Below are 144,179 nucleotides of genomic sequence, written 5' to 3'. Positions count from 1 at the left end.
AACTTTAGGATTCGAGATGCAAGTGTTGTTAAAAGGGCAGATAAAGATCTGTAGATGTATCAAGGTGTTAATTTATTTAAATCTCCTCCCCTCCCTGAGTGTAAATAATTGATTCTAGCAGGTTCAATAGATGTTTGCTAAAGTAACCCTAACTGCATCATTCCCTCTTAGCTACTTCTACAACCTATCGTTATCATAGTGGGGGATTGTAAGCTCATTGATTGATTGACAGTTGAATTCAGCCCCTTAGTTTATTAAGAGAAGCAGTCTATCATGTGAGGTTATGAATACATATGTTTGTCTTATAATAGGTTACATATGGAGGGAATTGAACTGTATTGAATGACCGTTCGTGAGTGAGATTTTTAATCTAGTGAACCCTGTTGTAGAATCTCAGAACTTTATTTCATCTCCTCATGGTTCCTGAGGTCTGCCTATGGTGGATATTGGGGGGATTTGCATGGAAGGTAGAAAGGCAAAGGATGTTGTGTGGGCTTGCAGTGGTTGACATTGGACAAGGGATCTTGCAGATGAATGAGGGCTCATGAGTTCACACTAAATTGCTATAGGGGCTATGGGATTGATGAAGTTTATGGATTGGGCTGGCATTGAGGGATCATTGAGAGTGCACAGAGGGTCATGACTCAGCATGATTTAGGAAAGGTTGTGAAGGGAGGGGGTAAAAGGCCAACCTGGAACCCCAGCTCTCTTTGCTTTTGCACCTTCTTCAACAGTGTCCCCAGAGAGCATCTTTGACTGGAAGCCAAGCAGCACAGTATCTCCAGCTCCTTGCACCTTGTGATGTGCATCATCAGACTGACCAGACCTAAAAGACTACCCTGGTGAGAAGACCAGAACCAGCCCCAAAGGAGAGGGAAGGACCAAATCTATAACTGCAGACCCTGAAACAGTAGCCAACTCTCAAAGGCTGAGGAACAGCCTGTCCCATCCTTATTGAATGGTATTATCAGTGAAGTAGTTCAAATATAGTGATAGAGACTTGTAGATAGGGTGTAGCAAATCCTCAGAAGTGTGTGTCACAAGTATATAGCTGGTAGAGATTTGAGACTGTTTACTTAGAAATTTAAGACTGTTTACTGAAGAGTCCTGTGAAAAGATTGATAAAATTTGATTAAGTTTAATTAAAGTACAAAAGGAGAATCTGATAAAAGTTGTTTTTCCTTGAGAAACTGTTCAATAAAGTTGTGTTGGACCTTCACCTGACTCATGTCCCGTGTCTATCTCACTGAGTAACACACCTGAGTTAAAGAGAGTTACTGAAAGCCAGTTAAGGTTAGTCAGCGTACATTTACCCACCTTTCACTTTACAACAATGTCTAGAGGGAATAAACATTTAACAAAACAGTCTCACAGAGCTGGAGCAGGCCTTTTAACCAGGCCCGTCTCAGCAACTCTCATGGTTACCTTCAACTTGCGATTGGAGGATATTTGGACTTGACTCTGTCTGCACCAAATATCCTCTGATATGAAAGCTACCCCATTATGGACACTTTCTCTTACTCTCCCCACCTCCACCCCTACCCTGCGCCCCCCCCCCCCCCCCCCCCCCCAACCACCACCACCACCCGGTCCAAGGTAGGTACACCAAGCCAGGGAATTTTCCAACTCCAGGGGAGAGTGTCGAATTCCCATCCCATATTTCTGAAGTTTGATAGATGCCAAAAAACAATAGTTTCCCTTTCTAAGGAAGAATGGAGCTACGTATTTCAGTCATTCTGCTTCAAAAACCTTATTCGGAGCAAATTAAAGCTTATATTGCCTGGAAAACCTTCAACATCCATAATTAGGATGAAAAAGACCATGATTTTAAATATGTAGAGGGATCAGTAGTATTGCGGAAGCAGGGGGACTGCAGAAGGATTTGGACAGATTAGGAGTGTGGACAAGAAGTGGCAGATGGAATAAAATGTAAAAAAGTGTGAGGTTATGCACTTTGGAAGGAGGAATGGAGGCATAGGCTGTTTTCTAAATGGGAAAATGCTTCAGAAATCAAAAACACAAAGGGACTTGGGAGTCATTGTTTAAGATTCTCTTAAGGTTAATGTGCAGGTTCAGTCGGCAGTTAGGAAGGCAAATGCAGTGTTAACATTCATGTCAAGAGGGCTAGAATGCTACAGCAGGGATGGACTTCTGAAGCTGTATAAGGCTCTGGTCTGATCCTGTTTGGAGTATTGTGAGCAGTTTTGCGCCCCATATCTAAGGAAGGATGTGCTGGCCTCAGAAGGGCTCCAGAGGAGGTTCACAAGAATGATCCCCGGAATGAGGGGCTTGTTGTATGAAGAAAGGTTGAGGACTCAGGGTCTGTACTCATTGGAGTTTAGAAGGATGAGGGGGGAATCTTATTGAAACTTATAGGATACTGCGAGGCCTGGATAGAGTGGATGTGGAGAGGATGTTTCCACTAGTGGGAAAAACTAGAACCAGAGGGCACAACCTCAGGCTGAAGGTGCAATCCTTTAAAACAAAGATGAGGAGGAATTTCTTCAGCCAGAGAATGGTGAATCTGCAAAACTCCTTGCCGCAGAAGGCTGTGGAGACCAGGTCATTGAGCGTCTTTAATACAGAGATAGATAAATTCTTGATTAATAAGAGGATCAGGGGTTATGGGGAAAAGGCAGAAGAATGGGGATGAGAAAAATATCAGCCATAATTGTACGGTGGAGCAGGCTTGATGGGCCGAGTGGCCTAATTCTGCTCCTCCATCTTATGGAACCAATGATATGTCAACCATGTCAAAATGTTCCAGTGAAGTAAACTTCAGCATAAGGCACATTGGCTCTTAATTCTGAAGATCTTTTGTTTATTTTCAACTGAGAATTATAAATGTCCCTAATTAATGGCATCATAACTTCATTTTAGTTGCATAAAGTTGTTTATTTCTAAACTAGTATTAGGGAGGTTGGTATTTTAATTAAACTGTAACTATTAGAATATTCTTTGGTGTTGTTAGTTAATGGGCATGGGAACAGTGGAAGCTACAGGGCAATAAGATTTTATCGCCTGAACTGGCCTGGTTTGAACTTGTATGACCCTAACTGATTGATGTTTCTCTAATTTTTTCTGAGAAGTAAGTTCCATGTGGTTTGGCATTGTTCCAGTGAGCTCGTTTCTTTTTCCCTTCCAAGCCAGCTTTGTTCAGTTTGTCTTTTGCATAGTTAAATGTGATAGGAATTTCTTTCAACTGTCGCATGGGTGGAAATATGTAAATTAGAAGAGATAGAAACTTTCCATCCGCCGCAGGAAATCCTAATAATTCAAATACTACCAGGTTTTTCTTTCTTTGCTTGTGGACTCGAAACATGGCTGGGAAGGCCAACATATATTGGCCATCACTAATTGTCCTTGAAGAGGCGGTGTTAGTCGTTCTCTTGAATCACTGCAGTCTGTGTGGTATATATACAATCACAGTCTTGCAAAGAACATAATTCCAGAATTTTGATCTAGAAGAACAAAAAATGAAAGATGGCCAAGTCATACTTGCAGGGGAGCTTATAACTGGTGGGTTCCATTGCATCTACTGTTCTTGAAAAACAGAGGGTGGTGGTTAGAATCTCAATTGTTGGAGATTGTTATTGCGTGGCACTTGTGCAGAGTGAATGTTACTTGTCAGATATCAGCCAAAGGCTGAATGTTGTCCAGGTCTTGCTGAATGTGGGCAAATGAGTTGTGAATGGAACAGATTACTGTGCAAACATCAGTGAACATCCCACGTTTGACTTCAATGTGGAGGAAAGGTCATTGATGAAACAGCTGAAGATATTTGGGTCTATAATAGTGCCGTCATGGACTTTCTCAATGATATCCTGGGGATGAAGTGATTGGCCTGCAAGCAGCCATTGCCATCTTTCTTTGTGCTGGGTATGACTCCAATCAGTGAAGAGTTGTCCCCTTCTTCCTGTTGACTTCAACTCTGGGGCACCCTGCAAGTGATTTTTGGCTTTGGTTCAGGAACCAATTCCCCCTATATATCATTGTTCCTATGGGAAAATCAATTCCAATTTGTGACATTTTAACTTATGATACAGTTGGTTCCTGAAGCCTTTTTGCAAGTCTGAGGGCAGCTCCTACATATGGAGGAGCAGAGAACTTTCACAGCCAGGGGTGCAGGCATCACATCAAACAGCCAGGATCTTACCATGGAGTTAGAAACATAGGCAGACCCTTTCCAAACCATACCCATCAGCATCGGAAAGATAAACAGGGCTGTCTGGATCAGAAAAGTGCCCCCCCTCCACCCAGAAAAGAAAATGAGGGTGAGAGAAGCCCCCCCCCCCCCCCCACCCCCCACCCCCACCCCCCACCCCCCCGCACCCCCCGCACCCCAGAGCAGTCCAAAAAGAGAGCTCCCAGAGACTGGTGCAACAAAATAGAAATTGCATGGCAACCCATTTGGCCTAGTAATGCTTCACATGCTTAGTCCCCCAAAGGACGTCCCAGTGCATAGTGTGGCAGAGCAGGCAGAGGCTCTCACTGTCAGGACAAGCTGTCCTGAGGGCACAGACCAATGTCTAGACAAAATGGACAAAATTCCTGAGAGTTATCGGAGTTTTGACCTGAACAGTATCGCTGAACCCATTCCAAAATGAGAACACAGAACAGAACAGCACAGAAACAGGCCCTTCAGCCCACCAACCCTGTGCCAGTACACAGGTGCCACTCCTTCCCTTTTGAAATATTCCAAATCATCATAGCTCAATTCAATTTAATGATGTTGCGGTAAGAATTCTTGGAAGTGGTTAACATCATTGACTGGAGGCCATGTGTTTCTCCAAGGACAAGAAGTAACATTGGCTTTACAATCATCAGGTTGTTCTTGTGCAGATAATAACTGGATTTCAGAGTCATGAATGGATTTGAGGACATAAAATTCATCAGGTGGTCTTCTAATGACAAGACAGAGTACAGGAATGAGGTAGAGAATCTGGTGAACTGGTGCGGCAACAATAATCTCTACCTTAATGTCAACAAAATGAAGGAGCTTGTCATTGACTTCAGGAAGCGTAGTGGAGGACATGCCCCTGTCTACATCAACGGGGACGAAATAGAAAGAGTCAAGAGCTTCAAGGTTTTAGGTGTCCAGATCACCAATAACCTGTCTTGGTCATCCCATGCCAACATTACAGTTCAGAAAGTCTAACAATGCCTTTACTTTTTCAGAAGACTAAGGAAATTTGGCATATCAGCTACGGCTCTCATCAACTTTTACAGATGCACCATAGAAAGCATTCTTTCTGGTTGTATCACTGCTTGGTATGGTTCCTGCTCTACCCAAGACTGCAAGGAACTATGAAAGGATGTGAATGAAGCCCAATCCATCACGCAAACTAGTCTCCCATCCATTGATTCCGTCTACACTTCCCACTGCCTTGGCAAAGTAGCCAGCAAATTAAGGAGCCCACGCACCCTGGACATTCTCTCCTCCACCTCCTTCCGTAGGGAAAAAGATACAAAGTCTGAGGTCAGATGCCAACGACTCAAGAACAGCTTCTTCCCTGCTGCTGTCAGACTTTTGAATGGACTTACCTTGCATCAATTTGATCTTTCTCTGCACCCTAGCTATGACTGTAACACTACATTTTCCACTCTCTCATTGCCTTTTCTATAAACGGTATGCTTTGTCTTTATAGCGCGCAAGAAACAGTACTTTTCACTGCATGCTAATACATGTGACAATAACAAATCAAATCAAATCCTGCACCCTTGACCTGTCTAAAATTTTTCAAGAGGGTGAAGGAGGCATCAGGTGGCTTGCTCACCCTTGTCCTACTTAGGCTTAGTGGGCTAATATTGAGCAAGGGGGAGGACATTATTTGCATTACTATGGGCTCATTGAAGGCACCCCTAATCCCCGAGATCATCCCCCTCATTAACCCTCCCTACTGGCCTCTTGAGCCTGAACCCTCATCTCCCATGCTGAAGCTCTTGATCCTGGAATTTTCAGCATGGTGGCATGCCTATATCCCAGTGGTTGGCATCAATCCCACTGTTGCTGGTGGGGCTATGGAGCTGGCGGCCATACAACTGCCAGCATCCATCCAACGCTAGACTTCCTCCTGTAATGGGGATGGGAGTCTTGCCTTAAGCTATGCATGAACTCTGCTCCAAATGTTAGATTGCTGCAGAACAGCTATCAAAATCTTCTCCCTACCCCTTCCCCAACCCCCTAATCTTTTTGTGGGGATGGGGTGGGAATCAAAGCGCCCCTTTAAAATCAAATCCAGCATTTTAAGATCAACATTAACAGTACAGTGAGTGAGCAAACACTTAGCTTAGTTTGTTTATTAGTGTCACAAGTAGGCTTACATTAACACTGCAATTAAGTTACTGTGAAAGTCTCCTAACTGCCACACTTCAGCATCTGTTCAGGTACATTGAGGGAGATTTTAGCACGGCCATTAAACTTAACCAGCACAACTTTCAGACTGTGAGAGGAAACTAAAGCACCTGGAGGAAACCCATGCAGGCACGGGGATAACATGCAGACTCCGCACTGACAGTGACCCAAGCCGAGAATCAAACCCAGAACCTGAGTGCTGTGAAGCAGCAGTGCTAACCACTGTGCTGCCGTGCGCTTGCTTTCCTAAATGCATTTTGGTTGCAATCTTATGTTGCGATTTAGTAATAAAAATGAAAGTGATGGAGAAACAGGTTGGATTCTTGGGTATGAATAGCTTTGAAGTGAAAAAGCTTTTCTTTGACCCTGCAATCTGCAGGAGGTGATTCAGCATACCAGAATAGTACACTTACACAAAAGTTATGTTTGGTCAGGGTTGGTTATCTGAAACATCAGTTCCTTGGAAAAGTGCCCACCTTGTTAGTGGAACATTATTTGAATTGGCATGCTCATTCCAACAGGACAAACATGTTTCAACAGAGATGTCCTCTCACAAGAATAAGCTTCAAGATCTAGCCAAGATTACACAGTTAACGTTAGATTTTAACAATGGCATTCAAATATACTTCTAATATTTTAACCAACTTTCAATGGAAGATATTGAAATATTACACATACAGCTGAAAATCCTGCCAATGTAAATCATCTCAGCTACTGAGAAATTACTTTTGAGCACAGTTAAGTAACAGCTGTATGCTAAACCAAATTATAGTTGGCCAAACATCCATCTTTTATTTGTGGAGATCAGAGACAGATAATTTCAACATTTACATGTGGGACAAGCACAAATTTACAACTGCTGAAATCCATGGGCTGAGACAAATCGATATGTAAATATTCAGTTTACTGCCACAAAAGCAGGGTATTCAAAGCTAAAAATAAATCAGGTGGTACACTAATCTGCAAGTAAAACTTGTAAAAAGTGATTTTGAAAGGCAGTGTCTATCTTGAATGGCATAATGAATATGAAAATGAAGTTCACCACAAGGCTGACTGGGAGGTCATATCCAGGACAGGGAAATTTCAGCTGCCCATTCCAATGGGGAATTGGCCTTGGTGAGCCAGCAATTTAATTTGCAATTTTGTGCAGAGGAAATGGCGATCCATAGGCACCCATTTGTACAGAAGAAAAGCATGTAGAAGCGGAAAAGTCAAGTACAAAAGCACAGTAATGCTAAATCTATGCAAATCATCGTTAGGCCATTCATTTTTGGCCATTCTGATTTAAAAGTAAGTAAGGATTACATTAACACTGCAATGAAGTTACTGTGAAATTCTCCTGGTCACCACACTCTAGCTCCTGTTCAGCTCAATGCATCTAACTAGCAATCGTTCAGACTGTGGGAGGAAACCGGAGCACTAGGAGGAAACCCATGCAGACATGGAGAGAATGTGCAAACTCCGCACAAACAGTGGCCCAAGCTGAGAATTGAACCCAGGTCCCTGGTGCAGCAGTGCTAACCACTGTGTGACCGTGCTGCCCAATTTCAGAAGGAAGTCAAGATCTCAGAGTGCAATAGAAAGCGCCGGAAAAACTCAGTTGGCAGGTTTCTCCAATCTCGTCCATGCACATCCCACTGCAAGTGAGAATGCAGGATTTGTCCTTCCAGCCTAAATTCCAATCACTTTCATTGGAGAATCCAAGCCGTGAGCAAGGACTGAGGTTTTTGGCCAGCTGATCGGGAGTGCGAAACCGAGTCAACATCTCGTGTCCTTATGGGGGCAGCACGGTGGCACTGCTGCCTCGTAGAGTCAGGGACTCTAGTTTGATTCCCAGCTTAGGGCACTGTCTGTGCGAAGTCTACACATTCTCCCTGTGTCTGTGTGAGTTTCCTCCGGGTGCTCTGCTTTTCTCCCACTGTCCGAAAGACATACCAGTTAGGTGCATTGGCCATTCTAAATTCTCCCTCAGAGTAGCCAAGCAGGTGCCGGAGTGTGGCAACTAGGGGATATTCATAGTGACTTCGTTGCAGTGTTAATGTAAGTCTACCTATGACACTAGTAAATAAACTAAAAAAAAACTTTTCTTCAGGACTATTCCAAAGAAACCATTGTAGCCTCGAAATGGATTGTTTCTCTGCTGAGATTTTCCAGCACTTGCTATTTTTATTTCAGATCTCCAGCAGTAGTTTGTCTGTTTTACTATAGAAAATGTATGAGGCTCATAGATGACAAATTATGAATCAGAAATTTTAGAGAAACTTGGATAGAGTGAAGCATGCTGCTGATAGAAGTGTTAAAAATAAAGATGGATTCTGATGAGGAATATTAAATTGACTGGTGCATTAAATTTTTATCAGTATTTCGTATCCGATTGAACAGGTTGTGTTTAACATTTCAGCAAGTTATATTAATGGTTATTAACTATCTAGGCTTTCAGCTCTGGCATTCCTTCCATTAGCTTCCCTTTCTCTCTTTAAGATACTGCTAAGAACATTTGATCAAGTATTTGGTCACCTGTCCTAAAGTCTGCTTCTATAATTGAATATCAATGGTTTGGCTAATATACTCCTGGAAAGTGCCTTGAGCTTCTTTGCTATATTAAGAAGAAGTAGACGTTCTTGTTGTTGAGGGGATGATAAGCAACTTAAGACTGAAATTCATCATGTTTCAAGTGCTGAACCACTGCAATCTCTCTTGTAATCCCCTGAAGAGTATTTCTCTCCAACAAAACATTCTTCATTCCAATTCAGTGCACGGCGTTCATTCAGAATAAATCGCCACCCAGTATTTTTGTTACTCAATCTGACAAAACAAAGCCTCACAAAATTTCTGGAATTAACAGCAGATAACGTCTGCTCCACAAGTTCCAGGTCGCACTGAATATAAGTCTTCTGTACATAAAGACCCTGATGCATCGCATGTTACAACCAAATCTGGGAGTTGCAAAATAATCAATTCTACTGTAGAAATGGTTGACGCAGAGAGTTCTCATTCTACATTTCCTTTTCATTCTTTAGGGGGACATGAGCATAATTGGCAAGGCCAGCATTACAGGAGATGGGCTTGTAGCTGCAATGAATAAATGTATTCAGCCTCCACTGATAAGAGGGCAGAAAACAGACAAGAGAGGTGACTCCCAGGACTATGACCTGAAGCGACCCTTGAACTTACTGGATTTGCATAGGCAAGGATACTAGGCGGGGTGGGGGGGGTGCGGGGCGGGGTGGGGGGGAGAGAACCTCTGGGTTTGTTTGACCAATGAATTCCTAATTCTGCTAGAAGATAGGATGCTATTGGCCAAAGTAAATAAAGTGTGTTAATGTAATTGGACTGCCCAGCTTGGATGACAAGTTGGGCAAGAGGATTGAATCTTCTGAATATGTATCAGTTGTGCTCGTGTGATGTAACGTCAGGGAGAAGTTAGAATCCGCTGATCATGTCTCTCCCAATATGTGTTGGTCAAATAAGAATGTCTGTAACAGAGTAGTGTCTTTTGCAAGTCTTTGTGTTAGTTAGCTGAATACAAGATTCCGCACCCCCCGCCCTCTCCCACCGAGGAATGCTCCAAGAAAATCCCCTTACCTCCCTGAAGGGCAGTTGAGAGTCAATCCCATTGCCTGGCTCTGGCATCATATGTAGGTTAGACTAGGTAAGGAAGGCAGATTTTCTTCCCTAAAGAACATCAGTGAACCAGATGGGTTTCTCCGACAATCAACAATTGTTTCAGGGTCATCAGTAAATTCTTAACTCCAATTTTCTTAAAAACACTGATCCCCAGAAAATTAGCTGAGCTTTTGGGCTACTACTCTAGTGATAATAGGCCATCACCTCCCCAACAGTTAAACACATTGTGGTCAGTCTGGAGTCACGTGTAGACCAGACAAGGTGAAGATCACAGACTGCCTTCCCTAAAGAAGATTACAACAATTGATAATAGTTTCATGGTCACCATTACTGAGACAAACTTTATATTTTAGACTTAATTAAATTCAGACCTTTCCAGCTGCCCTTGTAGGATTTGAACCCATGTCCCAGAACATAAGACTGCTAGTACAGCTATAACACCACTATGCCACCATCTCTCCTCATGTGACTCACTTGTTGACGTGCAACAATGATCCTGCAGGCTTTGATCTGAATCGACCTTTCTTGGCAGATGAGGGTGACACAAATTGGAAACCAGTAGAGTCCTTTCTTACAAAATGTACAATGGGCTCCGATTAATTCATCTGTTATTTAATTCAGATTAAGTGGTTGCGTCTTTATTGCTAGATCCATCCAACAGGAGGTGGTATTAAAGCTGTGACCCAAACAGAAAAGTCTCTGTAAACATTTTTACTTTCCATTTGGGGCCTAGAGGAGCAGGAATGTCTCTCTAGACCCCACAAGGAAAGTAGAGGCCTACCTAGCTCTTGACAAGCCTCCCAGTGTGCCGAGGACAGTTTATTTGATCCTAGGCAGCAGTGCGCCTGCCCACCAGTTAGCTGCTATTTCCTGCTGATTTCAGGCAGGAAATAGCTTGTGTCGTGCAGTTATTAAAACATTTGACAGCTTTTAAACAACACACTGATCAAAGGACTAGCACTGTGAATTTGACAGCAAACAGTAGCGGAGAAATCCTGCAGTGATGTTTCAGCATTGTGGCGAGGCAAGTGCATATTTTATTGCCCTAAGGGTTGTGGGAATCTGGAATGCATTGCCCGGGAAGGTAGTCAAGGCTGGAAACCTTACAACCTTTAAAAAAAATTTGAACGAGCATCAAGTAGCATAATATTCAGGGATTTGGGACAAGTGCAGGAAAATGGAATTAGTGCATCTTTAGTGGCAGATATTGTTGGTGCAGACTCAATGGGTTGAAGGGCCTTTTCTGCACTGTGTGATCATGACTCTAAGACAGAAGTTCAGAATAGGTCAAAAACAGGATCGGATTTTTTCAAATTGCAGCAACATGTGATTCCAACAATGCCACTCCATCCTTCTCAGATAGATTGCTGCGTATCTTGCAAATTTCAGCTCCATTTTAGGTCTGGTTCTATTGAGGAGCATCTGTGAGGATTCTGAAAATGCCCCAAGTTGTCAGTTGCTTGTGATTTAGATACCATATGGATGGAATGCTTGTGATATGCAGCAATACGGTCAATGATTTGAAGGAAACAATTGAAGCTGCCAGGTTTAACTGCTCTGAAAACCTTTACCATCCTAGGGGCTGGTGGCATTAATTCACACTGGAGGAGAATCTGTATTTGTTGTGTAAGCTTTTGCTTTTTATTACCTATAGGTATTAAAAGAATTGCCACTCTCCAGTGAATGGGTATTTATGATATTATGACCTTCATAAACTTTGCAAAGCACTTGCAAGATATGCCAAGAAAGCATTGCACGCATTTTTCACGTGTTTAGAAATTAGTGTACAGGGGTGTTCTTCAATGTACTGAAAGGGTAGAGGAGGCCAATTCAACATAAATTCCAAAAGGGAATTTGGAAAATAGGAGCCAAGAAATCATTCAGCTCCTCGATCTGTCTTTGCCATTCAATTAGATCATAATTGCAAATTGAAAATCTTGAACTTATTTCCCTGATGGGGAGCTGCCAATTACAGCTATACATGATATACAATGTCATGGTAGTGTCTTTTTTAGTATGGCACAGTGGCCAGCACTGCTACCTCTCAACTCCAGGGACCTTGGTTCGATTCCTGGCTTGGGTGACTGTCTGTGTGGAATTTGCACGTTCTCCATGTGTCTGCATGGGTTTCCTCCAGGTGCTCCGGTTTCCTCCCACACTTCAAAGATGTGTGGATTAGGTGGATTCGCTAAATTGCCCCTTAGTGTCAGGGAGACTGGCAAGGGTAAATGCATGGGGTTATGGGGATAGGGCCTGGGTGAGATTGTGGTTGGTGCAGACTCAGTGGGCCGAATGGCCTCCTTCTGCACTGTATGATTCTATGATTATATTCTTGAAACTGAAAAATTTGCAATCATGGGGAAAAAGCGAGCTCTCACATAGAGTCAACAGTCACAATGGATCAAATTGGCCATCCTTTGTAATAACCTCCCTCTGTGCTGTAAATTTCTATGATTCTATGATAAGTGATGGGTTGCAAACTTGAATCCGGGGTTTTCCGTTTCGTAAGCTCACAATGTTGTTAAGATTTTCCACTGGAAACATTGCACAAAAAGAAAAACTTGGATCAACTACCCTTGTAGGTCTTGTGTTTTTCCCAGCAGTTTCATTAAGACTAGCCTTAATACTGAAGTCCCAGAGTGGACACAATCTCAGCTGACGAAAGTGTGGCACATGAAAACATACAGGAGATGAAGACAATGAACACTTGTTACAATCTCAGATCAGACTTCCAAATTTGGTGACAATGTGGTTTGGGATCAATAACTTCTTGTCCAAAGAGAATGAAGCCACAAAGATTATATGGTTTAAGACAAGAGAAATATATTTATATATAGTCAACAAAGCAATATGAACAATATCCATCTCACAACACAAGGTAAACTTCAATCAACATGTAACCTGTGGTGCATATTACAGTCTCAGAGATATTAAATGACAGACACAATCAAGACAGATCCCACAAAATGTCTCACAACCCACCCAGATGTCACTGACCCAAATATTTTTAAAAACTTTATTGCCGTCCAAAAGGAGTTTCAGTTCTTCTCTTCTGAGATCTTGGCACACTGGTTAGCACTGCTGCCTCACAGCACCAGGAACCCAGAATCTTCCGGGTGCTCTGGTTTCCTCCCACAATCCGAAGGGTGCATTAGCCATGCTAAGTTCTTCCTCAATGTCCCTGAACAGGCTCCAGAGTGTGGCAACTCGGGGATTTTCACAGTAACTTCATTGCAGAGTTAATGTAAGCCTACTTGTGATACTAATCATTAAACTTTAAAACTTAACCTCTGATTTTCCTCAAAGTACTTCAAATCAAGACTGTCTCAACGACTGTTCACCTCCCAGTTGCTGGATTCCTTCTTCTGGGACAGAGTCTCACTTGATTTACAAGCTGAACTCCACTATTTACTCAGCAGCACACTTCCAGCTCCCCAGCTGCTCTGAGCAGAGACCCACTGTGCACATGCAGCACTTTTACCCCAGTGGCCAAGTTCACTAACAGACCACAGCTGCTTCCAAGCTTTTATTTGGCCAACTCTGAGCTCTCTGGCAGATAGCTTCCTTCCAACTCCAGAGCTGCTGTACCCCAGGACTCCTCCAAGCCCAAACTATCCAACAGCATGGGTCAGTCTCACCTGACGAGCTTCCCTGACCCCCAACTGCATGGAGCCAGTGACAGCCTGCAAAAATATGCCAACTGGATCTCTCCCTTGCTCCTGAGCCGAATTGAATATAGGAAACATTGGAATGCAGCAATCTACAATTAACCAATTGCCACTCTTTATAGGTGCTTTTTACAAGAATACAAAGAAAAAAATAGATTTCATACATTGAAGGTAAATGGAAGACGGCACTAAATTGAGTGCATGCCCCCACCAAACTGTGCTAAATCAACATTATAACCTTGCCTGGCTCTTTCTGGAGGCATTTAACTGTCTGATTGATGCTTCACAACTCTTCCCTCTTTCTAAGGTTCCATTCCCTAAGAGGACTTTGGCAATCAAGGGCATCATTGGATTGATCCACAATTATGCTTGGCAAAGTACTGCAGTAGTTTTCTGTTGCCTTTCTCAGTATGATTGACCAGGAAATTCTCCTGCTCTTACCACTTGTATGTATTGCAAGCATATTGGGAGATTTACACATTGATAGCAGAGAAAGTAGAAGCAAGGAGAGTAGACAATTCAACACTTTGAACTACTCTACCATTCATTATGATCATGGCTGATCATCCATAACTTAATACCGATTACCCCCCATACCTTTTGATCCCTTTAGCCCAAAGAGTTATATCTAATTCCTCCTTGAAAACATACAATGTTTTGGCCTCAACTGTTTTTTTGTGGCAGTGATTTCCACAGGCTCACTGGCTAAAGAAATTCCTCCCCATTTGGGTCATAAATGGTTTACTCCACATCATCAGACAGTGACCCCTGGATCTGGATGCCCTGCCATCGGGAACATCCTTCCTTCATCAAGAATCTAGCGCTGATAGAATTTTATAGATTGCTATGAGATTCCCATCCCCGCACTCCCATCCTTTTAAACTCCAGCGAATATAGAACAAAGAACAACACAGCACGGGAAACAGGCCCTTCGGCCCAACGAGCCCACACCGCCATTTTAACATTATGAATGCCCTCCTCTACCTATGACCTTTGTCTACACCTATTGGGGAAGATTGAGGGAAGACTAATTTAGGGATAATTTGTTATACCAATCAGCCTAAGAGCACGTTTTTGGGGTGTGGGAGGAAACCGGAGCACCCGGAGAAAACCCATGCAACCATGGGGAGAATGTGCAAACTCCCGCAGACACTGGCCCAAATCCATGTATCTGCACAGCAAACAGTGATAGTCACTGAGCTGTCATGTTGCCCGTCAGATGGTCCAGTTTAAGCGTAGACTAATGACGTGAAGCATTGGCAACTCTCGAAGCAACATCCAAGAGCAGCCCTCCCACGAACCACTGCATGTATGCCCCTTGTTGGACAACAAGGCAGACCGAATCACCTGTGAAGTAAAAGTAATCCGAACCAACTCAAAATCTGCTCATATGTCAGTCCTGCCATCCCAGAGATCAGTCTGGTAAATGATCTCTGTAATCCCTCTATAGCAAGAACAATCTTCCTTAGATAAAGAGACCTAGTTGATATGGTTTATTTAGACTTTCAGAATGGTTTCGATAAGGTCTCACATAGCAGATTACTTTGTAAAGTTAAAGTGCATGGGATTGCAGGTCTTGAGAGGGATAGAAAACTGGTTAGCAGAGATGAAGTAAAACGATGATAAATGGGTCTTTTTCGATTGGCAGACAGTAACTAGTGGGTGCCACATGTTGATGACTTAGAAGAGAGGGCTAAATATATTATCTCCAAATTTGTAGATAATACAAAGTTGAGTGGGAGGGGAGCTGTGAGGATGCTACAGAGATGCTTCAGTGTGATTTGGACAGGCAGCACAAATGGACATATGCATAGCAGATGCAGTATAATGTGGATACATGTGAGGTAATGCACTTCAGCAGCAAAAATAGGAAGTCAGATTATTATCTGAAGGGTGTAAATTGAGAGAGGCGGATGCTCAGCAAGACCATGGTGCCCTTGTGTATCAGTCACTGAAAATAAGCATGCAGGTATAGCAGGCAGTAAAGAAGGCAAACGTTATATTGGCCTTCATAGCAAGAGGATTTGAGTATAGGAATAGGGATGTTTTAATGCAATTGTATAGGGCATTGGTGCGGTCACACCTGGAGTATTGTGTGCAGTTTTAATATCCTTATCTGAGGAAGGATGTCTTTGTTATAGAGGGAATGCAACAAAGGTTTACCAGGGTCATTCCTGGGATGGCAGGTCTGTCATATGAGGAAAGACTAAGTCAGTTAATATTGTATCCATTGGAGTTTAGATGAGTAAGGGGGATCTCATAAAATGAACGGTGGAGCAGGCTCAAAAGGCTGAATGGCCTTTTCCTGATTCTATTTCCCATGTCACCATGCTTAAAACTGCACACAATATTCCAGGTGTGGCTTCATCAAGGCACTGTCTCACTGCAGCAAGAAGTCCAACAGGTTTATTTGGAAGCACAAGCTTTGTTTACCCCAGTGCAATATCAGCATTGCCACATCATAATTGCAGCAAGACATCCCTACTCCTGTATTCTAATCCTCTTTCTATGAAGGCCAACATGCCATTTCCCTCTTTACTGCCTGCTGCATCTGCATGCTTACTTTCAGCAAGTGGTGGACATGGACATCTAGGTCTCATTCATATTCCCCTCACTCAATCTATAGCCATTTAGGTAATAATCTGCCTTTCAATTTTTGTTTCTAAAGTGGATAACCTCACATTTATCCACATTATACTGCTTCTGCCATTTGCCCACTCACTCAGCTCGTCCAAATCATACAGAAGCATCTCTGCATCCTCCTCACAGCTCACCCTCCCACCCAGCTTTGTTCATCTGCAAATTTGGAGAATAGATCAGTTCTTCCTTGGCCCATACCCTACTTGTGCAAGATGTTTTGTTGAAATCTGCCCATTAGTTTTTCAGATATAGGGTGGAATTTTCCGACTACTATTCCCGTGGTGGGCAGGACATGAACCATGCAAAAGTCCGTTGACCTCGGGTGGGATTTTCCAACCTTGGGGTGAGCGCAGCCAGAAAATTCCACCCTTATTGTTTCCAAACAGACTAATGGCTTTGGCATAATCTCCACCCACCTTCAGTAGCGGAAGCAACTGGGGACAAAATGTAAACATTGGCATGGGTTGGATTCTCAAGATGTTGCAATGTGAAGCAGTAAGCTTCAGATTCGAGCTTACAATAATCAGGGCTTATTTCTCAAACTCAGCCGTGTTCCTAAGAAGAAGGTGCCATCACAAGCCTGCACCCTGTACGTTCGTTCTGGAAGAGTGGAAGACAATACTTCAGGGGAAATTTATAATTTATTTAATCGACAGGAATTAAAATCTCACTTCACTGCACATTCTCAGGTCGCAAGTAGAAGCTGTGATCTCCCTTATTCGAAGGTACCAATTCAACATAACGTAGAAAGATTGAGCAGAGAAAGTGAAACCGAAAGGAAATTAATAACAAGTGTGAAAAGAACACAAATCTGTTTAAATCGTACAATTCGAACGGTTTCTTCGCTATCTTAACATTTTTAAAGCTACTCCTATTGTTCCTGATCTGATACCCGCACTAATTAATTCCTTTTTTACGCTATAGCTACATTGCTAATCACTCATCAGCAACGTAGACATCTTGTAAATTCAGGCGAATCAGTAACGAATCCTGAGCTATCGAAAGCAAACATTTTTCTTTATGCCCTCGACAGATCAAACATCTTTCGTTACTGTCCGAACCGACACACGAAACACTCAACCCCAGGTTCAAAACTTAGAAACACACCAACGTGAGCTGGAAATCCCATCACATTGCTTTCACTGAGCACAATACTGGGGAAAGCAGATCGATTAACCTTCTGCAAAAACGGAGGAGCTCAAATCTCACCTCGCCGAGCCAAGTATCCCTTCTGTCCACCTCAAAACGCACATCTTTTATCAATCCAAATGACCCGTTTCATTAAATCCCAAAGCTTTTTTTTTCCACGGATTCAGTGTCAAAATTGCAACGTCCACAACAGGGAAGCAGCCTTACATTTAGCAACAGCCCTAATGTGTAAATTCTACTTTCACTTCCACTCTTCAGCTTGTCACAACTTTCACTTTAGCCCTAACAGTAAAAGATACACTCTCGGGATCATCCCTCATTATGCACAGCCGTGCTTGGTTGAGTTTTGCATTTATAAATATTACTTAATTTATGGATCAATTAAAATCTTGTTAAAAAGATTTAAATGTGACATGGGCGACAGGAGGTCGAAACTGAGTAGCCCACCCCACCCAAAAGATAACAGGGGGGAATCACACTGGCATGAGCAACACACCTCCTATGATTACTTGCTTGTGACATGACATCTTTTCTTTTATTCTTTCACTGGACAAAGGCATTCTTGGTTGGACCAGCATTTATCGCCTGTCCCTAAATCCCCAAATCTCTGTGCTGTCTGCTCATTTCTAATGATTTCTGTGGGAAGTCGGCACTAAATGTGCTGTTGTGCAGCTGCAAGCATCACCAGAGAACTAAAAAATAATAACTTAGAATACCTACAGTGTAGAAAGAGGCCATTCAGCCCATTAAATCTGCACCAACTCTTAGGTAGGCTTACCCTGTAACCCCACACATTTACCCTGCTAATCCTCATAACCTAGATATCTTGGGACTCTAAAGAACAATTTATCATGGCCAATCCGCCTAACCTGCAGATCTTCAGACTGTGGGAAGGAACTGGAGCACCTGGAGGGACTGCACGCAGACACAGGGAGAACATGCAAACTCTGCACAGATACCCAAAGCTGGAATTGAACCTGGATTCCTGGCACTGTGAGGCAGCTAACCACTGTGTCACCATGTCACCGTGCCACCCAACTTGCTGTGACCATTTAAATCTAGCCTGCTTCTTTTAAACAGAGATGAACTGCGGCTGTTGTATGAATTGACAGTCTTGCAGGAAGTAAATCTGACTGGGAAATAGTGCAAGTTTGTACAGCATTGGTAAGAGTGGGCTCCAAGGTTTTCATACATGGCACTGCAAGCCTCAGTGGAGGAGGTGAACAGGAGGAAAGATGTCCTGTGTTCACAAGGGGTCAGGGAGTCCTTCAGACACAACATGTAGCCATGGCTGGTCTCGGGCTTCAACTCCACTTTCTCGTCTAATTTCCATTTCTGTTGATTCCCAGAGGGATCAAAAATCTGTCTACCTCAAGCTGAAACATATTCAATGATTGAGCACCCACAACCCTCTGAGTGAAGAAATTTCTCATAAACTCAGTCTTAAATTATTTGTCCCTTGTCTTGAAACTGTACCCTCTTAATACCCCAGCCAGTGCAAGCAACTGATCTGTACTGATGCTGTAGCCCCTCCATAATCCTAAATGTTTCAGTGAGGTCACCTCTCATTCTTCTAAATTCATGACAACATAAACCAAATTTACTCAGCTTTTCACCATAGCCCTCCCATCCAGGGACCAATCTACCAAACTTTAGCTGTGCCACTTCCAATGCCAGCTTTTCATTTCTTAAATATGGAGAATACTTGAGTTGTGATCTCACAAAGCCCCACACAAAAATAGCAAGACCACTTCAGTCTTGCATTCTGATCCCACTGCAATAAAGCTCAACATGCCATTTGCTTTCCTCATTGCATGCTAACTTTTTGTATCACTTGTACAAGTACACTCATGTATCTCCGAACATCAACATTTACAAGTTTCACCCCTTTGAAAAAATGTTTTGCTATCTTACACATGGTGCCTATATCCCAGTAAGTATCAGGTTAAGTGATGCTGCATCTTTATCAGCTGCGTACCCTTGCCCACACCTCTCACTGTTAGGTTGCTGTGGCTGGTCAGGCAGGTTCTTTTGGGTATCTGAAAGTTTAAATGCAGAAGAGGAGCGTAGAGTGATGGAAGGAAGTGGGATACAAAGCATAATGTCCAAAGATGTGCGAGTTAGGTGGATTGGCCATGCTAAATTGTCCCTTAATGTTAGGGGGAATACCTAGGGTAAAGGCATTAGGTTATGGGGATAGGGCCTGGGTAGGATTGTGGCCAGTGCAGACTTGATGGGCTGAATGGCCTCCTTCTGCACTGTAGGATTCTATGATTCTACGGTTATTCCGTCGACAGTTTGCTGGATAACAAAATGAGGGAGAAGGGGGATGTTAGAAGATGTGAAGGCAGGAACATTCTGATTTTCTTAGTGATGCTGGCTGCAATGCCCCCTATCTGTGGTGGTCTGAAATTTTGCCACACTGACTGCTCCAAAGTGCTGAGGAAATGAGATGTGTCTGCTCCTGCCCATTTCTCTGCTGCTATCTCTTTTATGTGTGGCATTCTTTAGTGAGAGAGTGGGAAGAGCTCTCCAGCAACATGTTGCAATGCGTTTGTGTGATGTACCTGTCAGAGCTAAATGGCTGGAAGAATGTGGAAACAGCAGGCTGTGGGTTTAAGGTTTGCAAAACATTGGTGTATGTCTGAGAAGGAGGTGGAAAATCTGAATGTTTGGCACGGGTCCCGATTGTGAAAGATTGTTGATGAGTATATGTAGTGCACTGAGTAGTGTGGAAAGTTGGTGGTGCAGTGGGTAGGAAAAAGCATTTGAAGATTCTCACTGAGCTCAGCCACACTCTGAATCTGTTTTGGAGTTGAGTTGGGATCTAAAGATGTCAGCAAGTTCAGCTCCCTGGAGATCAGAGCACCCTTTAAAGAGGAGGCACTGACCTCCAGACAACCCTACACAGTGTTCCCTCCACTTGCCTGTTAAGACCACCCCACTCACTATAGTACCAGCATCCCTCCCTCAAGTGAGTGATAACCTACTATTGGGTGGGAAAAGCCCCCTCCCTTCAGACCCCCTCCCCGTCAGGGGACTCCCTTGCCTTCCCCTTCAGGCTCCCCCAGGTCTCCCCTCTTCAGGAGCTCCCCCATGCTCCACTCCTTTCAGAAACAACCCTGCTCCCTGATGCCCTCCTTCAGGACACTAGCCAGCCATTTCCCTGACCACCCGAGGGCTTCAATGGCCTCTGAGCCTCCTGGTATGGCCATCATGACTGGTCTTCATTCGTGAAGTGCAGTAGTGATTCGTGCCAGGCTCCTGCTGTGCTTGAGGGAGATTTGCAGGAATGGTGAAAATCCGGCTCCAAGCTGATCCTGCATAAATTAATGTTTAAATGTGTTTTAAGAATCACAAATTCTTCCAGAAGGTTCTTAGTTCTTGAAGAGAAACCATTTTCTGTGATTAGAAGTCCATGAAATGGAAGGGAGAACATGTTGACACAATGATCTAGAATGGTCTAGAATTCACTGCCCACAAAGACAGTGGAAGCGGAAATGATCAATGATTTAAAAAAAAACTTAGATGGTAATTGTAAAGATTTACTTTCAGAGACTTGTTAATGAACTCAAAAAGCATTTATTAATAAGAATTGTTCAGCAGTTTCATGGCTGCAGCTTGCTCCTTACATATCACCCACCTTAGAGGTCTCCATCCCTGAGGCGATTCCCTACTCTGAGTCCCCATGGTCCTCCAGACCAGATGACCCTCAATCTAATGTATTGCCCTTAAAGTGACAGTCAGTGCAGAAATTGAAAGAAGTAAACTTGCAGGGCTAGAGAGTTAGAGTAGGGGATTGGGACTGACTACTCTGCCCTTTGGAGGATGAACACTGAATCCATGAGCTAAGCGTCTTCTCTATTGTGTAAATGATTGTATGGCACTGTAATGACTTCAACCAGGCCATTGAGGTTGACCTGTTGGAATATGAACTCCCTGATTAAGGAGTCAATTGAAGGGCCAACCAGGGAGTCTTTTGCTTGTATTTAACTGAGTGTCAGTTTCTCTGACACTCCTGAAGGTAGACTGCTGACTGATAGCGCTCTGTGAACTGCTGTTGGATTGTAAATAAAGGGATTTTGGTGAAGGGACTTCAGTGTCCGAAGACTTATTACAGGCACCATATATTGCTATGTTGGCAGTGTACAAATGGAATAGTAAAGTCACTCCTAATCCATAATTAGAAAAACAAGACGTAGTTACATTACACAAATTTAATTATCAGTTAGAGCAGTCAGATTTCCAAAACCCTTACCCGCAAGATTCTATGAAGATTACATGGATAGTGCCCTGACAGCAATCAAGTCTGGCAAAATGAGCAGGAATGGATGGGATTTACCCAGAATTCTGAAAGTATATTGGACCACAGGAAAAGGAGTAGTCAGCAAAGATGTTTTCCAATATCCACAGCGCAGGCACCATTCCAAACATCTGATGCTGATCTAAGATAGTAGCCATGGCCAGCTAAGGGAAGCCACTGGAAGACCCACACAGTTACCGTACCATTGCCCTGTTCTCAGTAATATATAAGGTCTTGGAACAAATCTTGCAAAATAGCCTCAGACCCACCCTGGAAGCAGTAATGACACGTGCCACACCCACTCAACAAGCAGTCTTTACACAGGCTGCAATTAGACTGAGCAGATCATGACATTGAATTCACTTATTGAGGTTGGTATCAAGAATGGCCAGAAGACAAGAACCTCCTTTGGTAGTTTATCCTGTTCCCACAGGTATGCTGCTGAAACTCTCTAAAACTGCTTGCACTGCAAAAAGCCTATAACCCCATAATGAGCTCCAGCAACTGACAGTTTCATGTACAACTCTGTGATCAAATCAGCAGCCCATGTGCAACCAACAATGGGTTCCCACTGGCAATATTTGCAGAGTTGTCCCATCTTTTGGAATCAGCCTCAGAATAAAGCAAAGATGTCACTACCGCTGACTGTCAAGGAGATTTTTAGGCCTGATCTTTTTAGCAGGAAAAGGTGTCGCTTAGATAGAACATAGAACATAGAACATTACAGCGCAGTACAGCCCTTCGGCCCTTGATGTTGCGCTGACCAGTGGAACGAACCTATTGCAATTTGCTATCCATCTCTACTTCGAGGGAACAGACTGACACGCATTATGTCTGGAGAAGGGAATTCATCAGCTTCGCTGTAAAAAGCACAAAGTACAAGGATTGGGTTGTAATATCCTAACCATGTTAGAGGTTGTGGATTTTACACAGAAAGATAAGCTTTGGTTTGCACACGTGGATTCAAAGTAACCAACAGTAGGTTTTATTGAAGACCTGCTCTCTACATACTAGAGTACAAAATTGAAAGTTAAACAGCAGTCTGAGCACACATCCTAATGATATCATCATCAAACAATGTGATCATATCTTAAAGTAATCTGTACTTTTTTTTAAATGTATAACATCCCTCTCCCTTCAGAAGTGCATCTATTCCTCTTTGTGTACAATATTCTGGAATGTGGCTGTCCATCATCCTAGAAGTATGATCTGGAATTTGAGTAGATACTTCTTCTCTTGGCACTAATTCAGTATCATTCTCACTCAGTATAGCATCAAAGCCACAATCATCAGGCAACTCAGATTCGACTTCTGTTACAATATTCACAATCTCTAGGGAGTAAAGAATTTGGTACTTTTGGAAATAATTTCGAGATAACAAAGATTTTTTAGCATAGTGTCGCCAAACCAGTTCATTTCAGTTTGAGACATGTAAAAAATTGGATCTTGCTAAAACGATGGCTGGTACCCATTTTTCATTCATGGCATAATTAGGTACTACCACATGATCTCCTTGTTGAAATGAGTTGTCCTCACTTCTGATCAAGCAACTTGAGATTGTTGTAGACACTCTACTATCTCTATAGAGGTAATAACGTATCAAATTTCTCTTTAAGTGCAGTAATGCAGGTAAACTTTGTGTATTCATATGAATAGTGCTTTTATAAAAGCCCAAACAGCTATTCACATGATATGATAATAAACCTTGCCCTTTTGAAGCTTTTAAAGCATCTTTCAAGGACTGTGCAAATCTTTCAGCTAATCCATTGGCTAGTGGATGATAAAGTACAGACTTCAAGTGCTGAATACTATTTACTTTGAGATAATCCTCAAACTCTTGTAAAGCATTATCGCTAACAATCTGTTCTGATTTACTAAATTTTACAAAAATCCCATCATGATTTTTAATGTGTTGTTCAGTTGTAGTAGATTTCATGAAAGCAACTTCTGACCACTTTGAGCCCTATTTTACCATTTTGATTCTAGATGCTGAATCCGGGCGTGATTATCACCCCTGATCTCAGGCGCCCCCATCTATACTCAGCCTGAAAAAATAGTCACGAGTCTGATTCGCACTGTGGGTGCGCAGTAGAAGAAAAAGTTTGCAGAAATGATACCGTGCCATATCGCTCCTGGGCCGCAGAAAGTGGATAAAACTGCCTGGGAGCGATTGCCACCACAGACATTGCCCCACCCCCACAACATAACTATTTCCTTTATCCATCCACCTCCCTGCTACCCAGACCAATCGCAACCCTTTGTCCACTTTCTCCTCCACTGATCGCCTGCAGAATGGCAGCAGACCCTTCCTGCTCCTGCCCTCCCCAAACCACCCCCCCTCATCAGTGACCCAGCTGGGCTCTCCTCCTCCCCCTCCACCAGGGATACATCTGACCCTCCCTCCTTCTCTCTCTCCCACCAGAGAACAATCTGGCTCTCCTCCTCCTTCTCGCCCCCCCACCAGAGAATGATCTGGCCCACTTTCGCCACCCCCCCTCCCCATCACCACGAGTCAGAGAACCGTCGGAAGCTCTGAACGTATCTCTTCAGAAGTTGGAGTGCCTGAAACAGACCTTTGCTGAATCTCCACGGGCGAACGTAATGGTAAATGCCGGTAAGTCTGGGTGTCCGTCTCATAAAGACAATTTAAGTGCATTTGCATGCATTTAAATTAATGCCATGCCCATTTTGGGCACGGCGCCGATCGTGGCCATTTTTGGGCCTTGGTAAAGCGGGAATCTGTGTGGAATTGGGCACGGATTGTGCTAATCACTTCACACCTGACTTTACCAAGTTTTCGCACCCGAAAATGGGCACAACACAATGGTAAAATCGGGCTCTTTGATTGTGCATCAATTATGACTAAGGATATATAACCCTCAAACGGACCAGCAAAATCTACATACAATCAGTGCCATGGCATTTTCGGTTTTTCCTAAGGGTATAATGGAGGTATGTGTCTTATTCCTGCACAGGATTGGCACTGTTCCGCTTTTATTTTCAATCTGAATATCCAGACCTGGCCACCAAATATAACTATTTGCTATTTCCTTCATCCAGAATATACTTATGTAGTTGTTCAAGAGCTCTTCCATGCAGACTAGGGGGAATAACCACTCAGATTCCCCACAATATACACCCACCTTGGATGGTCAACTCAAGATTTTGTGATACATACGGTTTCAAACCAGGATGCGAATAATCAGTTCCAGTTATCATTCCTTCCAATATCATGTCATTCACCTTCTCCATCATGGGATCATTTCTGGTATGTCTCTGAACTCAGGAAACTGTCACAGGCAAATAATCCACTAGCAAAAAATAGAGAATATGAGCAAAGCTAGTTGGTGGCACCTGCTCAATAGATAAAGGTAAGCATGATAATGATTCCGTATTAGCATGGCATTCTGACTGACAATAGTTTATTATCATGGGAGTGTGCAGATAAGATCTGTGACCAACTTTGCAATCGGCTGGCAGCTAATGATGATATGCCTTTATACAGCTTAGAAAATAGTAGCTAAAGATTGATGATCAGTCAATAATGCAAAATAATGACCAGCTAAATAATGATGAAACATTTGTTCACCAAAAATTACACTCAATGCTTCATTTTATAACTGAGCATATTTCTTTTCAGCCAGATTATGCAAAGCTAAAGTTATTGGCTATTTTTATCCTGAAGGCATAACATATGAAACAATTGCCCTGCTCCATAAGGTGAAGCTTTGCAAGCAAGCTGTAATGGTAGCTTTTAATTCAAGTGAACCGATACTTCAGACTTCTGCAAAGCATCTCTGGCATCTTTGGAGCATTTTTCACAATCTATAGTCCAGTCAAATAACTGTTTCACACATAGTAAACTATGCAATGTCTTCTATAATGTAGCTAGGTTAGACGCAAACTTGCCATAATAATTTACTAATCCTAGAAAGGACCTCAATTTCATCATCTGTAGTACTTCTGAATTAGCATCCATCTTTTTAGCTGTTTTATGTAGGCCTTTACTATCAACAACTTGATCCAAATACTGGAAAGATGTCTCAAAAAATTCACATTTTTTTCCTGATACACAGACCATGTGCTTGAAGACGTTCCAATGTTACTTCTAAATTATTCAAGTGCTCCTATTCACTGGACTCTGTAATTAGAATATCGTCCAGGTAACATTGTACATCAGAGAGACCACTTAAAATCTGATCCATCAATCTTTGGAATAGGGCTGATGCAGATGTTATTCAAAAAGGCAATCCTTTATAATGAAAATACTTTCATGAGTAACCAAGATATTCAATGGCTACATTCATCTGTAAATATGCCTATAAAAGATCAATCTTGCTGAGTTTATGTGGACTTAACCCAGCAAACAAATCTTCAACTAAAGGAAGTGATATTGATCAGCATGCAACTTTGGATTTCTGGTTGCTTTAAAATTACCATAAATATGAACTGAACCATCTGGCTTCATGACAGGTAGAGTGGGAATAGCCCAATCACTCAGTGTAACCTGTCTAACACAGCAGAGTTTACAAGTCATGCTAATTCTTCTTCAACCTTGGGATGAATTTCATATGGCACCACTCTTGCTTTGAGACATTTTAGTTGAGTATTAGGCTTTATCTTGAATTTCACTTGAACTTCCTTCATTGAGCTACTTTGAATATACTCTTGTATTTATCTCCAATTTGCAGATGATATAAAGTTGGTTGGGAGATGAGCTGTGAGGAGGATGCAGAATTGCTTCTGTGTGATTTGGACAGGATGAGTGTATGAGCATCTGCATGGCAGAATAATGTGGATAAATATGAGGTTATCACCTTTGGTAGCAATAATAGGAAGACAGATTATTACTCGAATAGGTGTAAATTTAGAGAGGTGGATACTCAGTGAGACCTTGGTGCATCAGTCACTGAGGGTAAGCGCGCAGGTACAGCAGACAGTAAAGAAGACATTGTATGCTGGCCTTCATAGCAAGAAGATTTGAGTATTGGGATAGGGATTTTGATACAATTATATAGGGCATTGGTGAGGCCACACCTGGAGTATTGTGTGCAGATTTGGTGTCCTCATTTGAGGAAGGATGTCCTTACTATAGAGGGAGTACAGCGAAGGTTTTCCAGGCTGATTCCTGGGATGGCAGGTCTGTCATATGAGGAGAGACTAAATCGGTTAAAATTATATTCACTGGAGATTAGAAGAGTGAGAGACGATCTCAAAGAAACTTATAAAATTCTAACAGGGTTAGACAGGGTAGATTCAGAAAGAATGTTCTCAATGGTGGGGGAGTCTAAAACTAGGAATTCACAGTTTGAGGATAAAGGTTAAACTTTTTAGAACTAGGTGAAGAGGGAGGAGTTGGCTAAAGTAGACTGGGAACGAAAACTTTATGGTGGAACAATTGAGGAAAAGTGGAGGACTTTTAACGTGCTCTTCCACAGTTCTCAGCAAAAGTATATACCAGTGAAAAGGAAGGACAGTAGGAAAAGGGATAATCAGCCATGGATATTGAAGCAAATAAAGAAAGGTATCGAATTGAAAGAAAATGCACACAAAGTGAAAAAGATTAGTGGGAAACTGGAGAATTGGGAAATCTTTAGAGGTCAACAGAAAACCACAAAAAAGCTATGAAGAAAAGTAAGATAGATTATGAGAGGAAACCAGCTCAGAATATAAAAACAGATAGCAAAAGTTTCTATAAATATATAAAATGAAAAAGAGTGGCTAATATAAACATTGGTTCTTTGGAGAATGAGAAGGTGGATTTAATAATGGGGAATGAGGAAATGACCGAGGCATTGAACAGGTATTTTGTGTCAGTCTTCACAGTGGATGACACAAATAACATGCCAAAAATTGATGACAAGAAGACTGTGCAGGTGAGGATCCAGAAACGATCACTATTGCTAAAGAAGCAACCTACTGGGGCTAAAGGTAAACAGTCTCCTGGCCCTGATGGAATGCATCCCAGGATATAAAAGAGATGGTGTCCTCACTATGAGAGGACACAAGTTTAAGGTGCTGGGGAGTAGGTACAGAGGAGATGTCAGGGGTAAGTTTTTCACTCAGAGGGTGGTGGATGAGGGAATCGGCTGCCGTCGGTGGTGGTGGAGGTCAACTTGTTGAGGCCTTTTAAGAGACTTCTGGATGAGTACATGGGATTTAATGGGATTGAGGGTTATAGATAGGCCTAGTAGGTAGGGATATGCTCAGCGCAACTTGTGGGCTGAAGGGCCTGTTTGTGCTGTAGTTTTCTATGTTCTATGTTCTAAATAGCAGATGCGCTCACGGTAATTTACCAAAATTCGCTAGTCTCTGGGGCAGTTCCGGTAGATTGGGAAATAGCAGATGTGACGCTGCTGTTTAAAAAAGGAGATAGACAAAAGGTCAGTAATTATAGGCCAGTTAGCTTAACTTCTGTTGTGGGGAAAATGCTTGAATCTATTTTCAAGGAAGAAATAGCAAGAATCTACGTAGAAATTGTCCCATTAGACAATTACAACATGGGTTCATGAAAGGCAGGTCATGTTTAACTAATTTACTGGAGTTCTTTGAAGACATTATGAGTGCGGTGGACAATAGGGAACTGGGGATGTGGTGTATCTGGATTTCCAGAAGGCATTTGGCAAGGTGCCACACAAAAGGCTTCTGCATAAGATAAAGGTGCACAGCATTACAGATAATATATTAGCATAGATAGAGGATCGGTTAATTAACAGAAAGCAAAAGGTCAGTGTTTCCCTGGTTGTCAATCAGTGACCAGTGGAATGCCTCAGGGACCAATTGGGACTGCAATTATTTACAATTTGCATAGATGATTTGGAGTTGGGGACCAAGTGTAGTGTGTCAAAGTTCACAGATGACACTAAGATGAATGTTAGAGAAAAGTGTGCAGAGGACACTGAAAGTGTGCAGAAGGATATAAATAGTTTAAGTGAGTGGGCAAAGGTCTGGCAGATGAAAATACAACGTTGATAAATGTGAGGTCCTCCATTTTGGCAGGAATAACAGCAAAATGGACTATTATTTAAACTGTAAAAATTTGCAGCATGCTGCTGTGTAGAGGGACCTAAGTGTCCTTGTGTATTAATGACAATAGGTTGGTTTGCAGGTGCAGCAGGTAATTAAGAAGGCAAACAGAATCTTGTCCTTCATTGTTAGAGGGATGGAGCTTAAAAACAAGGAGGTTATGTTGCAGTTGTATAAGGTGCTGATGAGGTCATACCTGGAGTACTGTGTACAGTTTTGGACTCCTTACTTGAGAAAGGATGTACAGGCACTGGAGGGGGTGCAGAAGAGATTCACTAGGTTGATTCCAGAATTACGAGGGTTGGCTTATGAGGAAAGACTAAGTAGACTGGGACTATATTCATTGGAATTTAAAAGAATGAGAGGGGGAGCTTACATATAAAGTTGTGAAGGGAATAGATAAGATAGAAACAGGGAAGTTGTTTCTGCTGGCGGGTGAAACTAGATCTTGGGGGCATAGCCTCAAAATAAGGGGGAGCAGATTTAGGACTGAGTTGAGAAAGAACTTCTTCACCCAAAGGATTGTGAATCTAAGGAGTTCTCTGCCTAGTGAAGAAGTCGAGGTTACCTCATTGAATGTTTTTAAGGCAAGGATAAATAAATGTTTGAACAGTAAAGGGATTAAAGGTTATGGCGAACAGGTGAGTATGTGGAGCTGAGTCCACGAAAAGATCAACCGTTATCATATTGAATGACGGAGCAAGCTCGAGGGGCCAGATGGCCTACTCCTGTTCTTAGTTCTTATGTTCTTATTAAGAAAAATTTCTTCACCCAGAGGATGGTGAATGTGTGGAACTCACTACCACAGAATATAGTTGAGGCTGAAACATTGATTTCAAGAAGAAATTAGATATAGCTCTTGGGGCTAAAGGGATCAAAGAATGTGGAGTGGGAGGAGGATCAAGATATTGGATTTGATTATCAGCCATGATCAAAATGAATGGCGGAGCAGGCTTAAAGGATCAAACGGCCGACTCCTGCTTCCAGTTTCTATGTTTCTTTGTAAAGTTCAGGTTTCAACCTTCAAAATTTGGACAAACTTCAACTCCTTGAAGTCAGGTCAGGGATGATTTGGCCACAAGTGGACTATATGGAATAACTCAAATAGTGTCCATTGCCCACATCTGCCCTGTGACACCCATTCCTGCTGACATCACAACCATACACATTTGACAACTCAAGCCACTAAATCAATTATTAACCTCAAATTCAAACTATATCTGCTTCCCCAGCTTAATAAATAACATTAGTTAGTAATTAGGTGAACAACCTAAAGATTAATATTAATATGGATTAAAATACCAAGATGGTAATCTTTTAATATTGCTTCCAGCCTGCTAGTGAGCTAAACCTCACCCTTTTAGCATCTGTTCTTCATAGCATCATGATATGGAGATGCTGGCGTTGGACCAGGTTGGGAAGAGTAAGAAGTCTCGCAACACCAAGTTAAAATTCAGCACCTGATGAAGGATTAGCGCACCGAAAGCTCATGATTCCAAATAAACCTTTTGGACTTTAATCTGGTATTGTGAGACTTCTTATTCATAGAATCATAACATCCCTACAGTGCAGAAGGAGGCCATTTGGCCCATCGAGTCTGCACCGACTCTTACCCAAGCTTACCCTGTACTCCTCATATTTACTCCACTAATCCCTCTAACCTATGTATCTTGGGACACTAAAGGGCAATTTAGCATGGCCAGTCATCCTAACCTGCACACCTTTGGACTGTGGGAGGAAACCAGAGCACCTGGAGGAACCCACGCAGGACTGGAATTGAACCTGGATCCCTGGCACCGAGAGGTAGCAGTGCTAACCACTGTGCAACCATGCTGCCCATTGTTGACTTCACAATGTTCCCAATATTATGGTGTTCACTCATTGAACGGTTCAAGATTTCAACTAAAAGCAAAGTCAACAACTTACAGTGGAACCAGTAACTATCCCTGCATTAAATCAGATCAGAAAATTCAATAAACCTTTCATGGTTACTTTGAGATAATAGGTTGGCTTCCAAATTAATGAACTACATCCCTGTCGGATTCTTTTAAAAATACTGGGTTGGTTTTCGCTGCTGTCACTGGACGTTGAACCTCACATTCCATGCATTCACCACCCTTTGGGTGAAGAAATTTCTCTTAACAAGAATACAATAACTAGGAACAGGAGTAGACCACCTGGCCCCTCGAACCTGCTCCCACATTCAATAAGACCATGGCTGACCTTTTTTTTGAATCAGCTCCACTTACCCACCCACTCACCATAACCCTTAATTCCTTTACTGTTCAAAAATTTATTAATCCTTGCTTTAAAAACATTCAGCCTTATTTTTGCTCCTGATCTATTTGTTGCCATTTCAAGTGTCTGCCTGTTTCAGGTATGTGAATTATGTAACTCAGAGTCCTATGATTATGGAGAAAGCTAAGAGAATTCCCAGGTACCAATGGATGTTGATTGTGCCTCGTATACACCATCCTCCCCACCTGCTGCGAACCCCACCAGCCCCGACCATTGGACCAAGGTATCATGAAGGCTATGCCTGCCATCTTTAAAGGGATTACTGTAGGATACTCAGAACAATGCCAAGATGAATATTTTAAAGATTTTACAGGGCCAGAAAGGGCCACTGGAACCTGTACCGATGTCCTGTTTCTCTGCTAGCTCTCTCAACTCCCTCCACTGCCACTGTGCCACCAGGCTGCTTGTCCACCGCTCAGTTGTGGGCAAGTCATAATTTACTCCAGTAAATAATAGAGAAACCAGTGTCAGGAGGCTATCATTTATAGCAAACAAATAGCACCTGCGGTTTGGTAGACTTGTCTGGTTAATTTCCAAGTGACTTTACACAGCAAGTTGCTGATAATCTATATCCCAAAGTACTTAAGGAAGTGGCCCTAGAAGTAGTGGATGCATTGGTGGTCATCTTCTAATAGACTCTGGGACATAAGAACATAAGAACATAAGAAATAGGAGCAGGAGTAGGCCATCTAGCCCTTCGAGCCTGCCCCGCCATTCAATAAGATCATGGCTGATCTGTTGTGGCTCAGTTCCACTTTCCTGCCCTCTCCCCATAACCCTTAATCCCCTCTCTTATCAAGAACCCATCAACCCGCTTCTTAAAAATATTTAGCGAGGCAGCCTCCACCACTTCAACGGGCAGAGAATTCCAGAGATTCACCACCCTTTGAGTGAAGAAGTTCCTCCTCAACTCCGTTCTAAACCGCCTCCCCTTTATCTTGAGGCTGTGCCCCCTAGTCCTACTGTCTTTTTTGAGCGGGAAGAGTCTCTCCACCTCTATCCTATCCATCCCATTCATCATCTTATACGTCTCAATGAGATCTCCCCTCATTCTTCTAAACTCTAACGAGTACAAGCCTAGTTTATTCAGCCTCTCCTCATAGCTCAATCCCCTCAACTCCGGTATCAGCCTAGTAAACCTCCTCTGCACTCCCTCCAGGGCCAAAATATCCTTGCGCAGGTGCGGCGCCCAAAACTGCACACAGTACTCCAGCTGCGGCCTCACCAATGCCCTATACAGCTGCAGCAAGACCTCCCTACTTTTATATTCAATCCCCCTCGCTATGAAGGCCAACATCCCATTCGCCTTCCTGACCACCTGCTGCACCTGCAAGCTGGGTTTTTGCGACTCATGCACAAGGACCCCGAGGTCCCTCTGCACCGTCGCCTGCTGCAGTTTTTTGCCACGTAAGTAATAGTCCTTCCTACCATTCTTCCTACCAAAGTGGACCACCTCACACTTGCCAACATTAAATTCCATTTGCCATTTCCTGGCCCATTCGCCCAGCCTATCTAGATCCTTCTGCAGACTCTCCACACCCTCCGCACAATTTGCCTTTCCCCCAATCTTGGTGTCATCAGCAAATTTCGACACCCTGCACTCGGTTCCCTCCTCCAGATCATCTATATAAATGGTAAATAGCTGAGGCCCCAGCACCGACCCCTGGGGCACCCCACTAGTCACCAACCGCCAATCCGATTGGTGACTAGTGGGGTGCCCCAGGGGTCGGTGCTGGGGCAATTCCCACAGACTGGGGGGTAGCTAACGTAAAATCGTGATTTAAAAAGGGAGGTAGAAAGAAAACAGGGAAATATAGACCAGTCAGCCTGAAGTTGGTCTTGGGGAAAATTCTACAACCTATTATTAAAGATTTTATAGCAAAAGACTTGGAAAACTGTGGCAGGATCGGATGGAGTCAGGTGAGTGTGGGTAGTGTCCCAGGCACAGATTTTTAAGAGGAGAGACATGGGCTCAGTTGCTGCAGGGTCAGCAGGGCAGTCAAGATGGCAACATCCACCAAAATAAGAAGCCTCACAAGATCAGGTTAAAGTCCAACAGGTTTATTTGGTAGTAGATGCCACTAGCTTTCGGGGTTTGCCCCTTCATCAGGTGAGTCCATGAGTCCACCTGATGAAGGGGCAAACCCCGAAAGCTAGTGGCGTTTACTACCAAATAAACCTGTTGGACTTTAACCTGGTGTTGTGAGACCTCTTGCTGTGTTTATCCCAGTCCAATGTTGGCATCTCCACATCATAACATCCACCTAAGACAGCAATACCCAGCAGCCAGAGTGCACAGGCAGCACTCCAACTATCTCCACATGTTCAAGATCCACTGCCATAGGAGGTTCTGTATCTTTAGGCAAACAGTGACAGCAATATGCCACATGGTTAGCACTGCTGCCTCATAGCTCCAGTGACTGGCCTCAAGTGATTGTCCATGTGGAGTTTGCACATATCCCCTTGTCTGCATGGGTTTCCTCCATTGTTCCAGTTTCCTCCTCTAGTCCAAAGATGTGCAGGTTAAGTTGATTGGCAACTCACCTGATGAAGCTCTGAAAGCTTGCACTACCAAATAAACCTTTGGACTTTAACCTGGTATTGTGAGTCTACTTACTGTGCTTATCCAGTCCAACGCTGGCATCTCCGCATCATGTCCAAAAGCTGTGTAGGATAGATTCAGCCATGGTAAATGTGCGGGGTTATGGAGATAGCGCAGAGGAGTGAGCCTGGGTCAAAATCTTGTACCTTCCTCCCTAACAGCACTGTACTTGCCCCATAAATGCATAAATGCATTTTAAAGATGCGTGCTAGGTGGGCTAAGGTAACAATGGAGACCTGCAGCACGGTGCCATATGCATTGGAGCTTCAATGGGCATTCTCGCTGTGACATCTCCATTTCAGATGAGAGGACCCCATGATGTTTCCAGTGCCCTCCACTTGAGAACCTGTGAAATGCACTCTTTGCTTCATTTAACAACCTCCCTGAACTCCCATCCCCCCACCTCACCATGACTGAGCCAGCTATGGCACTGCAGTTCTCATGTTTGCTGGGGTCTCAAAGATTGAGAACACCACCATCCATTCTTTGGCACTCAGCAGCATCATGGCTTCTCTTCTCCTGACTGGAAAAGTAGAATTCATCATTAGTGCTCCATCTCCCTGATGCCCCATTCTGACTTTCGATGCCACCCCAGCCCCAACCCCGGGCAGGTAGCTGGTTGGCGTACCTCGTCCTGCAGTGCACTGTGGCCAAGCACGCTGACATCCCGACCTTGGCAGAGCAGGCCTCATTGCCAGTTGACACACACACACACACTTGTACTCCCCTAAGCATCCCTAAGGGACGGGCACCCGACTACACTTCTCATGTCAGAGAACCATAGAATCCCTACAGTGCAGAATGAGACCAACTGGCCCACTGAGTCTGCATTGAGTTCGAAAGAGCATCACACCCAGACCCTCGCCTCCGACCTATCCTGGTATTCTCATGCATTTACCATATCTGATCGTCCTAACCTACAGAACTTTGGATACTAAGGGGCACTGTATCATAGGCAATCCACCTAATCTACATATCTTTGGAATGTGGGTGGAAACCGGAGCACCTGGAGGAAACCCACGCAGACACAGGGAGAATGTGCAAACTCCAAACAGACAGTGACCCAAGGCCAGAATCGAACATGGGTCCCTGGCACTGTGAAACAGCATTGCTAACTACAGTGCTATTGTGCCACTCATGTCAGCACTTATCCTTACTGACCAAAAAGAATAATTGAATCCTTTGCGACATTGCAGCCATGGCCAGTGCACCATGTCACGTCCACTGATTTGGCCAGTGACCTCTGCCCAGGCCTCTTTAGTTAGGTGGGATAATTTTCTCCTGTCGTCCCTGGATATGAGGATTTGCCGCCTGTTACTGACCTCCTCAACCAGGACTCCCAGGTACCCATTGGAGGGGGGCTTGTGGGGTGGGGGGACCGGTCAGAGTGACAATCTGACTTTCCCGCTTGCCTTCCATCAACACCAAATGCTGAGGCCATGATAAGACACCAGGGACAGTTACTGCAAAAATTTCCAAACACCTCCCTCAGATGCCCCATAACTCTGACAGCCTTCAGGGAAATGCATCTGCAGTTTTAAACTCCATTGAATCTGGCACCTGACACATTCCCAACCCTGCATGCACCGAATAACAGTAGTCACTTTTCACACTGGGCGGGCCAGTCAACGTAATATCACACAACCCGTTCTTGGATGGGAGTAGGTTTACATATCCGCTTCCGGCTACACTGACCTTGCTAGTACCCTGAAGTGAGTTACGTGTTGCACAGGAGTGCACATTCTGGCAGCAACACTGCTTCCTTGTGGTTACTGAGAAATAATTCACTGGCAAGCAATTGCTCACTGAAATGAAGTGCTGGAGAAAATCTAACATCAATATTTGCTGCTAAGGAAATTCTCCTTATCTTGATAAAGCAGATCAGGCCCTCGAGAATGAGAGCTTGCAAGCCGATTACTCACCCATTGAAAGAATGCTGCATTTCAACACATCGCGCAACGCTGTCAATCCAGATTGTTCTCACGTTTCAACACTTAAATGATGAACTGTGGCCAGCTTAGCAACTCTCATCCAATTTTTGAATCCAATCATAATGAATATTCCATCATTAAGGGGAAATCATAGAATCCCTACAGTGCAGGAGGCCATTCAGCCCATTGAGCCTGCACCAACAACAATCCCACCCAGGCCCTATCCCGTAACCACACACATTCACCCTCCTGATCCCCCTGACACTAAGGGGCAATTTAGCATGGCCAATCAACCAAACACGCATATCTTTGGAGTGTGGGAGGAAACCAGGCCTGGAATTGAACCTGGATCCCTGGCATTGTGGGGCAGCAGTGCTAACCATCATGCCACCCATGTTACTGGTTACATTTTATGTTAGAGTTACATGTGTTAATGATAATGTTAGGGTTACATTTTATTCTATTTGACACTTGTGTTTACCACCCTTTAAGAACCATCAGTGAAGCTGCACTCAAACCTGAATGCTGCTGGCTGCCTCAGGGCATACCAATCACATATCTATGCTGTCATTGAAGATAGTGGATGATTAAAAGTGGCAAAACTAACTCCAGTCCATTGACTTCTTCATTTAACTGGAGCCCATGAGACCTCGAGAAAGACAAGGTGCTGATTAGCATATGCTAATTGTTCACTTGGAGGGACAATTCAACAGACTACTATATTTAGCCGTACATTCACTGCTTTCACGGCCTTCCTGAATCTCATCAGCGAAAGCAAGATGGGAAGACAATGGTAATTTTTTAAAAATATTTTTACTCCATCCTTAAAGTTACAAAGCCAATGCACAAAGGACTGGGCAAGTCCAAATCCATTCCTTGCTTGCTCCAAAAACCAAATTCAAAATCCAATTGAATCCAATTCAAGGTCTCCACAAAGGGGTCAAACAAGATGTAAGCTAACAAGATGAGGCATTGCACCCCACCTTGGCTTGATCTGACACTTCACCTTTGCCAAAAGGCCGAGAAATGATCAAAGACAATGGCAATTAAAGACACTGAGTCAATCTCACACTGCAATATTCGATACTCAGAGCCGCTTTCTTAGTTATTAATGGGAAAAGATTTGTTTACAACCATTCTGCTAAGAGTTTACTTTCTACTCTTTGGGTGCTTTCTGAATCTCACGTGTATAGGAGACACCATGACTGCTTTAGATTGGACCTCAGGCAATGCTGAACAGCGCCAGCACCGGCTTGGTGTTCAGAGACTTGTATCTGAATAGAAGAGAGGGCAGCAGCAGAGATGGAACCAGCAGGGAGTAGAACAGCGCAGAAGGCAGCAGTAGAGAGAGGCAACAAAGTGGGCAGTTGCAGAGGCACATGGGGTACTACCTCCAGCTCCATCAGAACCTTCCTGCTCTTACGTTCTATGCCTTGTTTAATAAAGCCAAGTATTCCCTATGGCTTCTTAGCAATCTCATCTTACACATCAAGATCATTAATGTGTACCACAAACAGCAAAGGGCCCAACATTGATCTCTGTGATACACAATTGGACACAGGCTTCCAGTGACAAAAACAATCTTCAGCCATTACCCTCTACTTCCTGCCACTAAATCAACTTGGATCTAATTTGCCAAATTTCCCTGAATCCCATGGGCTCTTACCTTCTTGATCAGTCTTCCACATGGCACCTTGACAAAAGCCTTACTGAAGTCTATGTGGAATACATCATCAGTGCTGCCCTCATCTACACGTATAGCTCTTGGGGTCAAGGGGATCAAAGGATATGGGGGGCAAATAGGATCAAGCTATTGAATTGAATGATCAGCCATGGGCATAGTGAATGATGGAGCATCCTCGATGGGCCACATAGTTCCTGTTCTTTTCTACGGTTCTAGTCACCTATTTGAAAAATTCAATCAAATTTGTTAGGCATGTGCTCCCCTAACAAAACCATGCTGATGATCCTTGATTAATTCTTTCCTCCCCAAGTGGAGATTAATTCTGTCCCTCAGAATTTCCCTTCCACTGATGTTAGACTCACTGGCCTGTAATTACTTGGTTTTTCCCTACGTGCCTTCTTGAGTAATATTTCCACATTAGCTATCCTCCAGTCCTCAGGCACCTCTCCAGAGAGGATTTGAGAATTTATGTCAGAGCCCCTGCGACCTCCCCCCCACCGTGCCCCAACTTGCTTCTCACAGCAGCCTAGGATATATTTGGTCTAGGTGTAAAAATGTATCAACTTTTCCGCCCACTAAGATCGTTAATACCAAATTCCCTCCCAATGCTAATTTGTTCAATTATATCACAGTGCCCCTCCCTATTTCTATATCGACCACCTTTCTGCATGGTGAACACATGCAAAAGCCTATGTCTCCTGGTTCCACATACAGATCGCTACTCTTTCCTTGGTTAATTTCTTGCCCTTAATATTCTTATAAAACCCTTAGGAATTTCCTATGTTCTGCCCGCCAAGGTTTTTTCATGTTTCTTCCTTTTCCAAATTTCTTTTGCAATTACCTCCTTGTACTTTCTATACTCTCCTTGGGCTTCCACTGTTTTGAGCCCCTGTATCTGCCGTAAGCCTCCCTTTTTTCCCATATGCCCCTTGACATCCAGAGCTCTCTGGATTTGTTCGTTCCATCTCTTACCTTTACAGCAACATTTTGGACCTTACTCTCTCTATTTCCTTCCTGAATGCCTCCCGTTGTTCTGATTTGGATTTTACTGCAAGTAGCTGCTCCCAGGCTGCTTTGGCCAGATCATTTCTTATTCTAATGAAAGTGGCCTTCCCTGAGTTCAGAGCCTTTATTTCCGGTTCTTCATTATTCTTTTTCACAACTACCTTAAATTTTACTGAGTTGTGGTCACTATTGCGGCAATGCTCTCCATTGATATTCAATCATCTGCCTGACTCCATTCCCTGGTGCCCTTTCTTGTAGGACTTACTACATGCTGGCTCAAAAAAGCTCTCCTGGATGTACCTTAAGAATTCAAGCCCCTCTAAGCCTTTCACATTCTGTCTATCCTGATTAATATGGGGGAAGTTGAAATTCCCTATGATTACCACCCCATTATTTTTAGATTTATCTGAGTTTTTCCTATATATATTCCACCATATGGCCTGAATTGAGGAGCCTGTTAAAATATCACTCCTCCTCACTGCAGTAATTGACTCCTTGATCAATGTTGCAACACCACTTGGAATACTGTGTGCAATTCTGATCACCCTATTATAGATATTATTAAACTGGAGAGAGTTCAGAAAAGATTTACTAGGATGCTCCTGGGACTTGATGGATTGTGTTACAAGGAGAGGTTGGATAGATTTTTTTCTCTGGAGCGTATGAGGCTGAGGGTGATTTTATAGAGGTCTACAAAATAATGAGGGGCATAGATCAGCTAGATAGTCAATATCATTTTCCAAAGGTAGGGGAGTCTAAAACTAGAGCGCATAGGTTTAAGGTGAGAGGGGAGAGATAAAAAAGCGTCCGGAGGGGCAATTTTTTCACTCAGAGGGTGAGTGTCTGGAACAAGCTGCCAGAGTTAGTAGTAGAAGCAGGTACAATTTTGTCTTTTAAAAAGCATTTAGATAGTTTCATGGGTACGATGGGTATAGAGGGATATTTAGAGGGTATAGAGGGCAATTGGGATTAGCTTTGGGTTTCAAAAAAAAAGGGTGGCATGGACAAGTTGGGCCGAAGGGCCTGTTTCCATGCTGTAAACCTCTATGATTCTATGACTACCTCTTCTTTTATCCATCACCCCCCACACATCTAGCCTGAAGATTGTATACCTCAGAATATTGAGCTGCTAATCCTGCTCCTCCCTAACCATGTCTCTGTGATAGCAATAATATCATACTCCTATGCGTTAGCCAATGCCCTCAATTTATCTGCCTTACCTGTAAGACTCCTTGCATTAAATCTAAGGCTCTCCAGCCTTGCAAAATTCTCTTGTGCCATAACATGTCCCTCTTTGCTCTGCCTTCCAGACTGACTTGGTTTCTCTTCTATATTTGGCTGTGCATCACCCCCTACTGTAACTGTGTGTCCCAACCCCCTGGCAAATTAATTCAGGTACTGAATATTCCTCTCAACATGGCAATTTATGTCAGAAGCTAGGGGCAGGATACCCCCCTTTTCCCCTGCCATGGCATGTTTCCTGGCAGTGGGCGTGGATGGCACAGTGTCAGAGTGATTAGCACAACACCAGGGACCCAGGTTAGCTGGATGGCATGGTGTCACCGCGGTTAGCACTGCTGGCTCACAACACCAGGGAAACAGGTTCGCTGGATGGCATGGTGTCACAGTGGTTAGCACTGCTGCCTCACAACACCAGGGACACAGGTTAGCTGGATGGCGTTGTGTCACAGTGGGTAGTGCTGCTGCCTCATAACACCACGGATGTGGAATCAATTCTAGTCTTGGGTGACTGTATGGAGTTTGCACGTTCTCCCCGTGTTTGCATGGATTTTCTCAGGGTGCTATGTAATCCTCCCATAGTCCAAAGATATGTAGGTTAGGAGGATTGATAATACTAAATTCTTCCTAGTGTGTAGGTTAAGTGGATTAGTGATGATGGAATGTAGCGCTGGGCCTGAGTGGGATGCTCTTTGGCCATAACAAATTGCCCCTTAATGTACCAAGATATATATAAATTAGGGAGTGGATTAGTGGGGTTACAGGGTTAGCCTGGGTAAGAATTGGTGCAGACTCGATGGGTCGAATGGCCTCCTTCTGCACTGTAGCAATTCTATAACCACAGTTGGTCGGCGGAGGGGTGATTTCCCATTCTATTTCCCTTCCCTCCGCCACTGGGAAACCCGCAGCAGGATTCCGCTGGCGAGAATGAGCGAAAATGTTTGGTCAGGGTCTGTATGGCATTTTAAGAACATAAGAAATAGAAGCAGGAGTAGGCCATCTAGCCCCTTACGCCTGCCCCGCCATTCAATAAGATCATGGCTGATCTGAAGTGGCTCAGTTCCACTTTCCCGCTTTCTCCCCATAACCCTTAACCCCCTTGCCTACCAAAAACCTATCTACCCGTGTCTTAAATATATTCAGCGAGGTAGCCTCCACCACTTCAACGGGCAGAGAATTCCAGAGATTCACCACCTTTTGAGTGAAGAAGTTCCTCCTCAACTCCGTTCTAAACTGCCCCCCCCTCTTATCTTGAGTCTGTGCCCTCTAGTCCTGCTGTCCTTTCTGAGTGGGAAGAATCTCTCTACCTCTACCCTATCCAGCCCCTTCATCATCTTATACGTCTCTATAAGATCCCCCCTCATCCTTCTAAACTCCAACAAGTATCAGCCCAGTCTATTCAGCCTCTCTTCATAGTTCAACCCCCTCAACTCCGGTATCAGCCTAGTGAACCTCCTCTGCACTCCCTCCAAGGCCAAAATATCCTTGCGCAAGTGCGGCGACCAAAACTGCGCACAGTACTCCAGTTGCGGCCTCACCAGTGCCCTGTACAGTTGCAGCAAGACCTCCCTGCTTTTATATTCAATCCCCCTCGCTATGAAGGCCAGCATCCCATTCGCCTTCCTGATCACCTGCTGCACCTGCAGACTGGGTTTTTGCGACTCATGCACAAGGACATCCAGGTCCCTCTGCACCATAGCATGCTGCAGCTTTTCGCCCTTTAAATAGTAATCCCTCCTACTATTATTCCTGCCAAAGTGGATGACCTCACACTTGCTAACATTGTACTCCATCTGCCAGGTCCTCGCCCACTCGCTCAGCGAGTAAGGTAAATACATTTTACAACGAATGCCATTGCCCTTTGCAATTGGAAGTGTTCACAACAATGCCAGTTATCATTAATTGAAATACAAGTTATATGCTTGCTGAGGGCAAGGCAGCTTCTGCACCATTTGCTGTGCAAGGAGCTGTTTCATTGTAAAAGGTTTGACTTTTCCTGTAAATGGGCTGGTCCTATGACTCAGATTTCAGAAAGCTGGTCTCTGTTAGTGAGTTCCAATCAAAAGCAAGGCTGCCCCATTATTTGTTTTGCAGGGAGGGGCTACCTTGTCATTTTAATGTCATTTATTAATTTGTAGTCTTTTCCGGTAAATCAGGTGAATGTGGTTTCCAGCTGAATGAAAGCATGCTGGCAAACTGGTTCTGTTGTCCTGTTACACCCTTTAGGTCTTTTTACCCTGACAGTATTATCCCACTTTATAGATTAGCATTGACACATCTAATATGATAAGCCAGTCAGCAATATATCACTAAAAGTTTGGAGATAAACAAACACGCTCATCGCAGTTCAACAATCTTAACTACACACTGAGTGCATCATCCAAAGAAACAAACTATAGGTCGAAAAAGGAATAGTCAAGGAACTTTCAACACAAGGTGGATTGGCCATGCTAAATTTCCCGTTAGTGTCAGCGGGCTAGCTAAGGTAAATACATGGGGTTATGGGGATAGGTCCTGGGTGGGTTTGTGGTTGATGCAAACTTGATGGGCTGAATGGCCTCTTTCTGCAGTGTAGGATTCTATGATTCTATGAACACTTCACTATTGACATGCATTCATCAGTGATAGAATGAGTAATGTTTCAGAAAAATGAACTGTGAACAACTGAATGGTGCAAGAATCTCCTTCTCTCCCATTCCCCTCCCCTGCTTCCGAGGACAGTGTTTCCCTTAGAAGTCATTGACATGAGCTGCAGTGACTCAATGGTTAGCACTGCTGCCTCACAGGGCTATGAAACCATGTTCGATTCCCAGCGTGGGTCACTCGCTGTGCAAAGTCTGCATGTTCTCCCCATGTCTGTGTGGGTTTCCTTTGGGAGCTCCGGTTTCCTCCCACAGTCCGAATGATGTGTTGGTTAGCTGCATTGGCCATGCTAAATTCCCCCTCAGTGTATCCAAACAGATGCCAGAGCGTGGCGACGTGGGAATTTTCAAAGTAACTTCATTGTTGTGTTAATGTAAGTCTTCTTGTAATACTAATAAATAAACTTTAAACTAGTGACAACATTTTAGCCACATGCATTAATTTTTATAAAAACTACATTAGGCACAAGACAGGAAATTACACTTCCCATGTTTATTTGCTGAACAACATCTATTGTAATTCATTATAATCTTTCATTCTTAACAAAATTTACAATTCTGGAATTGCTTTATCAGGTACAGTGCAATTCAATTGTTGCAATTCAGTTTCTCTAGAGCATTTGTTCTTTGTAGAGTGAGTACATTGGCTCACATGAGTAGACATGCCAGAACTGCCATTGCTTTCCATCCAGAATTTGATTGGATGCTGCTTGCCATTTGCCATGATATGTGCTGACAGAGCTGCTCATTATTGGCCTGACCTGCATTGTGCTGCCTTATCTGGTTATTTAGCTTGGTTGAGTTGACCCTGACAACAGGTCCACTCTCCATTCAGTGCTCCTGATCCTGGTGCTGAAGTTCAGTGGATTCACTTATGTGAATCCATTTTAGCAAATAACTAAAAGCAGGAACTAAAAGATGAGCGCACATAATGATCATGAAACATGCGTGCACACTGAAATATGTGTTATCATTTCACTAACAAATGCACAACAAGATTAAGCTGCACATCATGCACCCTATGAATATGACTAACTACTGATATCAAATGTGCATTAATGGTTGTCTATGACTCAATTTTTTATATATAAATCAAAAATGTCGCTAACCACATTTAGGCTGACAACAGCCACAGTGGCTAATATATTAACAGCATCTAGGCATAGCAAGTTAAAAACAGTGAAGAAATGTCATACACTCAAAAATGTTAACTCTCTTTCTCTCTCACAGATGCTGCCAGACTTGTTGAGTTTTTCCAACATTTTCTGGGGGTTTTCCAATATCCACAGTTTTTAGCTTTTATTAGACTGAGCAAATGAAAGTTCCTAGGCTTGATTTCTTATGTCCACTGATTTAGCTACCCTCAGTTAGGGTATTAATAGTGATACTAGTTTGACACTGGATGCAGAAAAAGGAGAGGAATTCAGCAAAAGTTCCGTTCTTTTAGAGGGTAAGGAGGGGCTGACTGTTGCAAGTCGGTTTGCAATGGGAAATTCACAATGAATTTGGCAGAAGGCTTACCACTCATGTGGCATTTCACATAAGAAGCATTTCACCATTGTCAAATGGCAGCAAATCACATAACTCAGAGGAACAAACTGAATAAATCATGACAATATAACAAGTTCACTTATGTTCATCATTGAGATGTATAAGTGCTCTGTTCAGATGGAATGTCCATTTTAGTACGAGTCAGTAGTATGGCTAGGAGTCAAAAGATAAGAATTAATCCAATTTCCTGTCAAAGTTATGAGCCCAAATATTTACGAGGTGGGAGGAGGGGAGAGGTGAAGACCAAAAGCAGTCCAAGAAGTTCAGGAATGTGAAACTGATGCCAAATGTACTGCTATTTTTCACACTTTTTCTTCTTCTCCCTTTGATCTGCCCACGGGTTTCTCTGTATTTGATGGTGTTAATGTTATTGTGAGTGCTTCCTCACCAATACCTAAACGAAGTGGCTCCTTGTCGCAAGACCGTAAGACCATAAGGAGCAGAATTAAACCACTCAGCCCATCGAGTCTGCTCCGCCATTCAATCATGGCTGATATCTTTCTCATCCCCATAACCCTGATCCCCTTATTAATCAAGAACCTCTCTATCACTGGCCTCCGCAGCCTTCTGTGGCAAGGAGTTCCACTGATTCACTACTCTCTGGCTGAAGAAATTCCTCCTCATCTCTGTTTTAAAGGATTGTCGCTTTAGCCTGAGGTTGTGCCCACTGGTTCTAGATTTTCCTACTAGTGGAAACATCCTCTCCACATCCACTCTATCCAGACCTCGAAGTATCCTGTAAGTTTCAATAAGATCTCATCTTATCCTTCTAAACTCCAATGAATACAGACCCAGGGTCCTCAACCTTTCCTCATATGACAAGCTCTTCACTCCAGGGATCATTCTTGTGAACCTTCCCTGGGCTCTTTCCAAGGCCAGCACATCCTTCCTTAGATATAGGGCCCAAAACTGCTTACAATACTCCAAATGGAGCCTGACAAGAGTCTTATACAGCCTCAGGAGTATATCCCTGCTCTTGTAGTCTAGCCCTCTCAACATGAATGCTAACATTGCATTTGCCTTCCTAACTGCTAACTGAACTTGCACATTAACCTTAAGAGAATCTTGAATAATGACTCCCAAGTCCTTTTGTGTTTCTGATTTCTTAAGCATTTTCCCATTTAGAAAATAGGCTGTGCCTCCATTCCGCCTTCCAAAGTGCATGACCTCACACTTTTCCACATTGTATTCTATCTGCCACTCTCGTATTCCATTTGCCACTCTCCTAATCTGTCCAAGTCCTTCTGCAGCCCCTCCGCTTCCTCAATACTACCTGCCCTCTATATATCTTTGTATCATCTGCAAACGTAGCAACAGTGCCTTCAGTTAACATAGAACATAGAACAGAAAGAGGCCCTTCAGCCCATCGAGTCTGCACCGACCACAATCCCACCCAGGCCCTACCCCCATATCCCTACATATTATACCCACTAGTCCCTCTAACCTACACATCCCAAGACACTAAGAGGCAATTTCTTAGCATGGTCAATCAACCTAACCCACACATCTTTGGACTGTGGGAGGAAACTGAAGCACCCGGAGTTCCTTCTTCCAAAACATTAACGTATATTGTGAAAAGTTGTGGTGCCAGCACTAGCCCCTGAAGTACACCACTAGTCACCAGCTGCCATCCTGAACAAGACCCCTTTATCCCCACTGTCTGTCTTCTGCCACTCAGTCAATCCTCTATCCACGCCAGGATTTTACCCTGAACACCACGGATATTTAACACTCTCCTATGTGGCACCGTGCCAAAGGCCTTTTTGGAAATCTAAATAAATCACGTCCATTGGTTCTCCTTTATCTAACTTCATTGTTACCTCCTCAAAGAACTCTAAAAGATTTGTCAGACATGACCTGCCCTTGACAAAGCCCTGCTGACTCAGTCCTATTTTATCATGCACTTCCAAGTACTCCGCAATCTCATCTTTAATAATGGATTCTAAAATTTTGCCAATTACCAAATTCAGGCTAACCAGCCTATAATTTTCCATCTGCTGCCTCCCCCCCTTCATAAACAGTGGTGTTACATTAGCTACTTTCCCATCCTCTGGGACCCTCCCTGCTTCCAGTGATTCCTGAAAGATCACCACCAATACCTCCAAAATTTCCTCAACTATCTCTTTTAGAACCCATCGTGTGTGTTGATTGACCATAAATATTGAATTTTATGCAGACTATTGAACTGGAAGAGAGATTATAGCTGAGATCAGTCCTGCCTGTAACTGATTCCGCACTTCTGTTTTGATTGACTAGACAGGAATGTCCTAATGGAAAGGTATTGTTCTTACTCATTGTTGTCTTTGGCTGAGGTTAGTTAACTCAGCATTAACTGAGAATTAAACCAAGGATTTATCTGGTTGATTTAGCTTCTCACTGGATTAAGTTGCTCAGAATCTGGTGCCTTTTCAAGTAAAGAGTGTTAGAAAACAAAAACATAGAAAATTGGTGCAGGAACAGGCCATTCAGCTCTTTAAGCCTGCTCCACCATTCGATACGATCGTGGCAGATCCTTTATCTTAACACCATACTCTTGCATTCTTCCCATACCCCCAAATGCCTTTAGTGTCTAGAAGTCTATTTCCTTCTTAAGTATATGCAGTGAATTGATTTTCATCTGCAAACGTAGCAACAGTTCCGTCTTCCAAATTGTTAACGTATATTGTGAAAAGTTGTGGTGCCAGCACTGGCCCCTGAAGCACACCACTAGTCACCAGCTGCCATCCTGAACAAGACCCCTTTATCCCCACTCTTCGTCTTCTGCCACTCAGTCAATCCTCTATCCATGCCAGGATTTTACCCTGAACACTATGGATATTTAACTTCTTTAACACTCTCCTATGCGGCACCGTGCCAAAGGCCTTTTTGGAAATCTGAATAAATCACGTCCACTATGTCTGTGGTAAAGAATTTCATAGGTTTACAAGTCTCTGAGTGAAGAAGTTTCTCCTTGTCTAAGCCCTAAGTGACCTACCCTGTATACTGATAGCACGACCCCTTGTTCTTGATCTACCAGCCAGAGGAAACATCATCCCTACATATTGTCTGCCCAGCCCTGTCAGAATTTTATATGTTTCAATGAGGCTTCCTCTCATTCTTCTAAGTTCCAGTGAATGCAAGCCTAGTCAACCAAATCTCTACTCATATGACAATCCTGTCATTCCAGGAATCATGGAATTAAAAAATATACCTGCATGGATATTGTGTGAGAACAGATTGCTTTTGACTTGACTTGATTTATTATTTGATTTGATTTATTATTGTCACGTGTATTAGCATACAGTGAAAAGTATTGTTTCTTGCGCACTATACAGACAAAGCATACCGTTCATGGAGAAGAAATGAGAAATGCAGAATGTGGTGTTACAGTCATAGCTAGAGTATAGAGAAAGATCAACTTAATATGAGGTAGGTCCCTTCGAAAGTCTGATGGCAGCAGGGAAGGAGCTGTTCTTGAGTCAGTTGGTACATGACCTCAGACTTTTCTATCTTTTTCCTGATGGAAGAAGGTGGAAGAGAGAATGTTTGGGGTGCAGGGGGTCCTTCATTATGCTGGCTGCTTTGCATGGGAAAGGGAAGCGTAGACAGAGTCGATGGATGGGAGGCTGGATTGGGCTACATTCATGACCTTTTGTAGTTTCTTGCAGCCTTAGACAGAGCAGGAGCCATAGCAAGCTGTGATACACCCAAAAGAATGCTTTCAATGGCGCATCTGTAAGAGTTGGTGAGAGTCGTAGCTGGCTCCTGGCTCAGTATTTCTGATGATTAAATGGATAATGAGGGCAGGATCTTTACTGATTTGACCTGCATAATATGAGTTTGTCAGAAAATTACGGAGAACCTGCATTTCAGAACTTTCCCACATAATGTGGAGCTTTAATTCCACAGAGCGTTATTAATGTCATTGATTGGCTCCCTGGCTGGAGGTTAGCCTGAATTTACTCTCAGTTGAAGCCAGGGTGGCATGATGGCACAGTGGTTAGCATTGCTGCCTCACAGCGTCAGAGACCCGAGTTTGATTCCAGCCTTAGGTGACTCTCTGTGTGGAGTTTGCACGCTCTTCCCATGTCTGCGTGGGTTTCCTCAGGATGCTCCGGTTTCTTCCCACACTCCAAAGATGTGCAGGTTAAGTGGGTTGTCCATGATAATTGTACGGGGTTATAGGGCAAGGGGGTGGGCATGCTCTTTCGGAGGCTCGGTGCAGACTCGAGGGGCTGAATGGCTTCCTCCTGCACTGTAAGGATTCTATGAAGGTGTTCTATGAACTTTTGCATGGATTTCAAGACAAACACATACTCACACCAATGCTTAAGGTTAATTTAGTGCTGGGCATTAGTAACTACCAGCAGATAATAGAACTGAACATAGGGTGGCACGGTGACACAGCGGTTAGCACTGCTGCCTAACCGAGCCAGGGACCTGGGTTTGATTTACAGGTTGGGTCACTGTCTGTGGAGTCCACATGTTCTCTACACATCCATCCATTGATGCATGGATTTCCTCTGGGTGTTCCGTTTTCCTCCCACAATCCAAAGACACGCAGGTTAGGTGCATTGGCCATACTAAATTCTTCCTCAGTGTACCCCAACAGGCGCTGGAGTGTGGTGACTCGGGGATTTTCACATTAACTTCATTACATAACATAATGTAAGCCTACTTGTGTCTCATAAATAAACTTTACTTTTGAATATGGATGCTGTTGCATTGTGTGGTATGAGTGTGTCCATTATTCATGCTTGTGATCTTTTCTACACAAAGAAGCCTCAGTGACCTCCTTGGTCAATGGAGGAATGGGGAGTGGGGAGTGGTGACACTGTTCCATTTTTTGGTGGGGGGTGGGTGGGGGGGGGCTTTCTCTGTGCAAAGCCCATCCCATTAAACATGGTGGCCAGGTCTCGGAAAAGCGGGGCTGACTGATGGTCGCAATGACCTCGTTAGTATCTTTCAGATGGGTGAATCCTACCTGAAAGATGCTGCCAATGCCAGTGTGGGCACTTAGTTCCAATTCAGGAGAATCGGGGCTAACACCTCCGGCAGTACAACATGACTTCAGTACTGCACAACTGAACACAAACCTACAAAAAGCCGAACCCCAGGCCACAAAGTTTGGAGATATGTGTCACAGGAATAATGATGTTAAAGGCTGAGCTGTAGTCTATGAAAAGGAGGCTGACATTTGTCCTTTCCCACTGATAGGTTAGACACACCAGAGTTGACAGAAGAGTGACGGAAAGTTGGGAAGGAGTTTCCCCGGGAGATCTCAATATTGACTCTGGACCCCGTGACGTCTCATGGCATAAGATCAACCATGAGTAAAGAAACCTTCTGAAATCATCTATTGTCCTTCCTCAGTTGATGAATCAGTACTCCTCCATGTTGAACCCTAATTAGAAGAAATACTCAGGGTAGCAACGACACAGAATATACCCTGGGTGAGGGACTTCAGAGTCCACCATCAGCAGTGGCATTACTACAGACTGAGATAGCCAGATCCTGAAGGACTTCTGTCAGAGGGGGCTTGTGGCAGGTTGTAAGGGAACCAACAAAAGGGAAAAATCTACTTGACCTCCTCACTAACTTACCTATTGCAGATGCATTTAGAAGTTGCAGTATTGGTAGGAAAGACTCACTCAATCCTGGTGGAGATGAAGTCCTGCCTTCACACTGAGGATAACTTCTTTGTGTTGTGTGGCACTCCCACTATGCTAACCAAGATAGATTCAGAACAGATCTAGCAGCTCAAAACCAGACACCCAGGAAGCACTCTGGACCATCAGTCACAGAAGGATTGTATTCAACTGGAACCTGTAACCTCATGGCCTGACACATCCTTCAATCTACCATTAACATCAAGCCAGGGGATCACTTCTGATTCAGTGCCGGGTGCTGAAGTGCACACCAGAAACCCCACCAGGCATTCCTTAAATGAGGTGCCAACCTGGTATAGCTCCAATGTAAGACTAAATGCTTAATAAACAGTTGGATCGGCAGAGCAAAGCAATCCCCAAACCAACAAATCAGACCAAAGCTCTGCATCCGCATCCAGTCTTGAGAGGTGGTGGACAATGGTGGCACCACAAATATTCCCATCGTCAGCGGTGGGAAAGCCCAGTATGTCAGTGAAGAAGACAAGGCTGAAATAATCTTCAGCTACAAGGACTGCATGATAACTCATCTTGGCCTTCTCCTAAGTCTGTAGTATCATGGAAACCATGCTCCAGTCAATTTGATTCACTCCATGAGATGTAAAGATATAGTTGAAGGCACTGGACACATCAAAGACTATGGGCCTGACAACATCCTGGCCAGAATATTGAAGACTTGTGCTCCAAAACTAGCCACATCCCTAGCTGTATGGCTACAACAATGGCACCAATCTGAATGTGCAAAACTGTCCAGGTACATTTTGTCCATACAAAGCAGAAAAAATGCAATCTGGTCAAATACTGCCCTATGAGTCTACTCGCAAAAGTCTTTGATTTTGGTAACTTTAAAGACTTTTGGAGTATCCTTCTCAAATTTATCCGACTTTAGACATTTGTCACCAAATTCTGCCAAATCCATGATGACATGCAAGATATAGAACTCACCTCAGTGAAAACTGGGGCCAATGAAGGCTGTGTCATCACACCAAACCTCTTCTTTATTTTCTCCAATGGAAAAACTGCACCTTACCGCCACCATAATACCCATAGGTATGGGGATTATTTACAGAACATATCAGAAATTGTTTGACACATATTGCTTTCAATCTAACGTCAAAACAATTCCAACTTCAGTTATTGATCTTGAGGATGAGGATGACTGTTGTGTGTGAGCTCACTCACAAACTGAGCTCCAGGTCATTATCAAGTCTTTCTCAAAAGCTTGTAAGCAAATGGACCATCCATTAAATACTTAGAAAATTCAGATCTTCTTTCAATCAGCTCCCACATCACATCTCATCCATCAATGGTGAGATCCAGGAAAGAAAATCTTAGAGGGACAGGTAGTACTGAGGAAGCAGGGGAGCTGCAAAATGTCTTGGACAGGTTAGGAGAGTGGACAAAGACATGGCAGATGGAATACAATGTAGAAAAGTGTGAGGTTATGCACTTTGGAAGGAGGAATGGAGCATAGACTATTTTCTAGATGGGAAAATGTTTAGGAAATCAGAAATCAGAGCTTTTGTTCAAGATTCTCTTAAGGTTAAGGTGCAGGTTCAGTCGGCAGTTAGGAAGGCAAAGGCAATGTTAGCATTCATGTTGAGAAGGCTGGAATACAAGAGCAGGGATGTATTCCTGAGGCTGTATAAGGCTCTGATCAGACCACATTTGGATATTGTGAGCAGTTTTGGGCCTCATATCTAAGGATGGCTTTGGAAAGGGCCCAGAGGAGGTTTACAAGAATGATCCCTGGAATGAAGAGCTTGTCGTATGTGGGGAAAAGGTAGGAGAATGGGGATGAGAGAAATGTCAGCCATGATTGAATGGTGGAGCAGATTCGATGGGCCAAGTGGCCTAATTCTGCTTCTATGTCTTATGGTCTTACAGTATTATGGTCTTAGGAACCCCCTCTCGAGGAAGATTCATATAGATGAAATTCATCATCACCTCGGTGTGATAGCTTAGTCTTCAGCTGACTAAGGGAAAGAATATTTAAGGGCCAAGATGTGCCGGTTTGGTGGATTGGCCATGTTAAATTATCCCTTGGTGGCCAAAGTTGTGTAGGTTAGGTAGATTAGCCATGGTAAATGTATGAGGTTACAGGGATAGGATGGGGGAGAGGGCCTAGCTAAGATAAAATAAAGTATATTTATTAATCACAGATAAGGCTTACATTAACACTGCAATGAAGTTATTGTGAAATTTCCCTAGTCACCACAGTCCTGCACCTGTTTGGATCAGTGCACCTCTTCCAGATTGTGGGAGGAAACCGGAGCACCCAGAGGAAACCCACACAGACACAGGGAGAATGTGCAAACTCCACACAGACAGTGACCGAAGCTGGGGATTGAATCTGGGTCCCTGGCACTGTGAATTAGCAGTGCTAACCATTGCGCTACCGCGCTGCTCACCATATTCTGTCAAAGAGTTGGTGCAGACTCAATAGCAGAATGGCCTTTTTTGCACTGTCGGGATTCTGCTCTAGTCTATCTCAAAATATTGTGACCAAAGTCACGGTTTATGGATAGCAATGATCCTTGCTCCTATTTTCTTTAGACAATCTACAGCAGGCACCTCAAAGCATCAGCAGTGCATTTGCAAGATCCTCCAAGTCCAGTGGCAAGAGAGATGGACCATGAGTGCCATCCTCCCCCAGTGCAACATGCCCAGCCTTGAGACGTTGATCACTCACAACCAGCTTCACTGGTCTGGATATCTCATTCTTCTCACTGACACCAAATTCTCAAAACAACTGCTCTACTCAGAACTCAATTGCAGTAGAAAACTCTCAGGCAGACAGTAGAAATATTTTTGGGATGTCCTCAAATCACCTCTGAAGAGGTTGAACATCTCCACTAACTAATGGGAGTCCTGGCTTGTGAGCAACCAAAATGGGCTAGGTTCATTTGGGGAGACACCAAACAAAATTAGATGTTTTGGCAGGGGCATGCTGAGATGAGATACATCGGAGAATGTTCACAAAGTGCAAAACAGCTCATCGACCCAACGCTGCAAGGCCCACCTGCCTTGCATGACACAGAGGCTGCACATCATATTTTGGATTTAGCAACTATCTCAGAACCTATTGAACCACCGTGGAACCAAACCATTCTCGATCTTAAGAGACTGCCATAAAAAATGAGTTATTATTAATCACCAGCAAAATAATGTTTTTAAGTGGCATAATGATATGTTGACAAAATTTAATCTGGATTCCAACAGGGACTTTTTACATCCTTGGGGGAGGAAAGAGTTGAATTCCAGAGCAGAATGTCCTTGACGTCAAGGCAGTATTTGGCCAAGTGTGAAAGCCAGTCTTCGGAAAATTGAAGTCAATGTAAACCAGGAGGACCGATCTCCACTGGTTGCAGTCATGTCTAGCACAAAGAAGGATGCTTGTGATTGTTGGACACCAAACATCTCAACCTCAGGGCACTGTTCTCCAATGTTGTTTCCCATGCCAGACCATTTTCGGCTACTTTATGAATAACACTGCCTCATGTATTAAGTCAAAACTCTGTATGCTCACTGTTGTTTGATAGTGTTCAGTGCCATTCATGGCATTTTGGATATGAAGCTGTCCGTGCCCATTTGCAGCTAGACCTGGACAAAATTCAGGCATGGGCCGACAAAGAGAAAGTAATGTTTGTGCCGCAGAAGTATCAGGCATTCATCATCTCACGAGAAAATATCTAACCATCTCTCCTTGATGCTCAATGGCCTTATTATCACTGAATCTCTCACCATCAACATAGTGAGATTTTTAAAATCAGAAGCCACGTAAATACTGTGCGTACAGATCCAGGTCAGGGGCTAGAAAATCTCTTGTAGTTGACTCACAATTTGACTCCCCAAAGTTTGTCGACCTTCCACAAGTCAGGAATGTGATGCAATACTCTCCACTTGCAAGGATTAGCATAACTCCAACAACAGAAGCTTATCACCTTCCAGGACAAAGCTGTTGGCTTAACTGGCACCCCATCTGCTGCCTTAATCATTCAATCCATCCACCACCACCGATGCATAGTGGTCGCAATGTATATCAACAACACGATGCAATGATCAACTTGCCAAGTATCATTCAACAGCATTGTCCAAACCCACGATTGTTACCACTTAGATGAAGACATGGGTAGCAGACATATGGGAGCACCACCACATTCATTTTTGCCTTCAAACCATCTGACTTGCAACTATGACGCCATTCCTTCACCGTTGTTGGGTCAAAATCCCGGATCTCCATTCCTAACAGTACTGTGGGTGCACCTACACTAGATGGACCACTATAGTTCATGAAGCTACTACATTCTCAAGGGTAACCAGTGATGGGTAACAAAACTGTTTTTGGCAGAAATGCTCACATCCCATGAACAAAACAAGCACAATGTTGATTTATGTATCATGCAGATGGCGTGCATCCAGAGGCAATTTTAAATATTCAAGAACTTGAAAATGGCCCAAATGCCTGAAGTTCAGAGAGGAAGATTTGACTTTTTAATTTTTTTTAAAACACATCCAAGACTACATACCTTAAATGCAATTTACTGGTAGTAGCCTATTGTGTAGAAACCATGGCAACAAATGTGGACAGATAACACGCAATGCTATCATGTCATTAAAGAAAACACCTAACCGTAGATAAGTAGTGGAAGCTTCCCAGAAATTATAAATAGAACGGTATTTGCAATCCGATACTTGCTTTCGCGTTCAGTTAAACTATTGGTTTTGATTTGTAAAGAACTGGATTTTTGTTTGACATATATAACCAGTTGTTAACATTATTGGAATGCAAACACGTAAGCTGGACTCACAACATAAATACTGTGCCTACAAGAGCTGGTAAGAGGCTAGGAATTCTAGCACAACAAAAGAAGAAAATCGTTAGAAAATCTCAGCAGGTATGGGGCACAGTGGTTAGCACTGCTGCCTCACAGCGTCAAGCACCTGGGTTCGATTCCCAGCTTAGGTCACTGTCTGTGCAGAGACAGCATGTTTTCCCCATGTCTGCGTGGGTTTCCTCTGGGTGCTCCAGTTTCCTCCCACAGTCCGAAAGATGTGCTGGTTAGGTGCATTGGCCATGCTAAATTCTCCCTTGGTATACCCAAACAGGTGCTGGAGTGTGGTGAACAGGGGATTTTCACAGTAACTTCATTGCAATGTTAATGTAAGTCTACGTGTGACACTAATAAATAGAATTGAACCACTCCTGGTATGGGAGAGAGACTAGCTGGCCTGGGCCTGCTAATGACATTAAAATGCTCACTACCATAACTTATTCAGCTCTGTGCCTATTTCTGGAAATCCTGGCAGACAGAGATATGCGGAGGCCGTGGCTTCCGGCGAGAAGCCTGCTACACGGCCTCTGCTTGAGGCTCCCGGCCCGCTGCACTGCTTTGGGAGAACTGTCCCTGTGATTATGGTATACATCATCGATTATTGTCTTGTCTATCCTTCAAAGAGAAGATGACTCAGTTCATCGTCTGGGGTGTTTGTTGGGTTCCAGTGGGTATGAAAGTAACTGCTCAGGCCAATCTGTGCGTGGAAAATTTTGCTACAAGTGCAACAGGATGCTGCAAATGATTGGACTTTGGATGAGTTGCGGATTTTCTCCCTGTTTATGATAGCTGCTTGCTTTTACCATTTTTAATTTTGTTGCAGCGATCCTGTGTGAATTTATCCCAGAACTCAAATCAAAACTCCCATATGAAACCGTCAGGATGCCTTTATAGTGCTTCCTTTAGCACTATAAATTTGACGAATCTATTGGATTTCTATGAGGATGTGACTAGTGCGGTGGACAGAGGGGAACCGTGGATGTGGTGTTTTTAGATTTTCAAAAGGCATTTGATAAGGTGCCTCACAAAAGGTTGCTTCAGAAGGTTAGGGTGCATGGAGTTGGGGGTAAGGTGTTAGTGTGGATAGAGGATTGGTTGTCTAATAGGAGGCAGACAGTTGGTATCAATGGGTGCTATTCTGATTGGTGGTTGGTGACTAGTGGAGTGCCGCAGGGATCGGTGCTGGGCCCTCAGCTATTTACTACTTATATAGATGATCTGGAGGAGGGGGTTGAGTGTAGGGTGACGAAATTTGCTGATGACACGAAGATGAGTGGAAAAACAAATTGCGTGGAGGGTGTGGAAAGTCTGCAGAGGGATCTGGATAGGCTGAGCGAGTGGGTGAGGACCTGGCAGATGGAGTACAATGTTAGCAAGTGTGAGGTTATCCACTTTGGCAGAAATAATATTAGGAGGGGTTACTATTTAAAGGACGAAAAGCTGCAGCATGCTACGGTGCAGAGGGACCTCGGGGTCCTTGTGCATGAGTTGCAAAAACCCAGTCTGCAGGTGCAGCAGGTGATCAAGAAGGCAAATGGGATGCTGGCCTTTATAGCGAGGGAGATAGAATATAAAAGCAGGGAGGTCTTGCTGCAACTGTACAGGGCACTGGTGAGGCCGCAGCTGGAGTACTGTGTGTAGTTTTGGTCGCCGCACTTGCGCAAGGATATTTTGGCCTTGGAGGGAGTGCAGAGGAGGTTCACTAGGCTTTTACTGGATATGAGGGGGTTGGACTATGAAGAGAGACTAAATAGACTGGGTCTGTACTCGTTGAAGTTTAGAAGGATGAGGGGGGATCTTCTAGAAACGTATAAGATAATGAAAGGGATGGATAGGGTAGAGGTAGAGAGATTCTTCCCGCTTAGAAAGGATAGCAGGACTAGAGGGCACAGCCTCAAGATAAGGGGGGGGGCAGTTTAGATCGGAGTTGAGGAGGAACTTCTTCATTCAAAGGGTGGTGAATCTCTGGAATTCTCTGCCTGTTGAAGTGGTGGAGGCTACCTTGCTAATATATTTAAGTCACGGGTGGATAGGTTTTTTGACAGACAAGGGAATTCAGGGTTATGGGGAGAAAGTGGGAAAGTGATCTTATTGAATGGCAGGGCAGGCTCGAAGGGCTAGATGGCCTACTCCTGCTCCTATTTCTTATGTTCTTATGTTCTTTAAATGTCATGACAATGCCATCCCAACTTAGCCTCTCCATTGAGGATTAGCTTCACAAAGTAAGTGTCAGGGATTCTGGCAGCATGATCAGCCATCTTAGCTGCGATTGCCTCAATATCCTGTTGATGTTTGGCATGCACGCTCAGGTGAGCACCTCAGTGTTTGGCATTCTATCCTGCCATCTGATCTTCAGAAGCTTCCGACAGTGGGTAAAGTGAAAGCAGTTGAGCTTCTTGGCACGATGCCTCTCTCTGATGCCTCAACCTTTCCTCTGCATGTTCCCAACACAGTCTTAATGTGTGCCTTCGTGAATCAACCTCCCTCCTTTTGGTCAGGCAATGAATGCTGGCCTAGCCAGTGAAGCCTATATCACTTGAATGAATAAAAATAAAACTCAGCCATTGTAGGCTCTGGGAACATATTTGACATCCTTTGGTCGTCAGAGAGGAATTTCCCTGCTTTTTCAGCCTAAGATTTTACCTCTCCATTTTAGACTTTACAATGAAATTGCATGAACAGATCATGTACGGGTGGCACAGCGGCACAGTGGTTAGCACTGCTGCCTCACAGCGGCAGGGACCAGGGTTCAATTCCTGGATTAGGTGACGATCTGTGTGGAGTTTGCATACTCTCCCCCTGTCAGTGTGGGTTTTCTCCGGGTGCTCCAGTTTCCTCCCACAGTCTAAAGACATGCTGGTTTGGTGCATTGGCCATGCTAAATTCTCCCTCAGTGTACCTGAACAGATACTGGCGTGTGGTAACTAGGGGATTTTCACAGGGAATGCAAATCTACTTGTGACGAATAAATAAACTTTTTTTTAACTTTAGTTAAATTTGGGCAGATCCTATAAAGGGCATGAAGTCCTTTCTGTCGGATTAGCACTGAAGTGATGAAGATGAAAACCTATCTCCTGAAAGCTGTCCCATTGGCGCGGGACTCAAGAAAACCTCACACACTTACCTGAAACCCTGTCGTGTCCACATCCTCACACTCTGCAAACTGGTGACAGCCCCACCTGCTGGTGACACAGCTCCTGCTTGACTGCAAAGACATCACCAACCACAACCTGGCGACAGATCCAAATGGTGCAGCGCCAGGTTGTCACTGTGACCTTCAAAGTTGGACCAACCTCCCACATACTGAACACCTGCCCTTAGAGATCTATTCCTGCTGGCATCACACTCAGTCACTCTGCATGAGCTGGAGCCGTTGAATCGAGTGTTAAACTTGACCCCCAACCTTATAACTGGTTACCAGCTGCATGAAGATAAAGAAACGCCGGGGGCGATTCTCCCAAAAGTGCTGAATTGGCGGGAAAACTGTTCTAAATCCTGACTGTTTTGTCCGTTCAGCTTCTCACTTGAATCTCCGCACTCTGTGCACTGCAGAGGTCCCGGTCCTGAGTCTCATTAAAAACCCAGGTGGGCGGGAACCTATTCGGGCCGGAGTTTGACAGTTCTGGAACTCTGCACGTGTGCAGTGGTTCCGATCTGTCAGAGTCCCCGTTTGCTGGCCAGCCCGGGACCCCTGCACTGCTGCCTCTCCAGCAACCCCTCCCCTCCCCTCCACAGCCTGATGGTGGCCCCCGCAACAATTCCCGGGCCAGCCCTGACCTCCCCCTGTCCTGGAGAGCCCTGATGCACAGCCCATACCCCCAGAAGTGACGATTTCCACCCCCACCCCCCCCCACCCCCCTCACTCTGGCATGGCAGACCCCACTCCTACTAACTCCCACCCTGGGGTCAGACCAACCCTCCCCCACCGAGTCAGGCCCTCGCTGGCAGATCATTCCTCCTTCCCCCCCCCCACCAGCCTGCCCCAATTGCTGTCGTCCCTCCATCCCAGACCAATCCTGTCTGCAGAGTGCCAGCAGGACCCCACCACCCCCACCGATTGCCCCTAGGCCCTGCCATAATAGGCCCCTCCTTGGCACTGCCCAATGCCTGGCAGGCATCATGTGCACTTTGTCCATTGGGAAGTGCCAGGGGGCACAGGCTGGCACTGCCAGGACGCCCATACTCTCCGCTGCCTGACCCCCTGGGGGGAGGGGGGGGGTCCCCATTGCCGAGTGGGGTCTCCTGCTAGTTCCCTGAATGTGGGGAGCTAATCTGAACCCTGCCAGAATGAAGTACTCCTAGCGGGGTGGGAGACTCGACTGGGATCTGAAAGTTCCCGATTATGAGCTGCTAAAATACATTGAGAAAGGACTCATGTTACTTACCTGCCAAACCCGCCGGTTTCCAGCATGGTCTGACCGGTGAGCGTTCTCCGGCTCTGGGAGATACGCATGTGTTCCCAGCGCCAGTGACGTGTATCTCCCACCTCCAGCTGCCAGAAAGATTGAGGGTCGCGATGAGTGAATCGAGGCCTCCATTGCATTTGCATATCCACCCTGGCAGTCACCAATGTGGCACTGCAGACATGGTTATGTTGCGAATTGGGAGTAACCCTGGAACCTTTTGTTTATCATGATGACCAATGTGAAATAATAGGCATTAATTAAACACCCGGCTTAATTTTTACTGAGGTATTGAGTTGCTGGTTGAACGACTGAGCAGAGGAAAGCAGCGTCCTGGTAAAATATTGAGCATTTCAAATACCATAGGCCTCAACTTCAATTCCTAAACCAATGGTCAGGGAGCAGGAATTAACCAAAGCAATATTGCTAGCTAGAATTGATTCCAATGGTGATTAACAATGGCCCAAGGAAAACTAGCTGAGAAATTCTTACTGATCATTATCCAGTCCTAGCTGGAGCATGCATCCTCCTCAATCAGAAGGGGATAAACTTTGGCAGTGATGATTCCTACAGTTGAATAGCCTGTCCTCACATACTTTGAAATGAATTTTCCCATCCCACCCACCGCAGGAATCGTAGCAGGCGGGACAGGGGCATGCAGAGGTACGGTCGCCGCAGATGGGATTTTCCAGTCTTGGGGCGAGCCACAGCTGGAAACTCCCATCCTGTGCGCATGAAGGATGTATTAAGGAATGGTATCCTGGTGTGTGTCAGCATCTCCAGGACAAGGAGGGAAAAATGGGGAAGTTGTGGGTTTCCAGTCGTCACACAACATAAACGTGTTAACATTCCAGTTGTAACCTACATGCTCTGAGTCTTTGCTCACTTGCAAATCTTTGCAATAATGCTTTAGTGTAATTGATGGATTGGGAAATTCATCCCTGAAAACAAATATCAAACCAACAAACCATAATTTTAAAGGTTGCATCGAGCGTATAACTATCCAGAAATAACTTCCCATGCAGTTATGAGAGGAATGTTTTGTAATAAGAGGAAAGCCCCTAAAACTGTACAGGGCCCAGCCTATTCCTGTAAGTCACATGCCTTTCAGAAGGCTTGTTTTTTGGATACCAGCCCATTTTCTTTCTGCAGTAGCAGCCTTTATCCTATGTGCGGTGCTATCTCCAGGCATGACACCACTGCTGGCAATCATTTACTGAACATTTGCAGTGACTGTGTTACATTGGAGAGCTTTTACCCTGTTCAGCAGCCGACTGGCTGAGCATTTAGCCAAATGGATTAAATGCTGGAATTGGGTTTGGAATCTGAATTGGTTGAAGCTGTTTCAAAGCAGGCTGTTTTAACCAAGTCAAACTGCAGCAGAGTCTGGAAATTCTGCCATCCCATGGTTGCAACAGGGGTGTAATCTTGCTTCACGAGGTTACAATGTGGGGGCATAGCCCAGATCCAACTGATTCCTATCCCTCACAAATGTTCTTGCGAGTTCTGCTCAGACAGATGGGCAGGTGCTTTCCTGACCTACTCCAGTTACACTGAAAACCAACTCTTCTGGCATGCCTGACCAATATCCTGGACTACACGGATCATTATGTCCTGATGCCCTGACAGGCCCTGTGGGCTCAAACCTGAGCAGATCTGGCTGACTTAAAACCATAGGAAGAAAATAAAGAAGGTGTCCACTCCACCTGGGATGGGCTAACTTTCCATAGCTACATCTCTGGGAGGATTTTACACTCCCGTTTTAATTGGGTGGGATCAGGAGTGACAGGAGTGGAAAATCTGGCTGGAGACCCACATTGCATTTCAGGCTAATGTAAAGGTGTGACGTGATTGTTCCTCCCCCCCTCCCCACTAGTGACGTGATGGTGAAATAATGTAATCCGTCTGTGGAGGAGGGGTGTTGCATTGAGGGTGAGGGATTTGGCGGGGGGAGGATGAGCGTTGGGGGGAAGTTTGTGGGGGAGTTGTGGTACCGGGGGAAGGGTTCTAATCTTAATTTTTTGTATAGCGACATCCTTTAAAAAGGGTGTTCCAATCTTTTAAAAACAATGTTTCTGGCGAGGCAGGCTCTGTGGTGTGCGTTGGGACCCATCCCTTCAATGTTATTTTTTCAACCATTAGCTGAGTGATATGATGGAGGGACAGAGTGATATGATGGAGGCACAGGGACTGTCGTTGGATCGACAGTCCCTGTGCTGTTTTATCCCGCCGCTACACTGCCTCGCCAAAAATTGCAAATTTCTACCCCTGGAATTCGAAAGATACTTAAAAATATTGGACAGGATTTTTCCCAGCTGCATTTCACCCCAAGACTGGGAAATCCTGCCCAAGGTCAATGGACTTTTGCATGGGAAAATTCTAACCACAGTGAGCTATTTTCTGGATCTCCCTTTAAAACTCTGATGCCCCATTTCTGAATGGCCAGGTGTTAGTTACTCTGACCTCTTCATTGGATAAGCACATTTATTATGTTACAACTTCTGACCCAATAGTCTAATGGTCCCGAAATTAGGATTTTGGTTGGATTCAGAGCAGGGAAGATGGCAGATAAAGTTCATTCACATTCATCTGTCCTCCCAACTGTCTGTGGAATTTCAACTTGAAACCTCCCCTTTAATTCTTTCTACCCCTATCTTGAATATGTGTGTCTCATTCCTGTCATTGCTATCAATGAAAATATCTTGTCATTCTTTATCATGAGCATTCATAATCTTGACGATCTCTCTCTCATTTTAACATTCTCAATTTCAGTGATTAAACCCGAACATCTCAAATCATTTTATAGCTGCAATTCCTCATTCCTGGTTACATCTCAATTACAGTAAGAAGTCTCACAACACCAGGTTAAAGTCTAACAGGTTTATTTGATAGTAAACGCCACAAGCTTTCGGAACACGCTGTTCCTTCGTCAGGTGAGTGGAGAGTTCTGTCCAGAAACAGGGCAAACAAAGGCACACATATGAAGGTACTGTGTGTTCCAAAAGCTTGTGGCATTTACTATCAAATAAACCTGTTGGACTTTAACCTGGTGTTGTGAGACTTCTTGCTGTGTTTACCCCAATCCAATGCCAGCATCTCCACAACATGACTGTATCTCAGTTAACACACATCACAATTTTTCACTGATATGTTTCCTGAAATGAAGGTGCTCAAAAGCATGTTTCAGATTCAATGTAATGAAGGTCTTCTGTACAAATTGACCATTACCCCCTTGGCTTTGTATTTTAGGCCTCTGGACACAAAATTAATGTAATGAAGGTCTTCTGTACAAATTGACCATTACCTTCTTGGCTTTGTACTTTAGGCCTCTGGACACAAAATTAGTCAAGCGTTCAGTGTTCACATTCCTGCCTCATGCTGAAGGTTCTGAGTTCCACAGCAGATCACCCAGTCATGTGGAGATTAAAATGTGCTCTATAAATAGTGGGTTAATGTCTGGCTGGAGTTTCTAGCTGAGGGGTGGTGTTTGTGGTTCTGAAAAGGTGGGCTTTAGCACACTCCAGAAGCCACTGTTGAGCAGGCCGTCACAATCGCTCAATGCTGGATTGACACCCAAGAGGATTATTTGCCCTAGAAAGGTGCTGGTAGGTCCATAGCGGTACTGTGATTAGCACCGCTGCCTTTTAGCACCAGAGACTGAGGTTTGGTTCCGGCTTTGGGTGACTGTGTGAAGTTTGGACGTTTTCCTCATGTCTACATGGGTTTCCTCCGGGTGCTTTGGTTTCTTCCCACACTCCAAAGGTGTGCAGGTTAGGTGGATTGGCCATGCTAAATTGCCCCTTAGTGTTCAAAGATTTGTAGTTTTGGTGGATTGGACATGGTAAATGCATGGGTATAGGGTGCAGGGGAGGACCTAGGTGGGATTTTCTTTCAGACTGGATGGGCTGGATAGCCTCTTTCTGCACTGCAGGAATTTTATGATTTATGGGCCAGATTCCTCGGCCTCGCTCACGGTTGGATTCTCTGGTCCTGCTGCAGTGAACGGAGATTTGGCGAAGCGCCAAGTTCTCCATTCTTGGGGGCTGCGGCTGTTGGGTGTGAATGTCCGGAGAATTCCGGTCGATGATTCTAGCCTTGGTGGTAGATACACGAGCTTCTCTTCTAAGGAAGGAGCATTAAAGTTACACAAGGGATGGGAAAAGTATCATTATTTTTATACATTTAAACTGAGGAGTGGATTCAGAAATGACAAAACATTGTGTGAAGGGCTAACTTTAACATGAAATTTGGGTGGTTTTGGAAATTATTTCCTGATCACTTTGACAAAGCCAGCTGTGACCAAGGGTCATCCTGACTCGGAACGTTAACTCTATTCTCTCTCCACAGATGCTGTCAGATCTGCTGAGATTTTCCAGCATTTTCTGTTTTTGTTCCTGATCACTAGTTCTTCTGACGGAAGACTGAGCACTATCGCTGTGATATGGCACAGTGAATTGCAAAGGGAGATGAATAAAAACTTTTGAAAATATCTACGGAAAATGAACATCACAAATAATTCAGCTTAGAAATGGCGATCAAAATGTGAAGGTTGAGAGATAAGTTCCATGGACAAGTTATGGGCAATGTAATGACTTTACTCAGGCAATTGAAGTTGGCCTGCTTGAATATGTGCTCCCTGATTAAGAGTCAAATTGGTCAAGACTTAAACAGAAGTGTCAGTTCCTCCACATTCCTGATGTAGGCTACATACTGAGAGCACTCTGTATAGCGTTGTTGGATCTTGTAAATAAAGGAATTCTGGTGAAAGGACTTCCGCCTCCAAGCACTTATTACAGGTGGCATGGTGGCACAGTAGTAGCACTGCTGCTTCATAGCGTCAGAGACCTATGTACGATTCCTGGCTTGGGTCACTGCCTGTGCGGAGTCTGCACATTCTCCCTGTGTCTGTGTGGGGGTGCTCAGGTTTCCTCCTATAGTCTGAAAGACGTGCTGGTCTAGGTGCATTGGCCAAACTAAATTCTGCTTTGTTCTTTGTAGTGTACCCAAACAGGCATTAGGGGATTTTCACCAAAACTTCATTGCAGTGTTAATGTAAGTCTGCTTGTGACAATAGTAAATAAATCTTTCCTTTCAACATTAAATATGAAAGGTGAAAGCATATAGATTGAGTATTTCACCTTGGAGTTCTTGGGCAGGAAACATCCTTTGGGGCAACATGATGGCACAGTGGTTAGCACTGCTGCCTCACAGCGCCAGGGATTCAATCCTGGCCTTGGGTCACCGTCTGTGTGGAGTTTGCATGTTCTCCCCATGTCTGCATGAGTTTCCTCCAGGTGATCCAGTTTCCTCCCACAGTCCGAAGACGTGCAGGTTAGGCTGATTGGCCATTCTAAATTAACGCTAGTCTCAGGGGGATTAGTAGGGTAAATATGTGGGGTTACGACAACAGGACTGGGTAGGATTGTTGTTGATGGGCCAAATGGCCTCCTTCTATTCTATGATTCTGTTCTGGAGTATTTGATGCATTAACCATTCCCCAGGAGTGATTAGAAATTCCAGCTGACATTTTTGAAAGCTACTTTAAAATTGAATGTGGCACAGCACCCCCAGCAGGGAGCTAATTGAACTTCACAAATCAAAGGTTTCAACACACGTGCTGGAAATTGGAAGGAAAGAATAGAAACTGCTGGAAACACTCTGCTTGAAAGAATCGGCAAGTTAAAAGTTTTCTATCCGATGGAAGTTCTATATTTGAGATGTTAATTATCTGCTTCCAAGACCAGTGCTGACAGACCTGTGACTTGTAGCCAGAAAAAGCAGTATCTGCATCTACAAACCCCGTCAGATATAGAACGTGCTTGAGTTCTTTAAGAGGAATGAGGCTGAGGAGAGGTCAGGAAGTTGTGAGGGGTAAATTAAAGGCTACCTCTGCGACTGTATAAAGGGTTTACAGCTGGCAGGTTTCACGTGTGTCACCAAAATTGGAAGATTGATAAAGGTTGCCTAACGTTATTGAGGGTCTTTTGGTGAAGATCAAGTGTAGTTTCCGCTCCTACACTTGCTAGAAATCAGTGAGGTGACACTGAGACTTCACTTGAAGCAATTTTTGAAAACGGCATCGAGGCTTTTGGCTAAGATGCAAATGAGATCAAGCACGGAAGGGGGTGCAATGCCTGCTCCAATCAACTTGGATTCTATAGATCGAGCCCAAGACAGAAAGTGGGCAGCCCACCCTGTCAGCTTGGATCTGTAATGTCTCTCTGGTAGGGACTTTGATTGGATTTTAATTGGATATAACTAAAAAAAATTATTGAGATTAGAAAAACTTGCAGTTTTGTTAAAGCACATACAAATGTAGAGTTTAATGATTTTAAGTTTATATTACCCATTATGCTACCCACACCGGTGAGTAAAATATGTTAAACAAACTAAAAGCCTGTTAGAAATGAAAAGGCTAGGCTTAATCAGGTACCTGCAGAATTCATCTATATTTGTGGTGCAGTAGGTACTGATCAGGGAAAGTCAACATGGGCTTGTGAAGGGTGAATTAGATCTGATTAATTTTAGTTGAATCTATTGAAGGGATCATTAACAAAGGAGTGTCTGTGTACATTACCAACATAAACTTCCAGAAAGTATTTGATAAGGTTCAGGATAAATAATTATTAATGAAGTTAGAAGTGTGTGGAATTACAGGCAATGGAAAGTTGCTTGGCAGATAGGAGACAGCAAAGATAAAAGAGAACACGCCGATTGGCAGAATGCAAAACATCTGAGGAAGGCACGGATTCCTCAGCTTTTCACCATATTTATTAATGATTTGGATAAAGGGTTGTACATCCATGTTTGCTGGGTGTCTGTGGTGATTGTCCCTTTAAGGATCAATCTGCAGACCAAGGGTCACATGGCCTGGGAACCAACTGGGGAGCAGGGTGTGGAATGGTAACATGGGCTTCTATACTGAGGGTCATTTCAGGAGCGATTGCAGCCATAAGGTTGCAGGCCTCTGTATAGTTCTAACCTGTAAATAAATGTGGTTGTTGTTTTTCCCTACAGTCTCATGGTAATTTGAGCAGATGGGAGTAACAATGTTACAGAAGGACAAAAGCAGGCTAAATGAATGGGCAAAACTGCAGAATCATAGAATCCCCATAGAGTAGAAGGAGATTTTCCAAAGACCATCTCACCCAGGCTCACCCCTGCAATCCAGCATCACTAATCCACTTAGCCTGCACACTAGGGAGAATTTATCATTGTCAATCCACCTAACCTGCGCATCTTTGTGTTGTGAGAGGAAACTGAAGCACCCGGGGAAACCCACACAGATAGTGACTCATGGTCAGAATCAAACCTGGGTCCATGGCACTTGAGGCAGCAGTGCTAACCAGTGTACCACTCCCAGAAGAAGGACTACAATGTGAAGAAGTGTGTGGCCATCCACTTTAGGTTCAAGAAAGACAAATTGGAGCACAATAGACTCCTAATGTTTGTGAGCCCCCTCTATCATGAATTATGGTGTGGAGATGCTGGTGTTGGATTGGGGTGAGCACAATAAAAAGTCTTCACCTGATGAAGGGGCAGTGCTCCGAAAGCTCGTGATTCCAAATAAACCTGTTGGATTTTAACCTGGTGTTGTAGAATCATAGAAACCCTACAGTGCAGAAAGAGGCCCTTCGGCCCATCAAGTCTGCACCGATCACAATACCACCCAGGCCCTACCCCCATATCCCTACATATTATATCCACTAATCCTTCTAACCTATGCATCCCTGAACACTAAGGGGCAATTTAACATGGCCAATCAACCAAACCCACGCATCTTTGGACTGTGGGAGGAAACCAGAGCACCCGGAGGAAATCCACACAGACATGAGGAGAACGTGCAAACTCCACACAGACAGTGACCCGAGCTGGGAATCAAAGCCAGGATCCTGGAGCTATGAAGCAGCAGTGCTAACCGCTGTGCTACCGTGCTGCCCCTGAAGTGAAACTTCTTATCATCATGAATTAGTTTACCTGTGCGAAGCTAGTTGTAATTGTCATTCGCGGCCCCCAAACCTTATCAATCCGTGATTTAATTGCCTTTCCCATGTTGTTCTCATGGAGAAAGCGTTTTCTGCACATGCACATACTCTGCTCATGTGCAAGTTCACCATTTGCGATTACCCCCGCTCCCCACACCCCCACCCTCCCGTGAACGGCAGGAATTTGCTGTGTATTCTTATTGGTGTGAAACTAGGAAATCAGGAAGAGCCAACAAATGTGGGTGTCCAAGCACACAGATCAATAGAAGTTCATAGACATGTGCAGCATATTCAAAAAGGTGGATGAAATGTTGACTGTCATCTTGAGAGAACTGGAATCAAAAGGGGAGGAGGTTATGCTGTATTAGTACAGAACTTTGGTCACACTCCAACAACACAACTGTGTAAAGTCCTTGGGCACCACATCATAGGAAAATATGTTGACCATGAAGGAGATACAGTGCAGATTCATCAGGATGATATCGGAGCTTAAAGGATGATGGCAACACAGCAGAAGAGGGTCACCTGGCTTGGGGGACCAATTGGAGCCATCTCTTGGGCAGAAGACATCTGGAAGACATTTAGGGATTGGAGCAGCTGGTGAGCTGCTCTAGGGCAACTGGTTGGGAGGTGCTACCGCCCTCTGTAAAGTTTTTCCTGATTAATAAATACTCCTTGTGTTCCTAACGAAGTATGACTGCATGCATCATTATGGTTATATTCTGAAGACAGGTTGTATCAACTTGGCTCACATTCCCAGATTGAATGTTGAGGGGTGACCTCACCAAAATTCTTAGAACAGTGACATGATTTGATGGAGTCTGCCAGGCTGCCAAAGGGAGGCCACCTCCCGGAAGCTGGCTGCCTCAAGCTGTGATGAGAGACCAATGTGTTATTGGTGAAAAATCAATAGCTTCACTTGAGATCCCTCAGTGGGTGTCTAATCTGCCCGCATTCATAGAATCATAGAAACCCTACAGTGCAGAAGGAGGCCATTTGGCCCATCTAGTCTGCACCAACAACAATCCCACTCAGGCCCTACCCCCATAACCCCACATATTTACCCTGCTAATGCCTCTAACCTACGCATCTAAGGGGCAATTTAGCATTGCCAATTAACCTAACCCACACATCTTCTGACTGTGGGAGGAAATCGGAGCACCTCGAGGAAACCCACGCAGACATGGGGAGAAAGTGCAAACTCCACACAGACAGTGGCCCAAGCCGGGATTCAAACCCAGGTCCCTAGAGCTGTGGGATAGCAGTACTAATCACTGTGCCACTGTGCCATGGAGTGGGCTGTTGAACTGCACCCCAGTCCACCTCCTGCCCATCCCTAGGAAACTTTCTCAATGATGGGGCAACATCGGGCACCAACCTGATTTGGCTCCCTGCTGCTTTTCTGCCTAACTCCCCTTTCCCCACCACCTTTGCCCCTGTCACGCAGGCGCTGGTAAAGTTTCACCTAATATATCAGCCAACGTATGATTGTATATCCCCTGCTGATATATGCAGCCATGAAATGGCGTGGTTAGTGCTGGCCGCACACATTAATCCTTGAAATGAGTAGGCAACATAAACTTACTCCTCTGCCTACATTACATTGAATGGGCACAGGCTAATTGCCAGCTTTGCACCTATTTCAGGAACTATCCAACTTAGTTCCCAGAAGATCATTTTCCTGTGGTAATTGAGAAAGTGGCAACACCTGTAGAGTTGAAAGCCAAGCACGCCAACAAGAATGGAGAAACAGGTACATGACTAAACAAAGAGCAGACGACAACACTGCCACCAAGTGGATATATAACCACATTGTTACAGCTGGCGATTGAAAAAGGAACATGGGAAACGTAGGTCAGAATTTTTAAAATGGCAGGGGCTCCGCCCACACACTCTGAGGCGTCGGCAGGGTAGCAAGCATTGACTGACTTATGGAGGGGCTTCTCACTCGCGAGGAAGTCCCTCCTTGGAGAACTGCTGGCCAGTTTATTCACAATATAAATCAATGGAACCAAACGTAATACTTCAATGTTTGCAGACGACATGAAATCTGGTGGGAATATGAATGGCGAGGGCGATGTTAAGAAGCAGAAGGGATAGGAGGAGGTCATACATACCTAATGTATGTATACTTCTAAAGAATGTGCATGGCCAGGGGGGATATCATGGCTCATTTGAATAGACCATTAGGCTGGAGTTTTATGGCCCCCCCCCACTATTTCACCCCTCTCTCTTCACCACCTGCAGGATGTCAGACAGAGGACAGGGTCATAAAATTGGATGCTGTGCTAGTAGCCCATTCCAGGCAGCGACCCACCCAACCCCAGGAGCACCATGATATATAGGAGCTGACCTTACATTACAGCACAAGGCTACTTCATTGCAATACAGGTGCTTGGGGTATTTGATGAGCAGCAGTCCAGGCATCATTGCTTTGGGACCACAAGTGTCTTATTGCGGGAACAGAAAGAAGCATTTGCGCTAATATGTGGAATTTAAATCAACAGTTTAGAAGGTTCTCAAAGGCATGTCTGTGCGTCAACAATTAGAGAATTGCATTGAAATGACTCAGAATCGAGGGATTGAGTTTAGGAGTCGGGAGGTAATGCTGGAACTTTATAAGACCCTTGTCAGGCCTCATTTGGAGTATTGTGCGCAGTTCTGGTCGCCTCACTATAGGAAGGATGTAGAAGCTATTGAAAGGGTGCAGAGGAGATTTACAAGGATGTTGCCTGGACTGGGAGGCATGCCTTATGAAGTTAGGTTGAGGGAGCTGGGACTCTTTTCCCTGGAGAGACGAAGGTTGAGAGGCGACCTGATAGAAGTTTACAAAATGTTGAGAGGAATAGATAGGGTGGACTCTCAGAGGCTATTTCCCCGGTTTGAAATGGTCGCTACGAGAGGACACAGATTTAAGGTGCGGGGAGGGAGGTTCAGAAGTGATGTTAGGGGTAAGTTTTTCACTCAGAGGGTGGTGAGTGAATGGAATCGGCTGCCGTCAGTGGTGGTGGAGGCGAACTCGCTGGGGTCTTTTAAAAGACTTCTGGATGAGTATATAGGGTTTAATGAGATTGAGGGTTATAGATAGGTCTGTAGGTTGGTAGGTGATGATGTGATCGGCGCAACTTGTGGGCCGAAGGGCCTGTTTGTGCTGTAGTGTTCTATGTTCTATGTTCTAATAGTATTTGCAGTCAGGATTGCATATTGACTAATAACCTGAGCAATAAAATCATAGAATCCCTACAGTGCAGAAGGAGACCATTTGACCCATTTGAGTCTGCATCAACAATAATCCCACCCAGTCCCTATCCCCATAAGCCCACCTATTTACCCTGCTAATCCCGGATACTAAGGGGCAATTTAGCATGGCCAATTAACCTAACATGCACATTTCAGCTGAGCACAACTGGAATAAAAGACAGAAATGTTGCTGTGCAATGCTTAATTTCACTCAAGATAAGAAGAGACTTCATTTACAGGTTAATCACATTTGCTTTAATTGAAAAGAATTACAGTTTCTATTCATAAAGGAGGTACAGTCACTTCGAAGGAACCTTTTTTTGGAGTAAACACTACTTTGGTTATATGAGCTCCATAGCTTTGTCTATTAACTGTGATATATTCTCACACAGAATAAAATAATGTACAGGCATTAAAAAATCTATTTATCCAGATCAGCATAACTTACAGGCAGATGCTGGTGGAGTGGTAATTTTATTGTTCAAGTAATTGAGAAGCCGAGGAAAACGTTCTGTAGACGGGGTTCAAATCCCACAGTGGTGAGTGGAATTTAAAGTCAATTAATAATCTGAAATTGAAAAACTAGTTCTTGGCAATGGTAACCACTGTCAACCTTATTCATAGAAACACATCTAGTTCACTAATTTGGGAAGGGAATCAGCTGTCTTTACCTGGTCTGGCCTATGTGTGACCTCAGACCCACAGCAATGTAGTTGACTCTTAACTGCCCTCTGAAATGGTGTTCAAGGGCGATTGGAGATGGGCAATGAACATTAGTCTTGCCAGTAGCACCCACACCCTATCAAAGAATAAAAAAACAATCTAGGCTTGTTTTTGCACGCGTGCGAATCCCCAAACAGCATTAACTTTGCAATAATCTCATGTTGTGTTCAATTAATGTTGTTGTTGAGACTGGATTAGTAAAGGAAGTCAGATACTATACTGACAAAAGTCAAGAGGTCTCAATGAAGTCTATACATCACTTGTGTCTCACTCCTATAATTTAGATTAACAACTGGAGCACTTGATAACAGCCCAATCATCAATCGTCCGTGATTGCAGATTTAATAATCACACTTCCTAACAAGGAGAATAAGTCATCATCCTGAATCAATGGCAGAAGAATTGTTTAAAGTGATAAATCAAGTAAAATGCAATCTCAATGAACTGACCATTGTCAGTGATTGCATTCACAATGCATTATCAAATAATCAGATTATGGCTACAAATCTTGTCCCACTGTATGATTTTTGTTTTAAGAGAAGCACTTTAAATATTAGTTTCTAACTTGCAGCATGTCTAAAATAATCTCCAAACCTCCACCTAAAACATTCTTCATTTTTATTGTACAAAATGAAGAGGTAGAATTATCATGCTTCCGCCATGATCATGTGCATATCATTGTCAATGAATGTAATCTTTTCTGTTCTTTTTTAACTCATCCCCAGAATATTTTTTACCTACTGTTACTCCAATTCTTTAAGATTGCGCTAAATAAAAGAACACCTATGTTTTTGAACTTCAGTCCTGAGGAAAGGCCAGAATAATAACCAAAGCACAATGGAGCAGGAGGAACACTGAGGAGAGTGTACCCAGAACTGAAAGATTCTAGTCATGGTGGATTTAATACATGTGGGTGATATCGCCCTTTTCAGTCGTGGTTGAGAGTTCAGAACAGTGAATTGCACCAAACTTGGTGCATACAATCTCTACACTTTTTCCTGCTATAATGAAAAGTCAATAGCTTTTAAGTACATTCTTTGTTTTGAAAAAAAGCTTGTTGATGGTATTTCATCCTCTGAGGTGTACTACCCAATCTTTAGTTTGCTTTCTGAAAATGTTATAAAAGTGAATAATAATTGGTACGTTTTACTTCCCGGTTTGCTGTCAGTGGGAATTCTTCAATGTAATTGATTGTTTATTTTGATGGTTGATATTGCTGGAACCTGGAGATCACCTTGTCTTGGTGCCCTATTCAAATTAAGATTGTAGGGAGAGGTGACATTCATGTCACAGAGATCACTAGATCAATGTGGGCAGCTTTCTGTAGGGTCATCGTGTCAATTTGCCACTGACTGCAAAAATCTGGGCCAATAAAGAGGTGGCAGGGCTCAGGAAGACATTAAAAGTAAAGTAAAATTAGCCTAAAGATGAGAAAAAAGGATCAGAGCAACTTTTCTTTTCTTGCTTAAGTACACAGGCCCTTTTAAATTATATTTTGTGTTGGGAATGTTTTGATTGTTACATGGTTGCATGACTATACACCCTAGGACTTTGGATGAAAACAAACTTTGCGTCCTACCTAGCATTAATGATAATAGTTTAGGTTCAGAAAAAGTAAAGGAACTGATAACAGAAGAACTGATAAAAATACAATAGGAATTCTGAAAATAATTAATTGTGTTGGTCAAAGCTCTGAGTAAAGAGCTCTGACCATCACAAGAACATCAGGACAAAATGGTCAATGTGCAGAATCTGTTTCTGAAATTAAAACCATACAAATGCACACAACATACAAGATAAAACCAATGAATTAGAAGCACAAATTCAGGTTATAGAGTACAATGCAATGGATATATTTGAATCCATGCAATCGCTGAGACCCGGCTACAAGCTGGGCATAACTAGGAGCTAGTTAACACAAGTTATAAATTTTTTAAAAAGGACAGTGAATTTAATAATTTTAAGGAATGGCAAAATTAATAAAATAACCTATTACAACATGAGAAAAGTCAGCAAGTGGTAGAAACTCTCTGGGTAGATTTGGAATAGAAAAAATGCAAGCCTTGGGTGGCAGTAAGTAAAAACCCCTAATGCGTAATTACACCAGGGATAAAGATACTAAAATGACGAGGCGAGGTTGTATTGACTAGTTATGCATTTTTTTTAGTATGAAAGATTAAGGGGTGATCACAGTGAGATGTTTAAAGTGATTAAATCAGTTGATAATGTAGATAAAGAGAAACTATTTCTTCTGGTGGGAGAGACCAGAACTTATATACTTAAAATTAGAGCTAGGCAGTGATTTCAGGAAGAACCTTTTCCCAAAAATGGCAGAGTTTGGGGAGTAACTTACTTCCTGATTCCCCAAAGCCTGCCTGCCATTTACAAAGCACAAATGGGGATTATTATGGAACACTCTCCACTTGCCTGGATGAATGCAGAAATGCTTAATAAACCTCAGACTCGCCAAGACAGAGCAGTCTGCTAAATTAGCACCTTAAGCTGATGACCTGAAACATTCACTCCCTCCAACAGTGACAGGTGGTGCCAGCAGTGAGTACCATGTACTGGATACACCACAATAACTTGACAAGCCTCCTTCAACAGCACCTTACAAACCTGTGACACCCACCACTTAGAAGGACAATGGCAGACACATGGGAATGCATCACTTCCAAGTCATACCCTATCCCAGACCTGGAACAACATTTGTCATTTACTGGGTCAACATCCCAGAATATGCACTGTGGGTGCATATGAACTGCAATGTGAATATATCAGAGCTTTAAGTACTAAAAGTTTGAGGCCAGAATGTATAGACGAGTGGCTCTCCAGCATCTTCTCAAGAAGAATTAGGAATGGGCAATAAATACTAGCTTTGTCCGTGAAACTCATAAATGAATGAAAGAAAAATTAGTGGGAATCCAGAACTCTCTCCCACAAGAAGTTGTTGAGGCTAGGCTAATTTACATTCTTAAATCTGAAATTGATGCATTTTATTTAAGTAAGACGAATTAGGTGATATTCGGAAGAATTAGGAATTAGGAAGAATAAAGTACCAAGTGGGTAGATGGAGTTGAAATACACATCAGCCATGATCAAATTGGTGGACCAGGCTTGAAGCAATGAATAACATTTTGGCTCCAAGTTCCGAAGCCGATGACCTATTTCTAATTTTATTTTAACTGGGGGGTTGGGGGGGGGTGATTTTACTGAATGGTGCAGAGCCAACAGTGGACAACAATAGCAAAACATACTAAAGGAAAGAATTGTAATGGGCTGGTGCTAGCTGTTTGGTTCAATCATCTTTCGCAACATTGCACTGTGAGGAGGAACCTATCCACCGAGCAATGAAGATATAAAAATTATTCCGAAGTCTTTGTCTAAGACCTTGAAAAATGTCCAGTAAGTTAATTTTTTAAAAAAACTTTGTCTAAAGCATCGAATGGTGCTTCTTGCTGGCGATTTGCACATTGAGCAACCTTGAGAACCCGTGCAATGTTAAATATACTTTAAGAGTAGATTCTGTTAGCCCTGTGGAATAAACTGGAATGAAATGCTGGAAGCTCATTCCTCCACTGCTGCAGATCCATAAGTAGAACCAGGTTCAAACTTTCTCTATTTTATTCACCATCGAGTTGTTTTCACCGGTTGTTTCATTTTCATTGAAATAGTAGCGTTTGTTGCAACTACTTTTGAACCTGCAACAGAATGCAAAATGCGCTGCTGTAAGGAATGCACATGAACTGAAACGTTCCCCGTCACATTTCAATGACTTTATTGCTCCCAGATTAGCTTTATTTCAGGAATTCAAAAATGTTCAGTGTCAGTCGGTAAGACAATAGAATGGACTAATACATTACTGTTATTTTCATAATTTCGAATCAATTGACTTATCTATTAACAAAACCACTCATTTTGACCTTTGCGATATTGCCTGCCTCTAACCCTACCTCACTCTGTCACCGTCTGCAGAATTTGGTTTCTACAATCAACTTTTCCAATGCCGTCCTGCCAGTTTCCTATCCTGTGCGTACCCGCCAATTCTTCTCATGCTCTGCTGTATGCATTCTTTTCTGATCTACACCTCATCTGTCCATAGCCTTTCCTCTTTATTGAGATATATTGGCTCTTTGTCCTATAACAGATCAAAGTTAATATTTGCAAATCTCTCCACAGCTTCTCTTATCTTTGCAATCTCCTCCAACACAATGTAACTCTCACCATCTCTGGTTATCCAAACTTATCTTCTCCCCACACCTCACACACTCTCTACTCAAACACTCCCACCTCTCTGTCTCTCTCTCTCTCCCCATACTTCGAACACATCTCTTCTCCTCAGTCTTTCCATCACTTTGTCATCCTCTGGTGAAGAATGGATACTTGGATGTTTTGTCTCTATGAAGCACCTTGGGATGCTTTCAACATTAAAGCATTGAACATTGTTGTTCAAAGCAGAAAATTATTAAGGAAGACTGAATCATAAAGACTTACCCCTTCATTTACCCCTTCACACTTACCCCTTAATTTTCTGCATCTGGTCAATGGTGTCTGGGAGAGTGATATTGACTGTTTCAGGCAGGAACAAAACAAGAGCTGCTGAAAACACTGCCAAACTCCCCATCAGAATATAAGGCAGAAACTCATAATAATCGCCTGTGAAAATATGAAGAATACAATGTAAGGAGAACACCAGTGTATCAACATAAACCACACAACTAACACTAACCTTGTAATCAATAACCACCTTTTAATGTATTTTCAATGTAGATTCATTCAAATAAAAGTGGGAATTTTTTTGTATATTTCTACTTTTGAGGCAATAAAATCAAATTCATATCGTACATGAGGTGTAGGGCGGCACGGTGACACAGTGGTTAGTGCTGCTGCCTCACAACGCCAGGGACCCAGGTTCAATTTCTGGTTTGGGTCACTGTCTGTGCAGAATCTGCACATTCTCCCCATGTCAGCGTGGGTTTCCTCCAGATGCTCTGGTTTCCTTCCACAGTCCAAAGATATGCAAGTTAGATTGGTTGGCCATGCTAAATTGGCCCTAGTGTCAGGGGGATTAGCAGGGTAAACATGTGGGGTTAAGGGAGTGGGGCCTGGGTGGGAATGTGGTTGGTGCAGGTTCAATGGGCCGAGTGGCCTCCTTCTGCACTATAGGGATTCTTTGATTCTATCTTATTGACGGACTCCATAAGATGGAGTCCGTCAGGGTACAAATATTGGTTTCAGTGATGGCAATGATGTGGAGATGCCAGCGTTGGACTGGGGTAAACACAGTAAGAAGTCTCACAACACCAGATTAAAGTCTAACAGGTTTTATTTGGTAGAAAAGACACTAGCTTTCGGAGCACTGCCCCTTTGTCAGGAGAGTGAGAGTTCTATTCACAAACAAGACATATAAAGACACAAACTCAATTTACAAAATAATGGTTAGAATGCGAGTCTTTACAGATAATCAAATCTTAAAGGTACAGACTATGTGAGTGGAGAAAGCGTTAAGCACAGGTTAAAGAGATGTGTATTGTCTCCAGACAGGACAGTTAGTGAGATTTTGCAAACCCAGGCAAGTCATGGGGATCACATATAGTGTGGCATGACCCAAGATCCCAGTTGAGGCCGTCCTCATGTGTGCAGAACTTAGCTATCAGTCTCTGCTCAGCGATTCTGCATTGTCGTGTGTCGTGAAGGCTGCCTTGGAGAACGCTTACCTGAACATCAGAGGCCGAATGCCCGTGGCTTCTGAAGTGTTCCCCAATAGGAAGAGAACACTCTTGTCGAACGGTGTTCATTCATCCATTGTCGTAGCGTCTGCATGGTCTCCCCAATGTACCATGCCTCAGGACATCCTTTCCTGCAGCGTATTAAGTAGACGACATTGGCCGAATTGCAAGAGTATGTCCCGTGTACCTGGTGGATGGCGTTCTCACTTGAGATGATGGCACCATGTTGACGATCCAGCACATCTTGCAGAGGTTGCTGTGGCAGGCTTGTGTGGTGTCGTGGTCACTGTTCTCCTGAAGGCTGAGTAGTTTGTTGAGGACAGGGGTCTGTTTGAGGTTGTGCAGTTGTTTGAAAGCAAGAAGTGGGGGGTGGGAATGCCTTAGCGAGATGTTCGTCTTCATCAATGACATGTTGAAGGCTCCGGAGAAGATGTCGTAGCTTCTCTGCTCTGGGGAAGTACTGGGCGATGAAGGGTACTCTGCCTACCATGTCCTGTGTTTGTCTTCTGAGGAGGTTGGTGTGGTTTTTTGCTGTGGCGCGTCAGAACTGTCAATTGATGAGTCGAGCGCCATATCCTGTTCTTATGAGGGCATCTTTCAGCGTCTGGAGGTATCTATTGCGATCCTCCTCATCTGAGCAGATCCTGTGTATGCAGAGGGTTTGTCTGTGGAGAAGTTTGTGCAAAGGTGGAGAAGTGGAGCATCATGAGGTTATCTGTGGGCTTGCGGTACAGTGAAGTGCTGAGGTGACTGTCCTTAATGGAGATACGTGTGTCCAAGACTGAACTGATTCTGGAGAGTAGTCCATGGTGAGTCTGATGGTGGGATGGAACTTGTTGATGTCATCATATAGTTGTTTCAGTGATTGTTCACCATGAGTCCAAAGGAAGAAAATATCATCTATGTATCTAGTGTATAGCATTGGTTGAAGGTCCATTGGTTGCGTGGTGAAGAGGTCTTGTTTGAACCTGTGCATGAAGATGTTGGCATATTGAGGTGCAAATTTGGTCCCCATGGCTGTTCCATGTGTCTGGATGAAGAACTGGATTCTTATCCTTATAAGAGACTTATTCTGTGCTTGTTACAGAGCAAATGCAGTCATGGTCTTGATTTTGATTTCATTCAATGCTATGAATGAAGAATTTGCCACCCCTGACTTCAGCGTGCCACCAATTACTAATCGACATCAAAATGCCATTACCCATTTCAGCTTCAAAAAGATGGTCTCAGCACCTGTGCAAAACTTTAGAATAATGGGACCTTGCCTGTCCCAGACATCTCCAATTCACCTTCTATCATCCTTAATGTGCTCTTGCTTTGTCACTGCGTACAAAATGCTTGTCTTTTGACTCTTTAAGCTATGGGGGCCTTTGCTTTATTATAACTACTGTGCATTTCTCTCTTGCTCAGTGGCAGACAATTGGTGGCACAGTGGTTTGCACTGCTGCCTCACAGCACCTGTAATCCAGGTTCAATTCTGGCTTCGGGTAACTCTCTGTGTAGAGTTTGTACATTCTACCTGTATCAGCATGGGTTTCCTCCATCTGTTCTGTTGTCCCCCCAAACTCCAAAGATGTGCAGGTAAGGTTGATTGGCCATGCTAAATTGCCTCTTAGCAGTGGGGGGATTAGTATGCAAACTACGTGGGATACAGGGATAGGACCTGGATGGGATTGTTGTTGGTGCATATTCAAAGAACTGAATGGCCTCTTTCTGCATTGTAGGGATTCTATGATTCTATAATTCTAATCATTTCGTATCTGGATCACCTGGAATTTATCCAGCCTGGCTATTGATCTGTCCTGACCCCCATCCCCTGCTGTTGCAACAACTGCTAATGGAGACCATGTGAGTACATGGAAGTCCTGTGTATTAGATTTCTGGTGGGCCAATAACAATGGAGGCCAAGTTGTCTGTTGCATAAACATGAATAAAACATTCAGACCACTATAACATAAACAAAATTTCAGAAAATGTAGAGCCACTGTCAGTGTGCACTATTGTGCAACGGCAGAAATTGCAACAACGTTGTCATGGTAAGATTTACATAGTACCTTTCACAACTTCAGAATGGCCAAAGGTACTTTACAGCCAATTAAGCAACACAGTCGCTGTTGGTTACCAAATTGCACACAGAAAACTGCCACAGTCAGCACTAGGATAACAGCCAGGTGATCAATTGGGCAGAATTTTACCGGCACATGCATCCAAGGTTCGTTCTCCGAGCCTCGCACGCCCCTGGAATCAGGGTGGGCGTGCCAGTAAAATTCCGGCCCCCATGTCCACTCGAGGTGGGGTGCCTTTCTGGCTGGTGGAGGGGGCCAAAGCAGCCTTTAAAAGCTGGTACACGTGTCTGGAGAGGAACTGTAAACCTTCTGACTGAGAAGTACGAGTACCACTACCGGGCTACCACTAACATCGATAAAATCACAGAATATTTGAATCTGAGAAATCTTGGCATGTGTAAAAATTCATAAGAGAAAGGTGCATCCAATTGAATCTGAGGATCATATGGAAGAAAAGTGATGACGAAAAGACTATGCCAACGACTTGAGAATGCCCTGTGGGGATTAGAATAGTGTCGAAGAATTATTTTACTCTACTATCCATAGAATTTAAACTGTTACCTTACCAAGGAAAAAAAAGTAGGGTGAAATGATGCTGCCCAGCCTGGAGGCTGTCAAACTCACTCCGACACCTGTGTTTCTTATCACAGTTGGGTAAAGTTCAGCAGTGTACGCATAAATTATGGCAAAGGCACATGTGTTCGCCAATTTTCCCACCATCACCAGCACTGTAGCAAGAGCTGAAATATCTAGAAAATGGAAAAGCAACAGTAAAACTTGTGAAAGTTGCACAGTTTACACATACTTGTTTATATTTCTTTCATTCATTTGTGGGACATGGGGCTTGCTGGCTGGCCAGCATTTATTGCCCATGCCTAGTTGCCCAAGGGCAGTTGAGAGTCAGTGACATTGCTGTGGCTCTGGAGTCAAATGTACTCCAGACCAGGAAAGGACAGCAGACTTCCTTCCCTAAAGGACATTAGTGAACCAGATGGATTTTTCAGGCAATGGTTTCATGGTCATCAGTAGATTCTTAATTCCAGATGTTTTTTATTGAATTCCAATTCCATCATCTGCTGTGATGGGATTTGAACCTGGGTCCCCAGAACATTAGCTGAGTTTCTGGATTAATTGTCTAGTGATAACACAACTAGGCCATTACCTCCCCTATAATCCTGTCAAACACACAGGCTGATTTTCCAAATACATGCTTCTGGTGTGGAGCATCACCTTACTAGGAAAAAATATTGGGGATTCATGTTGGTGCTCCTCATCCACTAACATGAATGAATGGAAAAGCAGGCACCCACAATTTCCTGATATATGTGCTGATGGAAGAGCTTATGAACTGGCTTTCCAAAGGGAATTTGATACACAACACACCTGATAATTACAGGAATTGCAGGGTTATGGAAAAAGGTACAGGGACTGGGACTAAGGTATCTGCTCTTGCATAGAGCCAGCCAGCTCAGAGTTGATGGGCTGAATGGTCTCCTTCTGTCCTGTGACCATTCTGTGATTCTATGAGAGTGCATGTTCATGAAGTCTTGGGCTGTCTCATAGGAATTAGGAGCTGGAGTTGGCAATTCAGTCCTTTGAGCGCATTTAACATGATCATGGTTAATTTTATATTAGTGTCAATCCCACTTTCCTGCCTGCTCCCATAGGTCTTTACTATCTATTACTGCATCTATTTATGTGAGCTAATAGCACAGGCAGCACTGGAAGAATTGTAGATACATCAATGAATTTGTACAGAGTAGACAAAATGCACCGCAGAATAAACTCCATATTCTAAAAGCACGTTACAACTGCAGAATGAATGTCAGCTACTTCACATGGGTCTACTTTAGCTGAGCTGCCTTCAGATAATGGTCAGAGCATGAACGAGTCCTAATGATGTCGCAGGATCCCCATTTTCATTTTAAGTAGACCTACTCTGGAATTCTCCCATCTCTCCCACCCCTGGAATTTTAGTGGGTGGGTTGTGGAGAAAACCCATTGACTGTTGGATGGGAATTTCTGGCTTTTAGACCAGCGCAGCTGGAGAATCCTGCTCCTAATGTTTGACTGCTGTGGCGACCAAAATGGTTGGCCCTGGTGCACAACATAATGTCATTGCCCACCATTTTTGAGATGCTACGGGGCTGAAAATGTGGCCCTATAATTCATTTTTACAATATTGCTAAGATCAGTGAAGCTGTAATGGGTGAGAAAGGGTGCAGGAGTTCTTCATTATTTTGCAAACTAGTGTGTCGCGCTGTGGTTGAAAGTGTACTGTCAAACCTTTTATAAGATTTCATCAGCTACATATTTCAATTTTACAAAGAACACCATTTTAAAATGTTTGTTCACAAAAAGAAGGCTGGATTCATTCCAGATGTGCAGTAAAAATTTACTTGAAGGTATAAGCTGGACGAAGAACAGGACAACCCCACCAAGAAACAGTGTGCCCGAGAGGGTAAACTTGCGGGGAAACCTCTGGAGAAAAATCCAAGCTGCTATGTTGGCCGGAATCTCGATGGCAGCAGAGAAGAAACAATTCAAGTAGTCATCACCATGGAGATTGGGTGTGTTCAAAGACAGACCATAATATCCAACTGCTAAAATCATCCTGCAACACAAAATTGTGAATCCCTCTTGTAAAATTCTTCTTACAAATTACTCCTGACTTACTCCAGTTTTATTTTGCTGGATTATCTCTTTTCACTTATCTATGATAGTGTCACCTAATAGAAACTGCAGACTACACACATGTATTGCTATTGTGACGCAATTTCAGCTACACCGACTAATGTCAGTGAAAAATTTCTTATTACACTAATACAGTTAAATAAACTGTGGTTTAATGCAATGGAATCAAATGAATAAAACCTGGGGAGCTGAAATAGAAAGGCATCTGGGCCTCATGGTTGTTTCTACAGAAAATACACTTGTACATGTTGTCAGACTCAGAAACTTCCAAAAGCCACTGCTGATGTTGCCAATTTAAGTTTGAATGGCAGTGAGACTCCAGCTTCGAGGGCCAACTGGGATAACATGCATGGCTGGATCAGAGCAATATAATGAAGCAATTGCTTCGTCCACTTCTCCTCTGAGCCCCATACTGTCATGAGGTGCAAAGGGATCAGTTCAACAGGGATTGGAGATAAAGGACATTGCAATCGGCATGTGAATTTACAAAACATGTTGTAAAGGTGAACACAGCCCTTAAAAGCATCACTTTGAAAAAAACACCATGCAATTAGAACAAAGACCTGAATAAATGCTTAGGACCAAGGATGCTGCTAGGTAAAATTTGTTAAATTGGATTTTAGGGCTCAGGATAGGGTGGTACAGTGGTTAGCCGGGTTCGATCCTGGCCTTGGGTGACTGTCTGTATGGAGTTTGCACATTTTCCCATATCTGCATGGGTTTCCTCCAGGTGCTCCAGTTTCCTCCCACAGCCCTAAAATGTGCAGGTTAGATGGATTGGCCGTGCTAAAAAGTGCCCTTAGTATCAGGGGTATTAGCAGGGTAAATGTGCGCGGTTGCAGGGATAGGGCTTAGGCGGGATCATTGTCAGTGCAAGCTCAATGGGCCATCCTTTTGCACTGTATGAATTCTATGATTATTTATGTTGAGATTTTGCATTTGTCTGTGAAAACCAAAGTCCACCTGTGCCCCATTGTGGTTAATTGTGGTTGAATACAGTTCTGCTGCTGCCAAAGATCCACAGCACTTCTTGGATGCCCAATTTTCAACTGCAGGATCTGTTCTGATTCTATCCCATTTAGTACAGTGGTAGTACCACACAACATGATGGAGGGTATTCTCTATGTGAAGATGGGACTTGCTCTCCACAGGATTGTGTGTGATCACCTATACTGTTATGGACAGATTAATCTATGACCAGTATTTTTTTTATTCATTCATGGCGGGATTTGAACCTGGGTCCCCAGAACACTGGCTGAGTTTCTGGATTAATAATCTAACAATAATGCCGCGAAGCCATTATCTCCCCCTTTTGTGAGGATGAGGTATAATAGGGCATTAAAATCCTCCATCCAAAATACATTCTACGTCTTTCAGGGAGAAGGATAACACTGCCTTTAAATCCTCCATTTATCCAGCACTTTCCTGAAGTGCACGCTGGTTTGGAGTTTGGTGAAATGTTCACCATATCGTCAATTTATTTGTGAACCAGCTGATGCTGGATGCATGTGGCACGGTGGCACAGTGATTAGCATTGCTGCCTCACAGCGGCAGGGGCCTGGGTTCAATTCCCGGCTTGGGTCACAGTCTGTGCAAAGTCGCCGTGTTCTCTCCTCTCCATGTGGGTTTCCTCCGGGTGCTCCAGTTTCCTCCCACAGACTGAAGGATGTGCTGGTTAGGTGCATTAGCCATGCTAAATTCTCTCTCAGTGTACCTGAACTGGCGCCGGAGTGTGACAAGTAGGGGATATTCACAGTAATTTCATTGCAGTGTTAATGTAAGCCTACTTGTGACTAATAAATAAACTTTAAAACTTTTATTCTGTGAAAGAATGGAGGAAATTAAGCATCTGAACAAACTTACTGAAGATAAACCAAGACATTAAATCTGATCTTCTTTATAAACAGAGCTGTCATTTTTACCCAGTCAGTAAGAATCTCGAAGTATGTTGTGAACCGCTACATAACCCCCCATTTTCATTTAATAAGACATTTCAATATTGGTGAATTGAAACAAATTAAAATATGACTGCTAATTGCAAAATCAGAGCAAAATGAAGTTATTTATGCTAATTAACTTAGAAAAAGGAATAAAGACTTTTAAAGTCTAAAGGTGCAAAATTTGCTTGAATTGTTTAACTCTTTTGGTATCAGCGGCAGCTAGGAGGTAGCACTCTCACACCAAAGGTTTTGAGTACAAGTGCCACTCGAGATGTGAACTAGATTGGCTCCTCAGTGCAGAACCAACGGAGTGCTGCACTGTTTTTCAGTTGCAATATGTATCAAAGCCCCATCTTCACTGTCAGATGAACATAGAAAATCACATGGTACTATTCAAAGACCAGGGGAAGTGCCTTGATGTCCAATGATAATATTTTAATATATTTATCCTTCAGCTAACAAGTAGATCTGATGACCTGGCCGGCTTTTGAATTACTGCTTGTGAGACCTTGCCGTGTGTACCTTGGCTGTTGAGTTGTACCACGCATCAGTGACTATGCTTCAGATCTGCTTAGGTGACTTTGAAATGCTTTGGGAAATCCAGAGGTTGCGAAGTATGCAACATAAAGGCACAAATTGCATACCTTGGGATCAAAGGGGCAGTGATTGCATGGATAAAAATTTAGCTACAGGACAAAAAATGATTTGATTTCATTTGATTTATTATTGTCACATGTATTAGTATAGAGTGAAAAGGGTTGTTTCTCGTGCATTATACAGACAAAGCATACTGTACATAGAGAAGGAAAGGAAGGAGTGCAGAATGTGGTGTTACAGTCATAGCTAGGGTGTAGAGAAAGATCAACTTAACAGGACGCAGGTCCATTCAAAAATCTGACGGCAGCAGGGATGAAGCTGTTCTTGAGTCAGTTGGTACATGTCCTCAGACTTTTGTATCTTTTTCTTGACGGAAGAAGGTGCAAGGAAGTATGTTTGGGATTCATGAGGCCCATAATTATGCTGGCTGCTTTTCCGAGTCAGTGGGAATTGTAGACAGTGTCAATGGATGGGAGTAGAAAGTTGCAGTGAATGATTTTTTTTCAGATTGGAAGGAAATGTGCATTACCATTCCCAGAGATCAGTATTGGGCCACTGCTCCTTTGATATAAACTAATGACCTGGAAATAGGTGGACAGGACATCATCTCAAAATTTTAAGATGACATGCATCTCAGAAAAGTAGTAAACGTAGTGTTCAATTGTTCGATTGTTCAATTGTTTGGTCTTTGATTATGTGCATATGGTGTATGTTTTCTGTTCACTGAATGTGATTAATTAAGCCTGGTTGTGGTCATTGAAAAAGAGAAACCAAATTGAGGCAAACTGATGTAAGCATAAGAGCAGACATTTTAAAGCACTGAATTAAACTCCTGTTACAGACATATAATCTGGAGTGTATCATGTCTGCATATCCCTGAGGCATAAAACATAACAATAAACAATTGAGGAAGATAATAATAGACTTCAATAGGACAGAGCTGATAAAAAGCAGGACACGTTTAATGCAGAGTATGTGGTGATTGATTTTAGTAGGAAGAAAGAGGAGAAGCAAATGTGAACTAAATTGTATAATTAAAAAGAAGGTGCAGGAACAGAGTAACCTGAGGGTGTGGTTAGAAATGTTTAAAGGTGGAAAGTAGGATGAGAAGACTATCAAGAAGGCATACAGGTTGTTTGGCTTTAGAAATAGAGGCACAGAGTACAAAAGTAAGGAAGCTACTATTATGGCCAATTCTGAACACCACATTTTAAGAAGAATGTTATGGTCTTGGAGAAGGCACAGTGGAGATTTAGAAGAACAGTATGAGGGATGAGGAATTTCAGCTACAAGGAGAGACTGGAGGAGCTGGAATTGTTGCCCTAGAATGGATAAGGTTAAGGGAAGATTGTGCAACAGAAGACATGTAAAAACACTTTTTTTTGCGCAGCGAGTTATGACCTGAAAGGCTGGAGGAAGCAGATTCAACAATAAGTTTCAAAAGGGAACAGGATAAACACTTACAACAGAAAAGATGTACTGGCTGAGATAACAGCAAGCAATGTGGGACTGATACAAAGGCCCAGCACAACTATACTGAGACAAATGGCCTCCTTCTGTGCTGTGTAATTATTTATTTTTCTTTCACTTGGTGTTCTATTTTATAAGTAGCAATAAAACAGCATTTGGACATTAGCCTTCAAATGAAATTGTCTTGAGTATATTGCTGTTTGATTTTGAGTTTCACAGTATATTTTGGCTTTTGATAGGTGCTGCGGATCAAGGCAATCTGTGGTTTTACTTTAGGCAATCATCATCAATAACATCATTGGGGCAGATTTTCCACCAAACTGACCTGATCTATGGAAAGACAGGCAGAGAGTGCAGATCCGGCATAACTCTGATAATATCCTGAATGGATTAGAGGCTTAAATTTCTTTGAAAAAGGTGTTTAAAAGATTTTATTACCTCTCATACTTACCACACTATAAGGCTAATTAAGGTGATGACTCGAACATTATGGGTTTTTACCAAGAAAATTATTGTAAAAGATTTTCCATTTTCGGTCTTTATCCCTTCGACCTGGAAGAAAAACAGAAGATACGATATTATTAGAAAATATCGATATTTTTACCTATTAATATTAGTTTATCTTGGACAAAGATGATCCAGAAAACTTGTTTGAAAGAAACGTCACTAGTTTTGTGAATTATTTGGCAGGAGGTTTATAGAAATGTACCATGCACATTGTGAAGATGTTTTAGGAAATGCTGTGTCACTTGTGTGTGTTATTATCAGGATGTGGAGATGCTGGCGTTAGACTGGGGTAAGCACATTAAGAAGTCTCACAACACCAGGTTAAAGCCCAACAGATTTATTTAGTAGCACGAGCTTTCGGAGCGCTGCCCCTTCCTCAGATGACTTACCTGATGAAGGAACAGCGCTCTGAAAACTCGTGATACCAAATAAACCTGTTGGACTTTAACCTGGTGTTGTGAGACTTCTTACTGTTACTCTTAGACCTCAGAATAAGAAATAATTATAATTCATGAAGAATATACAGTCAGTTGAATGTTCTCTTATTGTATATTTTAATTCAAAACAGACTCTGGAAAGATCAAAAATATGAACTTTGACAAATTGTAAATTCCATAAATTCTACAATCAGGCACAATGGTTAGCATGGCTGTCTCGCAGTGTCAGGGACCTGAGGTCATATTCCGGCCTCGGGTGACTGCATGGAGTTTACACATTCTCCTAGTGTCTGCATGGATTTCCTTCAGGTGCTCCGATTTCCTCCCACACTCCAAAGATGTATGGGTTCGGTTGTTTGGCCATGATAAATTGCTCTTTACTGTCAGGGGGATTAGCAGGGTAAATACATGGGATTATGGGGATAGGGCCTGGGTGGGATTGTAGTTGGTGCACGCTCAATGGGCCAAATGGCCCCCTTCTGCACTATAGGGATTCTATGATTCTAATCAGTGCTTAGAATTCAGCAACAAATTGGAAAATGGTACATTGTATACTATCATTATTGTGACTTTTTCCCCTTTACCTGTTGCGTAGCTTGTCCATCACCTGTAGAAAAGAAAAGTGGGGCACGGTGTAAACATGATAAAGCCCCCAGTGTGTAGATACTGTCCCATGTCAAAGTTCACAATATTGGTTCAGTCCTTCATATCAAAGCACATTAATCTGCGCTTAGGTAGATAAAATATTTTCAGTGTAATAGAAACTGTAATGAAGTTACGTATTATAGCTGTTCCTCAGTCTCCTCCAGAACTGAGTATGTAGAGAGGACGTCTTGTACAGTTTGAAAACAATAAGTTGATCATTACTGGCTTGAGAAAAATAGCAAGGTTTCAGATAATAAAGTTTTGTGTTGTCAAGGTGATTTTCCTTTTGAGATACTAACCTACAACCTGTCGTGATTAGAGTGTAAGCAATACAATGACATATATTTTTTAAACTGTATAAACAAGGGGGTGAGGACATGCTGCAAATTAATGTGGCAAGAAAGATCTTGAAGCTGCCCATTTGCAGTAGCAGCATTGTGTATGTTGTGAATTTTTCTAGAAGAAACCCCATAATATCTTTCCTTCATTAAAACTGTGTAAATGATAGAATTAAACACAAGGCTAAATTTCATAGAATCCATACAGCGCAGAAGGAGGCCGTTCAGCCCATCCAGTCTGCACTGACCACAATCCAACCCAGGCCCTATTCCCATAACCCCACATATTTACCCTGCTAATCCCCCTGACTGGGGTCAATTTAGCATGGCCAATCAATCTAATCTGCACATCTTTGGATTGTGGGAGAAAACTGGAGCACTCAGAGGAAACTCATGCAGACACAGGGAGAACTGCAAACTCCATACAGACAGTGACCCAAGGCTAGAATTGAACCTGGATCCCTGGTGCTCTGAGGCAGCAGTGCTAACCGCTGTGCCACCATGCCACCCCTTCTCTTTTGGAAACAATAAATTAGCTACCTTAATATCCAAGTGGATAAATGCACATTGGATGAAGTATTGAGCCATAAAAATTAAAAACGTCTCAGGTCATTTAGCTGATCTTTGGATCTTAATAATAATGGAGACAAGAAATAGTTTCCCCAGCCCTGGCAGAATTTATTCGGAAGGAAGATTTTGTGAAGTTGTTTAGAAAGTGCATTCTTGAAATTCAAATCAATAAACTCTTTGGTGAATATGAATCTGCACTAGCAGATTTGTTTTGAAAGTACGGAAGCAATGTATTACGAAGCAAGAGGAAAGTCCCTGACAACTGTGCAGGGCACAGCCTATTCCTGTAAATCATGTGCTTTTTAGAAGGCCTGTCTTCTGGATGCTTGCCAGTTTTTTTCTCTCAGTTGCAGTCTTCACTCTTATGTGTCATGCACAGCGTGTCTCATGGAATGACATGGTGCCAGTAATCATTAACAAAAATGAAAAGCTTGCAATGACCTTGTTACGACAGAGGGCTATACTTAGGATGGTCCACTGCGTTTGGACATATTTTTAGAGATTTCAACTCATAACCTCCTGCCTATTGATATTTCGCCCTGTCAAAAAGTCTTCTCCAATTGTCTTGTAACTAATAAACAAGAGATGATCAAAGGAAATATACAAGGCATGCAGGGTTAAAAATTTGATTACTTCTGTGTGCAATTAATCCAACTCTATTCAAAGTTGTGCAGACAGCCTGCTAATACCTGCATGTCGCTCAGTGCTAAACGTACTGCTGAGTGGCTACGCACCTTAGTAGTAGCTCCATGTTCATGGAAGGTAGGGCATTTCTCAAAGTCCAAGGGCATTTTTGCATGCAGCAGGTGGTGGAAGGTGTTGTGGAAAAGTTTATGAACAGGAAGATGAGTGGAAATGGAGAAACAGGCCAGAGGACTCGGATAAGGCCTTTGATATCATAGAATCATAGAATTGCTATTAAGGTGGCCATTTGGCCCATCGAGACTGCAGCGACCACAATCTCACCCAGGCCCTGTAACCCCACACATTTATTCTGTTAATCCCCCTGACACTAGGGCCAATTTAGCATGGCCAATCGACCTAACCTGCACATCTTTGGAGTGTGGGAGGAAACTGGAGCACCTGGAGGAAACCCAGGCAGGCACAGGGAGAATGTGCAAACTCTACACAGATAGTGACCCGAAGCCGGAATTCAACCTGTGCCCCTAGTGCTGCGAGGCAGCAGTACTAACCACATGTCACTCATATGGTGGCATACATAAAAAGGCTGACGAGCATGCACACAGAACTGTTTGGTAGAGCAGCTCACCTCTGGGCACCGACTCCATTCTCTTCCCTAGCCAGAGGAGGGTGGGGGGGGAGGGTGGTTCTGAGGCTGAACGCAACAGTTCAAATTGAAGGGGTGAATTTCATCGCTTTGCCGGGTTCTGGATGATCGGCTGCAAACTGCCTGAATAGGAGAGCCTAGCCCAAGCCTATACAGCGGCCACCAGCCTTCTCCAAGGATCCATCTGCTGCAGATAAAGTGCCAGCGGCAGCAGTTACAGGCCTTTAATTGGCCCCTCCAAATTTTTTTAGCTGACCCACTGAATTATAAATTGACAATTGCTTTAGTGTGGGCAGTACGTGCAACAAAAAATTCTCCAGGCACTTGGGTGCTACAGACCTTTGCAATTACACTATGGCAGGAATCTGAACCATCTCTCGGCTTTGGACGGGTGTAATGACTCCAATCAGGCCATTGCGATTGACTTATTGGAATATGAACTTCCTGGTTAAGGAGTCAATTGATGGGCCAATCAGGAAGACTTTTCCTTGTATTTAACTGGGACTGTCAGTTCCTCTGGCACTACCGAAAGTAGACTGCTGACTGCGGGCACTCTGTGAACGGCTATTGGAATTGTAAATAAAGGGATTTTGGTGAAGGGACTTCTGCCTCTGAAGGCTTGTCACAGTGGGACTTCCATTAGTTCAATTTTTGCAGAACATTTGCATGCCACACTTCCCAGGAGGAGAGCATTCACTAAGGTAGAGATTTCAAGAAAAAAAAGCAGAACTTTGAGGTATTGAGTCAGGCTGTGGGAAATGGGTTTTGAGGCCGGGGACTTGGTGTTTTATAAAAGAGAAGCACGGAAAGAATGGAGAGGCTCCGGAAGTTAAAGTCAGTGATGCAAAATGGTAATCTTGCAACATGGTGACCAAGCTGCTCGAGTACATTCTGCAAGCCTCACTAACACATTACACATTGACAGAACCGGAACAGATGAGGGAAACTGAGCGCTATGCGCAATAATATACTGGGCCAGATTACACTGCAACAGATTATGACAGATCATGGGCTAACTGAGAGGAGAGCAAAAGATAGTGAAGATCACGATAGGGCCACTCATAAAGGTCAACAACTGAATGTAAGAACAAGGGTGGCGTAGAGGCCAGAAGGGATGAGTGAGTGGAAGGAAACCATCACAGCAAGAAGATTAGGAAAGGCCACAGGGAAATATAAAAACTGGCCGAATATACGAGAAGGGGAAGATTATCTGATCTATGGATTTTCAGAAGGATGTAAAAATGTGGAAAGATTGTATTTATAAAACACAGTGTAAGTTCAGACAGTGGGCCTAATGGTGATCAAAGCCCAAGGAAAAGATCAGGAACTTGTGAAAGGAAGTCTAGTTACGGGAGGGACAGCCGTGTAATAGTAACTCTGAATGGGATAGGACATTTAATAGACGATGTAGTTTAACCCGAGCAAGGGTTAAAGAACAGATAAGGAGTGACACAAAAAGTAGGAATCAATATGAGAGAGAAGCTCTTGTGGAGACGAACAAATTGAGCGGTAAATTGGTAAAGGGGGCAAAACAAAAAAGAACTTGACAGCTGGAAAGAATTTGTTGTTTAGATGGAGGTGCCAGACAAAGGGCAGCCAGCATTGTCTAGAAGATGGACACATACAGAGAAAGTAGTTCCTGAGGGAATAGAACATAGAACAGTACAGGCCCTTTCAGTTAGCCCATGATCTGTCATAATCTGTTGCAGTGTAATCTGGCCCAGTATATTATTGCGCATAGCGCTCAGTTTCCCTCATCTGTTCCGGTTCTGTCAATGTGTAATGTGTTAGTGAGGCTTGCAGAATGTACTCGAGCAGCTTGGTCACCATGTTGCAAGATTACCATTTTGCATCACTGACTTTAACTTCCGGAGCCTCTCCATTCTTTCCGTGCTTCTCTTTTATAAAACACCAAGTCCCCGGCCTCAAAACCCATTTCCCACAGCCTGACTCAATACCTCAAAGTTCTGCTTTTTTTTCTTGAAATCTCTACCTTAGTGAATGCTCTCCTCCTGGGAAGTGTGGCATGCAAATGTTCTGCAAAAATTGAACTAATGGAAGTCCCACTGTGACAAGCCTTCAGAGGCAGAAGTCCCTTCACCAAAATCCCTTTATTTACAATTCCAATAGCCGTTCACAGAGTGCCCGCAGTCAGCAGTCTACTTTCGGTAGTGCCAGAGGAACTGACAGTCCCAGTTAAATACAAGGAAAAGTCTTCCTGATTGGCCCATCAATGCTGGAATGTATAAAGCTAACTCATAGCTCAGGGAGCTGATAACTACTGGATGACCAGGAAGTCACAGTAGACTTCTCAACAACAGGAAAAATAAGTTTGAGGATTTTCCTAGCACTCCTAGCAACATACTCATGGGGCTGTAAATCCAATGATGTCAAAGCAGCATTTGTGCAAGGAGAACAATTTTGAAGCACGTATACTTAAAGCCTCTAAAAGAAGCTGGAGATGTAGAGGAGAATATTGGACATTCAGCAAACTAAGTTAGGAAGAGCCCTGAATCTCAACAGTCTTACCTAGAGAAAGTTAATAGGATCACGAAAAATCAGGCCAGATCCTCAGACAAGGAAGACTCTACAACTAAGGAAGAAGCGGATAAATCGAGAAGTTTCTTTTGGGCAATTAAACTGGTTCTGAACACAAGCTAGACTATATGTGAGCTATTTCATATCAGAGGTGAGCACCATGCTGAATTATGCTACTGTTGGAGAAGTGCTAAAAGCAAAGGGTGGCATGGTGGCACAGTGGTTAGCACTGCTGGCTCACAGTGCTAGGGACCTGGGTTCGATTCCCAGCTTGGGTCACTGTGTGGAGTTTGCATGTTCTCCCTGTGTCTGTGTGGGTTCGTTCCGGGTGCTCTAGTTTCTTCCCATGGTCTCAAGATGTGCAGGTTAGGTAGATTGGCCATCCCAAATTGCCCACTAGTGTCAAGGGGACTAGCTGGGGTAAGTGCATGGGGTTAGCGGGTTAGAGCCTGGGCAAGACTGCTGTCAGTACAGGCCAAATGGCTTCCTCCTGGACTGTAGGATTCTATGATTCAAGTAAGACATCAAAGAAATTGAGTTTGGAAGAATGTACACTAAGATTTCCATGGCTGGGTAATCCAGAAGGGATGAAATTAGTCATTTTTAGTCATGTCTCATACACTGACCTTCCCAATGGTTATTCGAGTGCAGCAGGATTCATTATGTTTAAATGGGGAGAAATGATAAATGTTGTTCGTTAGCTTGGGAATTGAAAAAAACCAAACATAGTAGTGAAAAGTACCTTAGCTGCGGAAACATTAGAGCTGGTGAAGTGACAGATATAGCTACATGTAATGGAGTACTTAAAAGGAATTCCTGTCTGAAGGGCAACTGAGGAAAAATATGCCTATAGAATATAGATAACTGTTTGCTCTGGGACAATGTCCATTCGACAAAGAGTGTCATGAGAAACAGGTTGAGGATTGATCTCTTCAGTTTAAAAGACGTGACGGAAAGGAAGGAAATCTCCAAAACAAAATGGGTCGACGCAAGTCGCCGGTTATTAGATTGTTTCACAAAAAGAACAGCTTGCCAAAATAAATTGTTGGATATCCTCGAAGAGTGACACCTTGTGTTATGATGGATTATGAGAAGAGGGAAAATTTCATGTAGTAACCTTATTAGTGTGTTTTTAATATGAAGTATATTAAAAATTGATTGTATAGTAAGAGACAAGTATTACAGTTTTGTATCTTTACTGATGAATAGTTTTTGTTTGCATATTAGTTCAATTTAAGAAGAGGGCAGTCTATTTTAGTACCTGATAGGTTCTGTTGATGGATGTTAAGCACCAGTAATTTAAGGGAATAAGGTGAATGCAGTGTTTGATATTAACTAGTTAATTATAATCAATGTGTATGTAAAGAAGTTTCAGCCAGCACGGTGGAGATTGTGTTAAGGTTGTTCTATAATTCCAATAGCCAGTTCCTCTCTCAGAACTGAGGCAAAGGCCAATATTCTACCACTTTGCCATCAGCATGGGTTAGGGTTTGACAACGGAAATTTCCGTTGACCTCAGTCGAGAATTTCCAGTCTCACTGAGCAAGGTCGTAAAATCCCACCCTATATATATTCAGTATCCCATTGTTCCCTTACTTTTCTTTGTCTCTTCAAAGACCTATCCTTGCCCTCGACACTTCTCTTACAGACAGCCTAGTGAAAACTGTACTACCCAACTGCTGAATGCAGAGTCGATACTTAAATGATTTTTTCACAGGATGTGGGGTCACTGGCTAGGCCAGCATTTTATTGCCCATCCATAATCACCCTTGGGAAGCAAATCCAACCTCTGAACATTTAGAGTGTTTGCAGCATCTTGAAGAATCCAAACAGGCTTCCACTAGTCAAGTGAGGCTCAGTGCAGAGTCACCTCTTGCAGAATTAGGACTTGAATATCAATGACATAAGCAGAATTAAAAGCTGGACAATTCTATATTTTCAATATGATGAACAATACAGCTCATTTCTATACTCTCGTGGTGTATAGTTCACTAATATACAGTAGATGTCAGTGTATATGTTGAACTTTCAAGCCTCAATATTTCCCTCAAAAGAACCAGCGTCAACTTGTTAAGCCGAGCATATGAGTAACCATTGGGTAGAAATGAGTAGTTCCCATTTTGAAATATCATTGATATCCAACATAAAGGTTACCTTAAACTCCCACGTATCTTTGCCTACTTGATCCCTTGTGACTGGGGTAAGTAAAACATGCATTTATTGGGTGAAAAATTGAGGCAGATTGCTGATACAAGTAAAGCATGTCATGGTTAAAAAGGAGGAATGACTTATATGATGATTTTATGCAAAAGCATAATATCTGGAGCTGGAAATATAGGATCGTCTTGTTTGCTGGATTGACTTAAGTGCCAAGATTGATGGTAATGGGTATTGGGGAATGGGGCCGGTTAACTTGGATGGTCAAACATCTAGCATATAAATCAGGATAATGGCAACAGCATGGAGTTTGATCCCAGTTTTGGTGGACATGTAGTCTGCATTCTCACCCAGCCTCCAATCCATGAATCAGTGACCCTCAAATAATCAGAAGAAGGAAAAGAATGGATATTGATAAATTTAAAGAAAATTTAAAGAACTAATGAAGGAAGAAAGCGTCATGTAAAAAAGGAATGTGCTCATCATCTAGAGACATGCCAATAAAATTCATGTCTTTATGAACTGATGGAATATGACCTGAAATGTAACCTGATCCCTAAATCGTTAGAAATTATTCCCGACTGGCTCAGTGATCTTATCCAGTGAGTAGTTAAGGTACCAAAGTGTAGCTCCAGGGCTGTGCTGAATGAGTGGCCAAGTGAGACAAAACGATTAACCTCGATGAGAAAAAGAATGGGAAACAGTTCAGTGAATCAGTGCAGCATGTACTATGGCAATGAACCAAATAAACCATGTTTGATCCCTCTGTGCAGATGGTGGCACTACATTGTCTTATGAAGCCCAGGATCCTCATTCTCATTTGCTATATGGTGAATCCTGCTTGAAGGTACATGTGTATTTGCTTGTGGGTGAAGGTGGAATTGGCTTGGCACTGAGATTCTTGGTGGCCAAACAACCTGAAAGCATCAATTATTTTAGTTCACATATGAAATAAAAAGGAATAGTCACTTGGACAAGAAAGATGATTGACACCCACAGAATTGTAACATAGCCAAGAATCGATATCTTCAGAAGAGAAGAACGCTGGAAAGAAAGTGACAATCAAAGAGCAAGCCTTTTTAAAGGGACAAAGGGACTTGGGATTCCTAGTTCAGGATTCTCTTAAGGTTAACTTGCAGGTTGAGTTGGTAGGAAGGCATATGCAATGTCAGCAATCATTTCAAGAGGACTAGAATACACAAGCAGGGATGTACTGCTAAGGCTTTATAAGGCTCTGGTCAGACCACATTTGGATATTGTAAGCAGTTTTGAGCCCTGTATCTAAGGAATGATGTGCTGCCTCTGCAGAGGGTCCAAAGAAGGTTCACGAGAATGATCCCAGGAATGAAAAACTTGATATATGAGGAATGTTTGAGGATTCTGGGTCTGTACTTGATGGAGTTTTGAAGGATGAAGGAGGATCTCATTGAAAGGTACAAAACAGTGAAAGGCCCAGGTAGAGTAGACATGGTGAAGATGTTTCCATTATTGGAGAGACTAGGAACTGAGGGCACAGCCTCAGAGTAAAGTGACGACCCTTTAGAATCGACATGAGGAGAAATTTCTTCAGCCAGAGGGTGGTAAATCTGTCGAATTCTTTGCCACAGAAGGTTGTGGACACCAGGTCATTGAGTGCACTTAAGATAGAGATAAATAGATTCTTGATTGGTTACAGGGTTAATGGGAAAAGGCAGGAGAATGGGGCTGAGAAACTTATCAGTCATGATTGAATGGTGGAGCAGGCTCGATGGACTGAATGGCCTGATTCTGCTCCTATATTTTAAGGTCTTGAAGGGTTAAATAGACAAATAGGAAACAAATGCACTATTATTTGAGCCAATACCTCAAGATCATTGAAGAGCATCTCTGGTAGAGTGATATCATTTTTCTTTGCAGCTTTTCGGAGTATTGCTTCAGAATCCTGTACCCTCCCTTTTAATAGCAGCCATCGCGGGGATTCAGGGATTAACCTGGGATTAAAAGCGTCATTTTAAGAAAAGAGCACAAAGGTTGCACAAGGATTTGGGATGATATTGTTAATATTAAAATGATCTTTAATATCACATATTAACATGCACCATATTCAAATTCAGAAACCAGAATGGCCAGGGCTGGCGTGAATGGTGTTCGATATGAATTTTAACATGCTTACATAAATACACGATGACAGAGCGGTTAGCACTGCTGCCTCACAGCGCCAGGGCCCAGGTTCGATTCCCAGCTGGGGCCGTTGTCTACGTGGAGTTCGCACTTTCTCCCCATTGTCTGCGTGGGTTTCCTCCCAGAATCCAAACATTTGCGGGTTAGGTGGATTGGCCATGCTAAATTGCCCCTTAGTCTCAGGTGGACTAGTTAGGGTAAATGCATGTGGTTATGAGGATAGGACTTGGGTGAGATTGTGGTCGGTGCAGACTTGATGGGCTGAATGGCCTCCTTCTGCGCTGTCGGATTCTATGCAATCTCGGGATCTTAGATTTGTTTCATGGGATGTGGGCATCACTAGCTAGACCAGCATTTATTGCCCATTCCTAATTGCCCTTCAGAAGTTGATGACCAACACCATCGGCGATCATTGATCTGTGAACATACCACATCTGGCCTTATGATTGAAGGAAGGTGATTGATGAAGCAGTTGAAGATGGTTAGGCCTAGGACACTCTGAGGAATGTCTGCAGCAAAGTCTGACTGAGGTGATCAACTTACAGAAATCACAACCAACCCAATGGATAGCTTTCTCCATGTGATTCCCACTGATTTCAGTTTTGTGCCCTTAATGTTTGGCAGCACGATGGCATAGTGGTTAACACTGCTGCCTCACGACGCCATGGACTCAGATTCGATTCCAGCCTTAGAGTTTGTGTGGAGTTTGCATGTTGCCTGCGTGGGTTTCCTCCAGATGCCCTGGTTTCCTCCCACAGTCCAATGATGTGCCAGTTAGGTGGATTGGCCATGCTAAATTGCCCTTTAGCATCCAGAGCTGTGTAGGTTAGGAGGATTAGCTATGGTAAAAGTTTGGGGTTAGGGGATAAGGATAGGAGAAAGTAGTCCTAGATGCTCTTCTGGAGAGTTGGTGCATACCAATGCTTGGGTCAAGTGCACTATGAACAAAGGTCTCACCATGACATTGCCAGGATTTAATGTGAACATTGGGTGTCTTGTTCATTGGTTGCAGAATGGGTGGGAACCACCATAATGGGGTGGGGGGAGGGATGGAATCAACTGATGTGCCTGTCAGGCAATTAACTGACTATTGGATTTTCCCCGAGATTTAGGACCTGGTGGAGGAGGAGTCCCTCCAGCTGCAGGCCAATCAGAAGCCGGCGGCTCTTCACTGCTGGAGGTACAGCTGGGAGCAGTTGCTGGGTTGGTACGCCCTCAAGGACTTCACTAGGCATCATTGCCAAATCCCTGGTGAGTTGGACGGGATATGGATCAAGGGGTGGGTGTTACCAGAGAGGGGAGTCTGGAGGTCAGAGGCAAAGGCAGGCCTCCCTTCTGATGCTGGGTCCCCTCGATCAGACACTGAACACCTGTGAACAGCAAACCCCTCCCTGTGAGGGGGCAGTAAAACCAATAGGGTTTACTGAGTGTCTGTACCTTTAAGACTTGATTACCTGTAAAGATTTGCATTCCAACAACTATTTTGTAAATTGCGTTTGTGTCTTTATATGCCCTGTTTGTGAACTGAAATCCCACTCACCTGATGAAGGAGCAGTGCTTCGAAAGCTTGTGGCTTTTGCTACCAAATAAACCTGTTGGACTTTAACCTGGTGTTGGGAGACTTCTTACAGTCTTTGGGAGGTCAGGGAGAGCCATGTGACTCCATAAGACATAGGAGCAGAATTAGGCCACTCAGCCCATCGAGTCTGCTCCACTATTAAATCATGGCTGATATTTTTCTCATCCCAATTCTCCTGCCTTTTCCCCATTAGCCGTCATCCCCTTATTAATCAAGACTCCTACTCAATCCCTGAACCACCACTAAATTCTGGTGAGCTCGGGGGTAACTGGTGTCAAGTGGCTCATTAATGAGTGTAATTGGCATCCAGCTTCGAGACAGCAAATTACGTAGTCCTTTCCTGCCTCCGACTTAATTGCGGGAGGTTCTCCTGCCGGTGACAGGATGATGTGCAGCGCCTTCTGCGATTTATTACACTTGGCTGCTTTGCTTCCTGCCCAGACTGGCAATTTCAATCCACTGGACTGGGGGTGGGGACGGTCAGGAATGGTGGTGTTGTGTCTTGGTAAATGCGAACAATCTGAATCAATTCATGGAGAAGGAATAAATAGATGACAATATTCTGGGAAAAAAAAACCAAACTACCAAGAGCACGTGAAACTGGTGAATCTCCTATGGATTTATTCACATAAGTGAAAGCATAGTGAAGCTGGGAGATAGTCTCGGCAAAACAAAATTTAAGAAAATGTACAGTGTTGAAAACATCACAAATTTGAAAGGCGAGGAATGTGGTAATAAAACTTGCAAAAGCAGAAGGTATTGTTTTACAGGAAGCTCTGGACAATAGAATCAACAGAAGCTTGGGTGCAACTTGGTCAAGAATATGGAATAAATGTGTCAGGACATAATAGGGATTAAAGCTTCCAAAAAATGAGGCTTAGGAATTGTGATACAAAATTAACCAGCAACTGTTGCTTCAGATCCAGGCAACACTTAGTGCTGCCTTTAAACCAACACGGTTGTTGCGTGCAGCCAGCACTAAGTGTAGCCTCAGCAGAAGGCCTAAAACTAGGAGAGGTTAGCACCAGTTAACATCACCCTGCACCTCTTAATAGGGAGGTGCATTGTGGAAGCATGGTGCAGGTGCTGGGAGTCATTCTCTGACTGACTCTGACCTGCAACGGTTCGAGGAATGGCACAAGAAGAACACAAAATATTAGAAATGCTCATAGATGTGGCAGCATCGGTGGAGAGAGAAACTGGGGTAACGGGCTGAATTTTTGGAACCCCAATGTCGGGTACAATTCTGGGTCCTGATGCCCAATGCAATTGCTGACTGGCAAACCAATTAGAGGGCCGGGTGCACACTCTCAGTCCAGTGACGGGTGGCAAGCAGGCTCCTGAGGCTGGAGGAGCACTTAAGGTGGGAGTTGCCAAAGTCGAGTAGAGAATGAGGCAACACCTCAAGATGGAAGTGGTGGTGGCGTCCATTTAAATTGATGCTGTCATTATCTTGCGGACTTGCAGTGACCTGGATATCAATCTTCCATTCCTGGCCAATCCTGGAGGGTTGGCAACCCGAGGTGCTTTAGTAAGACTGGGTACCGAAACAAGAGATTGCCCAATGTTATACCAAAAGAGAAAATGCTGGAAAATCTCAGCAGGTCTGGCAGCATCTGTAAGGGGAAAAAGGAGCTGACGTTTTAGTTTTGTCAAAACTAAAAGGCATAGAAAGTGGGAGATATTTATACTGCAGGGGGAGGGAATGAAAGATGAGTCATAGCCACAGAAACTAGGGGAAAAGACTGCTAATAGCTGTTCCGCAGAGAGAATAAAGGGTGTGAATGGCCAAACAGCAGAGAAGCTGTAAACTGTGGCAGATGAAGATGTAGGGGGAGGAGGGGGAGGGGAAGTGGGACAGAGGTAGAATGTAGAAAAAGGGAAGCGAGGGGGAAAAAAGGTAAGGGAAGGAGGGTGAAGTAGGAGGAAAGAGTGGGAAGGGGAGAAAATGAAGAAACACCAATGGTTATGTCCTTTGTTAAAAAGGGAGACAGGACTAATTCAGGTAATTTCAGCCCAGTTGGCTTAACATCAATGGTGGAGAATATTTTACTACAGATAATTAGCTAGATATCATTGCATCCCTACAGAAGGAGACCATTCTGCATTCAAGTAAAATAATCAAAAAATCCAGCTGAAGCCTTTTAGCATTTGCGTGAGCATGGTTCTGGCACCCTCTGCTGGAATACAGCTGAACTTTATAACTCTTTGTGTCTGAAGATCTACAGGGAAGCCTCGTCATTTATATGTACAGTAAAATAACTTTGAGCTCTTTTGAGGGAATTCTTGAGAATATGGAGAGGAAACCTATGGACTGCAGCAGTCTAAGAACACGTCACCTAGTTAAGCGATGGGCAATGAATATTGATCTTGCCAGCAAAGCTCATATCTCATAAGCAATTTAAAAAAAATCTTAGGATGGCCCAAAGATATTTCACATTCAATGACATAACTTTGAAATCACAGAAACCCTACAGTGCAGGAAGAGGCCATTTGGCCCATCAAGTTTGCACCGACTACAATCCCACCCAGGCCCTACTCCCATATCCCTACACATTTACCCGCTAATCCCTCTAACCTACGCATCTCTGGACACTAAGAGGCAATTTTAGCAGGGCCAATCAACCAACCCTTTGGACTGTGGGAGGAAACCAGAGCACCTGGGGGAAACCCATACAGACACGAAGAGAAAGTGCAAACTCCACACAGACATTGACCCAAGCTGGGAATCGAATTGGGGCCCCTGGAGCTGTGAAGCAGCAGTGCTAACCACTGTGCTACCATGCTGCCCCTGTAGTCACTGTTGACTAACATGTGTTACAACCATACTGCCCCATTCCTACGTTACAACAGTGTAATGTAGTCACTATTGTAACGTAGGAAAGGCAGTCGCTTAACTTGTGCAGAATCATCTCTCACAAATAGCAATGCGATAATGACAAGATATTCCATTATAATCACTATGTTGGTTGAAGGATAAATATTGGCCAAGATACCAGGGAGAACATCCTTCTGAAAGGTGAACGGACATTGGGTGTGATTTTACTACCAATTCACACCATACTCCGATGCAACAAAGATGGAGAATTTGGTGCCCAGCCAAATCTCTGTTCACAGCAGCGGGATGGGAAAGTCTCGTTGGTGGGAACGGTTGGGAAATTCTGGCCATTGTGACAAAATCCTATTGTCAAGTCATTCCAATTTGTCTTGTCCGCCAATGGCAGACTCTTCAAGACACCCAGGATGGGATTCTCCCAAAAAATTTCCAAATTTGCATAAAAACTGGAGTAACTCCCACCGACTTTTTCAGCTGGGGTTTGAAAATGAATCTCCCACACTTTGAGCACTGCGGCATGTCTGAACGTGTATCACTCTGAAAGGTGGTGAGTGGGGTCTAATTATCAAGAACGCTATCAGATGCACAAAGACGATACTCCCAGATAGAAAATGAGGCCTAACTATTATCTTCGGTATCAAAAAGTTTCATCAATACATTTACATTTTAGAATCAGCACAGACCATAAGCTTTTCGAAGATGCCAAGGCAATTCTCCAATTGCACCCACAAGAATACAGTGATGGGTACTTTTCTTGTCAGTTTAATTTCGAACATTGACCAGAGGTTTACCTATCCAATGCAGACGTCTTAAACAGTCTACCGTTACCCAAAAGAACGCCATCCCTTCTAATCATTACAATCTCTTGCAAGTCTAGAGGGGATGGCCCCTTTAAGGGCAATACATCAGGAAGGTCATGTGACTGATGGCCCAATGGGGAACGAGTGCAGGGGTCTTGGTGCAGTGCATGGGCTTTTGCAGCCAGAGTAGATCCCAGAGCCGGAAGTGTGAGAGTACTCTGTATATTCTCCTTCTTGTAAATAAGCTGTTATAGTTCATTATACTCACTGGTGGTCGCTAATCTTTGCAATTACTACAGGTTATAATTTCACTTACCACCATAAAGGAATGTATAGCAGGCCAAAGAGAGACAGTGCGAAAAGCAGCATCCGCCAGCTTCGTATGAAATATGCAATCAAAGGCAGGAACATATAGCCGCACGCATAAGAAATGCCAACTCCCAGTGTGGAATATGTAATCCGAATGGATTTTCCAAGAAGTTCTGATCCTACAAAAGAGAATAATGAGGTCAGGAACAACCAGAATGTGGGTTACTTCCTCAATTCATTTCACTGCCTACTATCACCATGCAGAATGAAATGTCACTTTGTGCTCAGTTATAAAGGCTTACATTAATTATGTGGAACTATCTCAAAACTTAATCCACAAACCAAGCTCTGTGAAAGATCCTGAATGTCACCATATTCCATTTTATACACCTCCAAGAGACCAGTGATTGACTAGCATAAACAGAGATAAGGACGGAGTTTGGCATATGATACGGAGGAGGCTGCAAGACGACAACACATTTGGAAATCAATGGACAAAAGAGTGAAGTTAAAAAGACAACAGAAACAAACATTCACACTTTGGCCAGAATATCCTCCCCAACTCCCTAATGACCAGCGAAAGTTTCACTCTGATACGCTTTGGTTCTCCATTGGGCACGGAATCCGAAGTCCCTAAAATGGTATATTTGTCTTATGTTTTTTATAAATGATATAATCCTGGGATTTCAGACTAGGTCAGTGCCAGGCAGACTGCATAGCTGGATGTCCTGCCTGCAGACTTTCTGAGAGGCAGTTCAACTATCAGCAATGAAGCATTGGATTCCTTGCAAAATTCCTTCCTTCCTGGTCCAGAGTTAGTACTCAATTACACCATTTGCGTACTACTATGTATCAGACTTGGTAATTGATTGTGAACTAGACATCAAAGGCAGGTGCTTAATCATCAAAACAGGAAGTGTGAGCCAGGAAAATTACATAGCTCAGTTCATCTGCCTTGGCTTAGGTATTTTAGTACACTAATAGATATCTGGGCTCTCAGCCAAGAATATCTAATGAGGTTTGACTGAGAGCCCAGAAATCCATTAGCCTGTTGAAAAACCTGATTCCAAGGAAAGCAGTATTTGATTGGTGGTTCTAGCTCTCTGATCTATGTTGTTAATTTCACAATGTTTACTTACACAAGATAAAGACGTTTCAAGTGCTTGAAGTCTCAGCTACTGATATTTAAATAGTCAGGATGATTGGCATTTTTATTGGGCTGCAATAAAAAAAGTTTTTAAAGTGGAAAGTTATTAACCAAATGACTTTTTAAAAAGCTTTTCATCACAAAAAGTCCTGAGAGGGGTCATTGCTTCTGTATAGTAGGCAAATGGACAAATAAATACAATGGTGTAGCATGACAGGCTATGGGGAGCTGCTTGGGGGAAAATCATGGTGCAGTGGGAGGGCATAAGGGGGCCATGGAGGGTGTGGGGGAATACTTCAACGTGGGAGGCATGAGATGCTATTGGGATTCATTAGGGGGTATATGTTGGTATGGAGCATGAGGAACCCCATAATGGTTGTTTCGGACATATTTGGCATAGGAGACACGAGGAGGACGTTTTGCATGTATCCCAAATGTGGAAGATGAAATCATCTGGGCTCACTTGCCTTAATGGTCTCATCAATGAGAACCTCACCGGCGAGGATCAAGAATGGTCTCCAGCACCAGGGACTGGAGGTGATGGCCTTGCTGGTGGGACTGGAGGCCATTGAGGCCCTCAGGGTGATTGAGGGTAAGGTGACTGTGCCAGCCTTGGCTCCTGACAATGCTAGTCTGGGATTCTGGCTCTGCCTACCAGGCACCCTGGCACTGCCCATTGGGCACTGGGTAGTACTCAGGGCAGGGCCTAATGGAGGAGGAGGGGACCTAAGGACAGGAGGCAGGGTGTGGGGAGCTGTGCATTCTGCAATTGGTGATCGCTGGAGTAGCCAATGACCGGGGAGGGAGGCGGGTGTGAACAAGGGCAATCTATGGCTGAGGGGGTGAACAGGGACGGTGATGAAGCGGGGACAGTTATCAGCCTGAGAGGAAATCAGGAGGGCGTGTTCAGAGGAGCCACAATCGGGGGAGGCATTTGGGGGTATGGGGAGGTGATGTCCGGTGGGATGGGGGGTAGTGACAATCTTCCAATGCACTCTATACTACATTGGGCGATCAGGCGCATATGCAATAGTGCTCTCCTAGCAGTCAGCAGCCGGCTCCCTGGTGTGACTAGACTCCGTCCACTTTCCCTACTGAACAGAATCACACTTCCCCATTTTTTTTTACTAAGTACCGTAAGATAGTGTTTGGGAGCTTGTCCAAAACATGGGTGCAATTCTTTCCCGTTTTCGCACATGTTCAGAATTTGTTTGGCAAGATTACCCCCTATAGGTTCGGGCACTTTTCTCTACAAAATAGAAAGCTAAGGGGTAAATTAATAGCAATGTTTTAAATTATAATGGGATTTGTTAGTATACATGTAGAGAAGTTGTTTCCATTTATTGAATGCAATTAAGGGGAGGTTAGGTTAGTGCATGCGGGAGAAAGGATTTTAAGGATGCGCTGATATGATTAGATGAATGCTTAAGCATAAATACTGACATATACTGGTTGGGCCAAATAGCTTGTTTATATGTGTAAATCAGTAACACAGTTTCAAACTTTACTCAGTGTAATTAACTTCCAGGACAAGCAAAACAAAAAAGTAATACTGAACCAACCTGATCTACCTGCATAGTCTACTGGCCATAGCCTAATAGAAAGTTCTGCACCAAACACCCTTACTGTTTCTAGATGCACAGGACTGTTGAAGGGCTATCCAGGAATTTTAGTGTCATAAAACAAAAGATTTGTGAAAGAATATTAGGGCAAGCAAACTATTTACAAAACTATGAATAATCGCAAACATACATTTTACGAAGAGTGGCCATGTCATAAGAGGCTGAGAGGTCCAATACCTAAATTCTCTGAATACAATTCAGTCATCAATGATTTTCTCACAGGCGAAGAATGCGAGGAATTTGCAAGTCAGCATTCAAAGGGGATTTCATTGTTGCGATGATGGGAATTTGGAATCTTCAGTTACTGATTGTTAAATCGCAGTGGGTTGTGTTTAATTTTTACTTTTGGAATTTAGTCCACGATTAATGAAAACACCCGTCAGTTCTACAGACAATGCGATATTTACAGTGTTTGATGATTTACACTGCTTTTGAGTCAAAGCAACAAGTCAATTCTTCATTCCCATCTGGTGCTTTATAGCTCATGTGTAGCATCTGTATATGGAACTGCTTACTGAAAGGACAATTACCTCCATGCACAAGAAATACATATAAAGCTATTTGAATAAAATATGGATTTCTTACTTTGTGCAACTGCAAAGTTTGCACCGTAGTGATCCCTCGGTTTGATTAATGAGGATAGAATCATAGAATCCTACAGTGCGAAAGGAGGCCATTCAGCTCATTGAGCCTGCACCGACCACAATCCCACCCAGGCCCTCTCCCCATAATACCGTAGCATTTACCCTAGCTACTCCCCCTCACACTATGGGGCAATTTAACATAGCCAATCCACCTAACCTGCACATCTTTGGACTGTGGGAGGAAACCGGAGCACCTGGAGGAAACCCACACAGACAGGGGCAGAGGTGCAAATTCCACACAGACAGTGACCCAAGCCGGGAATTGAATACGGGTCGCTGGTGCTGTGAGGCAGCTGTGGTAACCACTGTTCCACCATGCCGCCTTTGTCAGACTTACGATAACAACAGAAATCCAGAGGGTACAAGATTTGTCGATGGTAACACGACAGAGCAAGCTAAAATGAATTGAGTGCGAAGAAGCTTGTGTGGAACATAAAGAGGATCATTGTTTGATGGGGCCATATACTCCTACGAGTTCTATATAACACTCATAAAGCTAAAATTTTCACTTTAGAATACTGGAGCTTCCTGGAATACTTCAAATATCTGTTCACGATTCGGCATTAATTATACAAAATAGCTAAAGACCAGCAAGTGCTCCAACAGAAAATCTCAGACATGGTGACAACTACATTGATTTGATCTTATTTATTATTGTCACGTGTATCAGTGTATAGTGAAAAGTATTGTTTCTTACGCGCTATACAGACAAAGCATACTGTACATAGAGAAGAAGAGAGGAGAATGTAGTGTTACTAGGGTGTAGGAATGTAGTGTTGCTCGGGTGTAGAGAAAGATCAACTTAATGCAAGGTAGGTCCATTCAAAACTGTGATGGCAGCAGGGAAGAAGCTGATTTTGTGTTGGTCGGTATCTGTCCTTTTGTATCTTTTTCCTCACCGAAGTAGGTGGAAGAGAGTATGTCTGGGGTGCATGGGGTCCTTGATTATATGGCTGTTTTCTGAGGCAGTGGGAAGCGTAGACAGTGTCAATTGATAGAAGGCTAGTTTGAGTGATGCACTGGGCTCCATTCACGATCCTTTTTAGTTTCTTGTGGTCTTGGACAGAGCAGGAGCCACACCAAGCTGAGATACAACCAGAAAGAATGCTTTCTATTGTGCATCTGTAGAAGCTGATGAGCAGACATGCCAAATTTCCTTAGTCTCCTAACAAAGTAGAAGTGGGTTTTCTTAACTATAGTGGCTGCATGGAGGGACCAGGATAGGTTGTTGGTGATCTGGACACCTAAACACTTGCAGGTCTATTCCGTCCCATTGACGTAGACAGGAGCATGCCCTCCACTGCTTCCTGAAGTTGATGACTATTTCCTTCATTTTGTTGACATTGAGAGAGAGATTACTGTCATCGCACCAGCTCACCAAATTCTCTATTTCTTTCCTGTACTGTGTCACGTCATTGTTTGAGATCCAACCCACTATGGTGGTGTTCTCAGCCATCTTGAAAATCAAATTGGAGGGAAATTTGGCCATACAGGCAAAGATATATAAGGGGCTGAGGATATAGCGTTGTGGGACATCTGTGTTTAGGATGATCGTGGAGAAGGTGCTGTTGCCCATCCTTACTGACTGTGATCTGTGGGTTAGGAAATCCAGCGTCCAGTTGCAGAGGGAGGAGCTGAGCCCCAGGCCACGAAATTTGAAGATGAGTCTTGTAGGAATAATGGTGTTAAAAGCTGAGCTGTCGTCTATGAATAGGAGTCTGACATAGGGTTCTCTGTTATCTAGGTGCTCCAGGGTTGAGTGTAGAGCCAAGGAGATGGCATTTACTATGAACCTGTTGCTGCAATAGGCGAATTGTAATGGATCCAATCAGTCTGGCAGTACTGGGGAACTCATCCGCCCAAAATCAATTAGAACCACTGTCAAGACAATGGATCATTGTTCTAATTATTGACGGACATTTGGACTTTTAAATAAGGCAGATGTTTCTAAAAAAGGACATACAAGCAAAAGATGGCTGAGAATGTAAATTCTGAAAATATAATTCAGCAATTGTCTGGAAGGTTCCTGTGTGGATGATACTCAGTCCTGAAAGACCATGGAATGTTGCACCTTGTGGGTGTTGAGGAATCTCAAACATTGACATGTCAAAGGAAGAGATGCGATGCAAAAACTGAACTATCATGTCCTCTGGAGATAACGGAGGTTGATTATCATCTCAGCAGAAATCATCTTCAGAAGAGTTCAGAAGAATGAGAGGGAGGAATCTCACACAAACCTATAAAATTCCAACAGAAGGATGCAAGAAAGATGTTCTGGACGTTGGGGTATCCAGAACCAGGGGTCACAGTCTAAGGATACAGGGTAGACCATTTAGAAAAGAGATGAGGTGAAATTTCTCCAATCAGAGAATGATGGAATTCATTAAAACAGAAAGTAGCTGAGGCCAGAGCATTGTATGTTTTCAAGAAGCAGTTAGATATAGCACTTGGGCTAAAGAAATCAAAGGATATGGGAGGAAGGCAGAAAAACAATGATCAAGGCACATCGTCATGACTGGAATGAAGGACAAGGGTTTCTTCTGTTCGCCAGAGGGATTCACCCGTAAGCTGACTGCTTTTACTCTGTCCACTGGCTTTACTCTGTTTATGGGCACCAAGTGCAAGGAGCTCTGAAACTAATCAAGAATAGGTTTTTAAAACATAAAAAGGAAGTCTTCATGTTAGGCTATGGAGCAGCGTTCTGAGTGTGACTCATAAGAACGTGTAATGTACCTGAAAATCTCTCAAGGCAGTTAAGAAAAGACAGGCAGACAAATATGCCAGGGCCCGAAACTTTCAGCTAAGTGACTATGAGCGCGATCTTACGACCTTGTCCCACCTGAATTTCGGACAGGCAAGGTGCTAAGATCGGGAGAGAGGCAAAAATAAATGAGAAACACACCCATTTTCTTGCCTTTCCTGATCAGCTTGGTCCTGTTTTGCCAGCGAAATTGGCTTCATGCCCAGAAAAGGCACAAAGACAATTGAAATATTAATGATATGTTTAGCACCTTGGCAATGCCCACCAAGTACCATAACTCTTCTGGGGCAGTGGTGAGGGGGTGAGGTGAGTGGGGGTGGAGCCTGTAAGCTGGAGCTATGATGGGGGTGAAGGGACGGGGTGTGTATGGGAACGCTGCAGGGGTGAGAGGGAAGGGAGGAACTCTGCCAGGGTGGGAGGGAAGAGGGGAACTCTGCAAAATTGGACAGTTTATGGTCGGTAACTATAAAAGAACCATCAACCATAGATGTATTGATGGAATTTCCTCAGCACATGGAATCACCAACCCTTCCTTCTCGATTTGAGAATATCATTGCTCTGCATCCAAAAGGGTCCTGGAGGCTTACATGATGGAAACTTTGACCAGTGATGCGACAGCACTGCACCAACCCCATATGGGGAAGCATCACAGGTCAAAACAAGCTTTTTCTTTAGGTTGAAATGGGCCAGTAAGTTGGATGATGATCACTGAGAAAAAGCCTCTGCCTGCAAAGTTGCTCAAGACCATCTGTGATATTTTCACAGCAGGGTCAGCATGGAAGCTAAATAGGATTAAATTTTCCGTAATAATTGACTAATCTCAGCTCTGTGATTGATGCCTCCCTGATGGTCTTTACTTTATCCTCTACTGTATATAATCTCTTACCGTTGACTCAACAGCTTAAGTAAGTTATTTCAGCCCTCTGGAAAATGCATTTCTCTCGTTTCAAGCAGATTCCTGCTCTGGAAAATCACTGCAGGACTTCTAGGTCGGCCAGGTGTTCCTGTTCTGAAGCCCCTGTGATAAAGAAGCCATCTAAGTACACTGCTACCTTAGATAGCCGTTGAAGGACGTCCACCATAACCCTCTAGAAGGTGGCACACACTGACATGATCCCAAAATGCAAACGGGTATAGTCCCTGGTGTGTGTTGATTGTCAGATATTTCTGAGAGGACTCACTCAATTCAAACTGGACATTGGCATGGCTCATATCCAGCTTGGAGAATGTCTTGCCATCTGTTAACTTGGTGTACAGATCTTTGATCCGGGGTACGAGGTACCTATCAGCTTTGGAGACCCAATTAATCATATGTTTATAGTACCTGCAAAGACAAACTGATCTATCGGGTTTAAGAACAGGGAGCACAAGCGCAGCCCATTTTGTACGTTGAACCCAAGCTTTTGAGACATCATAGTTCAGTTTCCACTTTCTCCAGCATGGAGTAAGGAATTGGCCTGGCTCAAAAGTATCTCAGTATAGCTGTGGGGGTCAATGTAGATCTTGGACTTGGCTGCTTCTATTTTCCCCAGGCTCTCCTGAAATACTCAAGGGTATTTACTGATAATCTCATACAGTCCTCCCATAGCTAGCCTGAAGATTTCCAGCCAGCCTCTCCCCATAATGTTAGGTCCGTGCTCCAGTACAACAATGAGTAGGAGACAAGCTGATTGCTGTCTATAACTCAGCGGTACCTTTTATTTGTAAAGTTTCTCCTATGTAGGTGGTTAGCCTGGTCTTCATATCTTCCAACCTCAGGAGTTGGGTGTCCAATTGGAGGTGCTTATAAGAGCCTGTGCTCTGAAAACAGAAACTGCAGCTCCCATGTCCACCTCCATCTTCAAGGGATGGCCATTTACGAGTAATTCCACTATTATCAGGCAATGTCCATTGTTACAAAATGATACAGTTATAGTGTGCCTGACCCTCAAAAGGGGGAATACCTGCATGGTATGCTCAGGTAACAGCCTCGGCTTCCTTTGTAGGCAGTACATGTTTTGCCTATTCCTGAAACATTGCTGTGGCAGTATCTTTTGACAGCGCTTGCACTAATCCATCCAATGGCAACTATACCTTTCTAGAATATGTTAATTAATACCCTTAATGTCGGCAGTGTTGTTCCTCAATTGTCTGGAGGTGACATTAGGGCTCTTATATCATATGGGACCCTTTAATTTCTGTCTGACACAAGCACTCTCCATTGAGGACTGGTTGCATGAGGTCCTCCATAACAGATATTGCAGATTCCCCTTGTCGCACCTGAGTGGCTTTTTCCGCATTCCCAAGTGACAAGTGATCTCAGTGGCTTTTCCAAATTGGGTTCTGCTAACAGCTTCTTTTGAATGGTTAGGTCATTTGTGCCACATACCAATTTGTCCTGTAACATTTCATAAAGAGGCAGTCCAAATTAGCAGTGTTCGGCTAATTTCTGCAAACTAGCCAAGAGCTCAGTGACGGGTTCTCCAGTCATGTTGATGCGATATGGTTGGAGAAGTACCAGCGGCTTCAAGTCATTATAGTTTTTTTATCAGGTCATTAAAGGTTTTTGAGTTAAGGGCATCCAGATAGCTCAAACTTCTTATTACACTGTAAGTCATGAATGTAGCCCAATCCTTCACCCAAACCAGCCTCCCATCCATTGACTCTGTCTACATTTCCCACTGCCTTGGAAAAGCAGCCAGCATAATTAAGGACCCTGGACATTCTGTTTTCCACCTTCTTCCGTCGGAAAAAACATATAGAAGTCTGAGATCACATACCACCCTACTAAAGAATAGCTTCTTCCCTGCTGCCATTAGACCTTTGAATGGACTTACCTTGCATTATGTTGATCTTTCCCTACACCCTAGCTATGACTGTAACACTACATTCTGCACTCTCTCATTTCCTTCTCTATGAATGGTATGCTTTATCTGTATAGCACACAAGACACAATACTTTTCACTGTATGTTAATACATATGACAATAATAATAAAACAAATCAAATCAAAGTCAATGCCTTGCACCTTGTTAGCAATATTACTTTATGCTTTTCACCTCCTTCAAAGTTGTTAGCAAGGAGGAAAAAAACGCATGTGCTCAATGTATTGGGTCCAGTATTCCCCATTGGTGTCACAGTGCTTGAGTTTTCCAAAAAGGGCATAATGTTTTTTTCTTACTGGAGAAATTCTTAATGTTCAGAGGTTATCTGAAGATAAAGATGGAGGAAGAAGATCATTTCCTCCTCGTTGCCAATGTAGTAAAACAGTTTCATGCCAGTTTCATAAGAACATAAGAAATAGGAGCAGGAGTAGGCCATCTAGCCCTTCGAGCCTGCCCTGCCATTCAATAAGATCATGGCTGATCTGTTGTGGCTCAGTTCCACATTCCTGCCCTCTCCCCATAACCCTTAATCCCCTCTCTTATCAAAAACCCATCAACCCGCGTCTTAAAAATATTTAGCGAGGTAGCCTCCACCACTTCAACGGGCAGAGAATTCCAGAGATTCACCACCCTTTGAGTGAAGAAGTTCCTCCTCAACTCCGTTCTAAACCGTCCCCCTTTATCTTGAGGCTGTGCCCCCTAGTCCTACTGCCCTTTCTGAGCGGGAAGAGTCTCTCCACCTCTATCCTATCCATCCCATTCATCATCTTATATGTCTCAATGAGATCTCCCCTCATTCTTCTAAACTCTAACGAGTACAAGCCTAGTTTATTCAGCCTCTCCTCATAGCTCAACCCCCTCAACTCCGGTATCAGCCTAGTAAACCTCCTCTGCACTCCCTCCAAGGCCAAAATATCCTTGCGTAAGTACGGCGCCCAAAACTGCACACAGTACTCCAGCTGCGGCCTCACCAATGCCCTATACAGCAGCAGCAAGACCTCCCTACTTTTATATTCAATCCCCCTCGCTATGAAGGCCAGCATCCCATTTGCCTTCCTGACCACCTGCTGCACCTGCAGGCTGGGTTTTTGCGACTCATGCACAAGGACCCCATGGTCCCTCTGCACCATCGCCTGCTGCAGTTTTTCGCCCCGTAAGTAATAATCCTTCCTACCATTATTCCTACCAAAGTGGACCACCTCGCACTTGCCAACATTAAACTCCATTTGCCATTTCCTGGCCCATTCGCCCAGCCTATCTAGATCCTTCTGTAGGCTCTCCACACCCTCCGCACAATTTGCCGTTCCACCAATCTTGGTGTCATCAGCAAATTTCGACACCCTACACTCGGTTCCCTCCTCCAGCTCATCTATATAAATGGTAAATAGCTGAGGCCCCAGCACCGACCCCTGGGGCACTCCACTGGTCACCATCCGCCAATCCGAATAGCACCCATTGACCCCCACTCTCTGCCTCCTATTTGACAACCTCCATCAGCAATACCCTTTCTTGCGAGCCGTGGCTTACACTCAGGTAGCGTTCACCATGGGTAGATCTATCAATGAATCCCCGTGGCCTTTGTGGCCATCATAACAATGGGTTAAAGGTCAAAGGCAACCATAGTCTCTGTGTGCTAGCCTGGTGTCCTAGTTCCCTGTGCTGGTGTGGGCTGGGAAGGTCACAGCTGAAGAACATTTACTAGCCATCCCTGCCACATGTACCAAACAAAGAATTCTCCCTCCCTCTGATTGCTGGAAGCAAGTCTTAAGTTAATAAATTCACGGTCGGAAACAGAAGAACTCCTTTCAGCTAATCTGCAGAACTAAGAATCTCCAAACCAACTGCACAACTGCCAATGTCAGTGCTACAAGGATCACCAGAAGCAGAGGTAAAAGTTTTAAATGATCTATATTTGTCTGATTGGGTATTATAAATATGGATTTAAGTGAGTTTAGTGTTTTTGTGTAAGAAAGGAAAAAACTCTAGTTAGAATCATGTTAAACACAGTTGTTAGCATGTATGGGGGTTTATGCTTTCATTTTAAAATGTGTCCTATTGTGCCTAGAGAGTTTATAGCATGGAAGGCAAACAGGAGCTTGGAGAAAGACTGAGCTGTTGCTTAGCAACCAGGGGTCACTTTCTATGTCAGGTTTTTTTTTTAGCTTGCCTTTAAACTGACCCATTAGCAGGGGTTTAGCAGCTCGAAAGAGTGAATCTCTGTCAAAAGCGGGGCGATCGAGTAATGGATAAGGAAGCAAGTCCAGAGGAGCTAAAGTTAGTTCTACAAACCAGGGGGTGAAAAAGTGAAATTCCAAGGAGTTTGTAGTCAAAGGAACAAGAGGAGCTGGGATTAGAACAAGACACTGCTTGTTGAAGTTAAAGTCAGAGCTGTAAAATGCAGATCTCATGAAGTTAGCTGATGAAAAGCAAGACTTGAATAAATCCTAAAGGTTGGTGATATCTCATTGCATCCTGCTAAGTAAATGTTGAAACACTTGGTGGCTGGATCCCTGACAGATTGTGTGAAAGTTTGGTAGCTCATGGCTATTCAAGATAAGGGAGAGTTGGAAATTCTAAAGTGGATCTCTTAGAGATCAACAAGGTCACCTATGTGCTGATCCACAAGAGATGGGTGAGATCATAAATGAATATTTCTCATCAGTATTCACTGTTAAAAAAACATGGGAACTTGGGCAAATACATTGTGATGTCTTGAGGAGTGTACATATAACAGAGAAGGAGGTGCTGGTAGTCTTACAGTGCATTAAGATAGATAAATCCCCGGGACCTGATAAAGTGCATCCCAGGACATTGTGGGAGGCTAGGGAGGAAATTATGGGTCCCCGAGCAGAGATATTTGAATCATTGACAGACACAGGTGAGGTGTCTGAAGATTGGAGAGTGGCAAATGTTGTGCCTTTGTTTAAGAAGGGCTGCAGGGAAAAGCTGGGGAACTACAGGCTGGTGAGCCTCACATCTGTAGTGGGTAAGTTGTTAGAAAGTATTTTGAGAGAGGGGATTAAGGGTTATGGGGAGAGGGCGGGAATGTGGAACTGAGCCACGACAGATCAGCCATGATCTTATTGAATGGCGGGGCAGGCTCGAAGGGCTAGATGGCCTACTCCTGCTCCTATTTCTTATGTTCTTATGTTATTATGAGAGACAGGATCTACAGGCATTTAGAGATGCAAGGACTGATTAGGCACAGTCAGCATAATTTTTTCCCTGTTGCTCTGCAATTGTGATTTAAACAGTACTGAACCAAATCTTTTCTATTCACAGAATCACTACAGGAGGCCATTCGGCCCATCGAGCCTGCACTGGCAACAATCCTACCCAAGGCTTCTTCCCATAACCCCACATATTTACCCTGCTAATTTATCCTGACACTAAGGGGAAATTTAGCATGGCTAATCAACCTAACCTGCACATCTTAGAAACTCTGGGAGAAAACTGGAGCACCTGGAAAAAACCTCAAGCGGACACCAGGAGAATATGCAATCTCCACATAGACAGTCACCCAAGGCTGGGATTGAACCCAGGTCCCTGGCGCCGTGAGATAACAGCCCTAGCCACTGTGCTACCATGCTGTCCATATTCTACAAGGCATTACAACAAGTTCAGCTCAGGAAGTCTGTCATGGTTAACTCAGGGCCACCTTTCCTGATTTACAAGTCTTATTTCTTCATTAACTTAGATCAGAAAACGTGATAAATCCAGTTGCAACTAAATATGATTTTTGAGTCAAAATAAAACAGATTATTCAGAATCAGGAAACACAGGATTTAATCAAGTTTAATTAGCACAGAAATTATGGACAGAACAAATAAAATAAGTTACATGGTACTTACAGAACTGAGAGTCATTTGGTCCAGCTGGCAGTGTTTTTGTTCCTCCTTCCACTTCATAAACCTTCTTTTGCCTTGCTTCATCTAGCCTTATCAACAATCCTTCCAGAGGAACATAAGGAGATATGGACATTGGATCATTGGACTTGGGAGCAGGGCAGGCAATTCAGGCCTTCGAGCCTGTTCCGCCATTCAATAAGGTCATGGCTGGTCTGGCTGTGTCTCAACTCCACTTTCCTGTCTTACCCCCAAAATCATTGACTATTGTATCCGACAAAAATCTGTCTAACTCTGTCTTGGATATTCAATGACCCAGACTCCATTGTTCTCCGAAAAAGAGAAAGAGAAACAAATGACTGAGATAAAAAAAAAATTCTTCTCACGTATGTCTTAAAAGGGAGAACTCTTATTATTAAACTGTGCCCCCTGGTTCTAATCTCTCCCATGAATAGAAACATCCTCCCTGTATTTATACTGATAATCCCATCAGGGTCTTATATGTCTCCCTAAAATCCCCTCTCATTCTTCTGAAATGTAATTGGCATATGGTCAACATGTTCAACCTTTCTTTTTAAGATAAGCCCTTCATCCCAGGTCCGCTCGGGCAGGATTTTCCGGTTTCGGGGCAAGTAGGGGCCGGAAAATCCCACCCATTGTTCACAATTCTTCAGAGGGAGAAGGAAATGGCTGTGATGTCAGTACTTGTGTGTCCTACGCTATATCAATTGTTTTTCTCCACAGGATCTCCTTGTTTCCTTGAATAAGTACACAATTTTTCTTTTTATCTTTTGCTGCCTTGTTAGCTGCACAGCATCGACTGTGTTCAATTCTTTGTTGATGGCAGAAAATCTGATAAAGTCTCTTCTAGGATTCCTACAACAATGTAATACTTGAATTAATTCATCTTTTCAGGGCCTCAAATTTGCAATTCTCGGCTACTAGCTGATATAAATTGTTAATGATAGAATCTATGCTCTCTCCCATGTCTACTGATCTTCACTCTTTTTATAATGGTGTTCCTTCTAAGATCTTTATAGCGTTTTTGTACATTGTCGTCTTTTTGTTTATGCCCTGCCTATCCATTGCATCATCTGCACCCAAAGAGAGAAAATGCTGGAAAATCTCAACAGTCTGGTAGCATCTGTAAGGAGAGAAAAGAGCTAACCTTTCGAGTCCCGACGACCCTTTGTCAAAGCTAAAAGGCATTGAAAGTGGGAGATATTTACATTGCAGGGGGAGGGAATGAAAAATGAGTCATAGGCACAGAAACCAGGGGAAAAGGCTGCTAATGGCTGTCCACAGAGAGAATAAAGGGTGTGAATGGCCAAACTGCAGAGAAGATAAAATGAGAGGGTAAGCTGTGACAGATGAAGATGTTAGGGGACTGGGGGGAAATGGATGGGGCAGAGGTAAAATTTAGTAAAGGAGAAGCAAAGGGGAGAAAGGGTAAGGGAAGAGAAGATAAAGTGGGGAAACGGGGGGGAAGAAAAATGAAGAAAGACAATAAAGAAATAAACGGTAGAGAACAGTAAAGAATAAAATAGAATGAAAAGAAAGGGGTTGAGGTTGGGCAAATCATCTGAAGTTGTTGAATTCTATGTTGAGGTCGGAAGGCTGCAAAGTGCCCATCCAGAAGATGAGATGCTGTTCCTCCAGTTTACGTTGAGCTTCACTGGAACATTGCAGCAGGCCAATGGGAGACATGCCGGCATGGGAGCAGGATTGTGTGTTAAAATAGCAAGCAACTAGAAGGTCAGGGTCCTGATTGTGCACAGACTGAAGGTGTTCAGCAAAGTGATCACCCAGTCTACACTTGGCTTCTCCAATATAGAGGAGGCCACATTGAGAGCAGTGAATGCAACACACCAAATTGAAAGATGTGCAAGTGAAAAACGGCTTAACCTGGAAAGAGTGTTTTGGACCTTGGATGGTGAGCACAGAAGAGGTAAAGGGACAGGTGTTACACCTGCAATTTTATGGGAAGGTGCCATGAGTGATGGGAGAGGTATTGGGTATAGTGGAGGAGTGGGCTGTGTTATCCAGGAGGAAACGGTCTCTACAGAATGCTGACAGAGGGAGTGAAGGGAAGATGTGTTTAGTGTTGGCATCACGCTGGAGTTGGTGAAAATGGCAGAGGATTAGCCTTGTATTCAGAGGCTGGTGCGGTAAAACGTGAGAACAAGGTGGACTCTATCCTTGGTCTGGGAGAGAGGGGAGGGGGTGAGGGTCATGGCGCAGGAGCTGGACCGCATGCTGTTGAGGGCCCTGTCCTTAACTGTAGATGGGAATCTGTGGTTGAGGAAAAAGGAGCACCTATTAGAAGCACCACTTTGAAAAGTGGCATCATTGGAACGAATGCAACAGAGGCAAAGGAGCTGAGAGAAAGAGGTGGAGTCCTTACAGGATGTGGGTGCGATAAGCTGTAGTCCAGATAGCTGTGGGAGTCAGTGGGCTTGTAATAGTGGATAGTCTATTGCTGGAAATGGAGACAGAAAGGTCAAGGAACGGAAGGGAAATGTCTGAGATGGAGCACTTGAAGGTGATGGAGGGGTTGAAGCTAGAAGCAAAGTTGATGAATTTTTCGAGGTCTGGATGACAGCATGAAGCGGCACTAAAATAGTCATCGATGTACTGGTAAAGGAGTCGTGGGACGGGACCTGGGTAGGCCTGGAACAAGGAATGTTTCACATACCCCATGAAAAGACAAGCATAGCTATGACCCATGCAGGTGCTGATTGCTACTCCTTTGATTTGGGGATCATCTGTACTACTGCCTATGGCATAGTGAAAGGTACTGACATGATCCTTGCCAATCTGCTCTGCTAGTCCCAAGGATGCTCTGTACTTGGTCAACCTACCATACCAGTTCTGCCACTTCTTGGCTTGATCCAGGCTTTCCATATGGCCAAGGCACTTAGGTAAAGGTAAGATTTTCTCCATTGGTTTTCTTTATTCTAGTTTTTCATCAAGTTCTGGTGGTGCCTTTTCCTCACTGTCCTTGTCTTACTGCGCTGCTTCCTCCAGTCACTGTGCTCCCTAGTGCTTTTTTCATCGTGTTGTCCACTGCCACCAACTCTTCTCATTGTTGTGAGTCTTCGATGAACCTTTCATCGTCTCGATTGACTGGAACTACTGGAGGCTGGACTGTTTTTCAACTTTAGTTTTTATACAGCATTTAACCAGCAGTGTACAGTACAGGACTTAGCATGAGGCTCTTCCCAGCACACTCTGATGCCCTGTAACCTTATATCACTGATGATGTAGACTGCCAATTTATATATATTACATTATTAACCCTTTATACAAATTATCCTGACTCTCCTTAAGTGCATCTATACTACATGCCTCAACTGCTCCATGTGGTAACAAGTTCCACAAAACCTGGTCTTCAATGAGTCAGGGTTTGAGCTGGTTCCATTTACCCACTCTCTGGGTAAAAATGTTTCCAGTGAATTTCACAATGGATTTTTTGGTGATTATTATAGAGTTTTGGGTTCTATGAAATTTGATGTAACTCCTGTCACAAATGATTCCACTCCATATTTTCCTGGGACCCATTCTGTCATTAACTGACAACAGTTGGGTATAGTGTTCGATACAAAGATTGACAGCTAATTAATCAATCTATTGTGAGCTTTCCATTCACTTACTGCTCCATCCACTACCCAACACCTCTCATGTAGCTGCATTGAGTAAAGGTGTGTCACTCCAGCTCTTAAACTGGTGCTGAATCTCTGATTCACCGTTGTGCTTGCTGTGGCATACTCCAGTTAGAAAAGCAGGAAAATTTGGAACGAGTTAACAACAGCTAGATTCACATTGTATGTTTTCAGTCTCACCATTGAATGAATATATTGGCTAACATGTAATGACCAGGACTGTGTCACACAGGGAATGAGCAAAGGATTAATCCTTTCTTAATAGGGCTGAAAGGGTATGGACACTTACCAAGAACATAGGCAGCCACGTAGTTTGAGATTTGTCCTATACCGATAAGAAAATTAATCAGGCAGAATATTTGCCAGTTTGGCGAGAATATTTGAAGCATGTTAAACCCAGTCTGTACAGCCATGGTCCCAAACAGAATTGCCTTTCTACCAAACCTGCAAAGCAAAATCAACCAATGTTTCAAATACTGACAGTTTTGTACACTTACTGACAGATATGCACATTAATTATTTCATGTTGTTAGTGTACACATGCTGCACAGAAAATCACATGCATTTATACATACATATATACACTAGGGTACAAGCTAGATTCCCATGTAAGCTGTCAAACACAAATGCTGGCTATTAATGCTTATATTTACATTGAAACTATACTGGGACAGAAAAGCAAAAAATGGAACCAACGTGGCATAATTTTGAGGATGCACTGCAAACAAAGCCAGAAATTAACTTGGTATCAAGATATTCAGGGTTTTTGTACCTCTGGGATTCTAAAATGTATTGATCAAGGAGGAGTAACCTCAACCTCCTCCAAAAAAAAGCCATTGGCATAAAATTGAGTGCGACTGGTCACTTTGTCACAAACTCCCTCAATTCTATCTCTCAAAGAAACCCAGTGTAGAGTTAGTGGACGTTTGGTGAGATTAGGTCTACCTATTTATTAACAATGGAGGTGGGGCCCCACCTTTAGTCCCAGACCAGATTTCCAGCTTGTGTGCAGAAGAAAAGGATTTCAAATTAAAAACTATACTTCCCTTACATTAGGTATCACTCAGAACATGTATGTGCTTGAGGAACCAGGCATCCCTGTCTCCTCCCAACACCTTGCCATTCCATGGTCAGTTACTTGACATCTTACTTTCTGGCCACTTTGGTGATCTGGGCTGTCCTAGATTAACACCAATAGCATCAGCATAGACCATTATTTTGATAATATAGGAATCGATAATATAGGAATTATAGGATAATATAGGAATTTTGGCCTTGGAGGGAGTGCAGAGGAGGTTTACTAGGCTGATACCGGAGTTGAGGGGGTTGAGCTATGAGGAGAGGCTGAATAAACTAGGCTTGTACTTGTTAGAGTTTAGAAGAATGAGGGGAGACCTCATTGAGACATATAAGATGATGAATGGGATGGATAGGATAGAGGTGGAGAGACTCCTCCTGCTCAGAAAGGACAGTAGGACTAGGGGGCACAGCCTCAAGATAAAGGGGGGGGCGGTTTAGAACGGAGTTAAGGAGGAACTTCTTCACTCAAAGGGTGGTGAATCTCTGGAATTCTCTGCCCGTTGAAGTGGTGGAGGCTGCCTCGCTAAATATTTTTAAGACGCGGGTTGATGGGTTTTTGATAAGCGAGGGGATTAAGGGTTATGGGGAGAGGGCGGGAAAGTGGAACTGAGCCACGACAGATCAGCCATGATCTTATTGAATGGCGGGGCAGGCTCGAAGGGCTAGATGGCCTACTCCTGCTCCTATTTCTTATGTTCTTATGCACACTGCCATACAAATGTTGACAGAGTCAGCGATGGAGGCTTTGGGTCGGTACTTCTTGGCACTTAAAGTAGTCCTCACTAATTTTCAGTGTTTATTAAGGGTTTTCTTTAGCCAAATGTGTTGAGCGGATTGTCTCACTCAGCCTCACTGTGATCTCCTCACCATTATAAATGGGCCCATCCAATTTAGGTAATTCCATGAGGCATTGAGGAATATCTGACTGGACACAGCAAAGATTATGGACTGGGACAATGTCCTGGTTGTAATGCTGACGATCTCCATCAGTGGACCTCCAAACTAAATTGTTTCAATACAGCTGTGGCATTATGAATGAAATGGATGATGTTAATGCTGCACCAAGAGCGTTGAGTGCAGAGACATGTTGGATAGGATCCACATAGACAAATCCTACACAGATTGGATCATTCAAAGTTAATAAGTCACATGGTCCAGATGGAATGCATCTTAAGGTAAAAGTAAAGTTTATTTATTTATTAGTGTCACAAGTAAGACTTGCATCAACACTGCAATGAAGTTACTGCTATATTCCCCTAGTCGCCACAGTCCGATGTCTGTTCGAGTTAATGCACCTAACAGGCACATCTTTCACACTGTGGGAGGGAACTGAAGCACCCAGAGGAAATCTATGCAGATATGAGAGAACGTGCAAACTTCTCACAGACAGGGATCTAACCCACTGGCGCTGTGAGGCAGCAGTGGAGAGGAGGCTCTGACAATTTCTCATTTTTTCCTGTACTTAGGAATAGTTCTGCAAGAATGAAGGATTAATAATGTTATACCCATTAGCAATAAGACAGATGGTAAAACTTTGTAACTACAGGCCAACCATCTAATGAGTGGGAAAATTTGTTAAAGACTATTTTTTATATTCCATTATAGACGTCGGGACCTTTGAACCCTTCAGCTGAGACGGGCAGACAAATCAGCTGCTGGCCTGCTAGGGGATTCGGAGGAGAACTTGCTTGTGTATAATTAGGTTTAATATAGGTTTACTAGGATGTTGCCTGGTATGGTGGGGAGGTCCTATGAGGAGAGACTGAGGGATCTAGGGTTGTTTTCGTTGGAAAGAAGGCGGCTAAGAGGGGATCTTATTGAAACATATAAGATGATTAGAGGTTTAGATAGGGTGGATAGTGATAGCCTTTTTCCTCGGATGGAGAAAGCTAGCACGAGGGGGCATGGCTTTAAATTAAGGGGGGGTAGCTACAGGACGGATGTCAGGGGTAGGTTCTTTACCCAGCGGGTGGTGAGGGATTGGAATGCCCTGCCTGCTGCAGTTGTAAATGCGTCTAGTTTGGGGGCGTTTAAGAGATCTCTGGATAGGTTTATGGACGAAAAGGGATTGGTATAGGCTAGTGGGTCATTGTTTTTGTAACTGGTCGGCGCAACATCGTGGGCCGAAGGGCCTGTTCTGCGCTGTAATGTTCTATGTTCTATGTTCTATGTTCTAATTAATGAGCTTCCATGTGTGGAATCTGCCATGCGTTCTGTTATTTTGGTTGGCAGGTCAGGCCCTACCAGAGCCACCCACCACCGCACATAGTCACAAACTGGGAGAATTTTGAGCTATATTTCATCCAAACCCACTCACCCTGCCTGCCCCGATTCTGGGTGTGGGCAAGGCTCACAGAACATCATTCTCTGTTGTCCTGGAGTGGGATTGTATGAGCCTTGGGCGGACATGCCAGTAAAATTCTGCCCAGTGTGTCAGAGATATGGGGCAGAATTTACTGGATGGCAATGTTTCCTGCCCTGTGACAGGAAAATGAGAGATTTAATATTTTGTCTTTTGTAATATCGTTGTCACGTTCTCCTGGACTGGAAAACAAGCTTGTGGGATGTCACTGCTTTAATTGGATCAGAGCAGAAAGACAGTAAAATGGAACAACAATGAGAAGGTGTGAAAGCTGTTAGTTTGACACAGTGATGAACAAAGGAAGCTAGGAGCACTTGAATAAAAATTTATAAATGGCAGCAACTGAAGTGGTTCGAAGTTGGCTGTTGTATTTCAAAGGGGAACATATATAAACTGGAAGATTATAAATAGATGAGGAAAGATAGGGAAAATACACGTTTAAAATATAGCAGCCATGAAGTTTTTTTCAAAAAAGGGATTGATCAGTTCTGGAAAGACGGAACTTCGAAAGGATTGTTGGAAACATTAGAGGAGAAGATTAAAGAGGAAGAATAGATTTGAAAAAAACATTGAAGACCATGTGTACGTGTGTTAGTGTGTGTGTATGTTTGTGTGTGTGAGTGTGTATGTGTGTGTGTATGTATGTGTATGTGTGTGTGTTTGTGTATATATGTTTGTGTGCGTGTGTGTATGGATGTGTGTTTGTGTATGTGCGTGTGTGAGTGTGTGTGCATGTGTGTGTACGTGTTTGTGTGTGTGTGAGCATATGTGTGTGTCTACATGTGTTTGTGTGTGTGTGAGCATGCATGTGTGTGTGTGTGTGTGTCTGTGTCTGTAGTAGCTTCTCAAACAAAACCTCGTGGAAGCTGGTGAGATCTCAAAGACCTTGTGGTAGCTTAGGGTACTCAGAACTTGGACATGGTCAGACCTGGAGAAACAGTTTGCGGTCACTGTCAGAGAACATCCAAAGAGGAGCAGGGCATTGTGTGGTAGAGTTACTGGAATTTTATAGATTAGAAAATCTATAAGAACAATAAGTCATCAGTAAGAGGATTTACGTCTGAGTTATTTAAGCCAAGAGCTGTTTGGAAAGGTTTAGAAGCGCTATTAACTGTGTTGAGGTGTTCTTGTGATTCAAGTGTACTTTTTATTTCTTTATTTTAATAGATGTTCAACTTAATAATCACAATTGGTCTGAGAATTACTTCCTGATTTCAGAAAATCTCCTCATAATACACAAATTGTAGAACTATTTTAGCAGCTGTTTCAAGCTTCCCTTTGCAAATTGGGCAGCTTAGTACTTACTATCTGCTGTGACGTAACATATGCCATCCAAAGAGTTAGATCACAGCTACCCTCAGTAATTTAATGCTGGGGGGAGGGGATTGATAATTAGGTGGAGATGGGACCTCTACCATTCAGTGAGAGGGAAAAACCATCTCAGAGCTGCTGGCAACAGTTGATTTTTAAAAAAATAACAGAGATAAATAAATAAAGGAAATAACTCACCCATCTGACAACACTCCAGAAATAAAGGAACCAACCAGCACTCCCAGGAAATATATTGACATAGAAAACGGCGTTCTCCATTCATTGTCACACACCAAATTCCACTAAAATGCAAAAAGAAATGAAAAGTTCCAAACACATGTAGTTGGGAAAATTTATAGGTAAGCAATTTTACTACATTGGATCTAAGAATATGCTAGCCGCATCACAGGAATGGATGGAAACCGGATATTAGAGAAGCCTATGGTGAATTTGTGGAACTAGCTGCCCCATAGCCCGATGGAGTCTGAATCATTGAATGGTTTCAAGAAGGAGGTAGATATATTTCAAATAAAAAAGAATAAGTGTAAATGCGGACAGGTGGGAAGTGGATTTGAGTCCAGAGAGAGATCAGCCATGATCTTACTGAATGGCAGAGCAGGCTCAAAGGGCTGAACTTCTGCTCCTAATTCCTGTGTTCCTATTCAGCCAAATACAGCCAAACTCAGTGGCACCAATCTGTACCTCACAAAATTGGGGGCCAAAGTCCAGGAACCCTTGGTGTGGACCTTGGCACCTGAAATGACAAAGGCGCACCTTACCATATTGACCCTGCTAATTCTTTCTCACTTGCATTTGAGAACTTGTGCCAAAATCCAGAGATCTGCCCCATGCAACAGTGGGACACAGGAGGCCGAGAAAGATGCAATTGCTGAAGGCGTGAAGTTAACTTTCTGCAGTTGATGCATTATTTCAGCATGTTAGTGCCAAGGTCAATACACTTTCTCATAGTGATCACTGCTTTTCAAAAAATAGCACTCCGAGTTCATCAGCACCACTGTTTGAAAAATGAAGTGAAATACATTTTTTTTATATTCGTTCATGTAATGATATCCAAAGGTAGGGGAGCCTAAAACTAGTGGGCATAGGTTTAAGGTGAGAGGGGAGAGATATAAAAGTGTCCAGAGAGGCAATTTTTTCACACAGAGGGTGGTGAGTGTCTGGAACAAGCTGCCAGAGGAAATAGTAGACGCGGGTACAATTTTATTTTTTAAAAAGCATTTAGATAGTTACATGGGTACAATGGGTATAGAGAGATATGGGCCAAATGCGGGTAATTGGGATTAGCTTAGGGGTTATAAAAAAATACGGGTGCTAAGTCTCTACATTCACACTTCAGCACCTCATTCCTTTTCTGTCATTGTTATCAATCTGATTGCTTACCCTCCCCCTTAAGAATGTCCTGCGACCACTCAAAGGCGATTGTGTGTAACACAGCTTTTGGAGCACTGCTCCTTCATCAGGTGAATGGACTCCACTCACTTGAGGAAGGAGCAACATTCCAAGAGCTTGTGACACCAAGTAAACCTGTTGGATTTTAACCTGGTGTTGTGAGACACCTTACTGAGAGTTATTTGTCATTGTACTGCAAACCTTTTATAACAAAGGCTAACACACAATTTGATTTCTGAATTACTGCCTGTACCTGTCGATTAACTTTTGGTGATGAACGTACAAGAACACCCAGGTTTCTCTGAGTGCAAACATTTCCCAGTACCTCAACATTCATTAAAAACGCTATTTTAAGGTTTTCCAACCAAAATTAATGCCTTCACACTTTGCTATATTGTTTTGCATTTGGCATAGCCTTGCCCACGCAACAAACCTGGCTGTATCCCTCTAAAGACTCTTTGCATCCTTATAGAATCGAATCCCTACAGTGCAGAAGGAGGCCATTTGGCCCATCAAGTCTGCACTGAACACAATCCCGCTCAAACCCTACTCCTGTTAATCTCCCGGACACTATGGTCTATTTAGCATGGCCAATCAACCTAACTTGCACATTTTTAGTCAACATCTTTTCGCAAAGGTAGAGAAGCCTAAAACTAAGGGTATAGGTTTAAGGTGAGAGGGGCGAGATACAAAAGGGTCCAGAGGGACAATTTTTTTCACATAGAGGGTAGTGAGTGTCTGGAACAAGCTGAGAGATAGTAGAAATGGATACAATCTTGTCTTTGAAAAAGCATTTAGACAGTTGTATGGGTAAGATGGGTATAGAGGGATATGGGCTAAACGCCGGCAACTGGGACCAGGTTAGTGATTTAAAAAATGGGTGGCATGGACAAGGGTCTGTTTCTGTGCTGTAAACCTCTATGATCCTATGATCTCAGGAGAGTGAGAGGAAACCAGAACACCCAGAGGAAACCCACACAGACACGGAGAGAAAGTGCAAATTCCACAGTCAGTGACCAAAGGACAGAATTGAACCCGGGTCCCTGGTGTTGTGAGGCAGCAGTGCTAATCACTGTGCCACCGTGCTACCAAAAAAAAATCCTCCTTTCGAGACAGGTCAGGCAAGAGCAGGTAGAAGAGTCAGGTATTTTTCTACCTGACTTTATGCATCAGCAAACTTGGATCTGTTACACACTATCACCTTTGAGTGGTTGCAGGACATTCTTAAAGGGGAGGGTAAGCAATCAGATTGATAACAATGACATAGGTCAGAAAACGGATGAGGTCCTGAAGTGTGAATGTTGAGATTTAGGCAGAAGGCTAAAGTGCAGGACCTTGAGAGTAGTAATTTCTGGACCACTGCCAATGCCATGTGCTGGTGAGAATAGGAATGGGAAGATTAGGCAGATGAATATGTGGCTTGAGAGCTGGTGCGGGGGCAGGGATTTAGATTTTTGGATCATTGGAATCTCTTCTGGGGCAGGGGTGATGGTGGGGGGGAGGTATTTAAACTAGTTTGGCAGGGGTTGGGACCCAAAGCAGTGGGGAAACAGACAAGAAGGTTGAGGACAGCTCAGAAGTTAAAGAAAGTGCATTAATTAGTAAAGGCAGTGTCAGTAATCCTAATACTAGACAGGTCAGGCAAGAGCAGGCAGAGACCTCTGGAAGTTTATATTAAACTGAATTTATTTCAATGCAAGAGGCCTTGTGGGAAGGCAGATGCATTCAGAGCATGGATGGGTACATGGGACTGGGATATTGTAGCTATTACTGAAACATGGCTAAGGAAGGGACAGGACTGGCAGCTCAATGTTCTAGTGTGCAGGTGCTATAGGAAAGATGGAACAGGAGGTTAAAGAAGAGGGTGAGTTGCACTTTTGATTAGGGAGAACATCACGGCCGTACTGGGAGGGGATATATCCAAGGGTTCGCCCATTGAGCCTATATGGGTGGAACTGAGAAATAAAAAGGTGGAGATCACTTTGATAGGGTTGTATTATAGGGCCCCAAATAGTCAGTAGGAAATTGAGGAGCAAATATGGAAAGAGATTACAGATAGCTCCAAGAGAAATAGGTTGGTAATAGTAAGGGATTTTAACTTTCCCAACATTGACTGGGACAGCCATCGTATTGGGGACTTGGATGAAGAAACATTTGTTGCATGCATTCAGGAGGAATTTCTCATTCAGTACGTGGATGGCCCAACTAGAAAGAGGGCAAAACCTAACCACCTCTTGGGAAATAAGAAAAAGCAGGTGACAGAAGTGTTAGTGAGGGATCACTTTGAGACCAGTGAACATAACTCCATTAGTTTTAAGATAGCTATGGAAAATGACAGGCCTGGCCCAAAAGATAAAATTCTAAATTGGGGCAAGGCCAGTTTTGATGGCATTAGATAGGAACTTTCAAAAGTTGATTGGGAGAGTCTGTTGACAGGCAAAGGGATATCTGGTAAAGTGGCAGGCTTTCAAAATGTGTTAACCAGGGTTCAGGGTAAGCGCATTCCTCTTACAGTGAAGGGCAAGGCTGATAGAAGTAGGGAACCCTGGATGGCTCAGAATATTGAGACCCTGCTCAAGAAGAAGAAGGAGGCACCTGACATGCACAGGCAGTTGGGATGAAGTGGATTCCTTGAAGAGTATAGAGGGTATTGGAGAAGAGTTAAGAGAAAAATCAGGAGGGCAAAAGGGGGACACGAGATTGCTTTGGCAGTTAAGACAAAGGAGAATCCAAGGAGCTTCTACAAATACACAAAAGGCAAAAGAGTAACTAAGCAGAGAATGGGGCCACTTAAGGATCAACAAGGTCATCTATGTTCAGATCCACAAAAGATGGTTGAGATCCTAAATGAATATTTCTCATCAGTATTTCCTGTTGAAAAAGGCATAGATGCTAAGGAACTTGGGGAAATAAATAGTGATGTCTTAGGGAGTGTATAAATTCCAGAGAAGGAGTTGCTGGAAGTCTTAAAGCACAACAAGGTAGATAAATCCCCAGAACCTGATGAAGTATATCCCAGGACGATGTGGGAGGCTAGGGAGAAAATTGCGGATCCCCTAGCAGAGATATTTGAATCATCGACAGATACAGGTGAGACGCCTGAAGATTGGAAGGTGGCAATTATTGTGCCTTTGTTTAAGAAGGGTTGCAGGGAAAAGCCTGGGAACAACAAGGCCAGTGAGCCTCTCATCTGTACTGCGTTAGTTGTTAAAAGGTACTCTGAGAGACAGGACCTACAGGCATTTAGAGATGGAAAGACTGATAAGAGATAGTCAGCATGGCTTTGTGAATGAAAAATCATGTCTCACGAATTTGGTTGAGTTTTTTGAAGAGGTAACCAAGAAGGTAGGCATTGTCTGCATGGACTTTAGCAAGGTACCACATGGTAGGTTTTCGCACAAGGTTTAATGTCATGGGATCCAGGGTGAGATGGCCAATTATTTATTTCACCAAGTTCCCTAACATCCATGATTTTCTCAACAGTAAATACTGATGAGAAGTATTCATTTAGAATCTCATCCATCTCTTGTGGACCCACACATAGATGACCGTGTTGATCCTTAAGGCACCCTACTCTCTCCCTTGTTACTCTTTTGCCCTTTATGTATTTGTAGAAGCTCTTTGGATTCTCCTTTGCCTTATCTGCCAAAACAATTTTGTGTCCTGCTTTTACTCTCCTGATTTCTCTCTAAACTCTACTCTTACACCCCCTATACTCTTCAAGAGATTCACTTGATCCCAGCTGCCTATACATGTCATATGTCTCTTTCTTCTTCTTGGCCAGGGCCTCAATATCCTGAGTCATCCAGGGTTCCCGACTTCTGCCAGCCTTGCCCTTCACTGAACAGGAATGTGTTTACCCTGAACCCTGGTTAACTTCTGAAAGCATGTCACTTACCAGACGTCCCTTTGCCTTCACACGGACTCCCCCAATTAACTTTTGAAAGCTCCTGTCTGATACCATCAAAATTGGTCTGTTCCCAATTCAGAATTTTAACTTTTGGGACAGACCTATCATTCTCCATAGCTATCTTAGAACTAATAGAATTATGGTCACTGGTTTCAAAGTGATCCCTCACTAACACTTCTGTCACCTGCCCTTCCTTATTTCCCAAGAGGAGGTCAAGTTTTGCCCCCTTTCTAGTCAAGCCATTCACGTACTGAATGAGAAATTCCTCCTGAATACACTGAACAAATTTCTCTCCATTCAACCCTCTAATACTATGGCTATCCCAGTCAATGTTGGGAAAATTAAAATCTCCGACAATTATCACCCTATTTTTCTTGGAGCTATCTGTAATCTGCTTAATATTTGCTTCTCAATTTCCCGCCAACTATCTGGGGGCCTATAGTACAACCCTATCAAAGTGATTTCCCCCTTCTTATTTCTCAGTTCTACCCCTACAGACTCAGTGGCCGAACCCTCGCGTATATCCCCTCTCAGTATGGCCGTGATGCTTTCCCTAATCAAAAGTGCAACTCCCCCTCCTCTCTTACCTCCTGTTCTATCTTTCCTATAGCACCTGGACCTGGAACATTGAGCTGCCAGTCCTGTCCCTCCCTTAGCCATGTTTCAGTAATTGCTATAATATCCCAGTCCCACGACCCATCAATGCCCTGAGTTTATCTGCCTTGCCCATCAGGCCTCTTGCATTGAAATAAATGCAGTTTAATTTGGACTTCTCTTGCTCTCTGTCTTGCTTTTGCCTGATCTGTCTGGTACTAAGATTACTGACACTTCCATTACTAATTAATGTGCTCTCTTTTATTTCTGAGCTGTCCTCAAACTTCTGTAGTGTCTCCCTACTGCTTTGGATCCCACTCCCTGCCAAACTAGTTATAAACCCTCCCGAGTGGCTCTAGCAAATCTCCCTGCCAGGATGTTAGTCCTCCTCTTGAACAGATCAGCCCTTCCCCAGAAAAGATCCCAATGATCCAAAAATCTAAATCCCTGTCCCCTGCACCAACTCTCAAGCCAGGCATTCATCTCCCTAATCCTCCTATTTCTACTCTCACTAGCACCTGGCACCAGTAGTAGTCCTGAAATTTCTACTTTTGAGGTCCTGCACATTAGCCTTCTCTATATTCACATTTCAGGACCTCATCCCTTTTCCTACCTATGTCACTGATACAATGACCTCTGACTGCTCACCCTCCCCATTAAGAATCTCCTACAATCGCTCAGAGACGTCCTTGATCCTGGCACCAGGGAGGCAACACACCATCGTGGAGTCTCGATTGTGGCCACAGAAATGCCTGTCTGTGCCTCTAACTAGTGAGTCCCCTATTATTACTACTCGCTTGCTCTTTGCTCGATCCTGTCCCACAGCAGAACCAGCTGTGGTGTCACAGGCTTGGCTGCTGCTGGTATCTCCCCCTGACAGGCTATCCCTCTCAGCAGCATCTAAAATGGTATACCTGTTTGAAAGGGGAATAGACACAGGAGACTCCTGCACAACTTGCCTGCCTTTCCTGGCAGTCACCCATCTACCTGTAGCTCCTTGAATTTCAGCAAGGAACACTGGCAACTAGGGACTAAAATTAAATAAAGTCAAAGTGGAATATGGTAATTTAGTAAACAAAGTCAGATAAAGTTAGAATGCAGAGCCGAGGTGAGAAAAATGTGTGCAAGACAGAGTGAGGCTGAGAGTGGAACCAAGAGGATAGAGGAGCGCAAGAGAGTGTGACTTAAAGCAATACGTTAGCTTGGAGTTTGGAGCTCCTGAGGTGGCACCCAGTTTCATAAGTTGAAACAACTGATTGGGTGAGTATGGTTGGGAAGTATTTACTATTTTTAGACTTCTATTGCTTGTAGTTTATAAGATCTTTATTTTGTTGTTTATACTGTGTAAGGGCTATATTCTCCTCTATCAAGAACCAGGGAAGAAAGGCCCTAGAATAATTGATATTATTTGATTTAAGGTATTTTCCAAAAGGTTTACTATACAGTCCTAAGATATGGCAGAAGAGCATATTGTGCTCCTCCTGCTTCATGTGGGAAACTGGGAACATTTACAGTGCCCAACGGCAGCATTTGCGTAGGAAGTGTCTCCAGCTACAGTTCCTGGAAGGCTGGATTTTGGAGGTGGAGTGGCAGCTGGGGACATTGTAGAACCTCCATGAGGTGCAAAGTATTGTAGATAGAACATGTAGACTGGTGGTTACACCACAGAGTAAAACTACACAGGCAAGAAGGGATTGAGTGACTACCAGGCAGAGTAAGAGAAGTGGGCAGGCAGAGCAAGAGCCTCCTGTGGAGATTCCCTTACAAAGCAGATGGATGCTGTTGAATACCTTTGAGGGGAATGGTTTCTTGGGAAGAAGCAGCAACAGCCAAATTAATTGTACCACGGTTGGCTCTGTTGCACAGGAGAGGAGTAAAGAGTAAATATGCAATAGTTACAGCAGATTCAATTGTAAGGGGAATAGATAGGCATTTCCATGGCCTCAAATGCAAATAGGACCCCAGGATGGTATATTGCCTCCCTGGTGCCAGGGTCTAGGATGGCTCACCTAGAGAAGGTGAGAGGGCATGGTATCCAAGGGGCTTTGGCCTTGTGGATCCAGAACTGGCTTGCCTGCAAAAGGCAGAGAGTGGTTGTGGATGGGTCTTTTTCTGCATGGAGGTTGGTCACCAGTGGAGTGCCCAGGGATCTGTTCTAGGACCCCTGCTGTTTGTTAATTTCGTAAATGACCTGGATGAGGAAGTGGAGGGATGGGTTAGTAAGTTCGCCGACGATACGAAGGTTGGTGGTGTTGTAGATAGTCTGGAGGGATGTCAGAAGTTGCAGTGTGACATAGATAGGATGTAAGACTGGGCGGAGAAGTGGCAGATGGACTTCAATACGGGTAAATGTGTAGTGGTCCATTTTAGCAGGACCAATGGGATGAAGGAATACAATGTCAAGGGTAGGAGTCTTAGCAGTGTTGAGGAGCAGAAGGATCTTGGGGTCCGGGTCCATGGGGCTCTTAAGTCGGCCTCGCAGGTGGAGGATATAGTCAAGAAGGTGTATGGTGTACTGGCCTTCATTAATCGAGGGATTGAGTTTCGGAGTCGGGAGGTAATGCTGCAACTTTATAAGACCCTTGTCAGACTCCACTTGGAGTACTGTGCGCAGTTCTGGTCGCCTCACTACAGGAAGGATGTGGAAGCTATTGAGAGGGTGCAGAGGAGATTGAGAAGGATGTTGCCTGGATTGGGAGGCATGCCTTATGAAGATAGGTTGAGGGAGCTAGGTCTCTTCTCCCTGGAGAAGGTTTATAAAATGTTGAGAGGAATAGATAGGCTATTTCCCAGGGCTGAAATGGTCGCTACGAGAGGACACAGGTTTAAGGTGCTGGGAAGCAAGTACAGAGGAGATGTTAGGGGTAAGTTTTTCACTCAGAGGGTGGTGAGTGAGTGGAATCGGCTGCCGACAGTGGTAGTAGAGGCGAACTCGCTGGGGTCTTTTAAAAGACTTCTGGATGAGTATATGGGATTTAATAGGATTGGGAGTTACAGTTAGTTCTATGGCTTGGTAGGTATGGATGTGATCGGCGCAACTTGTGGGCCGAAGGGCCTGTTTGTGCTGTAGTGTTCTATGTTCTATGTCTCAGAGCATATACAGAATATTCTGGAAGGGAAGAGTGAAAGGCCAGTGGTTGTGATACACATTGGTACAAATGTCATTGGCTAAAAAAAAGGGATGAGGCCCTAAAAGCAGAATATAAGGAGTTAGGAAGTAAGTGAAAAGTAGGATCTCAAAAGTAGTGATCTCCGGATTACCCGCAGCGTCACATGCTAGTCTGAGTAGAAATAGCAGGAGATATCAGATATATACATGGCTGAAGAGATAGTGTGAAGGGAAGGTTTCAGATTCTTCGGACATTGGGGCTAGTTCTGGAAGAATGGGGCCAGGACAAACTGGACAGATTATACCTGAGCAGGACCAGGACTGATCTCCCAAGGGAAATATTTACTAGAATAGTTGGGGATGGTTTAACCTAAAATGGCAGAGAGGATGGGGATTTATGCAAGGAGTCAGAGGAGGGAGAAACACGGACGAGGGCAAAAGACAAGAAGGGAAATAGGAAAAGAGAAAGGCAGAGAAGTCAAGGCCAGAATCAAACAGGGCCACGGTTAAAAAAAAAGGAATGGGACAAGGAATGATAAAGAATCAAGCCTTAAGGCTTTGTGCTTTAGTGCTTCAATAAATTTGCAATAAAGCGGATCAATTATTTGTGCAAATAGACTAATATGTAAAATATTACAATATCTTTGGAATTATGGAAACATGGCTGTATGATGACACCATCCAGGGATATTCAATCTTTCGGGAGCATTGCTGGCTAAAGAGGAGGTTAATGCAATAGTGAGGAAGGATATTAGCTCCAATGATGTGGAATTTCTTTGGGTAGGGCTGAGAAACACCAAACGGCAAGAAACATTAATAGAGATTGTGTATAGATCGCCCCCCAGCCCTCACAACACACACACACTGTTAGGGTGATGTTGGGCGTGGCATTAAACTGGAAATTAGAGATGTATGCGATAAAGGAACATTTGTATTTATGGATAACTTTAATCTACATATAAACCGGACAAATCCAATTTGTCACCATACCATAGGGGATAAATTCCTTGAATGTTTGCAGGTTGGTTTTCTGGACTAATACATTGACTTGATCAGGGAAGAAGGGCCCTGGAATAATTGATATTATTTGATTTAAAGTATCTTCCAAAGGGTTTAGCTTAAAGGGCTAAGTCATGGCAGGAGAGTGTAGTGTGCTCCTCCTGCTCTATGTGGGAAGCTGGGAACATTTCCAATGCCCACTGAACAGAGAACAGGCCACCCTAGACTGGATATTGGGTAATAGGAAAGGAACAATTGACAATCTATTTGGGGGAGACCTCTGGGCATGAACAATCATAATATAGTAGAATTCTTCATCAAGATGGAGAGTGACGTAGTTGATTCTGAGTCTCGAGTCCTGAATCTAAATTAAGGAAGCTACAATGGTCTGAGGCACAATTGGTTATGGTGGATTGGGAAACATTATTTATAGCAATGATGGAGGATAAGCAACATTCAAAGAGTGCAAGTGTTTATTTCTGTCTGGCATTAAAATAAAATGAGAACAGTGACCAAACCATGACTTAGCTGGCAAATTAGAAATAGCATTAGATCCAAGGGAGAGGCACACAAATAGACCACAAAAAACAGCAGACCTGAGGATTGGGAGTAGTTTAGAATTCAGCAAAGGAGGACAACTGGATTGATTAAAAAGAGGAAAATAGATTAAAAGAGTAAACCTGAGGGGAACATGAAAACTGATTGTAAAAGCTCCTCTGCATATATGAATGCACACATTCAAAGAATTTACCCCCTATGGTACGGTGACTAATTGGATTTGTCCAGTCAATACATAGATTAAAGTTATCCATAAACACAAATGTTCCTTTATTGCATATATCTCTAATTTCCAGTTTTAATGCCACCCTCAACATGACCCTGGTGGAGGCAAATGTAGGGTCCCTTACAGTAAGAAACAGGGGAATTTATAATGAGGGTGAAAGAAATGGCTAATCAATTAAATACATACTTTGGTCCTGTCTTCATTAAGGAGGACACAAATGATGTACCAAAAATGTAAGGGAACACAGGGGTTAGTGAGAGGGAGGAACTGAAAGAAAACAGTATTAATCGGGAAATGGTGTTAGGGAAATTGATGGGATTGAAGGCCAATCATTTCCATGGCCACAAGTGGGACTCCTGGATGGTGTATTGCCTCCCCGCCAGGATTTAGAGTAGCTCCCCACATTCAGGGAACTAACAGGAGACCCTGCTGGAATGAAGGAGGGGGCAATTGGAACCCCCCAGAAGGTTGGGCAACAGAGGGTGGTGGCCCTGGGCTTGGGCACCTTGGCAGTGCCAGCCTGTGCCTCTGCAAGGGGCAAAATGCCTATTGGGCATTGAGCAGTGCCAAGGGGGTGGGGCCTTCTGTGGGCAGGGCCTAGGGGTGGTCAGCGGGGGTGGGAGATCCCGCTGCCACTCTGCATGGCGATCGGTCTGGAATGGAGGGAGGGCAGTGATTGGGGTGGATGTGGGGGGTAGTCTGCCGGGGGTGGCCTGCCTCCTGGGGAGTGGTCTGATCCCAGGGGGTGTCAATGGGGTGGGGGGGTGTTTGCTGGGGTGAGGAGGGTGGGGCAATTGCCTCTGCTGTGGGGGGGATGGGCTGGACATCAGGGCGCTCTGGGGCGGGGGGGGGTAGGGTCAGGGCTGGCCCAGGAGTTGTTGTTGGGACTGCAATCGGGCCGTGGAGGGGGGTGCTGGAGGGGCAATACTGCAGGGATCCCAGGCTGGCCAGCAAATGGGGGGATTGACAGATCGGGACCTCTGCACATGGGCAGAGCTTCTGAACTGTCAGACTCTGGCACAAATAGGCCTTGCCCCCCAGGGCTTTTAATGAGATTCATGATTGGGATCTCTGCAGTGCACAGAGTAGGGAGGTTCAGGTGTGAAGTTGAACTGAGAAAATAGTCGTGATCTGGAATAGTTTTCTCACCAATTCAGCATTTTGGGAGAATTGCCGCAGTGTGTGCATTGGTGATCATCTTCTGAGCTTTTATAGACTTTGGACAATTACAGATTGGAGGGTAGCTAATGTAGCCCCGTTATATAAAAAGGAAGGTAGGGAGAAAAAGGGGAATTATAGCCTTGTAAACCAATAATGAGGAAAAAGTTACAGTCCATTATAAAAGATTTAATAGCCCAGCAATTGGAAAACAGTGGCAAAATTCTTGGACAGAAATTCAGCATGAATTTACAAAAGGAGAATTATGCTTGACAAATCTACTGGAATTTTTTGAGCATGTAACTCATGGATTTGGTGAGGGGGGGCTTATTTGGACTTTCAGGAGGCTTTTGACAAAATCCCACATAAGAGACGAGTGTGTAAAATTAAAACGCATGGCATTAGGAGTAGTGTATTGAGAATGGATGAAAGACTGGCTGGCAGGCAGGAAACAAAGAGAAGAAATAAACAGGTCTTTTTGCAATGGCAGGCATGGACTGGTGGGGTACTGTAGGGATCAGTGCTAGGACCTCAGCTGTCCACAATATACATTTATGATTTAGATGAGGGAACTAAATGCAGTCTCTCCAAATTTGCATCTGACGCAAAGCCGGGTGGGAAAGTGAGCTGTGAGGAGGATGAAGAAGTGCTTCAGTGTGATTTGAACAAGTGAATGTGTGAACAAATGTATGGCAGATGCAGTATAATGTGGGAAAATGCAACGTTATTCACTCTGGCAACAAAAACAAGAAGGCAGATTATTACCTGAATGGCGAGAGATTGGGGGTGGGGAGAGGGGGGTGGGGAAATGTGCAATGAAACCTCACTTTTCTTGTATACCAATTGCTGAAAGTAAGCATGCAGGTGCAGCAGGCAGTGAAGATGGTAAACAGCACATTGTCCTGCCTAGCAAGAGAATTTGAGTACAGAAACAAGCATGTCTTGCTTCAATTATATAGGGCATGGGTGAGACCACACCTGGAATGTTGTGTGCAGTTTATCTGAGAGAGGATGTTATTGCAGAAGTGCAACACAGGTTGCCTGGGATGGCCGGACTGTCATTTGAGGAGAGATTGAATTAAGATTATATTCACTGGAGTTTAGAAGAATGAAGGGGGCATCCCTTGGAAACCTATAAAATTCTAATAGATCTAGACAGGGTGCATGCAAGAAGGATGTTCCCGATGGTGGGGGTGTCCAGACCAAGCGTCACACAGTCTAAGGACATGGGATAAATCATTTAGGACTGAGATAAGGAGAAATTTCTTCATCCAGAGAGTGGTGAGCCTGTGGAATTGAAGCAGTTGATGCCAAAATATTGTATGTTTTCAAGAAGAAATTAGATATCACTCTTGGGGTGAAAGGGATCAAAGGAAATGGGGGGAAAGCAGGAACAGATTACTGGGTTGGGTGATTAGCCATCATCACAATGAATGATGGAACAGGCTCGAAGGACCAAATGGCCTATTCCTACTCCTATTTTATATGTTTCTATTTAGCTATGCACCCCCAGTGGATCCCCTTTACCCGATTCCCATTTTTCAAAACTGGGGCAATGTTTAATTTGGGGAACAATGTGGCGGGGAGCCCATTAATGAGATGTTAATATATTGAAATGAAGTTCCTGACCTTCCTGGGTAGGAACCTCATTATGCCACTGGTGTGGGGCTGGGAAAAATTGGAAAACAAGCTCTCATGGAATTTGTGCCCATGTTGCTGTTTGCACTTGCAGTGAACACGGACAGAAAATCAACCTCAATATAACATTCTTTCAAAATATGGTCACTCCTCCTTACAGGCACCTTTATGACAATGTTAATAATTAACCCTTTCTCATTGCACACCACTGGAACCAAATAATCTCTCTCCTTGGCACACTGATCTAGAACTGTGATGTTAGTGTACCTTTAATAAATGCTTTTTTTAATCATGCTCTCTGCAGTTATAATCAGACCTTTTCAGTTTTTTTCTAATGTTGCCGGGCTGTCTGCTAGAAGTCCTTTTATTGCTGCTTCAATGGCTTGACTGGGGTTTTGTTTACTTTTTATTATGTGCCTCATGTACTCAGGTATTCTTATGACCTTGCATTGTGAGGGGGAAGATTGATTGGCAAGTCAAAGTCAGGTGGTTCCTTCTCAGAAGAGTTCAAGGACTTACTTTCAGTTTTAATTTAGAAGGAGGTGGATATCAAACTGAAAAGAAGTATTTCTCTCTCCCTCCCTGGTTTTGGCAATTCTGCGGTTAGCTGCAAGCAAGTTTCCTGGCCTTCCAGGATTGGAAAATCTGCTGTTGGTGGTTGGCTTGCCTAGAATCCCCCCAGTGTTTTGGGGAGCCGTTCTGACTCTAAGGTTGTTTGTGTGTGATCATAAGAACATAAGAAGTAGGAGCAGGAGTAGGTCATCTAGCCCTTCGAGCCTGCCCTGCCATTCAATAAGATCATGGCTGATCTGAAGTGGCTCGGTTCCACTTTCCCACTTTCTCCCCATAACCCTTAATTCCCTTGTCTACCAAAAACCTATCTACCCGTGTCTTAAATATATTTAGCGAGGTAGCCTCCACTACTTCAACAGACAGAGAATTCCAGAGATTCATCACCCTTTGAGTGAAGAGGTTCCTCCTCAACTCCATTCTAAACTGCACCCCCCTTATCTTGTGCCTCAAGAGAACTGCAGCATTCAACCATAGGACCAAATTCCAGTATCACGTGAGCATTAGTCTTTGCTGTATTAAACCTGCAGCAAAGATGTTGTTTGTGGGATTTGTTTCATTGGAACAGTGTTTAGCTGTTAAGGTTTATCCAACACCATGATTGTTTTGTTTTATTTGTAATTGCTTAAAGCTATTGCTAATTTCTTTCTATACATACTGTATATTTAAATAAACTTTGTTTGATTAAAAGCTCCTTAGTGGATCAGTTGGATCGTAGCTGAAGTGAAATGTCTCACGTTCACCCTAGCCAAATTCAAAGTGCAAAATTTATGATCCAGGCAGACTTCATAAAACGCTTTGGAGTTTCTGACCTGAATTATAGCAAACACTGTCTTGTGTGTGTTTCATGAATTCATCTTTGAAACTACTGCTGAAATTTTACCATTTACTATGAAAATGCATCTTCATTAAAAAGGAAAGAAAGCTGAGAAGGAATAATTTTGTTCAAAGCATTCCCCCATTTTATCAAAGAAAATCCGAGCATCTACAGAACTGTTTACTTGATGTTACCGTAAAAATTTGACCAGTGTGAAGATGCTTGAATTTAGTACTTTTTTCTGTTTGGGAACACCCCCGGAGATCCTTTAGCCATGCTATGGTTTACCTTGATAAACAAAAGCAGATATTCAATATCTTAACATCAATTCAGTGAGTCAGTCACAAGCAATCTAAGCTGCAATTGAAATTTGATCTCCATATTGTGGAACAATGCACATGAAGTATATTTTCTGTAACTGGAGATCTTGTGGTATGGTGAGTACCCTTTGAGCTGGAGCTTCGAATCCCACACCAGGATTTGGTGGCCAAGGAGTGTCAAACATGTTGAGTGTGTCAATGTGTAAATTCTTCCAAACATGCTAATGGCTGCTGGTAAGAATGGGAGAGACTCCTGGTCAGCTACATTTGATGTGGAGTGGTGTCCCTCCAGTTGCAAGTCCCTGGCAACACTGTTCTGGGAATCACTAGCCAAGGAAACAAATGAAAGTCTGCCTTAGTGCAGCATCAGGTGCAGGAAAAGAACTAGACACTATCAACAAGAGGAAGTTAACAGGGAAAACCTGTAAAACAAGTGGCATATTGTGCAGATTTTTCAAAAGATGCCTTATCAACCTTAATAAATAGTTTTTCTTTTACTTACATCTGCATTGTGTACTAATGTTATTACCAAAAACATATCATGCCCATGGAGCTTTTATATTGCACTTTTATTCTAATGAAAATTAAGTATCCAATTATATTTCAGACTGTAATATGTGTATGAAAATATTTTGTTCAGGGATATCTAGAAATTGCTACCATTGTCCATTAGAAAATACCTGCACTGATCCGCAAACAAGAACTTGAATATAGACTAATTTTTTCTTCTGGAATTCTGCTTTTTCCGACTATAACTTTGGGTGGCATAGTGGCACAGTGGTGCCTCACAGCGCCAAGGACCTTGGTTCAGTGGGTAACACTGTCAGTGTGGAGTTTGTACTTTCTCCCTGTGTCTCTGTGGGTTTCCTTCGGGTGCTCCAGTTTCCTCTCACAGCCAAAGATGTACAGGTTAGGTTGATTGGCAATGAAAAATTGACCCTAGTGTTACGGGGGTTAGCAGGGTAAATGTGTGGAGTAATGGAAATAGGGCCTGGGTGGGATGTGGTTGGTACAGACTTGATGGGCCAAATGGCCTTCTTTTGTCCTGTATGGAATCTAATTTCACATTCAGTGGCTGAAGGAACAAACTTGTCACTATATGTGGTGGCTGAGTGAATCAGTAATTGCTTTACAATTAATATTGTAGGTCTGCCATTGTATGTTAATTATTTTTGTTATTATTAATCAAAACAGCCAATTTCCATTCTCCGATACATCAACTGGATGGTGGGTAAGTCAAGCAGAATGTCTGGATTATGTTGTTAAGTAAGGACTTGGTTATTTCAATGGTCAGGTCTCATTTACATGGAACTGGTGCACTGCCCACAGATTTCCTGTTTAGCTTGCCAATTGTGGGAAGCAAATCAATAGAACTTAGTCAGATAACAACCATTCAGCAAAATGGCCAGTCTGAAGTTCAAAACGTCATGGGGTGATGGTTAGATTCTCTCTCCTTGAAGATGGTCATTACCTGACACTTTTGTGATGCAAATACTATTTGCCATTTATCATCCCTGAATATTCTCCAGGTCTTGCAGTGTATATGGACATGGACTGCTTCAGTGTCTGAGGAGTTCGTGAATGGTGTTGAATATTGTGCAATCATCTGCAAACCTCTCACTTCTGGTGTTATGATGGAAGAAGATGTTCAGACTTAGGACACTACCCTGAGGAATTACTTTAGTTATACCCTGGAGCTGAGATAATTGACCTCCAACAATCTCAACCACCTTCCTTTGTGCTAGGTGTGACTCCAACGAGGTTTTTACCCTGATTCCTATTGATTGTGGTTTTGCTAGAGCTTTTTGGTTCAACACTTGTTCAAACGCTGCCTTGATGTCAAGGCATCTCACCTCACTTCTGGCATCCAGCTCTTTTGCCCATATTTGAACCAAGTCTGTAATAAGATCAGGAGCTGAGTGACCCTGTTGGAACTCAAACTGAGCATCAGTGAGCAGGTTATTGATAGCACTGTTGATGACCCCTCCATCAGATTGCTGATGATTGAGAGAAGACTGATGGGGTGGTAATTGGCCAGGTTTGATTTCTCCCTCTTTTTGTGTACAGAACACACCTGAGCAACTTCCCGCATTGCCATGTAGATGCCAATGTTGTATCTGTACTGGAAGAGCTTGGCTCCCTTAATTTCTCTATCTCTTCATTGCTCTTGCCTTCTTTAAGTTTCTTCTTAAAATTGACCCCTGATCGAGTTTTAAGTAATGTAACTTAATATTTCATTCTTTGGCTTGGTATTAGTTTTTCTTATAACATATTTTTGTGAAACTCTTTGGAACTTGCTCTCCATTGAACTTGCTGTAGAAATGCAATTTGTTGGTATTTGTATCCAGGTGTGAGATCCTATAAGACACTTCTCAACTGTACATACAGGTTTCACACATTTCAGAAGGGTAATCAGGTCAATAGCTGGCAGTTTTGCCAATATGACTAATACAAAGCTCAGGCTTACATAACTTTCTCTGATTCCATGCTATGGGATGCCTTGAGACTTTACTTGCATTAAAGGTACTACATAAATCATAGAATCCATACAGAGCAGAAGGAGGATATTCGGTCCATTGAGTCTACAGCTACACTCTGAAAGAGCATCTTATCCAGGCCCACTGCCTGCACTAACCCTGTAACCCCATGCATTTAACCCATTAATCTTCCTAACCTACACATCATGGGACATTAAGGGGCAATTGAGCATGGCACCTTGGGACTGTGGAAGGAAACAAGAGCACCCAGAGGAAACCCACGCAGACATGGGGAGAATGTGCAAACTCCACACAGTCACTCAAGGCTGGAATCGAATCCGGGTCCTTAGCACTGTGAGGCGGCAGCAGTGCTGTGAGGTTAGCAGTGTTAACCACTGTGCCAGCGTACTGGTGCTATGAAAAGTGAGTCGTCTGCGTTAGAAATTGTTCTGGTTATTAGTGGAAAGGATATTTTTATGTTAATGAGAACATACAGGCCTGAAAAAAGGTTGCAGCTCATCTGACTAGTCTTATTATGAATGAGATACCATACTACGCAATACTTTTGTTTCTCTGTTCTATTTTTCAAGGTACATACCTATGGTCCACCTAAATCGGTAGTACTTGCTCCAGTCAACTTAATTGCTTCGTCTGGCAACTCTTTCCTCACATTCACCACTCCCAAATAGGTTTATCTGAACTGCCTTCACTCAAATAAACTTTAAATACTGCTGATGCTGGATATCTGAACACGTGTGGACCCCAAACGTTCTCCACAGATACTGCCAGACTTGAGTTTATCCAGCATTTTCATGTCTTTTCACAACTGGCCTCCTGATTTTGAGACAATGACCTATTGTTGTAGGATCTTTGCTTTAAACAAATTGAGGTTGGTATTGGGAAATTATATCAATTAGAACAAACCTTTTAAAACTGGAGCAAAGTTCAGGTCAGAGGGGAACAAAACTTACAAACGCCTGTTACGGTTTAAATTTCCAATGTTTGTAGTCTCATGTAACGTAATTACACCTGTCTATTTCCAGGCATTGCAAAATAAAGAACAGATACTTGGTTCTGTTTGAATTCAAATGCATTAGTCCCTTGGCTTTAAAAAAAATTACCCTCAATCTAATGTCAGAGTCCCTACTGCCAGTGTAATAACTGTGTTCCTTCAGCCACTTACCTCGCTGACGATGGTGGAGATGTACTGATCCTTACTGTACTCCCAACCATCCAAACAGGGCTCCTGTTCTAGCTCAGACATATTGAAGGAATCTGGATCGGGAAATGTCTGCGAAAGATTCACGATCACATCCAGCCGGTACCGTCTGCATTTGCTGTGCTGGAGTTTGCCTTTTTCCAGTTGCAGGGGGATAGTCCTATTGATCCACGCTTCACTCAGATTGAGATTCCTGGGAATTAAGCAGCGATGCTCTGGAATATCCCCGACAAAAACGATGGACATTCCGCCGAAGCCATTGGGGAAGACACTGAGACTAAGGAGGAAGAAGGTAGCTTTCTGGTAGGGTCCCCATTCTCCGAGGAAAGCGGTGATTTCATCGTAATCCCGCATGCTGGTGACAGTGGGGGGAGAGACTGGCAGCGATTAATTTCCCTAAAAGTGCAAGAATTGGCCGTTGGGGGGCGGACCACAAGTTTGCAGAACTACATTATTTCAAAGTCTAAATAACTCTAGATCGTTTTAAAATAGTTTGATCTTTCTCCGACATTGGCTCTGTATTCTTAAAGCGGATTCATTCATGAGTTTAAAATTCTTTTGGCAGGAGAAACTTTTTTTCCTTTCTGAATCAGAACCACAGCTTGCCAACTTTGCACAGGCTCAACCGTTGTTCAGTGATTTGTTTGTTGCATTCATTATGTGTGTGTGTGTTGGACGAAGATCGCGTGGGATGTGCAGGCATCTTGCACGGCAGCATTAACAGGTCGTTCGCCTATACATGAAACAACTTGCATTTAATATAGCGCCATTAGTGAATGTAAGAAGTCTCACAACACCAGGTTAAAGTCCAACAGGTTTATTTGATAGCACAAGTTTTCGGAGCACTGCCCGAAGTGAGTGGGAGTTGTGTTCACAAGCAGGGCATATAGAAACACAAACGCAGTTTGCAAGATAAGAAATGTGAGTCTTTACAGGTAATCAAGTCTTAAAGGTACAGACAATGTGAGTGGAGAGAGGGTAAAGAGATGTATATTGTCTCCACATTGGGCAGACGCAATGGGCCTTCTGCACTGAAGGATTCTATGATTCCATCAAATACGATACAAAAGTTGTATCATTTGATACAGCCTCAAACAGGAAGAAGGATGGAGTAGGGGGTGAGCTATGATTTTTGGGGGGATGCTTCTAAGCCTGATGAGTCTCAAATGCTTAGAGAGAAGGCATATGGGATATTTGCCTTTTTAGCCAAGGCATGGCTCTCTTCCACCCAGGCAGTTATACTGACTTGTGCATTCCCGGCAAGTTCCCTTCATCTGGCTCCTGCTTTGGAAAAATGGTTGTAAAACTTGCTAACGTGACATCATGGCAGTGAGGGGGTTTTCCAAATGTGGAAAGATATGTCCAGGAGGTTTGCTAATTATATTACCATTCTTTGAAATGAGCTTCCCGACCTTCCTGGGAAGGACCTTCGTTACATTACTGGTGAAGAGAATCGAGCAAGATATTGCCAGTAAAATTCCCATTTTCTGAGTCTTGGGAGATTTTGTGCCCACTTGCCGTGAATGTGGGTGCAAAATCGCGGTACATGATTTTTTGTAAATATACATTTATTGAAAGTGCAGGAATAGGTTACAGGTCACATATACCTCACCTTTGCTGGTGTCCTCATTGAATACTACTTTGATTTCCTTCTGCATTGCTTCCACTTCGCCTGCTTTGAATGCCAAATTTTTGGTACTCCCAGATCTTATCTCTACAGCAGGGGGGCAAAAAATCCACCTGTCACAGATCACAAGCTTGCCTTTTTGGTGTCTCGGTCATCGGTGCTGATCCAAAATGTATTTGTTTCTTGGCATTGCAGGATAATTGCAGTCGAGTAAATCCATTATGGCCCCATTACAATTGCAAGATACTTTGGTGGGAAAAGATACTTTGGGTCACAACTGCCACAAATATTCCTAAAATCTTAAATGGTCAAAGGAAAATGAAAACAACAAAAGAAACCTTTGAGAAATTGTCAGAAAATCCTGCCTCTCGTCTTCATGGTGCTTGACAAAGAAACAAAGCTCACGTTTATAGAATCCCAACAGTGCAGAATGAGGCCATTCAGCCCATCGGGTCTGCACCAACAACAATCTCACCTAAGCCCTATCCCCGTAACCCCACGTATTTACCCCACTAATCCCTCTAACCTACGCATCCCTGGACAGGAAGGGACAATTTAGCGTGGACCTAACCTGCACATCTTTAGATGGTGGGAGGAAACCAGAGCATCTGGAAATCCACGCAGAACGGGAGAATGTGCAAACTCCACAAAGAAAGTGGCCCAAGCCGGTAATCAAACCCAGGTCCCTGGATGTGGGAGGCAGCAGTGCTAACTACTGTGCCACTGTGCCTCCCGTGTTATATAACACCTATCACTTCTTCAGAATATCCAAGATGAACTTACCATAGTAAGTAATAATAGTAGTAATATAGTAACCTTAGACAAACAAAGACCAGTTGCTAATTTTCACAGAGCAGGCCCCACATCAGCAGTTGAATGAACAAGCTGTGTCTGATAAATCTTTGATGAGGGCAAAAGATGCATTGAAATATCACTCCTCTGTGTTATCCATGAGGCAATTACGAAAGCTGTTTAAATTTGAAATATAATTGCTGTTATCATTTATAGTAAAATATAATAGAAATAAATCTTAGTCATT

The 144,179-nt window shown here is 43.4% G+C and overlaps 1 protein-coding gene across 2 annotated transcripts; it reads right to left on the bottom strand.

Moving 5' to 3' along the window:
* Nucleotides 1–70,079: 70,079 nt before the first annotated feature.
* Nucleotides 70,080–142,103, bottom strand: LOC145351780 (organic cation/carnitine transporter 2-like). 2 transcript variants are annotated; one of them, XM_080201405.1, is made up of 10 exons: nucleotides 141,478–142,102; nucleotides 122,707–122,810; nucleotides 118,045–118,199; nucleotides 101,219–101,390; nucleotides 95,371–95,497; nucleotides 85,499–85,599; nucleotides 80,746–80,960; nucleotides 78,913–79,095; nucleotides 75,072–75,207; nucleotides 70,080–71,520 (listed from the first exon to the last, which is right to left on the bottom strand). In XM_080201405.1, the coding sequence occupies exons 1-10, from the start codon at nucleotides 141,865–141,867 to the stop codon at nucleotides 71,319–71,321; spliced, it is 1,785 nt and encodes a 594-aa protein (XP_080057531.1). In that variant the 5' UTR covers nucleotides 141,868–142,102; the 3' UTR covers nucleotides 70,080–71,318. The 2 variants fall into 2 exon arrangements, with proteins under 2 accessions (XP_080057531.1, XP_080057530.1); XM_080201404.1 differs by lacking the exon at nucleotides 70,080–71,520 and adding an exon at nucleotides 74,131–74,252 and having other exon boundaries at nucleotides 141,478–142,103.
* Nucleotides 142,104–144,179: the final 2,076 nt, after the last annotated feature.

Source organism: Carcharhinus amblyrhynchos, chromosome 13, assembly GCF_965287045.1.
Source record: "Carcharhinus amblyrhynchos chromosome 13, sCarAmb.v2.hapA, whole genome shotgun sequence".
Classification (NCBI taxonomy): Eukaryota; Metazoa; Chordata; class Chondrichthyes; order Carcharhiniformes; family Carcharhinidae; genus Carcharhinus; species Carcharhinus amblyrhynchos.
This window is presented reverse-complemented; position numbering and strand designations above follow the sequence as displayed.

Coding starts and splice junctions, on each gene's coding strand:
- LOC145351780 (XM_080201405.1), bottom strand. CDS start 141,867: ATGCGGGATTACGATGAAATCACCGCTTTCCTCGGAGAATGGGGACCC. Junction 118,200..122,706: donor TCTGGAGTGTTGTCAGATGG/GTGAGTTATTTC, acceptor TTTGCTTTGCAG/GTTTGGTAGAAAGGCAATTC. Junction 80,961..85,498: donor TTAATTAGCCTTATAGTGTG/GTAAGTATGAGA, acceptor TTTGTGTTGCAG/GATGATTTTAGCAGTTGGAT.